Source organism: Strix uralensis, chromosome 24 (genome assembly GCF_047716275.1).
Source record: "Strix uralensis isolate ZFMK-TIS-50842 chromosome 24, bStrUra1, whole genome shotgun sequence".
Lineage (NCBI taxonomy): Eukaryota > Metazoa > Chordata > Aves > Strigiformes > Strigidae > Strix > Strix uralensis.
The window spans coordinates 5,593,587-5,730,976 of NC_133995.1; the positions used below are offsets into that span (position 1 = coordinate 5,593,587).

The 137,390-nt window shown below is 52.8% G+C and overlaps 6 protein-coding genes and 1 long non-coding RNA gene across 8 annotated transcripts; 4 read left to right on the forward strand and 3 right to left on the reverse strand.

Annotated features, from left to right (window-relative positions):
• Nucleotides 1-7,433: 7,433 nt before the first annotated feature.
• On the reverse strand, nucleotides 7,434-13,113 carry LOC141954168 (green-sensitive opsin). Its single transcript, XM_074893436.1, has 5 exons — nucleotides 12,624-13,113; nucleotides 10,610-10,778; nucleotides 9,031-9,196; nucleotides 8,670-8,909; nucleotides 7,434-8,461 (listed from the first exon to the last, which is right to left on the reverse strand). Exons 1-5 carry the CDS (start codon nucleotides 12,982-12,984, stop codon nucleotides 8,330-8,332), a joined length of 1,068 nt encoding a protein of 355 aa, XP_074749537.1. The 5' UTR covers nucleotides 12,985-13,113; the 3' UTR covers nucleotides 7,434-8,329.
• Nucleotides 13,114-27,721: 14,608 nt separating this feature from the next.
• Nucleotides 27,722-33,908, forward strand: MLN (motilin). Its single transcript, XM_074893710.1, has 6 exons — nucleotides 27,722-27,838; nucleotides 29,372-29,494; nucleotides 30,889-30,997; nucleotides 32,498-32,563; nucleotides 33,492-33,510; nucleotides 33,716-33,908. The coding sequence occupies exons 1-6, from the start codon at nucleotides 27,722-27,724 to the stop codon at nucleotides 33,906-33,908; spliced, it is 627 nt and encodes a 208-aa protein (XP_074749811.1).
• A 2,753-nt stretch (nucleotides 33,909-36,661) lies between these two features.
• LEMD2 (LEM domain nuclear envelope protein 2) lies at nucleotides 36,662-49,759 on the forward strand. 2 transcript variants are annotated; one of them, XM_074893478.1, is made up of 9 exons: nucleotides 36,662-38,318; nucleotides 39,669-39,709; nucleotides 40,407-40,482; nucleotides 41,744-41,820; nucleotides 42,471-42,550; nucleotides 44,877-45,022; nucleotides 46,075-46,176; nucleotides 46,268-46,370; nucleotides 47,548-49,759. In XM_074893478.1, the coding sequence occupies exons 1-9, from the start codon at nucleotides 36,695-36,697 to the stop codon at nucleotides 47,696-47,698; spliced, it is 2,400 nt and encodes a 799-aa protein (XP_074749579.1). In that variant the 5' UTR covers nucleotides 36,662-36,694; the 3' UTR covers nucleotides 47,699-49,759. The 2 variants fall into 2 exon arrangements, with proteins under 2 accessions (XP_074749579.1, XP_074749578.1); XM_074893477.1 differs by having other exon boundaries at nucleotides 36,668-38,318; nucleotides 46,075-46,160.
• Nucleotides 49,760-56,083: 6,324 nt separating this feature from the next.
• On the forward strand, nucleotides 56,084-70,923 carry IP6K3 (inositol hexakisphosphate kinase 3). Its single transcript, XM_074894044.1, has 6 exons — nucleotides 56,084-56,236; nucleotides 60,684-61,010; nucleotides 65,857-66,079; nucleotides 67,136-67,308; nucleotides 67,947-68,122; nucleotides 69,370-70,923. Exons 2-6 carry the CDS (start codon nucleotides 60,812-60,814, stop codon nucleotides 69,838-69,840), a joined length of 1,242 nt encoding a protein of 413 aa, XP_074750145.1. The 5' UTR covers nucleotides 56,084-56,236; nucleotides 60,684-60,811; the 3' UTR covers nucleotides 69,841-70,923.
• On the reverse strand, nucleotides 70,760-72,109 carry LOC141954472 (uncharacterized). Its single transcript, XR_012632192.1, has 2 exons — nucleotides 71,624-72,109; nucleotides 70,760-71,531 (listed from the first exon to the last, which is right to left on the reverse strand). It is a non-coding gene; the product is annotated as an uncharacterized LOC141954472 (long non-coding RNA).
• A 153-nt stretch (nucleotides 72,110-72,262) lies between these two features.
• Nucleotides 72,263-76,051, forward strand: UQCC2 (ubiquinol-cytochrome c reductase complex assembly factor 2). Its single transcript, XM_074894045.1, has 4 exons — nucleotides 72,263-72,438; nucleotides 74,677-74,751; nucleotides 75,092-75,161; nucleotides 75,873-76,051. Exons 1-4 carry the CDS (start codon nucleotides 72,301-72,303, stop codon nucleotides 75,965-75,967), a joined length of 378 nt encoding a protein of 125 aa, XP_074750146.1. The 5' UTR covers nucleotides 72,263-72,300; the 3' UTR covers nucleotides 75,968-76,051.
• Nucleotides 76,052-77,140: 1,089 nt separating this feature from the next.
• ITPR3 (inositol 1,4,5-trisphosphate receptor type 3) lies at nucleotides 77,141-120,374 on the reverse strand. The gene is made up of 58 exons (XM_074894043.1): nucleotides 119,968-120,374; nucleotides 112,097-112,167; nucleotides 108,018-108,139; nucleotides 104,797-104,883; nucleotides 104,451-104,609; nucleotides 104,220-104,318; nucleotides 104,025-104,108; nucleotides 102,929-103,075; nucleotides 102,460-102,555; nucleotides 101,193-101,243; nucleotides 100,468-100,610; nucleotides 100,193-100,292; nucleotides 99,739-99,899; nucleotides 98,892-99,033; nucleotides 98,503-98,664; nucleotides 98,185-98,357; nucleotides 97,938-98,057; nucleotides 97,593-97,775; nucleotides 97,257-97,508; nucleotides 96,846-96,990; nucleotides 96,532-96,679; nucleotides 96,026-96,222; nucleotides 95,740-95,869; nucleotides 95,398-95,455; nucleotides 95,025-95,190; nucleotides 94,696-94,860; nucleotides 94,413-94,481; nucleotides 93,821-93,946; nucleotides 93,522-93,644; nucleotides 93,138-93,338; nucleotides 92,531-92,782; nucleotides 92,312-92,437; nucleotides 91,902-92,027; nucleotides 91,663-91,783; nucleotides 90,727-90,911; nucleotides 90,442-90,590; nucleotides 90,164-90,272; nucleotides 89,932-90,022; nucleotides 89,524-89,693; nucleotides 88,661-88,835; nucleotides 88,394-88,578; nucleotides 87,850-88,050; nucleotides 87,310-87,420; nucleotides 86,925-87,020; nucleotides 86,567-86,668; nucleotides 86,191-86,277; nucleotides 85,392-85,502; nucleotides 84,687-84,879; nucleotides 83,560-83,685; nucleotides 82,417-82,589; nucleotides 82,139-82,303; nucleotides 81,452-81,644; nucleotides 80,849-80,944; nucleotides 80,309-80,433; nucleotides 79,893-80,058; nucleotides 79,024-79,184; nucleotides 78,339-78,500; nucleotides 77,141-78,016 (listed from the first exon to the last, which is right to left on the reverse strand). Exons 1-58 carry the CDS (start codon nucleotides 120,054-120,056, stop codon nucleotides 77,948-77,950), a joined length of 7,995 nt encoding a protein of 2,664 aa, XP_074750144.1. The 5' UTR covers nucleotides 120,057-120,374; the 3' UTR covers nucleotides 77,141-77,947.
• Nucleotides 120,375-137,390: the final 17,016 nt, after the last annotated feature.

Sequence of the window (137,390 nt, forward strand, 5' to 3'; positions counted from 1 at the left end):
GGTTGGGAGCCAGGCGCTGCCACTTGCTGCTATTACTTGTTTAGGAGCTTGTTAAATTTAGAAGTTAAATAGACTCCAGGAAACAGATGAGACACACCAAGTGCCGGCTATGGGGGAAATTGGGTGGCTACCACCCCCTAATACTCCTTTTTAAAGTGGGTTTTTTTCAGGCTTAGCAAAGCACTGCCATCAATCCAGTTGCGAGGGCGAAGGCAGCCAAGGGCGGCTCGTGGGCTGCAGCAGAACGTTGTTCTGGAGGGAACAGGGACAGCAGCGCTGCCTGCTTGGTGGGTGGGAGAAGGGATGGTGGGACTGCAGCAGCTCCGCTTGCACAAAGCACAGGGGATGTGCCCGATGCAGAGAGGGGGTAGCCTGATCCCTGAGGGCCTGTTGGCGATACTGGGTGTGTAAAAAGCCGGTGGCTTTTACCTGTCTCACAGACCAGCTGGGGCAGGGATGGAGCAAGGTCTCTGCTGCCCTGCTGCAGTGCTTTCTTCATTTGACAAAGTAAGCCTTGTCCTGGGTGACCCCAACAGCAGCTGGAGAGGGTTAGGAATAAAGGGAGGAGAAACCCAGCAAGGGATCAGGCTCCCAGCCTTGTGGCTTGTTTTAATTTGTGCACTGGATCTGAGGATGGGAATCCAGGCGGCCTCAGTGGGGTGGAGCAGTCGGGTTTGCATGGGACACTCTCGGACGCCCCGCTCAGGCACGCGTGCCAAGGCTGTTCAGTAAAGCAAGGCAGGGGACAAATCCTGCCCCTCGCACGATGCTTTGTAGCATCATATGGAGTGAAATGTGTTTAGGAGTTGCCTCTGGGCAGGGCCTCTCAGTAAACAAGCTGTCGCATGGCGCTGACGCATCCTGGGCAGGAGCTCTGGGCGGCAGAGATGCAATGGTGCCCGCAGAGCTGCGCTGATGTCAAGTGACACCCGTGGGGGTTTCCACTGCAAGGATGCTCTCATCTTGCTGAAAATCATACAGATTGCCCTGTGCCCCAAGGTCTGTAGCTCGCTTCATCTGGCTTCTGTATTTTTATGGCTTTTTTGGTATGGTTTACGTTGTCCAAATGTTACTGATTGCATTGTGGGTGTGAGTTGGGGGCTGTCTCCCCTCCTGCTCTGTGCCCCCAGCAGAAGGGAGTTATGTAGACCCAGGAGGTTGGGGCACCCTGGATTTGCTGGAGGAGGCTGCTTAGCTGCAGGGCTACCGAGACACCATCCCCTGCCACCCCAGCCATGCCAGCATGGGCTCTCCAGAGGCCCTGAGCTGGAGCTCCAACATGGGTGTGGGGTCTCTCTTTGTATCCCCTACCTCAACAATGCCTTTCCTTTGGGTGCCCTGCTTTCTCCTTGTGCTCGAAGCCTTCTGCAGGGGTGGCAGACGGGCATTTCACCTTTCCCGAGATGTCACAGCTTTCTCTGCCATCAGCATTTTTCCAACAGAAGTCACCTGCAATCACTTCTGCTCCTGAGCAGAAAGAAGCTGCCTCAGGAGACCGCTTTTGCTGCTGACCACAGTGCAAATCACTTCTGCCATGGCTTTCTCTCTGCCATCAAACCCTTCTGCTCCCCCTGCACCGACTTGGTGAGATTTTAAGCATGGCTTCTCCTTGTTCCCTTCCTGCATTAAATCTCAGGCCCATCCCAAGGCGCACGGCAGTGCCTGGGATGAGCCCAGCTGCACCCTCAGCGCCGGGGTCCCTGGGGGCTGTGGGAATCCTCCTCCCCCTCCGGACCAGGGCAGGGTGTCTGAAGAGAGGACACGATCTGCTGCCATGCAGTCAGACAAGCCCCAACTCCACCTTCCCTAATAAATAGATTCATTTGGCTCCCTGCGTGGTGATGCAAAGCTGCAGCCAGACCCCAGAGAGTGGGTTTCTCCCCTCCTGTGCTGCTCCCAGCCCCTTCGGCCAGCCGAGCTCAGTCCTGCTGTTTATTCCCCATAGAAATGAAAATTTCAGTTTATCACGTCTGCCTGGCGGGCAGCAAGCCACCAAGCGAGCGAGAAGGAGCCTGCAGCAGCCAGCTGGAGAGAGCTGGGAGAACGCGCTAGGTAATAGAGGTATTTATTAAAGGAGGGAGGAAATTTATATGCTATTCCTGCTTCTTCAGCTCTCAGTCATCACCAAGGGGAGAGGAGGAGTGGGCAGCTTGCGCAGGAAATAGCCAGAAGTCTGTTTTCTGCCCATTTGTCAGTCTGATGAACAAGAAAAATATAGGCGGTCTTGATGAAGGAGAAATAGAGTCTGGAGGAGGCTGGTGTGTTCACAGGCAGGAGCAGCCCTGGGTTCATGGGAAGTTGCCCTGGAGCCCCCCGGGGCTGGGGGCTCGTGCCACCGGGGGCTGGGAGGACCTGAGGCTCCCATGTTGGTGGCAGCGAGCTGTCAATGGGAGGTCAGGGGTGAGGAGGGGATGGATGGGGCATGGAGGAGATGGGAGAAGGGGCTGTGGGGAGGGGAAAAAAAAACGGGCTCTGGAGGGGACAGGCTGGAGGAGAGTCCTGGCAGCTGCATGGGGATGGTCTCAGTGCCCAGAGCCATCACTGCAATCTGTGAATCTCCCTTCAGCAAGGGCCCCCCTGCCTGTTAGTTTATCTGAAGTGCTTGGCATCTACCAGAGAAGAGCACTAGGGAGTAAAAAACCCACCAAGTATTAAGTGCTAATAATTCCCTACTTTTATTTGCAGTTATCCACCTACATGAAAGAGGCTGGGTTTTTGCTGACACTTTCTTCTGGAAATTGAATGCTGCCTGAATCATCCATCCAGGGCCATTTGTTCATAAAAGTAAGGAATTGCTGTTTGAATCTTTTTATTGCTGCTAATGTGACACAGGCAGTGGTGATGGATTCAGAGAGCCTTGGCACAGGCTGGGGATGTTCATTCTGGAAAGTGGCACAAATGTGGGTGCTCAGGCACCCTCCTGGGGGGTACAAACACTGCCTGGGTCTCCCTGGTTCAGCTTTGTGGAGGAGAGGCTGTTGGGGTGCTGCAATGTGCCCCTTGCACGTCCCCTGGCACTGGCAGGGGGAAATTTTGGCCTTTCCCAAGCTGTAACCCCAACAGTTTTTCCCCTGAGGGGCAGCTTCTCCCCATGGTACTGGGGTCCATGCACCCCTGAAAGGGGCTGGCGTAGGATTTGGATCCCCCAGCCTGTGAGTGTGATGGCACAGTGGGAAGGGGAGAGTTTTTTAATCTTAATCTTGCTGTTTCCAGGGCTCCTGGTGTGGCCAGACAAGGAGACGTTTTTCCTTTGGCAGAGACAAATAGACAGACCCAGACCCTCCGGCATCCCGGCTGCCACTTCTGCTCTCTGACGTGATAAATATATCCCAGGAGAGACCCCAGAAAGCAACGTCCCAGCCTGAAGGGGATCAGCCCCGGGGCAGGATGAGTGCTGTATGGCATGGCACCGGGCTAGGATCCTGTCTCAAACTGTGCAGCCTCACACCCTGCGCCTGTCCCAGCACCTTGGCGTGGGGTTTTGGGCTGCACCCACAGCCACCGTGGGACAGGGAGGAGGCGAGGGCCAAAGAACAGCCCCTTGCTGAGCTCTCCCTCCTCATCCCTGTGGATTCTCCTAAATTAGGGATGTTATTAATTACAAGCTGCTTTTCCCCTGACTGCTGCTTGCACAAATGATAACTGATTTTAAATGAATGGAGCCAATTACTGCGGTTTTCCTAAAACAGACAGCAATACCCCGCTAAGGAGGAGCAATCCCAGCTGCAGCGGGGATAAGAGTTAGGCACTGAAATGCCCTTTGGGCCTGAATTTCCAGCTGTCACGGTTTCCTGGCTAAGTCTGGCTGCTTTCCTCAATTGAATGTGAATTTAGGTGGTAGCAGCCAGGGCCTGCTGAGCAACCTCAGGCCAGCGGCGCTGGAGAAGGTGACGGTACCTGCTCTGTGTGCAATTACCTGCTATGAATGAGTGATGCTGGAATGATCCCTGCTGACTGCAAGCAAACGATGTCTGAAAATATCACTGTATTTATGGAAAAGTGGAAAGAGAGAAGTCCTGAATGGTTTTTCAAGGCTGGGACCTTGTGGCTGGGTTGGGGATCTCCCAGTTCCTTGGGGGTGGTGCACATGGAGATTTCCCATATGGAAATGGTGTGGGTTCTCCAAGGGCTCATATAGGGTAGCTCCTGCCCCAGGTTATTTACCCAAATGGTTATTTCGTGGATACGCCAAGCTGTTCTGCTGTGCCCAGATCCAATCTGTATATGAAGTTCATCAAATTTTAAAGAACAAATAATTGTCACTGTGTGTCTTGTCCTTGTAATATGAGCAGCTTCAGTGAAAAGGAAACGTAATGAAGATGGATTAAAGCTTAACTGTATGAAAATGAGTTAAGGAATCTTGAAATCAGGTTCCCATTTGTCTGCCTTTCCAAATCATGGGAAATATTGATTTACTTGCAGCAGCAGCAGCAGCAGCAGCAGTGACAGCACACCACGGTCCCAGCAGAGAGGGTGAGGAGTGACACATGTGCCACCAGCTCTCCGGGATGGGGCCAGGTCCAATCCTGCACAGCTTCTCGGCTGGCTCAGTTTGCCACAAGGTCCAAGCCCTGGGCAGTTTTGCCTGGGGCATGCAAACACCATGGGCTGGGCTGAGGAAGAGGCTGGGCCTGACTTCCTCACGCCAAGGGTGGCGAGGGGATGGTGCCCAAGCTCTGTCTCGCTGAGGATGGTGGGATGAAGCTCGAGCTCTTCCCTGTGCCCATTGTGCTCCCTGGTTTGGCTGCAGCCCCCAGCCCTGACTTTCCTTCTGCCAAGAGCTGCCACTGGACAGGATAGTCCCCTTTGGAGCCCACATAAAAGCCTTTGGAATTGAGGTTAGATGAGCTGTTGCAAAATCAATTAGTGATAAAACCTGGTGAGCAAAGTGCACAATTGTATCATTTTATTATGTTGCCATCTGAGCAGTAAAAATACATAGATACACATATACAAAACAATCTGAAACACTGGGTCAGAAATCTGGGCTCCTGCTGCTTCCCTCTTAATCTCCCATTAAGTGATATATCTTCTGATGGCTTTTGCCAGCTCTCTAAATTTAATAACTGAACTAACCATCTTCTCCTATTGTTTGCATATAAATAAGTGTTGGATCGATAAAGAACATCTTTAAAAGTCCCTGGATTTGAAAAATGAGGGGAGCATAGCCTGGAGGGCAGTTGCAAGAAAATTATGACTTAACACCTCCAAAAAACAGTGTTTAAAACAAGGAGGGGTGGACAAAAAGAGAAACCCCTTCGATGAGATTCTTTCTGCTACTGAACGGCTGAATCGATAAGGACTGGATGAGGTTTCAGCTTTTGGTTGCAGATTGTCTGGCTGCCACACTCCTCCCCTACCCCTGCAGTTTTGGAGAAACCAGTGCTGCAACTTGGAGGCTTTAATTTTTTGCAGGGATTTGCTCAAGGGGAGACAAGCATCATCATCAGCTGCGGGGCCACCCCAGATGGAGAAGGGCTGCGCTCTTGGGGTGGCTTTATCTTTTTATTTCCATTGGCAGCCTCCACCCCAAATAAAGCAGCTCCTCCTTTGCATCAGGGATGACTTCAACCTGCCTGATTTCAAGCTGCCTGTACCTCAAGAGCATCACCAGCCAGCCACACTCGGGGCACTACGCACACACAGCCTGTCCAGGCAATATCCACCCCACGAAGGCTCCTTGCAGCGGGGTAGATGCACCAAGGAGGTAAAACTATTCCGTTGGAGATAATTCCCTCTGCAAAGCATCCCTGGGGTGGGCTGGGTGCTTGTGACCTCTGCTGGCTTTGCGAAGGGCTCTGGCTCAGCTGCCGCGGTGTCACGGGCCGTGGCACAACTGGTGAGTGTGGCCAGAAGGCATCGCTGCTGCCATCTGCCCAGCGAGCCACAGGGCCGGGACACTGCTCCATCCCTCTCCTGCGCGTGGGAAATCCCTCTCTGCCCTCCCCGAGCTGGTCCCCAGATCTCCGGAGCTCCCTGTTAGGGGTCATAGGCTGCTGTTATCCCCCTCCAGGGTCTGCCACATCGCTGCGAATTCTTCCAGTGTCGTTGCATGGCAGCAAAAGGCGAGCAGCCCTCCACTATAACTGCAGCATTTAAAAAAAGAAAAAAAAGCTGGGGAGGGGGGGATACACAGCCAGGCACCGTGCTCTGTTCAGGGCGTGTGGTTATGGAGGGTTGCGTTTCCATAATATATTACACTCAAAAGTCCAGGGGGTGAGATAAGCAATGCCGAGGAGGCCTCCTTTGCACGCGGCGTGTTCAATCACTCACTATAAAAAAGCCCCGGTGCCTCTGCTCCTCTGCTTCTCCCTCGCTTCACAGAACAAAAGGAAATGGGCTTGTTGCTTTGTAGGCGAAGGAAAGGAGGCTCCTGAGAACGGGGGAGAGAGGGCCATGAATTATTCAGTATACCTGTCGGTGCAGGAGTGGTGCCGAGACCTGCTCCTGCGGTGACCCCCGTGTCGGGCCCTGGCCAGGAACCCCAGATTTGGATGGATGCAGGCGCAGACCTTCTGGGTGTGGAGGCAGGAGGGTGCCTGGAGAGCTGGGGCTGGGGGCAGCATCCTTTTCCACCACCCACCCCTCCAGGGCACAGCTGCACTGGTGGTTTGGAGGAAAAGGTGGCTTCTATTCCTGCATTCCCATCCCAGGGGTGAGCCTTGGGCTTCCCACTATTTTTGGTTGCTTTGGACCAAAAAAAGGAGGAAGAATGCCTGAGAGAGGACACGTGTGTGCTAAACGGGGAGGGTGGCAGAGGGCAAGAGCTCCGGCAATGAATGTGCTCGGGCTTGCTCTCCAGCCAGCTCGGTAACAAATTCACTGACACAGGGAACAATTTTTCCCTGACTCTGCCAATTCCTTAACGACGCTGACTCGAAGGGCCCCGCAGGGAGGGGAACTTGAACTCTGCAAAAAGCTCTCTGCTGAAGCTTTATTTAAGACTACGTGGGGGATACTTAAATATTAAAGGACGAAAAAATAATGGCTGGTGGTAGGCTGGGCAGCAAGGGCCGTGGTACAAATGGTGGTACCGGCTGTCCTGTGGCCTGTCTGTGTGTCTCTTTGCCTTTAAACTCCTTTGGTGCTCCAGCTATCATCGGGGCTGTCACTTGCTGAGGATGGTCACCGCTCTGCCCTCTGTGATCTGGGCTGGACTAACCCACAGATCCCCCTTCCCGTGGCTTTTGAGACAGCTCCGGGCTTGCGTCTCCAACAGCAGCATTGTGTTTGCTTGGCTGGACACCAGCAACTTGTCAACGCAGTCCAGGAGAAAGGACAAGGACTGAGCATCTGTAATTTTCTCTGTACTGCTTCTGTTTATTTCTTTAATCCCTACTTCTTGACCGTAGAAGTCCTTGTGTTGACACGATATTATTTATTTATAAAATATGTACAGGAAAGTGCTTGGGTACCGGTCCCACCCTCCAAGGTTGACCGTGCGTGTCCGGCCGGCAGGAGTCAAGGTGAAAGACGGTTTCTCTGTCTTGGAGTCGGGAGGAGGAGGAGAAAGAAAAGGGCTGAGAAAGATAGAGACTTCAAAGTATGTGAGCAAATATTTACAGGTTCCAAGACAAAAAAAATATATCTACAGTGTTGTCCTGGGGATACAGGGAGTGAGGCTTGAAGCGAAGGCTGCTCACAGCTCCATTTGTTATATTGATTGATGAAGACTACGGGTATTGATTTCCATCGGCTGTGCCAGCAGTGGGGTGCGCAGCTCCGGCGAGCCCCAGGCTCGGGCACTGCCAAGGGGCAGTCGGGACCACTCCAGCCATGGGTTCATGCTTCTAGGGCTTCTGCACCGGTGCTTTGTTGGTGTACTTAGTTTTTGCAAATGAGGCCTGAATACTTCTGCGACACTCCCTTGAGTGCCAGGGAAAGGGGATGCTAGCGGGGAGCGCGTTTCAGGGCGGCAGGGAGGAAAATATCACAGTTTGGGGTTTCCCACTGGCTGCTGCTGTTTTAACATGATGTGAACAAAGCAGGGGGTTTTGCTGGTGCTCAGGAAATGTAGGGACAGTCCCCAAATGCTGACCAGCTCCTGGGAGCTGGGGAAGGGAGCTGGGCTCCCCTGCAAGGGGCTGTGTCAGTGTGGAAGAGCTCAGTGTGCCGTGCTCGCACCGGTGGGTGCAGGGGTGTCCCAGTGAGCGTGCCCGGGGCTGGGGGCCTGCCCGAGGTGGGGGAGCTACTGCAGTACATGCACAGGTCACTTTTCGTGCCGGGGAGGGTGTTTCTGCACAAGGGAGTGACAGTATGAAATGAAATTGTGGGTGTCTGGCTTGGTCCCCGAGCTTGGCGGATCACCCCAGTTCAAACTGTCCATGGTCTATGCAGGTGATACTTGGCTGGAGGAGATGGAGGAGACCTCGGTCTTGCCCTGGGCTATGGTGGAGGAGATGTCTTCATCCCCAAAGGGGTTCTTGCCGCAGCAGATTGTGGTGATCATGCAATGACGGAACTGAAGAGGGGAGAGAAATGGAGAACGATGGTATCAAGGGCCAGCGGGGACGTGCTGTGGGACCAAGAGCCCCCAGCAGACCCTGAGCTTGCTGCTCCCCCCAGGCTGATTCAACCACTTCTGGGAAAGAGCAAGGTGCCTGCGGTAATCCCAGACGTGCTGGTAAGCCAAGGGCAGAGGCTCACCTTGCACGAGATGGGCATCTCACCTGTTTGTTCATGAAGACATAGATGATGGGATTGTAGAGGGAGGAGCTCTTGGAGAAGAAGGCAGGTACTGCCATGAGCGTGGCGGTGAAGTCTGCTCCCTTGTTGGTAAAGATCCAGAACGCCACCACAGCATAGGGCGTCCAGGCCAGCATAAACCCCAGCACCATGAGGATCACCATCCTTGTCACCTCCTTCTCGGCCTTCTGGGTTGTGGCCGATTCCTGCTGCTGAGCAGCTGCCTGCGGGCAGAGGGGGTGGTGAGGGGCACCGTGCAGCTTTCTGCCCCAGGACCACCTCCTTCTCCTGCCCGAGCTGCCCACCCTGTCTCCATTAGCCCCCCATGCCTCCTCCCAACGTTACCTCTCGGACTTTGCAAATGAGGCACCCGTAGGAGAAGAAAATTATCATGACTGGGATGATGAAGTGGATGATGAACATGTAGAGGACGTAGGACTCGTTGTGGTAGTCGGCGTTGTGGGTGTAGTAGTCAGGGCCACAGGAACACTGCATCCCCTCCGGTATGTATCTGCCAGTGAGAAAGGTTAGGATCCTTGCCAGGACCCTCCCTGGGGACAAGAGGGGATCAACTTAGGGACCAAATTCCCCAAGGATGGACGGTGCTTGAGGAGGGACATGTGTATTTTGGGTGAGCTCTTCCCTCGCTTCTCCTCTGTGCCCTGTGCACCCAGTCTCACTGGCTCTGCAGCGCGCAGCACCTTTGGGGCCAGCATGAGCCCTGCCGATGTGTTGTGCTGGGGCATATGGCATCGGTCTGTTGTCACACTCGCTCTTTCTCACAGGGAATGGGCTGTTTATTTCCTTCCTACGTGGCTGAGCACTCGCCTGCTGGGAGCCACCTGCCCTCCCTCTGCAGATTGAAGGATGCTGAGTGGGGATGAGACCCACCAGCTTGGTGCGTCCAAGCTCTTGTGGGCTTTGTCCCCGATGCTGCACAGGGTGGAGGGATGCACAGCCTGTGGCTGGAGGGGCCCTGGCTCAAAGGGATGCAGCTCAGGTCTGCTTGGGAGCCAGGGACCAGCTGCCTGGGCAGGGATCCCAATTCAAGGCTGGAGAGGGACCATGTCTCTGTGCCTCATCGCAGGTGGATGGTGAAGGGACTTTGCTGCCCCAAAGCCACCTCTTGCACATGCCCAAAGGGCTGGTAGGGGCTTGCGATGACCCCACAGAGCAGCTCTGCAGCGGGGTGTCAGGAAGGGCTGGAGCTGCAGCATTAGAGAAATTGCCTCCATCTCCTCAGCTCCTCCCTTACACTCCAGGGGGCCTTTGGCTGCTGCATCAGCTGCCAGCCAGGGATGCGGGTACATGCAAGAGCCAGACATAGGCTTTGGCTGCCCAGAGAACCCACTCGCTGGAGCCAGTGAGCAGCCTGTGGTGTGAGCAGCCAGCACTGCCTGTTTTTGGTGAGGGGCATTTGTTGGTGGGGGGCTGAAATGTGCTTTGGTGCTGGGAGTGGGACAGATGGGCTCGTGGGGAGAGGGGCAAGGGTGCTGGGAAAGGTGCTGCGGAGCTGCCAGGAACAATGCTGGTGTGGCAGCACATCAGCAAGCCCAGGTTTGCACCCCCGGAGCAGCTTTCCCTGCCGGCCTGGTTGTCCGAACGTTCTTTGTCGTCTGCAGGGAGAAATGGGCTCTTCACAGCACGGGTGAGGCGAGCTGTGCCTATCGAAGCCCCTTTCTCTGCAGAGCATAAAGGGAACATGAAGGGCTATTGCAGCTGGAGATGCTGAGCCTGTGGCTGCCTTTGGTTAGGGGACACCAAGCCATCGTGAGACTGAGGTCCCATTTCTGTTCTGACTCACCCCATTGCCTCGCTCGCCTGGAGCCCAGGGAGTTTCACATCTGAGCCACAAGTGCATCCCCTGTCCCACTGGTGTGCTTACAGAGCAGCTGGGGCTGCTGCTGAGCATCCTTTGACTCACCTGGACCAGCCGAAGAGGGGTGGAGCGGCACAGGAAAGGGCCATTATCCAGGTAAAAGCAATGCCCATCATGGCGTGGGTTGTGGAGAAGCGGAAGTTTCCCATGGGTTTGCAGACGACGATGTAGCGCTCTATGGCCAAGACAACCAGGGACCACAGGGCGACTTGGCCTGCGGGAGGGAGAGAAAGAGACTGTATGGTGGTGGTAAGAGCTCCTCTGGGCTTGATCTTCCCTTCATGGTCTCGTGGTTGCAGCGAAGAGCAGAGGGAACTGAGGAGTTGGGGATCAGCAAGGGACAACCAGCATCCTACTCAATAACTGAGAATCTCCCAGCCATAACGTGCAAAAGGTCTGGAAGCCGAGGGGAGCGTCTGTGCCGCAGCGGGATGCTGGCAATGGAGGAGGGGATCGTGATGGTTTTTTAATAATTTAAAAATCAAGGGGGTGAATTCCACCTGGGCGTGAGGAAGCACAATTTCCGGCAAAGATGCCAGATGCATCCAAACCTGTTGATGCCTGTAAATGTGTATTTCATGAGCCTTCCGCCAGTGCTGGATCAGGGGGAGGCTGTGTGGGTGGGCATGCGTGCACATGTATTTATAAGGGATAATTAAACTTCAGGGGATTGGGAGCGTTTAGTCGGTGCTGTAAGCCTGCTAATGCCCCCAGCTGTGATAATCTGCTGATAACTACACCCTGTGCTGGGATTCGCTGGAGACCTGCTGCTCGCACAGTGACTGCCTCCCATCAAACTTTCTTCCCTGTGAACAGGAGCCTCCTTGTTCTTTACTGGATACAAACATTGGAAGGGCAGGTAATGCTGCCTGAAAGCCCACAGGCTCACTTGATCAGAAATGGTGCAGACCCATATGATCTTCTGACCCAAGACCAAGCCCTTCCTCAATCCTTGGCTTAGATCAGGACATTTTGCTTTGTTTTGGCTGGCAGAATATCCTTTTTTTTTTTTTTTTTTCTTTCCTCCAGATCAGCATCATTGCAGGAAATTGCCCCATTTAGGGAAAAAAAAGTGAAGTCCTCACAGTGGTTATGGATCTCTGCAGCAAGGATTAGCGGTTGTCAGATCCATCACGAGGTGTTGTGTGGGCCCGGCTGGCTGCGTGGGCACAGGGTGCAAAATGAATTTTCCCTGTTTTGCACGGGGGCTTTCTGCAGGGCGAAGCGTTAGCGACTCTCATGTCCCTGAGAAGTGAAATAAGGAAGCTCCCAAGGGCACCCAAATCGGGTACAACTAGGACAAGAGCTGAGCAATTGCTGCAGAGCCTGGGCCTGGTTTCCCTGGCTCTGTGCTACTCTGAATCCTCCTTCCCCTCCACGCTGCTGCTCTTCTCTTCTGGTTAAAAGCTGCCACATCTTCCTTTAGCCCCTAGATAAGCTGTGACCCCTCTCCTTGTCTTGAACTCCTCCTCTCCATGTCTGTGCCCCTTCTGTGGGGTCCCTCTCCCAGGGGATGTCTCTTCCCTCCCCAAACCCTCCCAAATGCTTCACCTTTTCCCAAGAAAAGGCTTTTGGCAAAGATGCTTGACCTTGATTCGAGGACATGATGTGGTCATTCCCAGTGGGTCTCTGCTAGCCATGCCACTTCGGTGTGACACCCCCTGAATGCGTTCTGGGCAGCGTGGCCAAATCACCCCAGGCTTGATCCTGCAAACAAGGATCCCTTCCTGGGGTTCGTTTCCTTGCTGCTGCCCTGCTAGTTGTGAGATGGGCACGTCTTGGCATCAAGATCAAACTTGCATAAATCTCTCTCTTTATCCCTGTCTTTAAGCCGCAGGGAAGCAGTGCCTTGCGTGGCGAGCGCTGCCCCATGCAACGAGCTGCAACACCGCAGCGGCCTGTGAGATGGCTTTCTGCACAGGAGGGACACTGCAGGCATCGCAGGCATCCTGACAGCATGATGAAGGGGTGGAATTGGGCTCCTAAAGCCCCAAAGAAGAAAGATCACCCACTGCCAAGCCTGGCCCTTAGACCCAAGCTCCCACCCCGCAGCCCTTACCTCCCAGCGTGGCGAAGAAGCCCTCCACGGCACAGCCAACGGGGCCGAAGACGAAGTAGCCATTCCAGGCAGTGTAGAAGGTGACCGTGAAGCCAAAACAGGCCATGAAGAGGTCAGCCACTGCCAAGTTGACCAAGATGTAGTTGAGTGGCTGCCGGAGCTTCTTGTGTTTGAAGGTGACCAGGAGGGTGAGGAGATTGATGGGCAAACCAGTAGAGATGAGGAAGAAGAGGTAGCAACACACGGTGCGGTATTTCCAGGGCTCAGCTAGGTAGTACTGGGGGTACTCGAAGGGGCTTCTCACCACCCCTGTCTTGTTGGACATAGGCACGTAAAAATTGATACCTTCCGTCCCATTCATCCTGCCAATGTTCTAGCAGCTGCTCTGATTTTGTAGCTAACTTTGCTTCAACCCCAATTTAAAAAAAACAAAACAGCAGGAAGCCCCACCCCTCAATGTGGAAAAATACCCAACTAAAGGATTTTCCCCCCTCACAATCCAAAAAAAATAAATTAAGAACAACGGTAAATCCTGAGGGGATGGGAAGTGGTGCCCTGACCCTGCTCCGCATCAAGGGTTGGCAGTGCCCGTGTGCCAGGGGAGGTTTTATACCCTTCGGCCTGCTCGAGGGAGTACGGGGGGAGGCTGGATTAGGGGCTCGGCTAACTTTGTATGACAAGGGCAACAGGATTGAGAGGGGCTGATGGTTTAAGCACCCTCTAAGCAGCCAGTTGGCCCCAAAACCTGCATTAAAGCGTATTAATTGCCATTAAGTGTTTAATATTGTTTAAGGAGTTGGGGGAAGGAAGGGATGGAGTGGGGAGTCCTTTGGAAGAGCGACAAAGGGAGGAGGAGCGGTGGTGAGTTGGGGAGTGACTGCTTTGGGCAACTGATGGGGAAATGGATCTGTGCTCAGGTCCGTCGTGGGTCACAGCCTTTGGGGTGTCCCTGAGTGGCTGAAGGACTCCATGGGAATGTTTGGGGACTGAGGACCACCCAGCTCTGCCCCACTGACCTTGGGGAGGGCACTGGGGGAAGACTGGACCGAGCTCTGCAGGTCTGAGGTGCGGGCTTGGCTCTGCCTGTTTGGGTGCCTGGTTCAATGTGGGTGCTGCCCGATATGGGTACATGTCTCCATCACAGAGCAAACCTGGGCTCTGTTGACATGGCCAAGGACCACCTCTGCATGGAGCAGGAGGGAAAGCCGCTTCCCATCCCACAGACTGCAATCTTGGTAAACACAGAATTTTGGGGGCAGGTCTCTTGGCTGTATTACACCCTGAATCATGCACCCTGGTTGTGCTAGAGTGCAAAGGACTGAATTTCCTCCTCTGCTTTGCCTCCTCCCTGGGCTAAAGGATGTATGTTATTCAGTTGATCCTCCAAGGATCTCTGGCAGGACAGGAGGGAGCACACTATCAGGCAGGGATGGATGGGGCATGGCCAGCCCCGGGGGTCCCTGTCTCCCGAGGAGCTGCTGGTGAGTGTTTCCTGCCCGAGCCTCCTCCCCATCCCAGCAAGTGGGATGCTGATCTGGGTTGCAGCTTTGCAAGGATTGGTGGGGTTTAGGGCAGGCCCTTAACCACAGCTCTGAAACCAGCCTGAAAAAGTGCCACTACTTGCTGGAGAAGCAGCACCTGAGTGCCCCTGGGGAGGGAAGGTAAAGCCTCAGCAATGCTGATGTCCCAAATTCCCTCCAGAGATAGTGCAGAGAGAGCAGCACCAGCCTGTAGCCACACTGGGAGAGCAAGTAGGATGGAAAGATGCTTCTCCCAGTCTCTTGGCACTCAGCACGGCATGTGGGATCCCCATCCCAGCACAAACGAGACTGAAACCCTTCTCAGCAGGGTCGGTGCCAGCTTGGAGCACCAACGCTCCATCCCATCCAAGTTCTTTCCCTATTTCTTCCTTCTGGGTCATGGGTGCTCCTTCTCCAGGAGACCTGCCTAAGGCGCCTTAGGGAAGCTCTTCCATTAATCTCTGACATCTGGTGACGTTAATGGCCCTGATCTGTTAATGCGGTAAGCTGTTAGCCGCCTCCTCACCGCTGCCCTCTGCCAAGGCAAGGTGGATGGAAAAAGTCAATGCTGTCTTGCTGGATGAATGAGGTCTTCTGCGAGACTGGAGTGTCTCAGAGCCAGAGGACAGGAGCGGAAGGCTAAGGGGTGTGGGTGGGATGAATGATGCTCTAATCGCTGACCCGCTGATCTGTCTGCAGAGATCCAAGAGGAGCAGAACTAGGATGTGCTGAGAGTAAGTGGGTCACATCAGCTTCAGGTGCCCTGGGACAAGGACTCCCTATGGGATATCTGTGCCTCTCAGAAGTATCTCACTGCATGTCCTGTGAAACCACCAGTTATGCAATTCCCAGTCTAAGTCTTCCTTGAGGGGAAGAGTTTCTTGTGGAGAAGTCCCATGGCCTTACTTCTCATAAAGCTTTCCCTGGAGGTATTCTGTGCCTCTCCTGGCCATAGTCAAGCTTCTGGACATGTAAAAGTTGGGCACATTTTTGCAAAAATATTTGAATATTAAAGGAGAACCCAGAAACCCTACACACATAAACAGATGTGCATCTCGATTCTAGTGTGTCCCTCCCAACTTCCATTGGTAGAAAGCAACTCTTTTCAGCTGAAGACCACTTTGATGGTCCACCTTCAAAAGCCTTGGACCTTGCTGTGAGTGCCAGCAGCATCTGAAAGCTCTGGTGTTTCTCCAAGGTTTTGTACACAAATCCAGGGCTTTGTATACAAACAGGGTTATCTCATGGGAACGTTAATTTTCATCTCCCAGAAAGTAATTTTCACCTCCCATCTCTGTGAGACTCTGACACACCTTTGTGGTGTCCTGTCTTCTAAAGAGTAAAGAGTTGTAGAAATGAAGCACAGCTATGGGGAGAAGAGGTGAAATGACAGTCTGTCTTTGGGGGAAGGGATCAGCAGTATTTTTGCACAGAGACTTTTCCTTGATCGGTGGACCCTCTCCACTCACTGAGGTGTGGAGCAGATTTGGCTTCATGCATGGTACCCAGCAACCTTTCATACAGAGGACTGATGACAACCAGACCAAGAGAACTTCCACCAGACCTTCAACTAGATCTAGACCAGGACCCTTCCCCTTTTTGGGAGCTGAATATGGAGCAGCTAAGCCTGAGTCGCCTCTGTCATGCTAACAGGGGGCTGTCCCTTCCCAGCTGTCCTCAGGACTCAGCTTTCTTCCCCTTCGAGCTGAGGCTTGATATCCCAAGGCTGGTGGATTTAGAGCTCTCCGCAGGTCAGTGACAGCCGGAGCAGTGCTGAAGGCCTCGCATAAACTCAGTGTAGGAAAATGACACCGGAGGGGATAGCTGGTTCCTTCAGGACGTGTCCTGAATGCAACCTCAGTTCCCTCTGCGTCTCTGTCACAGAAATGGAAAGTGATGCCTTTAATTTGGTGTCTCTTAGCAGGGGGACTTTATGGGCTGTCTCCCAGAGAGCTCTCAATTGTTTTCTATGCTGACTCTATGACAAAGGCGGCAATAGCAAAATTCAGGCCCTGTTTAATGTGAGAGGAGAGGTTTGCTTTCTTTGTGTTTGTCCTTAAGAAGAGGAAAGGTTTCCTTCCCTCTTGCAGGTTTTTTCTGCTTTGGTAAGCTCTTTGAGATGAGATTGTCTCTTATTCATTGTTTGTCAGCACAATGCGTGACGGAGCCCTGAGCTGCTCTGGGCTTTCATGTCCTGTGTAAAGCAAGAAATGATAATTATAATCAAATAACTAACTTGCACTGAGCTGATACGGTTGGTTCACTGGGCTCGAGCGACAGGCAGAGCAAACCATGCGGATGTGCCAGGGGAGGTGGATTTCCCAGAGCGGTGGCAGCTGGGAGCCCTTTGCGGTGCCTCTCCCCATCCTGTGCGAGGCTTTTCATTGCTGCTTGGGCAGAGGCATGGGAGTGACTTGCCCAAGGGCACACAGGGAACGACTTGCAGAGCAAGATGTAGAGAAATGTAAAAGCAAAAGAACTCAGTCATGAAGCAAACATCTGTGCCTAGATTCTGGTGGTGGACTAATGCACAGGATCTTAAACCTTGGCCGTGAGCACCACCACTGAATGCAAAATCATGTTGCTTTTGTGATTTTTGGCTGGTTTTGTAATGTGCTGCTCTGAATCTCCCTTCTGGAGGGACTCATTCCTTCCTGGTGGGCCGGAGAAGAGGGAGGAAGGTGCAAATATTGTGGTGCCTTCCGGTACCCCCGGCTGCCCTGGGAAGACTTTGTTTCCCCATATCAGATAGCCGCCATGTGTGGCCACTGCACTGAGCTGCTTATGCTGGGTTTGTGAGCTTCCTCGCCAGGAAAGGGGTTAAAGAAAGATAAAGCCGGAGCGTTATAGAGACCATATGGAGGGGAAGAAAACCCTTTATCCTGTAATTGGATTCATTCCCTGGTGGAGGTGAGACTGAGTGGAGCTGACAGGTCGTGATGGGCGAGGCGCTGCCAGCCGCCCTGTCCAAGGCAGGATGTGTGTGCACAAACTTGTAGATCAATCCATTAGAGTGGATCAAATAGATTTAAATGTGTGGCAGGGAGGAGGAGGACACAGATATATTTACAATTTGGTTCGGTGGGCTGTTTCTCCCCCAGCAGGGATTAACCCAGCCGTGGCTGGTGGCTCTGAGGTGGCAGCTGTGCCCTCTGCCAGCAGCCGCAATGCTGGGACCGGCTGCCTGCTGCTCCTCTGGGTTTGCCTCCATCCAGGACAAGGATCCGGTGGTGCAGAGGGAAGTTCTTTGTACCATGCCCTTGCTTTTGTCCCCCCAAAATAAGAGCACACAGAAGCCTGACTCCTGCCTTGCTTGCAGCCCCCAAAGGGCTGCACCCACAAAGTTTGGGCAGGAGGAACCCCAGCTCCTGTTTTCCGTGCAGGTTCCCCCTCACAACTCCTTCTCCAGGCTCTCCCCACCAGCACAGCCTCACAGGGGGTGGATACACCAGAGCCAGGAGGCAGCTGGGAAGTGGGGAGAGCTTCACCACTGCCAACCTCATCTCATCTGCATGGTATTTGCAAGCAAGCAGGCCCCTGTCACCTCCCAGGCTTTTCCTCCTGCTGCTGATCCAGGTAACATCTCTACAAGCACCGTAGGATTTCCTTGGAGAGATACAAAGTCTTTGGGACCCGTCATTTTCTTGCCAAGGAGCTGAGCAATGCTGGCTCAGCTGTGAACTTGCACCACTCCGTGTGGTGCTGTCAACACTTTTAACTAAGTGATAAACCAGGGCTGTAGCAGAGTAGGCAGGTTTGCAAGACAGTCTCACCGGCCACGCAGCACCACGGGATGAGCAGCCAGCCCAGCCCAGCAAATCCAAGCAGCACAAGCACATTTCTCTGTGTTAGCAGCTGTGCAAGGGAGCAACGAGAGTGCTGGACAATGCAAGGGAGAAGATGCTGTCAGCTCCTGTGAGATCTTCCTGTCTTGCAAACTGCGGTCAATCCCTTGCTGGATTTTGTTTGGGTTTATGGGCTATTTGAGCCAGGTAGGTGTTAGGCAGGAGTTAACAGGGAGAGCTGGGAGTCAGGGATCCATGTCCAGCTCCTCTCCAAGCTCTGTTTTGCCCAACTAGTGGCAGGTACTTAACTGCAAAGTCAGAGAGGCAAAAGAAAGGCTTTCATTTAATTCCAGAGGGATGCAAGAGCACAGCACCACCACCTTCGTTCTGCAGTGTCCAGCAGCACCTGCCGTGGCCCAGCTTTTAGAACGGCTGAGCAGTCAGAAAAGGGGATTTAGGCAAATAGAAATAATCCAGCTCTTTTATTTTTAATTTGTAAATCTCATTTGAACTTGAACCCTGTTATTCCTGAGGGCCTTATTGTGGATGTTCGTAGCCCTCTGCAGCGATGCTTTATACATGCTGTTTAGTTTTGTCATAACTGGGTCAATATTTTTTTTTTTTCATTTATAGTGCAGAGCCCTTGGTTTTCTCTGTGGAAGCCTGGAGACTGCTGTGACACAGCCAGCTAGGTTATAATCTTTTGGGAAATGATACAGAGGAAATTTGGGGTTTGCTTGTTTGTTTTCTGCTTTCCAGCAGGGCTGTTCCCTGGAGCTGGGCTGGGCTGGCTCCATGCTCCAATGTCCCTGTAGGACCATGAACAGCCAACCCGGTGTTCAGGCTCCCAGAAAAACCTTGTCCTGGTGGTACTTTGGGTGTTCCAGGAAGAATCCCTCACGTCACTGCCCTGGCCTTACTCTCAGACAGCTGAAGAACCCCATCCCCTGGCTTTTGCCCCATTTTGAAGCCCCTATTCCTCTTGGTGGTGGCTGGATATCCTGGACTGCAATTAATTTTTTGTCCTTTTGCTGTCCCTGCTTTAAAGCCTTCTAGGGATTTGCTCCAGACCAAACGTCTCCTTTCTCTCCCTTTAACATTCATCTTGTAATTGGATTAATTTCTTTCATCCAGCCCATCCCGGGCTTCTCCCCATCCCTTTATGTAACGGTGCTGCTCAGGGCTTGACCTGCAGCCACCGAAACCAGTGGAGGGGTTTGCACCGATTCCTATTGCACGTTGAATCCCACATTGGTACAATGACCCTCTTCTTTTCCAGTTCCTGCTCCCTTCCCATTTGCTGCCTTCTCTTCCTTTCCACGTGTGATGTGTGCTCCCTCCAGCCCCTGCGTAGCTCGTGCAGCAGTTGCATCCCTGCACAAACCCTGTGAGCACGTGGTCCTACAGCACGAGAGAAACAGTAAATGCAACAGCCCCACACGATGAGCAAAGCAATGGCAGGATTATCTGGGAAAATTATTGATTTTTCTACTCCTTTCATTAATATTTATTCTCCTTAATTTCCAATCTTTACTCTTTAGCTCTCCAAAGCCTTTGTGGTTGAGAGGCTTTTCACTGAGGTTGCTATTCATCACCTAAGCAAAATATCCATGGATTAAATGGGCACTTTATCAAATTTGAGTCCTGTGCTGGAATCAGACTTGGCTGGACAGGCCCAAATGTCTCTGCAGATCCTTCTGTTGTTGTCAGAGTTTTCCATTTGGTTTTCCTGGCCCCATGTCCCAGCTGGGATGGATATGCTGTGGTTTTGCTAATCACCAGGTTTCTCCCATGAGAAACACTCACCAGTGAGCACATTGACTTACCACATGCGCTGTCTCTTTTTCACCCTGAAGGCATCTGACCCTGTTTCGTTGTTGCCTTGCAGAATGAACTGGTGCCTTGAAAGCCTGAAAGGAGATAAAGCAGCAGCAAACTCTTCTCCCGTGTTGCAGATAAACTGCTATTAACTGCTGAGGGTTTCTGGAATGAGACGGGTGACTCTCAATTGAAAGCACTGATAAATCCTGGGCATCCAGCATAATCCAGTCCACTGTATCAGGAAATCTCTTGGGGGCTGGCAGCACTGAGCACAGCAATGCCTTTTCATGCTACAGTTCTCCCATGGACAGATAATCCCCATGGACAACAACTGCAAAAGCTGGATGTTGGATCCTGACGGTTCTTACCTCCCCTTGTCAGCAAAACAGCCGCTGCCTTCTGCTGCGAGACGGGGCTTACCTGCAAACTTCATCTGCAACGGTGACCACAGGACTGAATTTTGCATCCCGCGTGTGAGCAAGAATATCATACATCATCCTCCTGCTGATTTGACAGCGCAAGCGGCCCTGCAAAGCAGCGATTTAATGCACTTCTTGGTGCCTTAGTGTTTCGTCTTGCTATGCTTAACCTGATATATTGTTGTTTGATACGGGAACAGTAGGGGGGGTAAAAGGAGGTAATAAGAAAATAAAAGGTCAGTGGGTGCCTGGTGTGTGTAAAGGCTAAATTGCTCTTTCATCAAATCTAATAAATATTCCCTGCGAGTGAGGTAGGGAGCTCCTTTTCTGAAATGCTAAGTGATTTCCCTGCCTCAGAGCCTCAGCCCAGGACTTGGATTATCAGATGAAGGCAGGGTGGCCCACGGCCAGTTGTGACCCCTCGCCTGCCCCTGGGTCACCCCCAGCCAAGCCCTGTGCCTGCAGCATCTCGGAGGCCGGGGCAGCGGGGTGCGGGGGGAGAGCTGCCAGCCACGAGGGACGAGCCAGCCGCAGCCCCTCACTGCGCATGAAACTGCATTTTTCTACCATTTCTAAAAATATTCCTGAGCCTTCAAGTGAAAACCCGGTGGTTTGGATTTGAAAACCAAAATGGAAACAGATGAGATGCATCCCATCTTGTTTTCTCACCTCCTCTCCTTTCTCTCTTCACTTGTTCCAGATTGGGAGAGAATGGCGAAGGAGTGACCAAAAATGAAGAAAAACAAAGCAAGGAAACATTTTTCTCCTGTTTACTTTTTTTTTCCTTGTTTGAGAGACTAGAAAGTTTTTATAAGCACAGAAATCTGTTTTATAACAAAAAGGGATTTTTAAAAATTTTAATTCCAATGGAAGATGATTGTTCTGGGATAGGACACTTTGGCCAGTGCCTGTCTCCTCCACCACTGGTAGAGAAGATAAATCCATCCAGGCTATGTCCAGAAACACGTTTTCCTCTTTCTTTTGTCCTTCCATTGAGAAACTGAGGCAACAGGCAGAATTTCCAGGTGTCCCCAGTTTGGGGGTGTCCACTTCAGGTCACCTCAGGCCTGGTTTCCAAAGAGGCTTTGGCATTACGGGGTGCAGCACCCATTTGTCAGGCTTTGAATGTCTGTGGGAAGCTCTTGTAGGTGCCTTGCAGGCCCAGAGGAGCTCAGCGAGTTGCTGAGGATGTAAATCGGTGCAATCCTGCTGGAGATGGGTCTGCTGCAAGGATGCCGCTCCATCTGGGGTCTCTTGGAGATGCTGGTGCTGAAAGAGTGGCAGCACATTGCAGCCGCAGGTAAAACTGAGATCGCTGCCTCTGAAAGGCGAGCGGTGGGATGCTTCCTACCCTCTGCTGCACATCCAAACCTTCACCTCCTTCCCCACGTCTGACGTCCACAGCTCACTGCCGTCAGCAAGAAGAGCCTCCGGTCTCTGGGTTGGTTGTAGGAACCAGGCAGAGTGGGAGGAGAGAGAAACAACGCGAGACAAATTCCCCATTAATCTAAGAGATCATTATTTGCTGCTAGAACCAGAAGGGTGAACTGTTTTGGGGAGTCAGCAGGAGTTAAATCCCTGCTATTGATTCTCACCCAGCCCTGCTGCGCAGCCGTGAATTACCGTGAATTACACCGCGGAGGAATTGAAGTGGGCGCGAGGCAAGCGTGGGGACGGGAGGGGGAAGTCTGTGCCCTTAAAATATTTATGCTGCAAATTAACATGTGTTTTAAGCCTGTGATTCTTCAAATATTTATCTAGCGTTAATATTTTGAAAACTGCATTAAAATTTGCCACTGGTGCTTTATTCATCAGGAACGTTCAGCAGCCACAGACAGCGGCGCCTGCTAAATCTGTAATGCGTCCATGCAGAGACAGCAGCTGGAGGATGGTGCCTGGGCTGTGAGAAGGAGCTTTCTGCTCCTGCTTCCAAAGCAGGGAGCCTAAAATGAACTCCTTACCCATGTCGACTTCAGCTGTGTGACTGCAGACGTTCAATTCAGCAGAGCATGCGCCAGGTTTTTGACCCGTCTGACTCCAAGGAAAAATAATTTAATGCGAGCAGGGTGAGATAGATATTCCTGTGAGCATCGGGAAGGGGAACTGGGGCTGGGAGACACACTTTTTCCAAGCCGGATGGCTGCTGTGGTCTGGTGGGGCTGTGAGAGCAAACTGGACACACGCAAAGCCGTGTCCTCCCTTCTCATACGTGCCAGCCCCATCCAAGGAGCTTGTCAGATATAGGGGAAGAGAGGGTGATATGTCCCCCCGCGGCTGTCGGGGCTAGTGCTATGGCTCTAACGCTCACCCCCAAATCGGGAGCTTTGCTGGGGGACACCCCAATGCCTGACCAAGAGCCAGGCGGAGCGGCAGTGCAGGATTTCAGTCCTTCACACTCTCCCCACGTGCCTTCCGCCCGCTGCGTTAGCCTAGGGCTGAAATTCAGCTTCAGACTCATATTGGCTTCTACCTCCTGTTTTTTATGCAACCCACTTGCCAAAATACCCCGAGCACGAAGCAACTTGGAGGGAAAAGTACAGGACATGGAGACAAATGCTCAGTGTCGCTGGCACAGGGAGCTCATTTTCTCTTGATTCCTTGACACTGCAATTGATACATGGCTTAATGGACTTTACTACTACTGCCAGTTTCCTGTTAAAATTACTCCCAATTATGGCAACCATTTAACTTTAGGTACGAGCAGAACTGCAAGCAACTCCATTTGGTACATCATATTTTTGTTAAGCTTCTAACCTCTGCTGCAATTTCGCTTCATAAAACAAGGAGAGTTTCAGGGGGCCTGCAGCCTGCAGATTGTTACAGGGACTGCAGCAGGACAGTTTTTTTGCATTATAATGCTAGGGATTGAGATTTCCAGTGATTTTTATTTTCATTTATCCTCATTTTGCATTGGCAATGAGGACATGCGAAAAAATGTTTTTATGGACTGGACAAACCCGGAGCAAAAATGTGTCTGTTGCTCCCACCCACTCTGGTGCTTCCACTGAAGAAGTCTTGGAGTCAGGTCCCTTATTTTCAGGTCTCCATTTCCATTCTTTTTTGAGTACTCTTGCATAATTAAGAGGTGAATCTGGCAGACAGCATCCAGCTAATACAGATATGATTAATTTTTATCTTCCCTTTTTATTTTAAAGGTTGTCCTTTCCAATGCAGAAAGCTTCTTTGCAGATGGATGGGAAACCTGCCAGCCAGCCACATTTTTGAGGTAAAAGGGGACAAGACATGGGAAAGTTTAGTGCTTTGAAAAAGTGACCTTTCTTAGTAATTAATTTGTCACTTCCCAACACCATCTGCTGACTCGTCAGCTGCATCCATCATAACCATGCAAAAAATGCTGGAAAAGTCAATTAAAATGAGAACCAGTGTCCAATGGGCTTTGTGCAAATTCTTTAGCAAAGGGAGGGGGTAAAAAAAATAACCTGTCGTGTGAGATGTCCTTTTCATCGACACACATACACATGGTCCCAGGGAGAAAAACTATGTTGACCTCTCTGGAAGTTTTATAGCTAGGACCACTTCATTGCCTGGTGATAAGCTGCAGTAAATGCACAGGGATCTGGGAAGCAGCTTAGTGACTGCCACATTTTTTAAGGAGGGGTTTGGCCCAAATTGAGCGTTATTGACTGTAGCGACAGCAGCAAGTCCCTTGTGAGGACCAGCGTGCAGGGCAGTGTGTACATGTCGTATTGACTAGCTGTGATGGAGCTAGGTGAGAAAAGTCATTCTGCAGGCTCGGGCAATAGCTGTTTCCCCCTTGCCTCCGGCACATACTGCCAGTGCTTAGCTTTCAGCCAGCCAGGCAGGAATGCTGCTGCACACCCCTGCTGCAATACCCCATAAAGCCATTTGATGCAAGAGGATTTCATTGCTTTCCCAACTCATTTTTCCCTCTTGCATCTCTCGCCTGATTGCTCTCAGGTTTCCTCACACGTAGCCAACCTGTCTGTGAGAAGCACCAGGACGTTTCTGGCCTGATCCCAAACCGTCCAGCATCAGTGCCTGTCTGATGGTCTTGGGAGAGCAAAGATGAGATCTTACGCAAGTCACTTGCTCTCTCTGCACGTCATTTGTCTGGAGAGTGATGTCGATGCACAGTTTTGTGTCCCTGAGGGGGATAGGTGTGTCCGGGACTGTGAGATGCTCAGTTATGATGGTAAAAGGGACCTCATGAAGACCCAAAGTGGGCAGATAAATCCCCTGGACTGCTTTGATATGTCTCCACTTGTCTGTTCAGTTTATAAAGCTTTTTGGTGATAGATTCAGCATGTATAGTTTTATTTATTATTTTAATATTTAGCTCTAGAACCTGCCAGGGGATTTATTACGTTAAATCTATGTTTTTTCTTAGAATCATAGAATGGTTTGGGTTGGAAGGGACCTTAAAGATCATCCAGTCCCAACTCTCCTACCATGGGCAGGGATACCTTCCACTAGCCCAGGTTGCCCAAAGCCCCGTCCAACCTGGCCTTGAACCCTTCCAGGGAAGGGGCAGCCACAGCTTCTCCAGTGCCCTCACAGTGAAGAATTTCTTCCTTATAGCTAATCTAAACCTACTCTTTTTCAGTTTAAAACCATTACTCCTTGTCCTATCACTACATGCCCTTGTAAAAAGTCCCTCTCTTCATTCTTCCAGTCTTGGTACTCTACCAAGCAGGTCTCTGAAAAGCCCAAACTCTGCTCTCCTGAAGTCCAGGGTAGCAAGCTCGCTGTGCGCCCTCCTCGCTGCCCTAAGGATCTTGAACTCCACCATTTCATGGTCACTGCAGCCAAGGCTGCCCTTGAGCTTCACACTCCCCACCAGCTCTTCCTCGTTGGTGAGAACAAGGTCCAGCACAACACCTCTCCTTGTTGGCTCTTCTACCACTTGGAGAAGGAAGTTATCATCAACACACTCCAGGAACCTCCTGGATTGCTTATGCCCTGCTGTGTTGTCCCTCCAACAGATACTGGAGTGGTTGAAGCTCCCCATGAGGACCAGGGCTTTTTGTAATGCTGGTGGGTCAAGCTTCATTCTGCATTATGCTTATTTTGTGGCAACATTGTTATTATTGTGATTTGTCCACATTACAGTAGAATATAATTAAGACACAGGCATCATTTTACCACTTGTACACTGACATCAGAAATGCTTTATCCTGGAGGGCTCATAAGCTAAATAGAAAAGCTGGGAGAGAGGCATTTCTCCATCTTATAGACCGGGAAATTGAGGCAGAGATCCCCTGTTCAGCTGTGGGACCCACTGAGAACAGCTGCCAGCCTAAAGGCAGAAGCTTGGGGAGGAAAGGGGATCTTCCTGGAAACGAGAAACTCCTAAAAATCCAATGCAGATAACAATGTTCCCTGTCTGGCAACTCGTTTCCATGCAGGCCAGGCAGCCGTTCGTCAGCTCGGCTGGAAGTGTGGGCACCTGCGCAGGAAAGTGATGGCCTACTGGTGCCTCTACATGTATATAAAGGGTGGGAAAGCGAGCAGGAGCATCCAGGTGTGGACAGGAGCAAGAAGAGATCTGACCTTCAGTGTCCCGTGCCTGCGCTCGCCAGGTGGGTGCTCGGTCTCTGCTCCCCTTTGCAAGCTCGGTGGGGTGGGCAGTCATGGGTGCTCAGGTAGGCGATGGTGTTACCAGCACGCTTTGGCTTCAGTAGAGAGAGCTCTGACAAGGAGAGGGGAACAAAATCAATGCTTAAACAAGGGGAAAGGTGCTTTCTGCTTATCCTCCATCATGGGATCATCGATTCCACCAGCTCCTGCCTCCCTGCTTGCCACGAGCACCCAGCAGACACCAAAGCGTGCTGCAGAGGCGCAGGGAGCCCTGGGTGCCCTCTGCACTCCGGAGCTGCTTTGAACAGACAGTAAATGAGTCACAGACAGCCCCTATCGACAGTAATGATTTGATTTTTTTGGAAGACAGCTCGGTAGATAAATGTGCTGTCTTGTCACTGTGCTCACATCCTACCAGGTGGATATTCACCCCTTCCTGCCCCCAAATTGGCATTTCACCCCATTTTACACAGGCATGAGCAGAGCTGGGCAATGCTGCACCCAGCCCCACGCGACCGCAGTACTTTGTTGTGCTGATGCTGAACTTGGGATCCTCCTGCTTTGTGATTTCTCTTTGTAGCTGGGAAGCAAATTCACTAACAACAAAGTACATATCTGCCTGGAGAGGCATTGAGCTAGAGATCTCAGGTCTGAAAGACATGTCCTGCTTACAAAATAAGGAAGGGACATTCAGAAATTACATTTTTTGACTGGAGTAATGTGTTGAGGGTGTTTCTCCGGGGGAAGAGGGAGCAAATCAATTCACAAAGGGATAGTCAATAAGAGATGAAGGAGGCGACTGGGTTTATTTCTTTGTATCTAGCAGTATTTTATTGCAGTGATAGAATAAATGAAAAGGCACAAAAGATTGATGCTACTGAGATAACACCATGTTATCAGCACATATGCGTATCAACGTGTTGTATTACAAGGGGAGAGCCTGCGAAATCCCCTTTTGATCACTGCGGCAAACGGTACATCTGGTGGGGTCACCCAGGGCGATGTCCCCACGCAGTTGAGAGCTTTGATGACCCAGTGTGGCTGGGCAGGGGGGAGATGGCACCAGTGCTGCCCTAAGCAGTGACAAGGGAGAGGAAAGGGGCTACAGCCACCTTCACGGCTGGCAAGAGCTACGGAAAAGGAATATTTATTAACTTCCACTAGCCTTCGGTTCAATACTAGCTGATATTTATGGGAAATCTAATTTAGGGGTCAAATTTGACCTAACAATGTCCTTTCAATAACATCCAAACCAAGAGGTTTCTGAAACTAATTAAGGATCTGGCTCCAGTCAGGTAGAGTAGTTAAGCTGTGGGACCAGACTTCATTAAATTCATCCAGAGAGAATATTTTAATATTTAAAGAGAACATTTAATGTTTACGTAAGTCCTCTTCTGACGTGAAGTCGCTGTTAAATCACTTCAGAAGGCAGTTTTTAAAGCCCTTTATACTAGGCTCTTATGGAGCCAGGCTGGCAAATGCCCTTCCCAGCTCCCTTGGACCCCATGAGGCTTATTAAAAGATTCAGTCCATCAAGGAAGGTTTTCAGGGGTGAGGAATATGAAAACAAAATTTAACAAAACAGCTGTCTTAAGGTTTTTCTCTCTTACGGCATCACTCTGTCTCCCTCGCTGTCAGTGGGATTGATGGGAGCGTTTTGCGCTGGATGTGTGCAGGTCTTAAACCAGTACAGCTGGAGGGCTAAAGCTTGCAGAACAGAGGGAGTCTTTAACAGTACTGAAGGGCTGGGCTTGAAGTCTCTGGAGATATTGCTCAAGAACAAATCTGTTTACAGAAGAAGGTTTGAGAGGAGAATTGTCAGTCAAGACACTTCTATTCTCAGCTCAGGAGCAACTGGAAGAGTAAATATACCTCTAGCTAGCTGGTGAATAAATTAGATTGCAGCTGATCAAAAGCCAAGGGGTTTTCTTGTCAAATGGCCCTCTCCATTGTCACCCTGGTATCTTCTTTCCTGTGTTGTTCAGACTCTCATGATGGTTTCAAAGAAGGTGGTGGCCGGTTTGCTCTTGGTGTACGTGGTGTCTATGCTGGCTGAACAGACCGCAGGTTTTGTGCCCTTTTTCACCCAGAGCGACTTCCAGAAAATGCAGGTAACGCCTAAGAAACGTACTGCAGGAGCTGGAGCCCTGAATAAACCAGGGAAGGTGTTTCTTCCTCCCTCATGCCCCAATATCTGCCAGTGCACACGGCGCCACTGTCATTCCCATCATCTGTCCCTCCTGTTCAAACAGGAGATACTATGATACTGGCAGTCCCCCACTTGTCCCAAAGTTAAGGGCTGTGGGAGAGGGAAGAGACAACTTTTAAGGTGTGAGACTAGAAAGGAAGAGCCTAGGCTCCTTGACATAAGAACTAAAAGACCTGTGTGGATTATCATCTGCAGTTAGTGGGTCTTGTTTTTCTTTCCTCCATGCTAGTGGCTGTAATTTTTATAGAGAAGCTGAAGCCTCCCATCACCACACTGATGGGTCTTTTTGTTGTAACAAATAATTAACGATCCTCCAGATGGTTGTCACCTCTGGGATGTGCGGAGAGGAGAATGTTTTTTCTTTTGATGTGAAACTAATACTGTTGAAAGGTGTCAGGCAGGCAGCCTCAGAGACTGCATCTTCTTAAACACAGCCGAAGTGAGCTTCCCCCGCACGACACAACCCATTGATACCAGGGAGAAATCTTGTTTCCAACACCTACCCGCTCACTGGATAGCAATTGCTTTTTGTGGGGGGAGTACAGTCATCCTTCAGCCTCCTTGAGGAAGATGATGGGGACCCAGGCACAATCCCCAGATCGATTGTTCATACATCACAACCCTTGTAGCTACGTGTCTGCTAGTGATTGAGGGTCTTCTAGATGTACGTGGGTGAAATCAGTCTTTCGAAGGCTGCTCTTCTCCTCTGAGCACACACCCAAACCGAATCAAGCGCACAGCAAGCAGTCAGTTTGACACTGAACACAGCCTTTGCTGTATTTTACAAGTCCTGTTGTGTCTGTCATATCCCAGAGCAACTTTGGCTTTTCTTTTGGGATTGGGAAGAAAGAGTTCTGAAGCCAAGTTTAGCCCCATAAATGGGAAAAGACTCACATTACAGACCTGCAAGAAAGGCTGGTAAACCGTAACATCTGCACAGAGCTCTCCATTTGCAGTGAGGCTGTGCAGGCTTTTATTAAACTTCATTGCCACTGCAACGGAAAGAACTAGGACCAGCCCTCTGGAACAGCTCTGTAAGGTCACTATAGTTGGCTACCACATCCTGCCGACAGCGTTATCTTGCACAGATCAAAGGAGTCATCTACCAGGTCACGTTTGCTACAGATCTTTACACGCAGTCCTGTAACCTGACCTTACACCCAGCATTGCAGCCTCTGCTGCATGTCAGAATTACAGTCCCCAAGGCCACGCTGACCAGAGCTGATAGGTCCCTTCCCAGTGAGCTGTGGTCCTGCGGAAGGATGCTGCACTGGCTCCAGGCAGCAGTTAGACCTCCGGTCCCTCTGGTTTTGTGCCCAGCTCCGCAGGCTCCTGGCCTCTGGGCATCACACTGCTGATTCGGTGCAGCACAGGTTTGGTATCCGCACGATGCTGCGTCCCAGCACCGCTGCCCCGTTTGCTCTCTGCTTTGAAGTTGCAGGAAAAGGAGAGGAACAAAGGAGGGCAGAAGAAATCCCTGACCTCGCTGCAGCAGCTGGAAGAGGAAGGCTTCGCTGAGCAACCCCCTGCAGATGTCAACAAGGTCAAGACCATCCAGGTACGTTGAACCACGCGACTCGAAGGAGCCCACGAGGACACAGAGGGGGACAAGGAGCCCAAGAGTCAGCCCGCAGGGGCTGGCTACAGAGCAGCGTTGGGTGGTGCTGCATGAGAAGACAGCGGGTGTAACCAGGGCGCTCACAGTCAATGTAAAGGAATACCACCCATTTCCTGGCAGGCAACTGAGCGAGGTTGCACCAGAGAAAGGTTCTGCCTCCACCCTATAAATTATCTTGGATATTCAGCAGCCTGGTCAGCCCTCAGACCCACCTGGCTTCTCCCCTAGGGAGATGGAAACAACATGAGGTTTTTCTTTGCCGTTCAGTGAACAGCAGCCAACTGCAAGGCAGGAATTTGCAGCTCTGCTTCAGCTCCGGGTTTAACTTGTCGCTTTTTCACCCAGGTCCAGATTAGCTTCCCAGTGTCACCTCTGATCTCATGGTCCTCTGCACTGGCAAGACCTTATTTATAAACTTGGGCTCATACAGCCACACTCCCCCAAAGTCTGTATACAGAGCAGAAAATTGCCAATTTTAGGGATTTAAGTGCCAGTCTAAGCCCTCAAAGGCATGCTTACCTGGTTAGCCAAGGCTGAAAATTGTGTTTTTCCACCTGAATACAGGGAACTCTTTGCCCTGACCGTGCAGCCACTCCTGTGGTTAGCTTGGCCATTCTCTCTGCCAGCAAAAGGAGAGCGTAGGTCCACCCCAAACTGCAGGAAAGACTGAGCGGGACAGACAGCGGGACTAGCTAGACTGGAATTTGGTCAAGACACAGGTTAATGTGCAACTACTCTCACAAACGTGGCACAGCAACAATCAATAATAGGATTTAAATGGCAAGGATTCACAGTTCAAAGCATTAAATAACCGGCACATCCCAGTGTCTAACACTCACCCCCCCACCACCTCCGCTGCCAGCACAGGCCCTCCTGCGCCTCCAGTCATGACCTGAACAACTCTATTTACTTCGCCACAGCTGGCTCAAAGTCAGTCAGTCTGGAGGCAGGATGATGTCTCATCCTCAGAGTTTACTAGGGCAGGGTGCTTCACCAGCATCAGTAAAGCTGATGGCTTGAATGGTCAAGGTGTGAGATAGCGGAGGATTATAAGGTTCAGAAATTATTTTCTTCTTTACAGTCTCTGTTGCCAGGAGGTACCTTTATCTGTGTTTCTGAATCAGCCCATAGATGACCCAATGCATGAAAACTCTGGCACTCTAAACAGCACAAGATTGGATTGACTTCAAAATGCTGCTTTTCCCCATACAAGGATCATTCTCTCCCCTTCAAATCAGCCCTAGCCCCTCTACTGACTTGAGCAAAGTGGGGTCAAAGCACCCCAACCTGCTCTCCTCAGCTTTTCCTTTTGACTTTTCTGCCTTCCTCCACAGCTAGCTGTCCCTGTCAGAGCTGGGATGTGGCTCACCCCAAGGCAGCTGGAAAAATACCAAGATGTCCTGGAGAAACTGCTAGCAGAGATGTTACAGGACACCCCAGACGGTACTGTCAGGAGGTTGATTTCTGCCTTGGGAATTCTGCCTTTCCCTTCTCTCACCAGCTTATCATCACGGAGATATTTATATTCCTCAGAAGGGCTTTTGTGTCATGTTTGCTCACTTTACTGAGTCCCCAGATACCCCACCCGCTCTCATGTACATGCTTTTCTAGGAAGGTTATTCGCTCTCTTAGGGTGCTGTCTGTGCCCTAGAGCTGATATTGACTGTTAGCAACACTTCACAGCAGCTGCCCTTGGCGCTGCTTCCCACTTTCCTACTCCTCTTCCCAAAGAGTCCTCAGCCTTCAGTGTGCAATTTCCAACAGAGCTTATAACGCAAGTTACACCTGCGAGGCAGCTCAGCACCTGCAGTCAGACCTGAACACCTTGCTCCCCGCACAGGGGCTTAACACTAGCACTTAATTACAGCCAGAATTAGCTGCAATTCAAAGTGTTGAGGGCTAACAAATCCAGCCCTGGGCTTTGTTCTTGGTGTACGGGAATTGCAACAGAAAATATCCAGGGGCAGTATGTTATGTAGCTATTCTTGCCTGCAGACTTGAGGAGTGGTGGAATGGGTCTCACTAGTGTTATCTCTGGACCTTTGTCTTATCTAGGCTTAAATGTCCCAAACAAGAGGCTCCCCCCCATCCCTGTGGGAGTTGTTTTTCTGCTTTGGCTGTGCTGATTTCAGTTTGCCTTCCAGGTTTTAGCTGGGGAGCTGAGGAGGAGGAAACAATATATAAAGCCTAGGAAAGACTGAATGACAAATTTAAGGACACTTGTTCTTTCCTCTCTCTCTTCTTTTTAGCTGACTGATATCCGCAGAATCAGAAGAGAAAGCGATGTAGCTTGCTAAAGTTAAAAGACTCCACTTATGTAAACGAAATATGTAAAAGAGATTAACAACAAAATCTGAGGTGAGATAATAAAATGCGCAGTATAATTAAATGGAGGATTTGTGTCTTCTTTTCTGCATGCCTCTCAGCCAGATGGCAAGCAGCAAGTGTGGGAAAGAAGAGAAGGGAGGGTTTCCAGTTCTAGAGAATATCACCGTCCTTCTGAGAAGTGCAAAGCATGTTGCAAAGCCTGAGTAATTAATCTTCATGGACTAATAAGTTTTAGTCCTCCCTTTTGGCAGTGAGGGAAACTGAGGCAAATATTTACCAGACTTCCTAGCCAAACTGGTGACACAAGTGGACCTGGGCGGCCCTAAGCAGGCTCCCTGCTCTGGACGCGGGAGGGCACTCTCTCCCACACTGCTGGGGGAAAGCAGGAGCCCTGATTTGCAGTTCCTACCTGTGCTCTTACTCACCCAGGCGATATAAATCTAAATATCATTGTGGGGAGCACCTCTCCCATAGCTATGATGCGAACAGACACAGCATGTGTGAAACAATGCAGAGCTCTGGCCTTATTTCTGCCTCTCAAACAAACCTAGAGGTGAAATCGTAATTCCACTTGAACATATTGCTCTCCATTTACATACCTTTGGTTTATTTTAGAGCTGCTCCTCTATACTGGCAGCAGGAAATCCAACATATGTAAAGTAAGGACAGATGAGACCAATGGTATGTATGTGAGTATATCCAATTTCAATCCAATTTTATCCTCCCAACCTAACACAAATTCTGATCTCACTGTGGCTCATTTAAATAGCTGTGTTTGTGCTAGAACAACACTCCTTGGTATGCTCTCTGCTGCAAGCCATCCCTCAGGAAAAAAGAAATCTCCCAATGTATAATGTAACATCCAGCATAGAGTGGATGCCAGCTTTAACATTTGATTCAAAGGCGCACTCCTAGTCCGTGGACTGATCAGCTCAGTGTAACTCAAAGTTTGCAGGGATTATTGCTGAGGCAGGTTGAGCTATGAAATCACTGTAAATGAGTCTGAGCGGGAGGAAGATAGAAAATAATACATTCCATTAGGCTGAAGGTGAAAGCAACTGCGTGTATTGCTGGGCTATAGGAGCTCAGGCAGTGCAAACCAGTCTGCAGTGGAGTGATATCCATGGGAGACCTGGCATGGACATCCCTGGAGGAGCTGCACCACATTTACACCAGAGTTTGGCAAGATCAGAGACAAAGTTGTTTGCTTCAAAGGGGGCACTGTTGACTCGTACCTTCTGAAAGACCCCAACCTTTACCCCAGCCTTAATTTGCCCTGTCACGGGAAAACAAGGAGAGCTTCCCCCTAAGGGGCAAAGTGCTCCTAAAAACCCTACATAAGCTCCACCGCAGGTCAGAGGTGTCAATAGCATCCCCTCTTGCCCAGCTCTTTCACTCAAGTGGGTTCCCAGGCTCCCCTGGGCCATCTAGGAAGGAACGTTGCCCAGTGATAGCAAGGAAGAAAGCGAACATGAGCCTCTTGGATTTGCTTCCTGGACCATCTCCCACCATGGTGATGGTGGGGCTGATGCTGCAGAGACTTCCATAAGGAGATCCACCAGTGTGACTTTGCTGGGATAGCTCCCTCTGTTCTTACGTTTTGACCCAGACAAGCTGCTGCAGCGAAGGTCTGCTTTTGTCCTGGCCCTCAGTTGTGCCAATGGCTCTTCCCAGTCGACCCAGCTATAAATGAATTCAGGGATGTACGGCTGGTTGCAACAGTAACCGTATGAACCCCCTGTCCTGTCCTGCAGCAACAACTCTGCTGTCCAAATAGGTACCAAGGCGCAAGGGGGCCTTCAGCTTTTGGAATTAAATTCCTTCCACCCTCAGGGGCTTGAGCAGTGGGAAAGAAGCAGATATTCTTCTGCTGGAAGGAGAAGATGGATGGACCCCAACCATCCTCCCAGGAACGATTCCCGCTGTCAGGGCTATATCTCTTGTTAAGAAGCAAAATGTTTTGTTGCAGGACAGATCTGTACCCACAGTGCCCTGGGAGGCTGCTTTGGCAGCCAGCAGCACCTAAGTCCATGGCTGCAAGCAGGTAGGAAGATCTTGCTGCTCTAGAAACCAAACAAGAGTTTCGTTGCAGGACGAGCAGCTGAACAGTTGGGGGGAAAGAGGCAGGGGAAGGAGGAGAAGGAGGAGAGGAAAAAATGAAATCAGTGCTGACTTTTTAACCTAATAAGAAGCTCATCAGGCTGAGGACATGACATATGATCGGGAGGATGAGAAGCGGTGTTCTTGGGTCACACCTGTGCTGTGGCTGTGAGTGACAGGGTGTTAAATTGGCACAGTCGGCTCCTAAGTAAGATCTGACACTTCCCCTGGTGACATATGCAGGACTGTCGTCCAAATGCCATGGGATAAGAAGAGGGGGTGGGATGGCGGGTTTTTTTCAGCAGCCCCTCAGTCAGGGGTGGAAGGGTTCATCTGCTGCCCGTGCTTTTTGGGGTGCAGCATGCTCCCCTCTCCAGGCACCTTATGAAGATGGTGCAGATCTATTTCCACCCCTCTGCTTACACCAGACCTGTCTTGATACTTCAAGAGGAGAAGCAGACGGCACAGCACGCCTGCTCTTCCCATTTGATATCTGAGTCACTGCCAGCAGGCCTAAGGCAGCTTCTCGGCTAGCAGGGAAGGTGGAGGCTGTCCCCTCCTCGCTGTCCCATCTTCCCACATCCAGCTCAGGATATTTACAGCCAAGATATTTGAGAGCTACACCGTGGGCTGGGAAACTGGCTTTTCACAGTCGAGCATCTCTGAGCATCGCAGCCCATCTGCAGCATCAGCAGGCCTGTGCTCGCCCCAGCAGCCTCTGCTGCTGCCCAGAGCTGTGGGGATGACGAAGGGGCTGCAAAAAGCAGAAAATCCACCATCAGCCTCATCATCGGCACTGTGGGCAGGGTGATGGGAACAAATAGGTGATTGTTCATGGGGATATAGGCTCTGTCACGTCTGAGAGACAGAGGGCTGTCTTCTCCTTCTTCCTCTTCCGTGGTGTCCAGGTACCTTCCAGGGAAGGCAGGGATGCTCCCAAGGGTTGTCTTGCTAGGGAGGAAGGGAGAGAGGTCGTGGATTTCTCTCCACAAAGAAGAGGCATCTGCTCCTGCTGAGCATTGGCACTGCCAACCTCCCTTCTGCAGAGGAATCACAGCTTTTCCCCAGCCTTCCAGTTGTCAAACACCACTCCCATGTTCTCCACTCTAAAGGTCATGCAGTGAGGCTGCTGGGCCAAACTCTGCCCTGGTGTAACTTCCCTGACCTCCAGAAACACAAGAAGTTGAAAGGATGTTTTGGGTTTTTTTGCTATTGTTCTTTTTCTCCAAAACAGGAGGAGTTCACTTAATTCATGGCTTTGTATCAGCTCAGGCTTAGATGCCAGCATACATCTGCATGTCTAGGCAGAGATTCTCCAAACTGAAAGCTGTGAGCTTACAGAAACTGTGTACTAAGAGCATATTCTAATTCGGTATTTACATTAGACACCGCTCCACATTATTAGCTGTCAGTTGTGCTTTCCAGTTAGTGAGCAGGGGAGGCTTGGTTTAGCACGTTCACACTTCCCATCGGAACTGAGTATGCTCTTTTAATGGGCTCCCTGGCCTCTACTAAGTGTATATTTGTTGTTGCTAACCAAATTAACAAATCTCAGCATCTTGTTGATGCTTTCTTGCATAAATCATGAAGAGCGAGGCGAGCTTTGTCTGGTGCCCTCAACAAGAAGGGCACGGCAACAAAGTGGGTGTGAAAGGAGGAGTATCCCTAAAGAAGTTTTTATGTCGCAGAGGCAGTTTAGCATCTCCAGCCTCGTGGTAGCAAGCAGTGGGTGTCCACACTGAGCTCTCCCGGAGCCCCCACCAGCTCCCACTTGCTGCAGGTCCCATTCCTGCGGGTCCACCAAGTTTTCACCACTCTGGTATCATGTGTCGATCATAAAAACGGCGATGCACAGACAGCCTGCATGCATTCATCACTACTTTTTCATTATCTTTAATTAAATTCTGATATTACGCCACAGTATTTCAGCCACTTTCATTACTTTCTTTATAGGCAGCAGCAGGAAAAGCAATTACTGTACATCACTGCCTTGCCAAAATAAATTTTCAAGTCGAAGCTTGGGTTTGACTTTTTAGGCTGCAAAGTATGCAAGGAACCTCCTTCCCCAGCAAATATCCTGAGGACCCGGACCCTGATCCTGCTGAAAGTGGTGGCAAAGCTCCAGCCTGCTTGATGGGTGCCAGCTAAACAACTTGGCAGCGATGAGAGGGATGAGGAAAATGTGTGTGGGGAAAGAAACTTCTTACTCTTCATAAATGTCCTTAAAAGTGTCAAAACATAGGTGTAGCTTGGTTGGAGTGAGGTGAGAGGTGCTCAACCCGCCTGATTGCTCCTGAGCAGTGTCCCTCAGAGTGATGGGGTGGTGACACTGGTCGGCCCCAGATTCTGAGGCTGCTTTTGCCCTTCGCTTTCTCCATTTCTCCCTCCTTTTCCCTCTCCTGAGATGAGGAACAGTTCCCGCTCTGCGCCATTCCCTCTCTGAGAGGGCCCCCTGACCTCCCCAACATGGCGGAACCAGCGACCCCGCCTTCACAAGATGGCGGCAGCGGTATCCGGGAAGCAGCGCTTTCCCTCGACCTTCTCAATATGGCGCCTTATTACCTTATCAACATGGCGCCGGCCGTATGGGCCCCGCGGTTGCCCTTCCCAAGATGGCCGCCCGAGGGGGACGGCGTGCCCCACCCAAGATGGCGGCCGCGCTTCCTTGCTCACCGAGCGCTTCCGGTGGGGCCTGGTGTCAGCGTCGCGGCCATGGCGGACCTGACAGACGCGGAGCTCCGGAAGGAGCTGATAGCGCTCGGGTACCGGCCGGGGCCCATCACCGCCACCACCCGCAAAGTCTACATCAAGAAGCTGGGCTGCCTGCGGGCTGAGGTGGCGGCGGCCAGGCGCAGGGGCCACGGCCCGCCATCGAGCCCGGCCCGCACCTCCGCCAGGCCGCAGCAGGCCTCGCCCTCGCGGCAGCGCTCCGGCTTCAACCTCAGCTCCGTCGGGGCCGCCCACGACAGTGAGGAGGAGGATGAGGAGGAGGAGGAGGAGGAGGAGGAGGAGGAGGAAGGGGGGCAACAGCCCACGTCCCGCTGGGGGACGTCTGGGGAGGGTGGTGGGCTGTCCTGGGGGGACTCCCGGGGGTCCCCCCCGGGCCGGGGCGGAGGCCTCGGCTCCAGGGCTGAGGGAGGCCTGTCCCGGGACAGCTTTGGGGGGCTGACCCCCTCGGCGCAGTGGGGGACGTCTGTAGAGAGAAGTGGAGGGGCCGGGGCCGGGCTGGGGGCATCCCTGGGTGGGCTGAGCTCCCCTTCCCAGTGGGATACATCTATAGAGAGAAGTGGGGGGCTTGGGGCTGGGCTGGGGGCGTCCCTGGATGGGCTCGGGGGGCTGAGCACCCCTTCCCAGTGGTACACATCTGCAGAGAGAAGCAGGGGGCTCAGCACTGGGCTGGGGACGTCCCTGGATGGGCTTCGGGGGCCAAGCTCCATGTCCCAGTGGAGCACATTTACAGAGAGAGGTGAGGAACTCAGTGCTGGATCAGAGCCATCCCTGGATGGATTTCGGGGCTCAGGCACCTCCTCATTGCAGTGGGGTGCGTCAGCAGAGAGAAGTGGGGGGCTCAGCACTGGGTTGAGGCCATCCCTGGACAGGTTTCGGGAGTCAAACTCCGCATCCCAGTGGAGCCCAACTGCAGAGAGAAGTGGGGGGCTCGGCATCAGGGCTGGGTCAGGGCCATCCCTGGATGGGGTTGGGGGGCTGAGCTCCGCATCCTCCTGGGGTACCTCCACAGGCAGAGGTGGGGGGCTCAGCTCCAAACCCCTTTCCAGCGATGAGAGTGGGAGTCTGAGGTCCAGGAGGCATTGGGGCATGTCGGAAGGAGGAATTGGGGAGGAGAGCTCCCGAGCTCAGTGGGAGACGGCAGGGGAAAGGAAAGGGCTCTCCTCTAACACCTCGTGGAGGCGGGAAAGTGAGGTGACCCCCAGCTCCCACTGGGGCACCTCAGCGGGACCTGGAGGCTTGAGTCACCAGTTTGGGAGAGGGAAAGGGGATTTGGCTTCCAGTGTTCGGAAGGAGGCAGACAGGGACCTGAACCCCAGCAGCAGGGGAGGGGGACTGCTCCGGCATTTCTCATGGAGGTCTAGGGGCGATACAGGGCTGGCCTCAGGGAGCTGGTGGGAAGCGTCAGGAGCAGGACAGGGAATAACCTCCCGTACTCGCTTGTTGCGGTCAGTCCCCAAGCAGCAGACAGAGGGAAAGGGCAAAGGCCTCGAGTACTACCTCTCCCAGTTCCTTTGCCTCGCCAGCTTTGTGCTGCTGCTGATTTTTCTGGGCATCCTCGTGGTGAAGATGATTGGGTCAGGCTGGCTTGACAGGAGAGAGGATAACTGTACGTGCACTGTTTTAATCCTGGTTTTAAACTTTATTCTTCACCTTTTTTTTTTTTTTTTTTTACTTTCCCCTTACTACTTCCATCAGCATCATGTTTATTGCTTTCATTGCTGTAACCTGACATCTCTGCTTGTGTCTTCATTTCCATCTCCCTTTGTCCATGGGAAACCTTGTTAGTTGTGGGAAGAGTAAGTCAGGTGTGTGCTTTTTTTCAAATGAGTTTGGCCTTCGGTTCTTCAAAACCGTGGGTTTTATGGAGAGTGACATTACTGCTACGCCAAGGATGTATCTTACGATTGTCCATTGTGTAACATAATGATGTGTAATGGCCCATTGTGTGGTTTTAATGTTAGCCTCTGCACAGCACAGCCCTTCGTGGCCTTTATCCCGGCCACGTGAGAAGTACAGCGGTTGTGTTGGTACTTGGGCACTTCAGGTGTGGCAGAGCTTCGATGAGAAATAAAAAGGGGCTTCCCCATCACCTGTTTTTTAAAACAGAGTTCCCCAGCTAGAACAGGTGCAAATATTGTCATTTCATAGCTTTGAACTGAAAGAAGAAGGAGTTTGGTGTGTGGTTGGGAAGGTGCGAGTCCTGCAGCTCGGCACGCTGTGCCTGTCGGTGTTTGTGCATTTTGTATGGGCTGGGAAAGCTGTTTCCTGCTTTCTCAACATTGGAATAAAACTGTCCAATGTCAGTGAATTTCTGATGCGCCTTTTACAACTTTGTTAGATATTTTGAAACCAATGGTATTTTGAAGCAAAAAATCTTATGGCACAGCTGCAAATTCTTTAAATTCTCAGGTAGTTAAGATTGCTAGAAAGTACTGCATGGTGGATCGACGGCCGGTATATATATCGGGGTGGGAGGGGGTGTTAAACCAGAGGCCATAATCTGCAGAGCTAACAGCTCCAACTAAAATAAATCCTCTGCTTTTGCCTTGAGGAGGCTTGATTTAAATCTCTGTTATCACCATGATATTTCAGGTGACCATGGCGTGCAGCGAATGGCATTACTAGATTGTAAAAGATCAGTGCAAAGCAGTGGGTAGTAGAGGAGCACGAAACATCTACTTAAAAGGAGCTGTTAAAACATTCAGACCCCAGTTTTTACTTTCCAGCTGAACAGGGTTCCTCATTTGTACCTGTTTTATTTGTTTTGCTTTCAGTGCTGCCTACCAAAGCATCACTTTAAATGTGCTATTTGCATAGCGAGGTACTGTGTAGAGTGAGATTAAGAACAGTAGAATTGGACTTTAAAGTAGAGCCTGCTTTTAAAAAGATAATTACTTTTTTGATGAAAGCTCTTGTTTTGCAGCCAGCTAACTTGCCCTCCCCTTCTCTCTTATAGTTAATCTCTTGCCTGTGGACTGTGACACAAGAACAGATGATGTAAGCATATATTTATTTATCTTTGAGTATTGTGGATGGGGGATTTTCACAGAAGAGTAATTATTCTAGGTAACTTCCACCAATATCAGTATCACTGTAAAAATATTAGTTCTGTCATTTTACAGAAAAATTGTGATTTGATGAGTTGGAATTAATGGGCCAGATTAAATTTGGACTGTGTATGAGACTTCAAAAGATAAAAATTTAAATTCCCAATTATGTGAATCAATTTCTTTAATAGTTGTAACAGAATTGATATTGGTTTGCATTAAAGCTGTGTTCAGCTTTAACAATACGAGATTTAATCCAACTAATTCCCAGAACTCCATCATGAAGTGTTTGTACAGCCCTGTTTCTTTTATCCTACTGTATTATTAGGAGAGATAAAGTTTTGTATTGGGTTCAGAGTTATGCTTGGTCTCCTGTGATGTTCTGGAGGCAAAGAATCCATCTGTGGTCGGTCAGCGGGGACGTCTGGTAGTGCAGTCGGGGCTGGGGGCACTCTCAGAGGATGTGCTAGCTTGCTTTTGACTCAGAAAGTGTAGATCTTTGCTGCAGGTGTGTTTAATTTGAACTAGTGGTGCATGACTGAGCCAGACCCCACGGCTGGTATTTTGTTTTGGTATTTTTAGCTAGTCTGACCCCTGTCCTGTTGTTGCCAGTCTGTTCATGTCTGTTACCTGTTTCTGACTTTCAGTTCTGTCAAGCTAAACAGAAGGATGTAATAATGAACATACTGCATGAGTTGTATAACTACTTGTCCATACAAGCTGGTAAGTTCCAATTGTCATTATAAAATGCTTACAAGCATTCAGCAAACTGCCTCTCCCAGCTGTCTGAACATTTTTAACCTCAGTTTGAAGAGAGGGGTTTATGGAACAGTCAGTTCCACTTGAACAGCTCTGAGAAAGTCAGGTAATAGAGAAATAGGAAAAGATGTGTTTATTTTTATTCTGAACAGTGCTTAGCTAATGCATTCATATCAGTGTGCTCTTGTGGAGTGGTCCTTATTTGCACTTGATGTATTGGGAATTTGAGGTGGAAGTATTCAGTTTTATGGTTCTTTCCTACCAGCATCTTGAAATTGTCCTCAAGACACTCAGAGCCAGTAAGTGTAAGCTGATGTGTTCTTACAAATAAAGTTAAAGTGACTTAAGAAATTGCCAGCTCTCTGCTGAAATGTGGCAGCTGATCATGTGAGTGCCTCTCTTTCCTCAGTACAGAATGAGACAGGCTTTCTTAGCTGAGGAGCTAGCCAAGCACAGTAGTTCAGCCAGTCTCTACTAGGTATGAGCAACTCTGCTCCATAACTAGTATTTTGTGATGGAGAAGGCTGCTAAAAATTCAGTGTATAAGCAGAAACTTATTCAGTAAGATGTGTAACAGTGTTAATCAGTAAAAGTGCTTAAGTTCCATTTTCTAGACTTCAGACCTCAACAAGGATGAAGCCTTTAGATACTTAAGCTTCCCAGAATTTCTAAGTCTTTTCAAATCAGACTTCAGCACCTGCAGAATTTCCACCAGTTTTACATAGGCTCTCAGCACATTTGTTTAGTCAACTTTGTGAAGCAAGAAATAGAAGATTTAGTTCCTTGCCAGCATTTCTTTGCCTGGGTAAAAAGTAGAGCTGCAGTTTAGGCTCCTTGGAAGCATTTTGAATGATGATCATTAACTCCAACACCACAGTCTTTGATACTTGATGGAAGGAGCCCCTCTGTAGGGCATTAGGTCAGAGAGGTGGTTATGTACTCTGCAAGGGGGAGAAACAGTATTTTTTTCCCCTCATTCTGTGTTGAGTAGCTCACACACTGAAGCAGGAGGTTTGATTGCCCTTATCCAACCTATATGCAGTGGCTGAGCATTTTATTAATAGTCATAATCATGTCTGCCTACAGTATCAATCTTACCTTGTAATCATTTTGCTCAGAGCTACAGCAGATTTTAAAGGATAGCATTTCCAGACAGTTTAGTGTATTTTTGAACTGTTCAAGGGCTTTTTTTCAAAACATTATTTCTGTTTGACGTTTTTACCAGGTAATTTTGAATGCGGAAACCCTGAGAATCTGAAAAGCAAATGCATTTGGGTTAGTGAAGCGAAGGATCATGTGGTGGTGAGTAGGCTGTGAACAGCTATTGTTATAACATAGTGCTTAGTCTCTTATAAGGTAATAAATAATAGATACTAAAGCAATTTGCCATCTGTTTTACTTCCTCATCCTGTTTTGATTCTTTCCCATATCTCTAGCTTCCCCTTTGGCCAGTCCTGTTCTCAGCAGTTCTTTTGAAAATAATCTTCTCCAACATCTCTGATTCAGCCCCTGTAAATCTAACTTAATGGTTTGTTGTTTCACTATAGTCATCAGTCTTCTGAAACCAGAAATTTCCCTGGATTGAGGGCTGGGCAGAAGAAGGATTTTTCTATACCCCAAAGTGTCAGAAGACAGACTGCTTTGATCTAGCATTCCATTTCTTTCATGGTAAACTGTCAGTAAGATTATGTTGTATTTAGTGGTTAGTCTTAACAGTCTGGGATAGTGTTATTTCACAGAGTGCTTCATGCATCATCTACCGTAGTCAGAAGACTTTAGTCCAGACAGACCTTCAGATTTAGTTCTCCTTCCTCCAGTTTGCAGAGTTACGATAAGAATTGACCTAGGGACAGACTGTATAGAATGAATTCTCCCACTACTGTAATGAAATAATGTTATTCAGTATTTTAAATGAATGGAGAACTAATCATCTTATGGATTCTTCTGAACAGAATGTAACGGGTAGTTCCCCACAGAAGTTTGAAGCTGCCCTGCACTGGATACTAAACAGTAACAAGGATTTAGGAATATGGTAAGTGCAAGGCCACTGTGTCAAAGTCACGTTTTGCGGTGTTGGCTGATACATAATTTGACATCCTCTGTGGTGTGCCCTAAAAGCTCCCATACCTTGTTAGATTCCAGAAGATAATCTGCGATTGGCTTTGTCAGTGCTTGCTGGGCAAGCTTCCAAGTGAAAAGTACAGCCCTGCAGCAAAAATTGGCAACTGAGCTCATTCCTTGGGAGTCTGTTTCCCAGCCTTTGCACTGGGGGACATCGCGTTCACGAACGCGCTGGTCTTGCAGATGAGGCGTAAATGTGAGGTCAGGGCTGCTTACGGTTTAGAGGTGATGGTCCTGGTGTCCTGCCCACGGTCCTGCAGCTACAACACGCTGCTTAAACTTGCCCTTGTAGTCACTTTTCCCAAGATGACTTTTCTTCAGTACAGTTACTGGAGACAGCTTCAGTATTGGGTGGAACTGCATCCTTTGACCAAAGGGTTTATTGCACAGCAAAGCACCCTCTTCAGTAGGGAACGTCCCCCATGCTTTGGGATCTTTTGGAGCAAGTCCCAATGAGGAGGAATGGGAAATGGATTGTTGAACGGTACCTTTGCTTTGGTGTCAGTTGTCTGTCTGGCAGAACACGCAGTACCTGTTAAAATGAATGGTCTGACTATGTAGGGTCTTGGTCGGTCATCAGTGGGGCCTTTTTCTCTTGCGTTTCTTAGCTAGCAGTCTCTTCAGTACATGAGAAATAGCAGAAATACTAGCTCTTTGAGGTAAAAAATACAACATTCAGGCCATGACCTAATGAAAGACTCCTATCCAGAGTCCGCAGACTTCATTATCTTCCTCCGGGAAGTGTGGGCTGCCTCCAGTCTGTGTTAGCTCTGAAGTCTCACATTTGTTTGCATTTTAACATTGCTAAATGTATCTGTGATTAAATGAATTGTAACAGTAGTAACACTGGAGTTGGTGGGGATAGCTTGTTTGAATTCCCACTGCTTGATTTTTTTTTCTCTAAAAAATTTCTGCAGCTGCTGCTGTGATCTAAGGATCAGACAGTGTCTACTGCTTTGATTATTGGCGTGTGACAAATCCGCAGGACAGGACATAGCTTCTTTAGTGGCAGGTTTGGATTGGTAGGTGGGCTGGGATCCAGAGTTCTCAAATTCATGTTTTTATACAGGAGCACTGCTCATGTCATGAGCCATGTGATACAATATACTCCCCCTTTTTTTTTTTTTTTTCATAATTAGCAACTCTGCCGGCTGTTGGCCGAATGGATCCACTTTCACCAAGTCTGCATAGCGTGCAGAATGAGTGTTCAGCATGCTTAAAAACCTGCCAGTGGCATTTTTAGCAAACGCTACAGGAGATTATTTTTCTAGGTGCTAGTCTGAGAGGCAGAACTGAAAATGAGCTCTGCACTGGGTGATTCTGCTGCATATTTTAAATATTTTCATGGAATTTGGGTTGTAAATAAGACAAGGGGGTGGGAAACAACTGTGTGTCTCCAGCTACTGTAGAATCCAGTAACCAAATAGAAGCTGCCAGCAGTTTGTGAGCTGTGCACTAGTAAATTGAGAAAACGTCTTTGTCTAATAGGTTATTCATTGCAAACCTAGAATGAATTAGTAGCTTAAACAAATGAAATCCCCTTTAGTCCAATTCCTCTGAATCTGATGGCTCTCACTTGGATTACTTGATGCCTGTTGGCTAAGTGTATCTAATAAGGACACCACATCAGTGTAGATCTGTATACAAAGAAGTGAGTTAAAAGCGTATCGGATAGCACAGCAGGTGTGTAGAGTGATTTTGCAGGAGGATGTGTTATCGATTTTGCCATGAATGCTTTCCGAGGGTGTGTCTGTTCTCACCGCAGATACAGTTGATGCGTTGTCACTTTTCTAGCTAAACTGTTTATGCTCATCTGTACTGAGGAAAACAGCGCAACCTCCACAGACGTTCGCAGTCTCCCTCAACTGCTCGCTCTGCAATTGCTGATGAGTGACTCAGTAAACATTTCCATTTCTCTGTGCTGGGAGGTGGGAATCCAATTTAAAGTTTAATCTTCTGCACGCTGAGAGGTGCTGTCAAAGAGTCTGCAGAGGGAGACTTCAGTTTACCAGTGGGAGTTCCAGCCCTGCTGCCTTTTCTAAAGCCATATCCATTCCGTGCTAAGCAGCCAGTCCCAAAATGTTCTGGAAAGACGAGCTGCAAGGATGTTGGTGTATTTTCTATGTGGTGTACAGAACGAGTTACTGCATCCGCAGTCTGTTCTCCCTGTCTTGATTAAAGACTGCAGTTGGAGTGTCTGCTCTCTTCAGTGAAGATTTTCTGCCTCTTCCCATCAGGTTGAAAGGCAGAGACCTTTCGGAACCGGTTACCAGAATGGAGGAAGTGTTCTGTCTTGAATCAGCCCATCCTCAGATGGGGCTCGGCTGCCGTTTCCGTCGGGCAGTGGTCACTGCCATTATGAACCTTTTCCTGTTTTTCTGGAGTAAGTCATCAGTGTTAGTAATCAGCTTCTCCCCCCTCTAGCTGTAGCGATGAACTTGTGCACGCGCATGCATTCTCCCAGCCATATGAAATTACTAACAGAGGTGAAATAAATCTGCTGATGAGTTAATTTCTAATTAACCTTTGTTCTGGCAGCAGAGGGAGACCTGTAGACCTGCTCTTGTGCTGTGAGCGCTTAACACTTACTTTAAATCAGCAAGCTGATTAGCTCTCTGGGTATTCCTCAAGTACCCATTACTATGGTCTGCAAAATAAGTATGTTAACCTACCTAAAGGATTCGGATTTTTCCTTCTTTTCTTGCACTAAGCTACAAAGTCTTCTAGCCTCTTTAATAATGACTTGTAGCATTTCAGTGTTAGAGGTTTTATTGGAATAGTCTGTCATGCCCCAGCTGAGACAGAGGTCTTACTGAGCGAGGTGATAACGAGAGATGAGTGTTGACTAGAAGAGTTTATAATCTAGCCAGACAAGGTGGGGGTGAGAGGGGATAGTTATGTTTATTGTAGAGACTGAGATACTAAAGTTAGCTCATGTCGTAATGGGGGCATTTGTCAATGCTAAACCTTCAATATAGATCTCCTGAATTTCAGGCTGGCGCTGAAGCCCCAGGCTTTATTTCCTTATCAAGCAGCTATCTTCGGAGCAGTGAAGCTTGACAGTCTCCCTAAGTGGTTATTGTGGGGGAGGCCTCTAGCAAAGAGATAGCTCTGGGATTTAGAGAATTGAAGCTCTGTGGTTGTATTGAGGTTTCTGGCGGGGTGGGGAGGGAAACTCCATGATGAGGCCTTCCGACCACCTCTTCCCACATCCACGCGTGCTCTTCTACTGCAGGTGTTGTCAGTACCGAGGTTTTTGCAGGGCACAGCTGCGCTGATAAACAAAATGAATGGCTTGGATTCAGTTCCAAGCAGCCTGGGTAGCAGGGAGTGAAAGCTGCCTCTGGGGAGAGGCAGCATCAGAAATAAAACTGCTAGCATCCAGCAAGTACGCATCTTTCAGTTACTGAATTCCGTTTGGTTTTATTCTTCTAGGTCTGATAACTCTTTGGGGGATCCTGATCTTCCTTAGATATCGCTGGCGGAAGATGGAGGAAGAGGAACAAGCCATGTATGAAATGGTGAAGAAGATCATAGGTAGAATCCAGTAGCTCTGTGAATGCAGGTAGCCCTGTTCTCCTCTCTGCAATGTTGAGGTTTCTCACTGTTTTGTCCTCCTGCCCTCCAGCTGTTGTCCAGGACCACTATAAGGAATGGGAGCGGAATTTGGAACGTTACCCCTATGTTGGTATTTTCCATGTTCGGGACAGCCTCATCCCTCCTCAAAGCAGGTGAGCTGAATTTTATTCATTAAGGAGGGCTGTCAGCATGATGTTCTTCAGCTCAGCTAAGAAATGCAGTTACGGGGCAACAGACCATGAGCAAACAATTGATGGGAAGCTGGACTGCAAGAATAGTGTGTCTGTCCTTTCAGTTTATAAAGGATTTTGACATAACTCAGGCTGTGTCGTAACCTGCTGCAGATTAATGTGACAGTCCCAGGGCTGATGTTTTGTGCAGTCACACAGGTGTATTGTCATAGTTCTATCAAACAGTAATTGGATTTTGTTTTGCTTGGGCATGGAGCATCTGATTTTCTCTCTTTCATCTAATGTGTGTTGGATGCTATCCTCTTTTCTCAGCCGTCGTACCTTATTCTCCCAACGGGTGCTGTGCTTTTCAGAACAAACCTTCCCATGCGTTGAACAGGGCATTGGGAGGCTCTTCTGAAGTGCTTCTGTATGTTGCTGCCTGGAAAACTACCAGTTTGAGTTGGACAGCTTGAAAGGGAGATGGAGTGAGATGGGTGGTTTTGGTGCCTTTTCAGAAAGGAATTGTGGTCGGGATAGTTGCTCCGTGGGTGGTGGGGCCAGAGGGCTGCAGCCTGGTTCTTGGTGGTTTGTGTGCCACTCGCTCCATCTCTGCAGGAATGTTTCTTGAATTTTGACTAAATGGAGTTACTTTGTTCTCCTGACAGCACAGAACGCTACGTGTGCTGCAGAGTCTTAAACGTCCTCGCTCTTTATCAGTCACAAAACTCCTTTTCCTACTGGCGGTAATTTCAGCTGTTTTGAACCGATCTCTGTGTGTGTGGTGCCCAGAATTACTGATTCAAAACTGGGCTGGACTTCCCTGGTCTGAGGTCTCCCTGCAGGCAGGAAGGGTGAGGGCAATTTGCTAATCGAGTCCCTTTGCATTACGAATTGAGCTTGAAATTCAGGGCAGTCATCAATTACTGGTACTGACAGACAGTCTCCTCTTCCCAACTGCCCAGCAGGACTTGTGTTTTCATGTCCTGGCCTGAAATTGCTTCTAAACCAGAATTCAGGTTTAATCTCCTTTCCTGTCTGCATAGGGAACAGGAGGCAGCTAGCAGTAGCTTGACCAGCAGCAGCAATTGCTGTAAGCAGGAAAGCACAATGAGGATATGATTCTAATTTATTTTCTTTTTGTTGCTGTTTCTTGCAGAAAAAAAATGAAGCGGGTCTGGGAGAGAGCTGTGGACTTTCTGGCTTCAAATGAGTCACGGATTCAGACAGAGTCACACAGAGTAGCAGGAGAAGATATGCTTGTGTGGAGATGGACTCAACCTTCTTACTTCTCAGATTCAGAGCACTGAAGAGGAGCAGAAGCTGAGCAACTGTTGCTGTGGACCTCTGCAAGGGGACAGTCTGTTCTCTGGTGGTGGGAAAGAGCAGGTCATGGTCCTAATCTCCTAGAATCGGGGATTGCACATATGTTTGCTCTTCTTTCTGAAAATCTTCACACACAAAAATTCAGGGCAATAATGTTGGCTTGGAAAGAAGATGGGCTTGAGCTGGTGGGAAGCTAGAATTGCACCAAAGTTAGCCTTCCAGCGGGTATCTGGCTTCCATAGGCAAGCAAACCTAGAACAACTTTTTAAAAAGAAAAAAAAAAAAAAGCATACCTAATATTGAGGGACTTAGGATCTCTCTGACAAAGCTTAGGTGTTTAAAATTTGACCTCAATTCTGCAAAGGCCAACTGGTGGCAACGTCCATCAGGGAATGTGTTTAAAGAAGATTAACATTTCCCATGGAAACATGAGGGGGCAGTTAAGATACGTTTTGTTAGAATTTGGTTTTATCCATACCGAAACAGTGATGAAAGCACTTGCCGCTTCCTAGTGAGGAAAATGTTTTTGTCGGCTTCACCCTTTAAAAATGGAGGAAAGAGGGAAACGTCAGGTGAAGGTAGTTCTAGAGGGAGGGCAGTCTGATGTGCCTTGGTGGTTTGAGCTGGGTTGGGTGGGATGGAGGAGTGGTCGTGACCCTGTTACACCTTTTAAGTCTGCATTCTGTGTGCTTTACCATTTCTGGGGCGGGGTGGGGGGAGTTTTGGGTGGAAAATAAAGGATATAGGAAGCTTCAGAAAGCGCTTTCTTGCGGCTGCAGCCAGGGGAACTGCTTCATGGGCTATTAAAGAGCAGCTTTGGAAAAGTTATTAGGGCTGAATGTACATGTTTATCCTGGGCAGCTGCAATGTATGTGCTGTGTGTCAGAGCAGAGCTGTACCATGCGGGGAGTGGCCATACAGGGACTGCCCAGGCAGTGTTCCTGCGGCCTCGTGATAGGTACAAGGAGCAGCGATCAATCGTCTGTTCGTGCTGCAGGCGTTGTGTTTTGTATCTGTAATTATTTCGTTACTTAAGTTTTTCTTTTTTATGTCCAGCAAGTGAGTGTTTGTTTCAAAGAAAGTAGCACCAGTGTGTGGCAGTTTAGGCTAGGCAGAGATACTGCTAATCTGCTCTTCCCGATGTTGTAAGCCAGTTGTCCAGCTCCCCACGAAGTCAGCAGGGACCAAACTCATTTCTGGCAGAAGCCAGGAAAACCCGCGGGGAGAAGCCAGCCTTGATCTGAACCCGTGCAGGCAGGGGATGACGTTCTCCTCGGCATCATGGGTACAGCGTGAGCGCTTGCCTTCGCCCCCGACGCTGGATGCGCGGAGAGCTTCCTCCCCAGGCTCTGCCCAGGCTGAGGACGGTTGCCCAAGCCCTGCTCCCCGCTTTGCAGGCTGCTGAGGCCACGTACGAGCTGGGTCCCCGCTCACCTCCCAGGGTGCAGCCTGCGCTCCGCCGCCCCGCTGCTGCCTTTGGTGGGGTTTGCAGCCAGGCTGCTGTGGGGGGACTGCAGAGACTCCTCACGTGCCTCCTGCCCACTGTCACCAGCCCCAAGGAGCGGAGAGAGCAGATTTCTCCAGGAACTAAACACGGGGAGGTGTTTCCCATTAAATGGGAAATACCCTGAGTGGAGCTGACTCTTACCCCATATTTTCTTTTTGGTTGCAAAGGTAGGGTGTTTGAGCAGAAGAAGACTCAGCAGCTGTCTCAAAGACAATGACCAGCTTCTTCCACTGTTAATAAAATAGGGGGTAAAGTGAGGGCAGCTTGATTCTTCTAAAATGCTGTAACAAGATCCTCACTGCTGCCATAGAAATTTTCGCAAACACCAGTGCCTACATTCTTAAGCCTTTTTAAAACATTTGTGGGGTTTGGGTTTAGCTTTTTTAATCCGTCCAAATTCAGGAGTGAAGAGTCAGGCATTGCAGTCATCTTTTTTGTATTAAACTTGTTTTTGTAGAATAAATTTTACTGGCTTGGTGCTGTTTATATGTCCAATTTAGCTCTGTAAATCCATATATAATAAATTTATTACAAATAATTTGTTATATTTATTTTTCTTGAGGAGTCACAGATTGTTCCAAGTGCTTTCACTCAGGCAGATCAAATAGATCCTGCTCTGGGAGCTCACGGTTTCTAAGAATAAGACTGAAGATGGCATGGGGATTGCATGACAGCCTAATGAGACAGCGTGGATCCTTGTGACGCTCGGTGATCTCGCCGTAATAGCCAGCAGGCTCACGTGTTTGGTTGCAAATGAAATCTGTGTTTTGGGAATAGCTGGCATTAAGCAGAGGTGTGTATGAAAAGCAGTTAGCTTGTTTAGCTGCATTTTGTAGTGACTGACAGCTTGGAGGGTTGTGAAACTGTAAATATTAGTTTAGCAGGTTGCTCAGTATTCCTGTGGCCTGTAATAAAGCAGTTATTTAAAGCAGAGAAGGGGATGGTGCAATAAGTCTGTGGTAACTGAGTGAGGGTGCCTCAAGCTTCATGTGCTTTGCGCTTGTTCTCTGAAAGGCAGATCCCTCACGCCTTGGGTGTCTGAAGTCAACAGCTGCTGCAGAAAATCTTGACTGTGCTCCAAGCTGCTGATCTGTGTGTTGTGGCATCCTCAGGCCGTGGTGAGCTCGCCTGTTTTTTTGGGATGTGATCTGAAGTGCCAGGCGATGGTGTAGGAAGACTGGGAAGTAATAAGGGAAGTGTTGGATATGGTGCTGCAGTGGGATGGATGTCCCTTCCCACCCTGGCTCCCAGGCTGTTGCTTGTCACTGGACACATCGCTTCCCTCCTTGTGTCCCAAGGGTTAATAAGCTTTAAGCAAGGCTTTTACAAAGCACTGTAAAAAGGGGGATATTTGTCAAGCAAAAAGGCAAAAAGTCAAGTCTTAGACCATTTACCAGATCCCCAAGGTTTCCAAAGTTGCCTGGTGAGTAGAAGACACATAAGCACATCTTGATGCCAAGTCTGAGTTGTCTTTAGGGTCCGTTTCCTTGAGCGTTTTTAATTCCTCTCTCACCTGAGTGCCAGTGACTCAGAACATGTGCTTCCGCGAGTTTCAACTTCAAAGTCTTCTGACATGGCACGAGTAGTCCATGAATCATCGTTGCGTAACTTCTGTGGACATGGTTGACTCATGTTTGGTTAGAGAAAGGTTTAATTACTCTCGTAGTGTAGGTCTGGAGGACAAAGGGGGACGTTTCGACTGGCACCGGAGGAGGTTGGCTCCGTGGCTGCCGTGGAAGTTGGTGGGAGCTGGCTACCTCCTCCCTGGCGTTGAGTTGTTGCTAAGGTATGGGAACAAAAGGCAACGCAAGGCTAAATCTCTCCTCCAAACCTGCATTCCTGTTCAGATGCTTTTACCCAGTCTAGGTTGCTAAGTTACAGCTGAAATATATTCAAGGTTAGGAGATAGTCTTCAGTTTGGTGTAATTACACGTGCCAGAGGATGTTTGCTTCCAGCCACACTGCCATGATATTTTCTGCGATAGTCTTCCCCCCGTGTCCCTCCTTTCACTTGCTATCTTGAGAGCAGAGACTAGTCCCGTGCCACGCTCACTGCCAAGCTCCTGCTTGCTCTGTACAAACAGGATTGATAATTTCTGTGGTACCAGCAGTTTTCCCAGAAGCCCAGGGCCATTCAAAGAAGAGGAAGTAGCTGGGTCCTTCATCCTCCTGCCCTGATCTTACAACTTATATTCGCTCAACCAGAGTTGCTGATGTCCCCCTCCCACTTTCTTGCAAAGTATTACATTTCTATAAATAAATTCTCCGACGGTGGGCCGATAAAGCCATCGCATCCCCTTACTGTCAGAAAGGAAAATATGTACCAACAAGGAATCTAAAATAAAATTTGCCCTTTATCTTTTCATTTCCTGCTTCCATTTAAAGCCTTTCACATTAAATGTTTTGTCTCCTGCTGACATGACAGCTGATGCTGTGCCTCATTTATGGGGCACAGAGTCAGGGCGCTGTGCCAGTTCTCCTGGAAAGATCAACGTGAACCGGAGCCGAAAAATCACGGGCAGCGAGTCCTGCCCGAAGGCGCCTCCCTCCAGCACGGCCCCTGTCCGAAGCAATCACTCTCCAGTGCCTGCCCTGGGATTTCCACCGTGACTTCATTCAACCTTTAAAGAATGGCCCCCACGTAGGTCTTGCAAAAGGTGTTTGTGGTGTTAGTGAACGGACCCTCGCCACGGCAGAGCGCGAGGTGCGAGCGCTGTCCCTACCCCTCAGAGGGCCGCCCGCAGCTGCAGTGCAGACCCCAACACGGGACCAGGTCTCTGCGCTGATCTCGAAGTTCCGTTTTCGTAGGAACGCTTCCATAAGGTCGCTGAGGTCTGATGCAAAGCCCATGGGTGTCTTTGAATTGGTTCTCCAAAACGAGGAGACCCCAGTGGGCTGTGGAAACCTGGCTTGGCTTCGAGCTCGCCTCACCCAGGGGCAGAGTGTGGGTTCTGCGCTGCAGGAGTCCCCCACGCTCCCCCATCCCCAGCTCCTGGCAGAGCAGCAGCTCCCTGGGGCCGTGTTCTTGGGTGGCAGGAGGACACTGGAGCCTCAGCTGACCTCCCCGCTGACGGAGGAGACAGCCTGCCCCGTGTCCCTTCGCAACGACCTGCTGTGGGGCCACACTCAGTGTTTACACCCCAGCTCCAAAACAGCTCTTGGCATCCAAACAGCAACAGCAGAGGAAGATACCTCAGGGTGGCAAGGAGCTGCTGGCCAGGGGCTGGGAGCAGGGCTGGCCTTGCAGGGTGCAGCTGAGCCACTTCTGTGTCAAACAGCTCAGAAATGGGTCCCGGGAGGTCCCTGTGCTCCCTCAGGGAGAGCAGCTCCTGCTTTGCTCCCAGCTGGGCTCCCAAAGGTGCCGCCAGCAGCAAGGGCACCTCGACGGGGTTACGCGTGTTTGCCAGTGGCAGGTGAGGCTCCAGCACCCACCCGCAGCCCAAGGGCATTCCTGGCCCCGGGGCTGGCTCAGGGTGAGGGAGTGACCCCGCCTGGCCTGGGGGTGGCTGTCCTGGTGTCACTGGGCCACCAGCTCCCATCTGGCACTGCTGCCTGTGCCGGGAGAGAGGGGAGAATAAAACAGCAAAGACTTAAGGATGGTCCAAAGTCTTTGGAGGTGGAAAGGGGAAAAACTTGGCATCTGTGCAGGAGGGGGAAGGACAGGCACATCACAATGGGTTCAGTGTTGGCTTCCTGTGTGTCCTCAGTACTTTTTGTTGTTTAATGTGCAAGGCAATCCTCAGTCAGCTCATTCCAGCTCTCCCATAGGTATAAATTTAGTCCTTTACTCTGAGAAGAGCCCTGCACAGGTCATGTCAGGATGAGGCGCAGTGGTGCTGAGGTTACCCGGGAGCTGGGGACCGGGCAGCCCTGGCTCACTCGAGGCTTGGCCTCCACTTTTATTAATGACAGCATGCCCATCCTGCCCCGAGTCTGTGCTGGCCCAGGAGAAGTTTGGAGTCGGCACCAAGGCTGCAGCCTGCAGGCTAGCCAAGGGTAATAATATCTTTGTGCCTGTAATTAGTTCCTAATTAGCATAGTTTTAATATGAGACAGGGTTGCTCTCCCCTTAGAGTGCTCTGCTCTTTACAAGAGGCTGAGTAATTGCCTCTGCGGCTCTGCGGCCGTTCAGCAGCTGCAATCAGCCCGGCTACCTGAGCGGGGACCCCGCAGCCGCTCACGGGCTCCAGCTCGGGCAGCCTCTGTGTGCTCGTTTGAATGGAGCCGTAACTGCAAAGGACACATCTCCCAGCCCGGCGATACGCCCGACATAAAAATGAGATTGCTTCAATTAACACACGCATTAAAAATACACACGATATCCGGCAGGACGGGCTTATGCAAAGGAGAAAGGTGTGCGCTGGTGACGTGCTGTCGGAGCCAGACACCCGTGCTGGGCTCCCCGGGGCCACAGGGCAAACCTGGGTGCTTGGTCTTGCCTCTCACTGAGCCAAGCGACCCCCTCAGCATGGGCCTGGCCCCTCCTACCAGCTCAGCAATGATTAGATTTAAAGCCTGACGTGTTTGTGGGTTGCGTATGGGCTTGGCTTTTCTTTTCAGGAGCTTTGGAGCAACGTGCAGTAGCCTGTGAAGGACAGAAGAGGGGATGTTGGGCCCTGCTGCTTGCCCGCACTACGCTCGTGGGGAGCACGGCGATGGGGACCTGACTTGGAGACCTGCCCTGCCCTGCCCTGCCCTGTCCTGGAAAAGGAGGAGGGAAACGCCAAGACCAGCCTGACTCAGGGGACAGGAGAAGGGGGAAGCAGATGCTGGGAACCAGCATGTTCCCACTGCTGGGATGGTCCGTGATGCTGAGCTGTGGCCCACGGGCACCCCATCCTGCGATGCTGAGCCCCTTCCAGACCCACAGCAGAGGCAGCTGGTGCCTGCAGCACTCGCCCTTGGCTTGCTGAAAGGCTGGGTCACCTCTACCCCTGGCCCAGGAGAGCTGGGGCTTTGGTGCTAAGCCTGGCAGCAACCACAGCCCGGGTGGGATGGAGAAGGCAGCAGCTGGGTCTAAGTCTGCACCGGCATCCTCAGCTCTGACCGCAGCCCCAGGCCTGGGCTGGCCCTTCCTCGCTCTGCTGACCCCTTGAACAGCACCAAAACCCACCGAAACCCTCCATCCCTCACCAGGGACGTGTTATCAAGCGTGAGTTTTCCACAACCCCCCAGCAGCAACGTTTAAGGATAACCCCCTAGCTCAGCCGTTCGGCCGAGGGGATGCGATCAGGGATGACATGGTGGCAAGGGGCAGGATGGGAGCATGTTCCCCACACCCGAGCAAGGTGCCCGGGCTGGAAAGGTCACTCGGTCTCCCCAGCCCCATGTGTTTTACTCCCAACCCATCCTCTCCCCCAGCCTTTGGCTGCTCCAGGGCCGTTGTGGTGCAGGCAAAGCCGGGCAGAGCTGAATCATGGCTGGGGGATGTTTCACCCCATTGCTGGAAGGCGGTGAGGTACCTCAGGGGAATTTACACCCCGAGTTTTTGGCAGTTCTATTGAGTTTTGCTGGGATTGGCCAATGGGTTCAGAAGTTGTTGGTGGGGGATGCACCATGGCTGGCCTTGCAGTGTACCCACATCAGCTTTTTTCCTTTAGAAACCAAGCTTTATTTAAAAGAAAAAAAAGCACTTTCCTGAACTAAAATACCAGTATAAAGCAGAGTAAAGTCAGGGTTTGGGAATAAGGGCCTTTGTTTCATCTTTGTCTTTAATCTCGGCCTCTGCCCCCGACCATCAGTTCGATCCCTCTGGTCTTCGTGAGGCTGTTTTCTCCCCTCCAGTTACCGAGAATTACCACATCCATCAATCGTTATCTCAACAGCGAGATTTTCTTCCCAACCTCCTGCCGTTTTGCTGCAAAGCCCTCCCAGCGCCTTCCCTATCACAGCCTGTGGGGCCCCAGTCATGGGCCCCAATCTGCTAATGTCCTCAAGTTATTGCTGGGGACTGGTCTGGGTCCCCCGGGACTGGGGGATGAGAGCGGGCAGCACCCCCTCCTTGTCCTGGGGGATGTCCAGGTCCCCTAAATCATATATGGGTCCTGTCTTGGGATGCAGGGGGCTGGCACAGCATGTCCAGAGCACGCTTGCCCTTGGCAGGCACCCGAGAGGATGCCGGGGAGGGGGTGTCTGGAGGGGGCTGGGGGGCACGCGCTGTCCTTGACTCACTGAAGGAGACAATTTGGCCTTGGCAGCAAATTCCCTGGGACTTTTCCATTCCCCCACCGCTCCCCAAGCGCCGGGGTGTTGTTTTTCCCTGCACGAGGCTGTTGGCAGGCTTGGGGCTGGGTGGGTGCGGGCTCCGCTCCCTGATCTGCTCCCCGATCCGCTCCCCTGCTGCTCAGCTTGGGGCAAACCCCAGTCTTGCCCCGTGCCTTGTCCCTCTTGCCATAAATAGCTTTTTTTTCCCAAAAAGACTGGTGATTCGGTCTGTCCCACAGCAATCGCAGCCCCTTTGCCCGTTCCCCCCACACGGGGAGCAAACAGCTGGTGGGTTGGTTTGCTGGGAGCTCCGGGAAGCCGGTGTCCGTCCTGCTCCCTGCCAGGCTGCCCAGCCTGCTCGTGTGGGGACATGATAAACACCGGTGGGGCTGAGCCAGGGGGGCTTTTTCAGCCAGTAAAGTGGAAAACAGACCGGAAAAAAGCAACAGTTGTTTTCCTGGAGAGACGATTGCATAAGGGAGCTGGGGCATGGGCACACTTTCTGGAAAGCCTTGCACAAGGCTGGCCCTTCTCCCTCCTTCCATAACCATCTCGCACACACAGTTTTGTTTTCCTTTAACACCCAAGAGTGTTTCTCCCCCCTATAAAGCTCAGCTGTCAGCCGGACATACCAGGCGCTTGCCAGCACCCGCGGCGGCGGTCAGGTGATGGCCCAAATGTCCGCGGGCTCCCCCCGCTCCTTCATTTCTCATACTCGAGCCACACCGAGAAGCAGCGAGAGCCCCAGCCCCGGCAGAGCCCTGAGCCCACACTCGCCGCCGAGCCCGGACCGGCCACATCCACACAGCGGGTGAGGTCCAGGGTGGCTTCTGCATCCGCGCCGGCTGCCTTCCAGGGCAGGATGAATACGGGCAGGATGAACAAGCATTTGATTTTGGAGAGCAGGGGGGATATTATTAGGAAGGCTCTGAGCACTGCTGTGGCTTGCGGGAAGGGATGGGAGCGAGGGGGACAGCCGGCAACTTCGGGGGGTTGGTGCGAACCTCTGGAGCAACCCGGGGTCTGCAAAAAATGAGCCAGGTGGCTTTCGGTTCTCCATCACATTTGTGGCATTGCTGGAAAGTGCAGGCATTCTTGGCAAAAGGGCAGGTGGTGTTTGGTGGTGTGAAGGGCAGAAATCAGGCAGGGGAGTGAGGGGACCCGTGCCTTTTCCCACAGGATGTGGTGGCACCGTATCCCCCCATCCCACGGCGCTGCTGGCAGCCCCAAGCTCGCTACCGCGGTCCAAAGGCACGTTCTTGTGTCCCACCACACAGCCCAGCCCCTGCCGGCCCCGCTGCCGCCCCACACCATCTCCTGATGCCCATGCCAGCCCCCTAGGGTGGGCAGGGGGCTCTCAGCAGCCTGCCAGCCCCAGATAACTCCCATCCCTTCCCATCAATCCTGCTGCTTCCCGCACAGCGGCCGAATAAATCCTTCAGTGCAGCAAACTGAATCTTTGCATCTTCTTCGTGAGGGACGCGGGGACCAGTCATCAACTTTATGTACATCATTTTCTTTCAGGAAAGGAAAAGTAAGATAAAAGAGCTGAGGGTTTCTGCACGTAAGGATTTATGGCAGGATGGTCAGAGCTGGGTTTCTTGCTGAGAGTTGAGCTTTTCGCTCCCGGCATGGTGCTGCTCTGCAACTATTTCTGACTTTGGCTGTAGTCAAGGGAAGAGCAGGAAAGGCAGATCTGAAGGTTCATTGAGGGCTGCAGCCGCTTGCCTGCCTGTGTGAACAGCCCGAGTCTGCTTCGAGCCCTGCCGGGATGGGCGCTGAGCTGGAAAAGGCAGGATTTTCCTGATGGCCGAGGCATTGCGGAGTTTGGAGGCACGAGGCCAAAGACTGAAGGGAAATGGGGCAACTGGGCTTTGCCCCCACCTTGCTCTCTGGCTGGGCTGGTGCTCGGTGCAGGAGCTGGCTCTGATTCCCAGTCAGCTCCAGTACCAAGAGCTATGGACATACAGATCTCTTCAAATCTTCTTGCCTTTCAGCAAAGGAAAACAAAACTAGCAGCCCCCTGCAGTGCTTGAAACCCGACTTTGTGCTGACAGAGCACTTGTTTTTAAAGTGATTTTGCCTTTTAATATTCCAAAGTATTTCTGCTCAGAGGAGCCCAGCTATTCATGAGGGATGAGCTTTCTCCTAGGGCTGGGCTGTCTGCGTTTCGCCCCCAGCATGTCAGAGCCACCACGTTTCTGCTTGGGATGGGATGGAGTAGGCACTAATTAAAGATTAGCGAATTTAATCTGCTTGATTTCTTTTGGCTCTGCTTAGAGATGGGAATAAATTGTTTAGCTCAGACTCTTTGGACATTTGGTCCTAAATGAGAGTGGGGCGGAGGGTGAGGGTACCCGGCTGTCGGTGCCCCTGCCAGCCCTGGCTTGTGCCACCAGCGGGGCCGTGGTCTGGCCGGTCTCGATCAGCCTGGCAGCTCCTTGTTACACACCCGCGATCGTTAGAAATTCAAGTCCGTCTCCGGCCAGTGATGCTGCCGTGATGCACTGGAAGGGAAGCTGCTGTGTTCTGACAGTCACCAGGGAGATGTAGATGTTTTAAAGTATCTTGATATTTTTTTCTGGAGAGGGGAGTTCTCTGTATTTTCCTTCCCCAATATTTTCTGACTCATCTTCATCTGCAGTGCCTGGGTTGCCTTTTTTTTTTTTCCCCAGCTAGAGGAAAATATTCAAGGTGTTTTGTTTTTGAGGATACAGATTTATCTGTAATTCCATGTATTTTTAGTGACGTAAATATCTTTTGGTGTTTGCGACAACTTGAGCCGGCAGAAGTGATTTATTTCAAGAGTGTCTTGTTTCAGAGGAGCTCAGAGCAGCTCAGTAAGTGTTTGCAGTAACATTTATCTGCTCCAAATGGACAAGCTGCTTCAGAATAAAAACTAAATGAAAAGAGCCCCTTTCTCTTACTGCAAATCTTGCTCTGAGTTTTGCTTAAGAGAAAACAGTAGGAACCTTATCAAATTGGGGGGGGTTTCCCCCCAACTCTCTTTGCAATGCCAAGATTGCCAGAATTGTGTTACGTCAGCCGAGTTTCAGCCTTGGACTGTCTCTGAAGCAATAAATACTGGATTGAAGTCATGTTGCACTCTTTGCTCCAAAGAGATGTTATAATAAATCCGCTCGCTTTCTGCTTTTCTCCTTTTTTTTTTTTTTTTTGAAAGAGGGGAGGAGGGAAAAAAAAACAACCCCGCACAACAAACTTACAGCTTTCAAGGGAGAAATCCTCTTTAAAAGTTGCCACAACTTAACAAAATGCTAAATGCTTTTATTAACTTGTAGAAAGGCTCTGAAGAGCTGCTTTCTTCCCCGGCTGAAAAGCACTCATCTAAGTGGCCTGGCTTTGTTCCCTCAGGTACAGGCTGGTAATTGTAGAGTAGAAATTCCTCTCCAAAGTGTGCGGTGAGGAAAGAATAGAAAAATGGGGGGTTGGGGGGGTGGGGGGGTGGTGAAAAAAACCACCTTAGGGGAAGTTAAAGGAGCTGCTCCGTGTGTTTTGGAGGTAGGAGTGTTTCTTCTCCCCCTTCTCTGCCTTCAACCCACTTCATCCCACACCTCCCGGCGAAAAACAAAACGGGCACCTGCGCCGAGTGCTTGTTTGCTTGGTGGTTTAATTGCAGCAGGAGGAGTGTGAAGGGGAAATTTAAGCAGCAGAGCTCTGGCTCTTTGTTGCAGGATGAGGAATACGCTGCATTTCAGTGGTTAAAGCTCCCGGGTTGGGCTGTAAGTGTTGGCACCAGAGGAATGGCTGAGCCTGCCTTGCTTGCAGAGACCCAGGAGCAGCCTGGCAGCTGGCTGCCCGCGGTGGGAAATTCCAGGTTTATTCCTGACGTGAGCAGGGAGGTACCACCATCACCATCCCTCTGCTACTCACTGTCTCCTGGTTAAGGAGGGGGTGATGGTGCTGCCTCGGTCCCAGCAAGACTTGGGGTTGGCAGAGGTGGTGTCGCTTACCCACCAACACATCCTGGAGGCTTTGCTAGAGAGAAATGGATCTTCCAAAGATGTTATTATCTACTGCACTGGGTTTTCGCTAGCAAAAATAGGATGCAAAACTCCCCAAGCTACGCTGAAACTGGAGGAACAAGGAGAAAGACACCCATGCTAACAGGGGCAGGCAAACCAGGGCTCTGCACACCCCTTTTTGAGGGCTGCAGGAACATGAACCAGTCCTCAAAAGGATGATTTTTTTCCCCCATCCCTTTTAGTTTGGTGTCTGGAATGTCTTCCCATGATTTTACTGCCTCGATAGTATGAAGCCAGACTGCTTCTCCAGTGTAAATATTAGTTCAGCTGCCTTTTTGTCTTCCTCCGTGGCTATGGGATTCCCCTGCCTGATGTCCACCGCAGCAAGAGTCATCCATGGGCTTCTTGCAAAGAATAAAGTGAAGGAGTGGGTGTTGCTGGGTGCTTGTAAGAGAAATCAGGGTGCTGCTGCACAGATGTGGTCCATGTCCGTGCTTTTCCTACCTTACTGCTTTAGAGCCAGAACTTGTTGTCAAAATCAAGGAGGAATTTCTTTTGGGGACTAGAATCAGGAATGGATCTGTTGCTGGATGCTCCTCTGGGCTGTAGCAGAGGGCAGGGCTGGAGAGCTTGGGGTACGAACCGTCTTGGTGCTGGTTTGACACGTCCTAGCACAGTGGAGGAATCGCTCCTGCTAATGCTCTGGTGTTAAATGACAGGGAATATCCCAAACTGAGGTTTCTGTAGAAGGTGCAGAAAATGTTGCTAACACCACCAACAGTGTTAAGAGGCAAGGGACTGCCTGGGGACATGAGCTTGCAGAGACTTTATTAATAAACCTCCTTTGCAAGGAATGTCATAGCTTGGGAAAGACTAAGACCATCATTAACACTGTCTTGTAGGGCAAACTGGGGCTGTTTCACAGCAAGGGGTGTCATTAATACAGCATATTAATAACCTGGCATTACCAGTCCAAGGAATGCCCTGATCCAGCTGCTTTGACAAGGCCACTGCATTAACCTGATAGCTCTTCTCGATCATTTCACCCTGTTTCTTTTGCCCCCAACAGGTCTAAATTGGGTCTTTTCTAGACTCTGCATTTCAGGCCAGGGCTCCCTGCCAGCCCCTGGGCACCTAAAGATCTCATCCCACCCGGCTGCGCCCTCGACACCCGGCCCCGGCCGTGCTCCCACCCTGCCGGGATGACGGCGCAGATGCTGGCTTTGAGGTGGCTCGTGCCCCTTTCTCACAACCCCCATACCCTCTGTTCTGCAGATACCATCAGTGAAAACCCAGAGTGGGTGTTAACTGGCCCGGCGCAGTATGTCCCAGACTCCACTTCCGATTCCTCTTCGCTGCTACTAAAGGGGAGTGAGCCCCCCCTCCACCTTTCACCCAGCATAATGGTGGGGCAGAGTCCCCTGGACCCCAGCGAGAGCAGGACCGCCGTCCTCCTGGAGCCTTTTGTCCATCAGGTGGGCGGCCACATGAGCATGATGAAGTACGACGAGCACACCATCTGCAAGCCCTTGGTCTCGCAGGAGCTGAGCTTCTACGAGTCGCTGCCCTTGGCCATGAGGCAGTTCACGCCCCAGTACAAAGGTAAATGGGGGATGCTGGGGAAGGAGCTATGGGCTGGGGAAGGAGCTATGGGCTGGCAGTGTTGTCCCCAGTGTTCGTCCTGAGGTTGGGATAAGGGATGAGTGACGGTGCGGGAGGTACTGGCTGGCTCGGTCGGGCTGGGTCTGAGCAGTGGAGCCCCGTCGCTTGTGCAGGTTTTGCTAAGCATGGATGCTTCCCGGGTGAGAGTGTGCGCAGCAGCAGGTCTGTGGGAATGGGAGGGTTTCCTGGGACTCTCTGATGGCTAATAAGGGTTGAGTGCTGGCTGATGGCACCAGATCCTCCCCTCTGCCCATCCCCTTGCTGCCATGATTGGACTTGGTAGCACAGGGGACTCCTGTTATGTCAAATAGGGCTGAAATCGGTCTGTTCTTGAGGGGGACAGGCATGAGAAGGTGGAGGCTGATAGTGTGAACACGATCCCCTCCCAGGGCAGCGCAGGAGCAGGACAGAGGGGGTAAATATAGAAAAAACACAGAATAAGGGGCAGGAATAGGATGGGGTTTCCCAACAGTGCTTGCTTTGAGGATTTTGCACACCATGGCCCCAGAAGAGTTGGTCTGACGGCATGAGAATGGTGACACTGAATAGGTGCAGGAAAGTAGGGACTAGGAGGGTCTTGTTCAAAACAGGATTCCCAAGATCTGACACATTATGTGGTCTGTTCAGTAGAGCTTTGAATTAGCATCCCCTGATAAGAAAAGTTTTCTGTCCCATGAGCTGAGGGTGCCTTTACACCATGTGCCTGGCCCCATTGCTCCAGGCCTTGGTTTTAGAGGAGGTGAAGGTTTGTTTCAGAAGCAGAGAAGTCGGTCAAGGAAAGGGTCAGGGTTGGCACTAGCACGAGCTGGGGGAGAGATCCTTGGGGCCACCATGAAACACCAAGCCTGAAAAACCAGCCCAGGGATGTCCCAAGCATCACTTTTACTGGGTGGTTGACCTGACCCAAGCCTTGCTCCCCACAAGCACTGGTCCCTGGAAAACCAGAGGTACAGACTATTTAACTCCTTAAAAATTAAATCCAGGCAGCTGTCCTGACACAAGCAAGACCTTCCCGGGACAGGGAAGAGCCTCCCACCTGCCCCTCTGCTTGCTGCCCCCCTTCACTGCCCAGCCCCCCCCTTCAAACACCTCTCCTGTCCCTAACTCTCCTTGCTCTGAACCACTTTCCCAGCTGAATTTCTCAGCTTAGCTACTGAAAAGCAGCACTTGGTGTCTGTGGGGGTCCCAGTATTTTTTTAAGACATCTTCCCTTCCTCCCTTTCTTATTCCCTCACTATTTCTGCTTTTACTGCCAGACTTGTGCTGCTCATAAAGCTCCTGACCCTGGATTTTTGCGAGAGGCGAGAAGCTCAGCTGTCACGTAAAAACTTAAAATATCTTTTGGTCCTTCAGCATTACAGAAAAGAGCTCAAAGTGTCAGCTGTGGTTTCGGTGTGCTTCCAATCCAATCTCTTCCCTTCCCAGAAAGTCAGGGGCCTTTGCAGATTTATGGGACAATATTAAAAAGATGCTTAAGAAAGAAAACAAGTCTTCCTCTAAGCAATTTTCTTTAGCCAGGGCCAGGGTTTGATGCTGGAGAACTGGGCCCTGCTCTGTCTCTCTAATAAAGATGTTAAGCAGTCCCAGCTTATCAGTTCAGGAGTGGCCCGGTTATTAATACCATTTTGTCTTCTTTTTCTCTTCTATTGCAAGTCCCAGTGAGTTTTGCAATGAGGGGTAATTAAATAGCAATTCTTCTCCAATTTGGCATTGGGCACACACATTTTTTATTCTGATGATAACCGTCCCAGCCCTGAATGCCAGGCGAATTAAAGAGGTGGAACGTTTCCCATGAGGGTGATGGGGAGGATGAGCATCAGGGGGAACAATCCTGAGGTCTTCATCACCCGTTCACATGTGTCCATGTTCCTCATCTCTATTCTTAGGCTGTGGGGGCAGGGACGGCTCGGGGACCATTATGTAATGATGACATTATGTGCAATGTTGATCAAATGTCATCATTCAAATCTAACACCAAGTTGGCTGCTTAAAAAATGTCTACCACTCACTTAACCACTTCAGGCAGGTTGGTGACCTTGGGATTGGCTTTTCCCCAGCAGCCCCTTGCAAGCCTCTGCCTGCCCCGAGCTGAGCTTGCAGGAGGATGCTGGACTTGTTTTTGAGCCCAGTTCTGCTCAGATTCCTATTGCACCCAGCAGTAAATAAATGCACATGTAAATTTAAAAATAAATTCATGAGGGTAGAACTCCATAGCAAAACGCTCCTGAGGATCACTGGGATGCCACTAGCATGGTGACAGCACCCGTAAATACCCGCTGGCAGCCTCGCTGGTGCTGGGCAGGAGGGCGACTGCAGTTTTGGTGACACTAAAAGGCCAGCAAAGATGAGTAACTAAATTTGCTTCCAGATAGATATTTCCCTGTTGCAATAAAGGAGGAGGTCGGTAGCCATGTGGTATAGACACGCTGGTCACTTGCAGGACATATGCAAAACCCGTATGGAAGCACATCAGGAAACAAAAGTATTTTTCGGGCTGAAACATAGGTTTTTGAAGACAAGAGTTTTCAACTGGAAGGAGTGAGAGGATCACATTCCTTTGCAATTCAACTGCTCGTTCTTGCCTTTGAAAATCTTCCCGTTAATTTTCATATTAGTGTAAGACACTTAAGAACTCTCAGTTTCGTGCTATATATAACGTTTTTAGGGCCAGATTGTCAGCACTATGTAAATCAGCACAGCTCCATTGACTTGCAGATATGTAATTGGGACAGTTTTTAAGGTTACAGGCTGCTAGAGCGCCATAACTGAGGCGTAGCGCTAGATTTGGAATTGAGGACTCCATTCGCCTCACAGTGACGTTTTAAAAATAAAAAGGCTTTGATTTAGGCAAAAGATACGATGGCTTTTTTTCCTGCCTACCTCCCCTGAAAATTCAAAGCAGGCATCCGAGCTGATAGGAATTTCCTTTGCTTTCAGTTATCTGTAATATGGGTTTTTTTACGGATGGGACTCAATGAAAGATCAGGTGGGTAACGTTTGAGCTTGAGAAAGACAGAGCTCCCCATGCTCACCATCATCATGAGCAAGGGACTAAGATAGAGAGCTAAAAATATTACTTACCCCCTAATTAAGGTTTCCAGCTCCCCAGCTCCCTTGGCAGAGTAGCCTGTGTATATTCCTCCCCCATTTCAGTGCAAAATTAGCCGATCTAACCGAGCCTGCCATGGTATGCTGTTTGGATTAATGCAGATTTTACAGCAAAAGGGAACAGAAATGGTTGTGGTACCCGAGCAGAGGGGCTGTATGGAGGGCAGGAGGGAAATGCATCCAATTATGGCTGGAGCTGCAGGGTTAGGGGTGCAGGACCCCGGGAGGGATGGGCACCCTGAGTCTAACGGAGGTGACTGGTGGTGCAGACACACAGGGCTCCTGAAATTCAGGCGGTGAAAACCTCCCTCAGTCAGCAAAACTCAGCAGGCAGGACTGTGCACACCCAGAGAGAGCAAATCCTCGTGTCTGTGTTTACTTACTACAATCTCACTTTAAAAGGAGAGAGGGGAGTCTGCATATTTATTTGTTTTGGTAGATTTGCTTGGGAGAAAAGAGCTCCCTTGTTGGTTAAGCTGCCGTCTCCCTGCAGCGCCCAACAGACCAAGTGAGGGTACCTGGGGACAGCTGGATAAAACGCAGCTCCACGTGTTGCTAACAGGGCTCTTTCCAGTGATGAGTTCTGCTGGTCCAAGAGCCTTGACCATCCTCTTTTGGATCTGCCTTCCTGCTGCTAGACTTGAAAGCTGCAGGGTACGACTCATGCGGCTGGCATCCCCTCTGAGCCCTAAAGGGCGACGCTCTAAAAATGCCAGAGGGCTGCAGGAACGGGACTGCAGTAATCAGACTTTCCCAGAAAGGTCAGAGCTGTCTGGTACGTGAGCCACGGCCATTCCTGCTCTGTCATTTGAGACGCGGAGGCAGCCATGCCCATGCCAGGAATGGGCTGAGACTGGGCTAAATATGTGATGGGCTGAATGGCATTTGAGCCCTGTGATTCCTGTTATCGAGTCAGGGAAAATTGCAATGCTAAAATAAAACAATGGTGTTTTAAGCACTTAGGGTGGAAAGTAATAATGCCCAGTCATGGTCATGTCCCTCCTCGTGCATGAACACTGGACATGTGAGGGTCTGGTCCCTCTCGTTGGCTGTTTGAGCACTGGTCCTTAGCGCTTGGGGAAGGACATGACCATGACAATGTACGGGCATCACAGATACAGGCAGCGCTGCCAGCCCATGCACACGCCTCTGCCCTTGCTCCTGGGGGCCCTCCAATTAAAGGAAGCAGTTGGCACGCTGGTTGTCTTTGGAAAATTCCTGGTCCCCAACCCTCCCTCTGCTTCCTGCCAATGAAAAGCGTTTCCAATTTTGCCCTGTCCTAAAAAGTGAGACCTAAATCCCTTGTCATAAATAAGCCAGGAGTTCCCAGTGTAATGCAGGGGTCTTTGCTGTGTCACTTGTGGCACAGCAGAGCCTGGAGGGATGGAGGACAAAGGAACATGATGTTTAGAGGAGGCAGGTTCAAAGCCGAGCCTTGAAAGGAGAGAAAATTAGAAAAGCCTGTGGCTGTTTTCCAGGGTCTCAGACTGATGGTGTTTATTGAACCTCAAATCAGAGTGGGATCAGTGTGAGAGGTCACTAAAATATGGGGTGGGCAGTAGGCTAAGCGCCAGCCCTCTCAGGAAGGCTGGACCACCTCGGGCTGGTGCAGAACAAGCCTGTATGGTCACCCACGGGTTAATCTCATTCTCATTTCTTTTTCCCCCTTTTTGTCCAGGCATCGTTTCCGTGCACCTCAAAAAGGACAGCCTTGGCAACCTGAACCTGATCGCCAGCCCCAGCCTGCAGACGGAGAGCTGCACCCGGCTGGATAAAGCCATCGGTGACTCCTCGGTGACGATATGGCACAAATGCAAGTGGGCTGCCAGCACCGGCACCGGCAGCGAGCACACGCTCGTCAAGTGGAGTCACACGCAGCTCACCAAGACTTTCAAAGACAGGTGAGGATCTGGCATGGCCGGGACACTCCCTGCAAACCTCCTGGTCCTTGGCTGCTGCTTTAGGTAGGGTCTAACTGGGATGGTTTTGGTGACAGAACTCCTGGTTTAAGGCAAAGTGAGCAAAAGCAATGCCCAGCTAAGGTGAAGAAAAGCAAAGCTCAGCCTGGTGGCTTCATGGTTCATCTCTTCCCCGGCTTGTGGATGGAGCACTGAGATGCTGTGGCTCAAATATGGGCCTCAAACTCTGCTTTAAACCTGTTTCCTCAGAGCACAGCATGCTCCGAAAGGAAAAGAGGCCCCAGGAGAACAGCCACCAGGCACACAGCACGTAACACCCTTCTGCTGGTAACAGCCACGCAGCAACTGCACGCTCGAGGGTGGTTCAACCCTGTCCTCGTCCCAGGGGAGAGCTGTCTGTGGAGGGCAGTGAGGTGTTTGCAAGCACACCGTGACCTTAGGGCTTGCAGAGGCTTTCTGCAAGACATCTTTCATCTCAGCTGGTTCAGAAAAGACCTAGGTCAGCTATGACTGAAGGGTGCAATATTGCTACTGTGAAATCGCTGCCTTCAGTGTGATGGGAGTTACGGATTTTGGATGAGCGAGACCAAGGAACAACCCTCCAAGGAGAACAAACCTCCTCATCGCTCCCTCCCTCCCTCCCCTCCTCGAAGCAAGCCCCTATAAATTGGGAATCATTCCTATTGTTGCACAATTTGCCCATGTTGTGCCCATTAGGTAGATAAACAGAGATTCCTGGTCATTGGTGCTATGAACGGTGCTTTTCATCGGAGCCAAGCACACTTTGAAATTATCATGAAAGAAATTATAATGAATTATAATGAAATTATAATGGCACCCAGCAATAGCTGGCTTTCTGAAAATTACTTTTACAGAGTAACAAAGGATCTCCACAGGTTGGACATGATGAATATGCTTCCTATGAAAGTCCCTGAAAATTTACTTTACCAAGTTAGAGGCTCTGCAAAAGAGGAGGGGAAGGAATATTCTTTTCCGGAGCTTATAAACCAAACATGTTCTTTTGTGTGTTTTGTCTAGCTGCCCGGGGAAGATGCTATTGAGGACAGACCTTCAGTACCGCACAGATTCACTTTTGGAAGATGCAAATGGAAACCAGCCAGAAAGAAACAGCTACAACCCCTGGGGACTGCACTGTCACAGGCAGCACCTGAACCGCATGTCCTCCAAGCATAACGAGAACAAACTTCATCGTATCCTTTTTCCTCTCTCCCCTCCAGCATAGTCTTGGCTACAAATAGCAGCTTGTAATCAATGTATGTTTTATTGCAGGGGTACACATCCCTCCTCTGCCCAGTCTCTGGGAAAATACAGCATATAGTTGCTTTGCTATCTTCTCCCAGTGTTTATAAAAAAAAAAATTAAGAAAAAGAAAAAAACCCACTTCCCATAAAGGGTATTCAGCATAAGTCAATGATCCCCATGGCATACATTTAAAACCACAACTATATAGGAATTAGCAGCTGCCTCGCCTTTTATTTTCCTATTACACTTCATTACCCACCAGTCATGTGAGTAATACAGTTTAACAACTTCCCCCACACCCACTGGAGTGAGCACAGCACTGAGGCAAGGTGTCGGATTGACAGCCCAGGGCTATCGTGTCACTGGAGAATGGAGCTGTTGGTGCTTTAATTGGTAGGACTGTACTACAGTAAATTAACTGAAATTGGCAGCAAGGGGCCTATAGCAATGACATGTTGGTAAAATTGGCTCAGAAAGTCTCATTAGAGTTGTGAGCTATTATGGAGGAGAGTCAGCAGTTGCTCTGATTTAAGACCTCTTTCAATTAGAATTTAAAAGTATCATGTTTCCCTTAACTCATGTTCAGAGTTTCTATTGCTTGAAAATGTGGTATCAAAATACAACTACCCCTGCATCCTGGACTTAAAGATGGGAACCCGGCAGCATGGCGATGACGCCTCGGAGGAGAAGAAAGCCCGGCACATCAAGAAATGCGAACAAAGCACCTCTGCATCTCTGGGCGTTCGCATCTGTGGGATGCAGGTAAGAGGAAGCCTCTGTCCTCTTGGTGTTTGCCCGACACACGGCTTGAAACCAAGCTGGAAAACTAAAGGGGCTCTTCCTTGGTGTAAATTGAAGCAGTTTTATTCTCGTCTCTCTCCAAATACCGGCTGTAAGAACTGGCCGTAAGAGCTGTGTGTCCTATCCTCAAGCATGAGAGGGTGCTTAGGGACACGTACAGAATATGGCACATACAGGGTAACCCTTTCCCTGTGCCCCTCTTCGGCTTCTGGAGATCTGGCTGCTTTCACAAGTGGTGGCTGCGTACGCACCAGCCCGCACCACTGCCACCAGTACGAGTCTACCCCAGCTGAGAATCTGCCTGTACATGAACACAGATTCCCCTCTCATGCTCAGCTCGTGGCTGCTACACAAAAAAGAAAAACATAAAAGTATCCCATTGCCCTGCTTGTGCCTTGACAGAACTGCCTCATCCTGTCGCCGCAAGAACGAGGGGTTTATTTTGTGCTAAATATTATGGTTGCTCTTGCTCAAAATCGCTGCCCTTCCTCCTAGAAACTGAAACCACACATTTGTTTCACTCACACTTCTCAAGCAGGTTTCAAAATGTTATTCTGCTGTGCCTGAAGGATAATTATGAGAATGATGATTATAAAGCACATATACAGCAGCGTAAACACTCGGTGTCGAACCCTGTGTCCCTTTCTGGTCTCTGACATCCTTCTGTTGAGCAGATTATCCTTTAAATTACAACTGGTGTGTGAGCTAATTCTAAACTCACTCCCTCATTTCTTACTCGGTGTTTCCAGAGCCTCACGTTCAAATTTCTGTCTACATCTTGTCTCTCTGTGTTTAAGAAAGCAAGATTATTGCTACCCGTGCATTACATATTGCGAGAAGGTACAAAGCTGGGGTATTTCTGTACTACTGCAAACCCCTACCATAGCCAGAGGGAAGATGCTGTAAATCACTAGTGACACGGCTATGACTTACAGCTATTTGGGCTTCACAAAGGGGTGATTTATAGCAGTACAACAAGAATCTGCACCAGTGGTTTAAATTGAATACTTTAAATCTCCAGAAAAGACAGGAGGTGGGATTCAGCAAGAAGCCTGCAGGACACTGCCAGCATTGCTAGATATTGCCAGACTGCAGAGGATCTGTGCCCCAAAACTCAGCTTGGGTCTGAACTTTTTAGATTAGGGTGAAATCTAGAGCTTTGGGAAAACTGAACCGCTCAATTGGGATTGTTGCTCTCTTTCCTCAAGGTTTACCAAGTGGACAGTGGCCATTTTCTCTGCAAAGATAAGTATTACGGCAGGAAACTCTCACCGGAGGGATTCAGGCAGACCTTGTACCAGTTCCTGTGCAACGGTAACCACCTCAGAACAGACCTCCTGGAGCCCATCATCCTGCGGCTGAAAGCTCTGCTTTCTGTCATTAGGAAGCAAAGCTCTTACAGGTTCTACTCCAGCTCACTTCTCATCATTTATGACGGACAGGAGCACAAGGAGAACACGGCACCCCTGGATAATCACCTTCACTTCCAAAGAACAAACCGCACCGCGTCACACAGCACTAACCACTCCAGAGTTGACGTCCGGATGATAGACTTTGCCCACACCACTTTTAAAGGCTCCAAATGCAACCACACCACTTATGACGGGCCAGACCACGGCTATATTTTTGGCCTGGAGAATCTCATCAAAATCCTTCAGAATATCTCAGAAGGAAAATGACAAATTCTGTGAAATAGCCTGGATTTACTAGTGACCGATAGCCCTGAGAAATACCGCATGGGGTCAGTTGTGTGGGACCCTCACCGCTGCTGGACGTCACGTGCACGGTTTGGAATGAAAGCGTGGACAGCTTGCTAGGAAAGTGCAAAGAAACGCTACGTGCCATTACTGAACTCAAGCGTAAAAAGCAAAGAGCTGAAAGAACCCGCTCTGTCTACAATCAATCAGAAGATTTATTTTCCTTTCTTGTTTTACTGCTGTCCTTGATTTATTTGTGAGCCAAAAGAAAGCATTACTTGAAAGAGTCTTAGTGATAAAATAGGACCTGCTCACCTCCACACTCACAAAGCCAAGCGGGCTAAGGAGATACTGTGCATTTGAGCGAGACTATTAAAATGAGCTGGCAGGTCTAAACAGATTGCAGCATTACTTTCAACTCATGCTCAACGCTACGGGCCGAACGCAAAGACACGAGCGGGAGAGAAAAACGCACCCCCTGACCTTCACGCTCCACATGCCCAGCGCTGCGAGGCGGGCGGGTGTTCTCCGAACTGCGCGGGTGTTGAAACGCGGGCGGACGAGACGCTGCAGAGGTTCTGTGCTGCTTAAGGTGTAAAAGCAGGGCGGCCTCAGACCAAGAACTGGACCTTGCAAAGGTTTAATATCCCTGCGGGAGTATAACAGGGCATGTTTCAGAAACCTTCTAAGCAAGGGGCTCCGTAGGGGCTGGGAGTATGGGAATGCAATGATTCTGTCAGATATCAGTCACAAAAAAACCATTCGCATCAAGGTATTTTTGCTTAAAAAAAGAAAAAAAAAAGGTCACCTAGACATTAAAGGACATTAAAGGTCACCTAGAAATTCTTCGATACAAATATTGTGTGCGTGTTTGAAGGAGACAATAACAAAAGACTCAAAATAATGTTTACAGCTTTTGTGGACAGATTTTATTATTACGGAGCAAACATAATTCCTTCCTGCATGGTGTGGGAAACCTGAAAAAGTCCTTACACAAGGAATAGAGCTACAGAACCCCATTACTGGGGAGTGGGGATATAAATAAAATTGTCTAAGTAACTGTCACCTGTTGTCCATCTCGTTTTCACTTCAACAGCATTCTTACATTACGTTATCTTTTGTTTAGGGCTGTATGTTTGGAAGAGAGCTGTTATTTCCACAGGTTTAAACACCAGATCTCAAGGGAGACCCCTTCACTTCTATTTTACTGCGTACAGCTGGTGAATTGCTGCAATTTATAGCTGGAAAATTTAAGTCATCTGGCCCAGTTGCATTATTTTACTTGGCCTAAAGTCCATCTGGGAAGACCTCATTATTTACTGGATGTTGTCCACAGCGTTGCATTATTTCTTGCCCACAAACTCAGATGACTATAAAAAAAGCCACAAACCCTCCACGTCGGTAGTGAAAGGACTGAATCATCAATTGGCTTGGCTCACGCGCGTGCACCGTGGTCCTGTGATGAGTGTTAATTGTGGTTGTTACCAGCTCCGCTGACAGGGTTTGTACAGACCCACCTCAGCATCTGCATCGCTGCTGAGCCTCTTGCTGGATGCGCTCACCGGGTCTGAATGTGGGGAAGGATGGAGAAGGGTCTACGCGTGATAGCAGCAGCCAGACCCCCTCCTCAGCAGAGTAAAACACTTGTCTGCACGCTTCAACTGCCATTGTTCCTGGAAAGAAAACAGCAACCTGTTGCTTGAATAGTGCTAGAAGGCATCCCGCTCCCTCCCGTTTCATCCCTTATATATGAGCACATAATTACCAAGTGTTTAACCATTTGCCTGCCAAGAGGAGGAGCTCTGAGCCAGTGTACAACTTTATGCACTCCATGTGGAGAAGGGGAAAACCAGGCAAGACTTTCCAGGTTTTAAAATGGCCCAAACCCAAGCATTAAGGTAGCTATTATGGGCTGCTGCTGGCTGCCTGGCCCGGGTATCCACAGCGCCGCGGGAGCAAGGTGCCTTTGCCAGCCACACAGGGCAGGACGCCTGGCAGCGCAGGCAGCAATCGAGCAAATGAATGGGCAAAGCCAGGCCACTTATCAGCTGCCCTTCAAAACCCCCGGGTAGGCTGTGAGCCCCCCCGGGTGCTCCTCGGAGCGCTGACCTCCCTAGGCCTCGACCGCCGCCCTTTCAGCGGCCTGGGCCCGAGGGCCGCGATGGCAGCTCTCCCAGCCCTCACTGAAAGCACCCCTGGGAACGGAGCGGGGGAGGGTGGATGGGGCAGGCTCTTAGGAGCCCCCCCAGCCCTCCCGTTCGGTGCTGCCCCCCGGGGGGAAGCGCGGAGGGGCAGCGCCGTTACCCGCCCCCCCCGCCATCACCCTCCCGCCGGGGCCGGTCCCGCTCCGCGCATGCGCGGCCTCGCCCGCCCGCTCCCGCCTGACCCCTCTCGCCCGCCGTAGGTCACGTGATCCCCTCATGGCCGGCGCTGCCGGCAGCGATGGCGGCCACCAGGTACCGGCGGTTCCTGAAGCTCTGCGAGGAGTGGCCGGTGGAAGAGACGAAGCGGCAGCGAGACCTGGGCGCCTTCCTGCGGCAGCGGGTGGCGCAGGCCTTCCGCGAGGGGGAGAATACGCAGGTGAGGGCGGCGGGGGGCGGCAGCCCTGCCGGGGAGGCCTGCTCCGGGGCGGGGGGGGGGGGCGGCGAGGCGGGGCCTGGGCCGCGCAGGCGCCTCTTCCCTCCCGGCCTCCGGCGGTGTGGGGGCTGGGGGATACGGTTTAACCGTCCTCTTGAGGCGGCTGTGGCGGTTTCTGGGCACAAACCTCAGGAGTTGGGCGCTGACGCGGGGTTCTTCCCGTAGCGCCCCTCGCCTCCGAGCTCGCTCGGTTGCAGTTGAGGAGAAGGTTGTGCCTGCGGGGCTCCGCTGTGAAACGAGACTCCCTCGGGTCTCCTCGGGGCCCGGCAGAGCCTCCTTCGGCGCCCAGGACAGGCCGGTGTGTGAGGGCTCTGCTCGCCTTTGAAACGCGGGCCCGAGTCAGCCCCGGTCAGCCACGTCACTCGTCTCTCGCAGAGCTGGGGTTTATACCCGGTTCTTGCACCGTTTACACTGTGCGCTTTGGAGAACCCCATTCCCGTGGTTGTGGAAGTGGGGTACAAAGCACTGTGAATTGGTCAGTGCCGTGCTGGAATCGAGTTAATTAGTGTGTAATAGGATGATGGTGTGATGCAATGTGGAGTACACAGTGAAATGCAGCGTTGCCTGGCACTGTCTGGATGCAGCAGTTAAAAAATTGTGTTCTGGCTACCTACAGTCGTAATTGTGTTGGAGTTTACGCTTTGGTGCTGAAATAAATTAGAGAAGCTGATGCTTGACTTGGGCTGCAGACCTTTACAGGCTCAGAGGTGGTGCTGCAGAATGTAAATGTGCCCTTTCTTAGCATAAAAACATTGTTCCAGATATGCGTTTTCTACTTCAAGGAGCCATTATAGGCACCTAATTCTATATTGGTCACCAGAATAGTCTGCAGCAGACGTTTCAGAAAGTGCTTATTGCTTTTTCATATGCTCAGGACAGCTGAACATGCTGCACCAATTGGCTACAAGAACCCAAAGCTGCCACCCGTCTTGAAAATCTAAATTGATGCCTGCAGCGCTGATGTCAATTTGTATGTATAAAGGCTTAATACAGCAAAGGGAAATGTACTGGCAGACAGCAGGAGGAATGGCTGAGAAGAGAACTAGAACCATAAAGAATACTTTATCAGTCTAATGTCTGGTTTATTCACATGGAATAAGATTTGCTGATTTTATGGGGGGGGGGGGGTGTCAATGCTGTTTCTGCTACCCATTTAATAGCTATTTCTGCAATCATTACTAAAACATCAGCAGGGTCATTTGAGATGCGACTGCAAGATACGTTAAGCTGAAGATCACCTGCAGTGTGATGGTGCTTACTCTTGACAGTCTGTCTGTCCCTATATCCTCTCTCCTGCAGCAGCCATTACTTACTGAATAAGGAGAGCTTTTCCTTAGTTTTCCTAGTTTGCGCAGAGGAGGCGTTACCCACCTTGTGCTGAACCTGTGCCAACGTCCCAAGGACAGCTGAGCCGTGTCATTTTATCCTGACGTGTTTCTGTTGATACTATTCTTATTCATGTAGCCGTTTTAATCATTTATGTTTGATGTCATTGAGCAGCATTGCAGAGTTCTGGTTCAGTTGGTTTCCATTGTAAAATAGAAAAACAAGATGATGTGCCATCCACGCTGCTAAATAGGTGCTCTGCAAGGCAGATGCACCTGTCCGAGGCATCTAGCAGTGGTTTAGGTATTAGCAAGATCTTTCCAACTTACTAGACCAAAATAGGAACCCATTTACCTTTCACAAGCTGTTCAGTGTCTTTCATGTTGCTTTTTCCCTAATCAATTATAAACTATTTTTAGCCTGCACTGGGATTTTCTAACTTCCATCCTAGTACATTATCCTATTTGATGCTTTGGAATAAAACAGGTGGCAAAACTGGCCTTTGAGCAGATTTCACAGCACTGGCCAAGAAATGTGAAAAGAAAACTGTCCAGCAGTATTCTCATTAACTGTGTATTCATGGTTCATCTGTCAAATCTTTTTGAGCAGAGTTTAAGCTCCATTCTGGAAATCACATGCCTCATTATTCTTGTAGGCCAAGCTGGTGAGAAGTGGAGGGGAAAGAAAATGCTCTGCAGTCTGCAGCAGCATAGTAGGGGTCACCAGCATCTTGCAGTGCACTGAAAAGTCCCCAAAGCTGCTCCCTGACAGTCCTTTTCTCCAGCCTTGAAACGAGGTGGGTTTTGCTATGGAGGTTTAAAATAAGACTTTTGTGATACTTTTCTCCTTTCCCAGATTGCTGACCCCGAGACCTGTGACCAAATGTACGAGAGCTTAGTCCGAATCCACACCAACTACTACAAAAACAAGGTGAGCTTTGGCATTAGCCATCATCCCTCTTTAGGGGGTGAGTCACCATCTGCTGCAGTCGGCTGCCTGCTCCCAGCAGGGTTTCTGGGAATGTCGAACAGACAAATGAGCCATCAGGTGGATGTGGCACTACCTGGTGCCTTTGGTCGCTCCGGGAAAGCTGCAGACATCTTGGCCTCTGTGACGTGTATGAACAGTGCAGATGGTGCAGAATTCTTAGAGCTTGGCTGAAAATGAACACAGACTCTACCGTATGGTGACATTTTTACCTTTTCTAATGCACTACAAGTGACATCTTTTTGTCTCTCTCCTTCTCTCACCTACCTGCTTGCTTGTGAAGTATCCACGCCTGAAAGACACAAGCTTCACTGGAGTGACAGTAGAAGACTGCAAGATGATCCTAGCAACAGGTACTAATACTGTGCTTGATTTAAGAATAAGTCAGTGCAGGAGATAAAGTATGTTCTAGTCTTTGTGGTGTTCACTGCATCACTTCTGCTAGACACCAGGACAGAATGGGACTGCCGTGCAAATATATTAGGATGTTTAACGAGAAGTAAGCTCAGGAGTAATTGATCTTCAGTAATCTATCAGGGCAAGAAGTCGATTGTATTTTGCACAGGGCAGGAACAGCAAAGGGTTTACAAGGGCTCTTTGAGATCAGATAGCAGGAGCTGTGTGAAAGAGATGCACATTTGCTATGTCATTCCAAAATGTAGCTCAGCTTCTGTTTCACCATGTTCAAATTCCCTTCAGTATTTCTTCTTTTGTATTAGATTTTGTGAGAAAACAGGGTACCACAATGCAGAAACACTCTCAGCCAGATCATTTATTAAGTGCAATGTAGGAAGCTAGTGCAGTTTTGTTCTGTTCCAGTTCCTAACTTTGATTGCAGTGCGTGGAAACTGAGTATTAGTTGTTAGTGATAAGGGACTCCCCACACAATTGATTGAAAGGGAAAACAAACTTGCCTCAGGCCTCGAAATAGAAAGTCATTAAGATGAAAAGTCAAAAAAGGAAAATATATGTCAGGCAAAGCTTTTATAAGAGGGCTTTCATTCCTTTGCTTTTCTGCTTTTCTTCCTCTTTCCCCATGTCTCTCTCCCCCACTCCTTTTGCAGATATTCTGAAACAGATGGAAGACATGAAAAAAGGGACATGGAAAAAACTGCGAGAAAAGTTTTATGCCAAGAAACCTGAAGAGGACTCGAAGTGATAGGCTAACTCCCAGATTCTCCACTGTATATATTCCTGAAGTGCTGTATGTTGCCATGATGAATAAAACCGTTTATTCCTCTTAGCAACAGCATTTTTGTTCAGACCTACACCTCGCAGCCTTCATAGTGGGTGCCCCCTCTGTTTTTTTTCCTGAAGATACAGGACATAGCTTAACACATCTGTGCTGAAACCATACTGAGCAGTGTAGTGTAGAGGAAAGAACTCTGTGGTGTTCGACCTGATCCTTTGTATTACAAGAAATGGAACAACCAGGAAATGCATGGAGCAAGTAGGTGCCACCATGTTAGCTTGAAATTTGCTTGTGAAAATAACAATAGTGATGATGTGAAAACGTAGCTGTGCTTGTGTTTCTGCGTTAGCTCTGGTAACAGTGAAATTGAGGGAGGGATAACTTTAATCGTGACATTTATTTCCCTTTTGAGAAGACGCAGGAGAGGACTGAGGGTGACTGTTAACCATGGTGACGGTGGAGCAGTGTAAAAGTTTAATTGAGATTTCAGTCAAACGCTGCAGCGGTGTGTTGCTGGTTGAGCTCTCTGCAGATTTCCCTCAGCATGAAGAGAAGGTTCCGTATGGGTTACTGCATATCTGAGGGATAAAGATAGGTTATAGTGGCATGTTGGTGTATGGGGCCATAAACAAATTTCAAGTGTGATTAGCCCATTGCTGTGGCCTATTTTTATTCCTTTTTAAAGCTTTAATGCTTACATCAGTTCTATTCTTGGGAGGCAGAGGCACAGGACTGTCGTTGGGGTGGCTGCAGCACTGCTTGGCTTGGGAAGGATGAGCGTCTAGAACACAGCTATGCCAGGACTCTGCTTGGCTCCAGGCACCACCACCAGCTGCTCCTTTTTATGTATTTGAACAGTGTTTTCCTGGCAAGTAGTGAAAGAATTTGAGACTTTGCAGCAGGCTCCAATCCAGAGCTTCAGAAAACAAGGCTGGTGTTCAAGGTAGTTCTTCATGGTAGCGTTGTTGTTCTTCTGACTGGAGCATCATACTATGTTTTAACGTTTAACATCTGGAGCTGAGCATTGGGTTGTGGAGCACCTTGGGTAATACAGCCCTGGCTTGGCTTCAGGTCCTTGGATTGCTCTGTATTTCCATTTATAACAGCCCCATTACCTACCAGAGTGCACAGGAAGGGAGCTGCTTTTACCATGTTTCAGTTTTTATTATAACATGATTTTGTCTTTAATTTAGTTAAGGCAATTTACACTTCGGTTCTTAAGTAACAACAATAACAAAAAAAAGTAAAACATTACACCAGAGATGAAACTAAAACACAGGACACCCCTTCACAGTGAACTCCTGTAAACCTGCAGTCTCCTACTACTACTGCCCCGATAATCTTGGTCCGCAGAAGGCTAAAGACTAGTTCACACTAGGACAAGCTCAGATACTCATCCTCATCTGGCGAGTTAAATTAACAAATCCATCTCCTTGAGTTTAGTTCTTCTTTACTGCACCACAGCGACGAACAGAATTCTTTAAATGGAGAGGGATCGGCATGGAGCAGGTACACAGCAAATACGATGGCTGGTTTGCGAAGATCCTCGTGTACTAGTGCCACTCTTGGAATAAGTTAAATATTGCAGCCCTACAGCTAGTTACACTACACCTGAGGGGGGGGGGCCATCAGAATGTAGCGCATGGAGATAAAGATACAACCCTCCACATTTGCAAAATAAAGAGTTATTGCAATGAGGAATGAAAGTCCTGTATAATTTATCTTCCTACAAGGGCATTAGAGTAACGTGGGGGTCCAGGTATTGCGAGGAATCCTGGCCAGTCCCTGGTTCCTGAATTGCTTACAAGCGCTCTAAGGAAAATGTTGACTGTGAAGCCCTTCCGCATGGTCCGTCTTTCTCTGCCAGTGACGTCCACGCGTGGAACCCAGGAATAAGCAGCCTCGTTAGCTGATAGACGTGGGTGAAGCCGATGCTTCTTCCGTGTCTTAGTGGTTCATGGTATTCTGGACATCCACAAACCCCATCCTTTGTCTGCGCTTCCGCTGCTCCGTCATCTAGAGTTCAAACAAGGACACCAGTGAGGTAGGAAACCAAACTCACTAACACGCTCCTCAGGTGTGTGACTGACGGCTGCTTTAAGCAGCTGCCAGAAAACCCTGTGAGTTGGGCTCTAGCTGATGAGGAAGTATCAAAAATCAAATATCCCTGATCCCCGCCCCCCAAAAGAGCTGCAGGAGCCCTTTGCTTTGTAGCTGAAGTTGTACTGGCTTGGGCTGGTTCTGAGTTCCTTGCAATCGGTGTCTATTTTGGTAAGGACAGCAGGTTTCTACAGTCAGGTGTTCCTCAAGTATTCCTATTTTTAAAAGTGTTTAGTACCTGTTCCTTCAGCTCGTTCAGCTGGGAGGTGAGATGGGACACCAGCTTCATTGTGGTGTTGAGTTTGTCTTGAAGGTTTCGGATCTCGTTCTGTTCCCCTTCCCCTTCATTGCTGACCAGCGACATGGCTCGCATCCGGGGGAACCAGTCAAGGTTCTTGTTCTGGAAAGGTGACCGTGGAGAACAGGAGTTGGAGAGAGGGGGAGGAGGAGGGAAGAGACCTGGTAGGATTTAACAGGAAGCCTGCCTGGGCTTAGGGATTAAAGAAATTCTCAAAGGCTTGTCTTGTCTGCACCTTTGCAAATTTTCCACAGATGGTCCATTTCTAGGTTTTTTTCTTACAGCCTTCTGGACTCAAGTTCAGAAGTTTTTCTTTTCTAAATTTCTTTTCCCTCTCCTTGTCTTGAAATCACCTTGAAGTCACACTCTCTACTGCTTGGTTCTGCCCTTGGTTCAATCCCTAAATACTCAGTACAAAACATCAAATAGACAATGTGATGTTGGCTGAGATTGCAAAGTGGAAATAACCAAGCTAAGAAAGAACTAAGGCACAACAACGTGACTAAATATTTTCCAAAAGCTCCTTCTCAAAACTGTTTTTCTTTGGCAAGTCCCTTGTTCTCAAATATTTCCCAGGGGTAGACAGGTTGCAATAGTGACAGAGCTGCCCTGAGAGGACATGTACCTTTATCATCTGCGCCACGTAACTCTCTGGCCCCGTGTAGTCTGTCTTGTTCTTCACTCGCACCAGCACTATGAAGTACAAGTAGTTCCACATATTGTGCTCATATTTAATATGCTCCTCAAAGGACACTGTCTTGTTGTCAAACTTGTCCCTTTCGAGTCCTGGGAAAGGCAGTTTGAGAACAGAGGAGGTGGAGGGAGGGGATGGGGAGGAGAAGGTAAGAAATGAACAAACAAATGTGAAAGAAAGTACAGATAATTGCATCCTCTCCCAGGTGTGACTTTCAGGAAGCACTTTTAATAATTAGTTGGCATTTAGCACACAACAAACATCCAAAACAGGAGGAAAATAACCCAGTTGTGTATTCAGGAGGCTTCTATTTAAAGTACAACTAGCATGCTTCCTGCCTATGTATCTAAAAGCATAAAATGCACCCAGTGGATCTTTTAAGAAAAAATAGCAGCTAGACTTACTGGGTTTTCCCCTTTTTTTGTGGATGCCTTCCGATGACTGAGAGCATTCCAGAACATTTTCCTTAGTAATATGGTGCTTTTTTTTTTTTTTTTCCCACTGGCTACCTGATGGTCTCAGGAGTGATAGATGCACAGCAACAAGAACTCCGCAATGGGGTGTTTTAGTTTAACACCTCATTAACAGAAGGCAAGGAACAATACATTTAATTTCCCCTCTCAGTTTGTGTCCTTGTTTAAGCCTCCTCACGCTGCAGTGACCCATCAGTGAAAAGATTTAAGTTTTGCTGTGAACCAAATGAAAACCAGAAAGCTGCTGAAATTTTTTTCCTTCCTTTAACCTTAGAACAGAGGAGGAGCTTTGGGGCAATTCCTGTACACTGAGGTCCCAGCACTCACCACATATAAAACAGGTGGTCTTCAGTATCTCTTCCTTCTTTTGCTTCTCGCTCCTCAGATCGGCAAAAGTGTCAATAATGACCCCAAAAATGAGGTTAAGGACGATAATAATGACAATAAAGAAGAAGAGGAGGTCGTAGACAACCCGAGCAGGAAACAAGGACTCCTGTAATGGATGAAAGGGATAAATGTGTGTCTCCTGCACAGCTTCTCTAGCCACACCAACCCTGCTGCCTCGTCACAGGAGCTGAGGGTACCAGGAATAAAGGGTGTGGTAGGGAGGAGGAGAGCACTGGAGGACAGTGTGGGGGATAGAGCTGGAAGTGACAGTTTCCAGGGAGGGAGGGCAGCTGCACAGCGGTAAGTGCAGCAGGATTTAGCAGAAGAAAGGGGACCCACGTGCTGCCCAAACTCACATCCTTCGATGGCTTCCGCAGAATGTCACCCACGCCCCCGCCGTTCCTCAGGCCGTGGTTCAGGACAGTGACGATGCACATGAGCAGCGTGTCGCAGGCCCGTTCCCACTGGTCAGCGTCTGTTTCTAGAGCACCGGGGGGGAGGAAATAAATAAAAGCAAAAACCCAGAGCATAGACAGATTACAAAGAATCCAGAGCTGCGGGGACGACTCTTGCTGCAGTGGCACATCTCCTGGGAGCAGGTGCTCGTTGTGGATCTCCCAACCAGCAACTTCCCAGCAGCTCCTCCAGCTTGCTGTGGAGGTGTTTGGCTGAGCGCTCCTGAAGCTCCCACTTTCTTTATGACTAAACTGAATCTACTTCAACATTTTTTTATGCCAGGGTCAGTGCAAAATTTGCAGGCCTCTTGCCTAATATGTGCCAGAAAGCGGGTGGTTTGTTTCCATCTCTGAAAAGCTAGGATTTTTCTGAGCTCCCTGACAAACCAGGCAGCCAACCTCCTCTGCCACTAAGTCAACCTTTCTAATGAGCTCACTTACCTTCCAAGGCAGTGGGCACAGCAGAGCAGCTAATTTTGTCACCGCTGCATGACTCCATGAAGGTCTCCATGTTCCTTTGCATCCCCAAGGGGTGATCTGCAAGTAAAAGAGACGACAGCCTTGTCAGAGCATCAGCTTGCCTTAGCAAAGCTCTTCACTGCTGTCACATGTGCTTTTTAGCTGGCTCTTCTCGTAGCTTTCAAGCTTATTGAAAAAAAAAGTTATTTTGCATTCTCCTAGCCTTTTCTAGGCTTTGAATCTTTTGCTCAAGTTTCAGTAAGACCTCTACAGTGCTAAAACTTCATGAGTAGCTGCCCATCCCTTTCTCTGCCATCACTCCTAGCCCCAAAACCCTGCACACAAGGTCCATAAGTCGGCACAGGCAGCTTTCTTCTCTGCCAGCCCCAAAACCAGTGCTACCAGGAGTTTGCACCAAGGGCATAAAGCCCGACGCGTGCACGCACACAGAGACACACGCGAGCTTTTGCAGCGGGGAGGGAGCAGGGTCTCATGCAATGGTCCAGCTGCAGAAGGGGACCCACGCTCTGCCTGGCCCCTCTCCAGCCCAAGCACCGCAGCCAACGAGGGCAAGGGCTGAACAACCTTTGGCTTTGCTGTCCGGCAGCCGGTCCACCTCCAGGATGAAGTCATCCTTCAGGAACAGGAAGCCCACGATGGAGAAGAGGTAGACGAGGATAAGAGCCAGGAGGGCTGTCAGCAGGATGGAGCGCCCGTTCCGCGTCACGCTTTTGATGACATTAAACAAGGTCTCCTCACGGTAGATCAAGTCAAACAGCTGAAAGGACCCAGGAGCAAAGAAATGCTGCGGGGTGCTTTTCTTGATAATGCCTGGCCTACCTACAGCCCCTTTTATTCTGAGATCTTGGATCACTCAGTAGACCTTGACTAACTTTCACATAAAGCATTTAAGTTTCCCAGCTTACTGTAGGGAAGCAGAGAAGAATGAAGTGACTTATGCACAGCAGGAGAGCCGAGAATAGGACACATGCACCCTGCCTCTGCCCTCTCCAGCTCACGTTGTCTCCCAGCTGACCCAGATAAAGCACACAGTAAAGATTAGAAAGAGAGAGAGAGAGCAAAAGACCAGGAGAGAGACAGTAATAGATACTGACGGAAGGCAGAAAGATCAGCCTACACAAAGATTAGAGCACAGTGAATTGTTCTCACTGCTGTTATCAGTCAGTCCCTGGAAGGTGTCACAGGAACCTTCTAGCTTCTAACAGGGCAGACAGGCTACCTCCATGCCCCAAACATCTGCATTTATTGTACCAGGATGCTATAGAAGAGTTCGTGCACAAAGAGTCCCAGGACGCTCGTCAGGATGTAGCCAACGTGGTAAAGAAATTCCACATCCATGATCATGGCCTTGTAGCCTCGGATGAAGGTCCCACGGTTGCCCACGAAGCTCACCACAAACACAATCTTGTTGGTCAGCTGGGGAACAACCAGAAATGGGAGGGAGTGGGGTTTGCTGCACTTTGTGAATTCAGAACAGCCTCCTGTGTCATGGGCTGCTACACTATTTTTCCAGCCCATGGAGAACTTACATTGAGAGCTCCCAGTATGTTCAGAGTGAGTCCGATCCCCAAGTAATAAATCGATCGCAAGATCAGTGCCACGAGGAGCGGTCTGACACCGTAGCGCTTAGTGAACAAGGCCATGATGGAGAAGCAGATCAGAATCCAGAAGAGCAGCGAGATCAGTGGGGAATCCAGCACTCCTGGGAAGAGAAGACCCACAGCAACTAAATGGCATGAGATTAAAATGCATGCTGCCAATCGGACACTGAGCTGCTGTCTGGACTGTCCAGAAAAACCAATGTGCTGATTATCAGAGGGAAGAAAGAGAGAAATCACAGAATCATTCAGGTTGGAAAAGACCCTCGGGATCATCAAGTCCAACCATCAGCCCGACTCTACAAAGTTCTCCCCTACACCACATCCCCCCACAGCTCATCCAAACGGCCCTTAAACACACCCAGGGATGGGGACTCCACCCCCTCCCTGGGCAGCCTATTCCACTCTCTGACCACTCTTTCTGGGAAACATTTTTTCCTCATGTCCAGCCTGAACCTCCCCTGTTGCAGTTTAAAGCTGTTCCCTCTTGTTCTGTCACTAATTCCCTGGGAGAAGAGACCAGCACCAACCTCTCCACAACGTCCTTTCAGGGAGCTGTAGAGAGTGATGAGGTCTCCCCTCAGCCTTCTCCTCCTCACACTAAACAGTCCCAGCTCCTTCAATCACTCCCCATAGGATTTGTTCTCCAGGCCCTTCACCAGCTTCGTTGCCCTCCTCTGCACTTGTTCCAGCACCTCGATAAATGATGCTTGACTGCAGAGACTACTGATACATTTTTCTAACATCTTTTATCCAAGATCTCAAAACCACCGTAAGTGATGGAGGCTTTGTCTGACAGCAGGTACATATTCTGTCATTGCTTCCCCCATTTTACAAACAGGGAAAGCGCAGCCCAGGGAGAAGAGACTTTTCCCTAAGAATGAAGCAGTGGGAGGGCTGGCAACTGAAATCTTAACTCAATCCCTTCCTTTGCCCAGCAGAAAGTACTTGGGGCTTTAGGAGTCAAAAGGAGACTGAGGGTGAGGGGAGTACAGGGAAGGGGACCAGTTTTCCTGCATATGAAGGTCCCTTTTTTCTTCCACCTCGAGGAGCAGCAGATGCTGAGGCACTTACCCATGGAAGTGGCTTCAACATAGGGGTAGAAGAAAGCAATGATTATGTTGATGAAGACAGCGAGGTTGAAGGAAATGCTTCCCCAGAGTGTCATTCTGCGGGAGAACCAGTACATCAGCGGCATGCCTGGAGGGAGAGGAGGCAGACACACAAATCTCAGCCAACCTCGTGCCAGCTGGGGAAGGTTTTGTCCTCCCAGACATCCGAAGGGCTCGGATCAGTACAGCTAGTGGGCCCAGAGGGACCCTTGCCTCCCACTTCCTTCAAAACATTAATAAAAGCTCTCTCCTCATCTGCTGAAATAGGAGTGCAAGTTCAAAATGTTACTGCTCACATTTCTCGACTTCTTGGCCCTTTGACCTCTCTTGGCACCTTGGAAGCAGATCGGCTCCGCTCTCCTCACCCTCCTCCCCATCTCCCACCTCCTGCAGCCTCGCCACTCACATCCTTCAAAACAACAGTGTCTGTGTTTTCAGTGCTGGTGCTTGGTCCCAGAGGAGACCCAGCCAGCAATTTCTCATCCATACTGGAAACTTGTTTCCTGCCGAATTCCTAAGATAGTTTTGACTGGATTTGCAAGTGTTTTCAGAACTGCTACACCACTCCTTAGTCGCATCTCAGTTTTTATAGTGTGACTCTTTATTGAGCTCCTGTTATTTTAAGCCAGGATTTCCATCCTGATGCAGCCCTGAAAGTACCTAAGCAGGTCTGCAGGGTGCAGAGAAACAAGTTTTATTTCCCATATGTAGCTGCTAGATCCTGGTTTAGGAGAAGGCAACTGAAAGCAAATGAAGAGAGGGCTTTCCAGGGGAAAACACCTGCAGGTGTAATCCCAGCAAATGTGTTGTAAGATGCATTTCAAACTACCGAGGAAGTGCACTAACAGGCACGGAGGAAATACAGCCCTGGGATCTCGATTAATCTCCGCTCCCTGCAAACAAAGTGTGTTGTGCTCTACAGAGCGAGGGGCACAAGGAGCTCAGAGATGTCATTTCCAGGCAGCTGCCAGGGTTCACAGCCCTTTCAAAGCAGGGCTGCCTCCCAGTTTCACAACAGGGAGTGTGTTTCACTCCAAGTGCCTGTGCTGGCTGGGGGGAGCCCCAAGGGAAGGTCTGGTTTGCTCTTACTCCGCAGTTTCTTCTGCCATTCCATCTCGTTGTGGAGGAAGGACGACTGGTCGAAGAAATCACTGACTTTGCTGCCCTGCTCGTCCTGCTCTGTGGTGGTGAAGAGCCGGTACTTGGTCTCCTTGGTGAGGAACTCGCAGATGCCAGGCACGGGGAAGATTATCTGCTCCATGCTCCGGTCCAGGCGCACAATCTGCAGGAAGCAGGGTGAAGGGGAGGGCGCTGTCAGATCCGGCCCTGCCAGGCTTTGGTTTCCTCTTTCCTAGACCCAGCTGTGCCTTCCCCTCCTCCCTCCCGCTCCACCGGGATCCAAATATCCCCCACCACTCATCTATAATGCTACAAATCGACCCAGCAAAGGCAGCCCTGGCTGTGCTGGAGGAAAGCTGAGAGTGCGTGAGCCCTTGCTGGCCCATCTGCAAGGAGATCCATGCTGGCAAGCAGGGACGGGGCTGCCAAAACGGCCACATCCCAGCTGCTGCTGGGAGAAAAAGGAAAGGTCCCGGGGAGCAGCTCGTTCCCCAGCTCCCCATGGGTTCTGCTAACGCCTCCAGCTCTCTGCAGAGCCAAGGGCCTGTCTGCTTCTTGCCAGCACAGGGATGGGAAGGCTCCTAGAGCAAAATAACCGGGCACGAAGCAGCTGGAGCACACATGGGATTCACTGGCCATGTGCACACTGGCAACCCAACAGCGAATACGTCTTGCCTCAATCTGGGATGTGTGTTTCTCATAATACGCCAGCGGGTCCTCCTCTTCTTCCTGGACCGGGGCCGACGACTTCAGCATCTGTGTCAGCTGCTTGTTATTTAGGCTGAGCTGGGATGTGGGGAGAGGGAGAGAGGATGAGAGTGGCCTCAGCTGCGAGGTCAGGCCTAACTCTGCACTGACAACAGCATTCCTCAAAAGTTACCAAAGCTGATGAGGTTTCAGGGAAAAGCAAATGAATTAAAGTTTCCTAAAGGGGTACAAGCCCTCCCTGAGGTGACAGACATTCAATTCCCTGCAATAATTACATTCAAATGCTGCTAATCCACAAATTACAAATCAATGCCCATAAAACCCCAGGGAAATCGTATTACTGCTGAATCTCATTCAGGATCTAAGGTACATAGACAAGAAATGACAGCAAAGGATTCAGCCCTTCCTTTTCTGAAGAGAAGGGGAAAAAGCAGGTACCAGCAGGACCCCATCAGGGCCACCAGCCTGTCCCTGCAGTGAGCTGGACATCACAGCTGAGCCCTCCTTGGGGAGCCCTGCAAACACAGCTCTCCGAGGCTTGGTTAGAAAAGGTGCACGTGCCTTTGGGCTTGTAGTTTGGGCTACAAGGGCACTGATCAGTCTTTCTTTCTTTAGTCACCCTGGGGAATACCAAAACCCATCAAATCTTAAACAGCAAAACCCAGGGTGACTCAGCAAGGGTGGGAGAAGCAACTCTTTGCAGTCCCTGCTCAGGGTCAGGGTGGACTGTGGGGGCTCTGCCTCCATTCCAGAGGCCCCTCCATACCATGGACGAGATGCCCTCCTCCTCCTCCTCCTGGATTCGTTTCACTGGCTTCAGGAGCTGCTGCAGAGACTTGTTGTGTCGGGACAGCTGGAAGAGGAACAGTGATCGCCGGGTGAGCGCAGGCTGGCGAGCAGCCACCGGTGAGCGCGGGAGGGGGACACGGGGCGCACAGGGGAGCGGGAGGGCCGGCAAGCTGGGGGCTGGCTTTTTACGGGAGCCAAAAGCACATTTCCCAGCCACGCCTCCCCAAGGAGGCCAGCCTGGCTGAGGAAACGTACATAAATATAGAGGAAAAAATGTGCAAGTCGGTGAGTGGGAGCCCAGCACGGCATGGGGAGCTCAGCCTGGCAGGGACCCTGCTGTCACAGCTCCGTACCTGCAGCGCCAGTATATAAATGTTGTGGCCGACTTCCCGGGGGGAAACCTCGGCGTTTTCACACTCCTCCTCCTGCAGATAGGCTTTCTTAATCACATCAACCTGGAAGGCAGCAGAGGAACAGTGAGCTTCTCCCCATCTCCTTGCCTCGTTTTGCTCCTCTGGCCACGAATGGCTCTGGGAAAAGCATTAGGCAAGGATGCTCGTGCAGGAGGCGGGGACCAGCAGCACAGCAGATGAGATGGTTATTGGATTGCAAACCAGGAACTGCATCAGGACCCACAGGCAGAAGAGACCCAGCAATGGGCCAGGGGGGAGGCTGGGGGCTCAGTGGGGCTGTTTCACTGTCAGCCCTTACCAGTTCCTGCGGGCGGAGGCTGATGAGGATCCGCTCGGCGTTTTCGCTGTCGTGTCTGCTCTCCATGAGGGCCAAGAGGAGCTTGGAGGCATTGTCCTGGTGAGGAGAAGCCCATGCTGTGCCCTGTCTCTGCCAGGGCAGAGTGGGCAGAAACCCCCTGTGCCCTGGTCAGCTCTAACTCCCCCATGCTAGAGGCATCTGAGCCTCTCACAGTGGAGATGCACCAGCCCTGTCCCACCAAGCCCACATGCTCCCGCACTCAAGGACCTGACACAGGCACAGTCCCCGCCGCAGCAGCCCCCTCACCCCACAGCTCACCCCACAGCTGTGCCAGCAAGCCCACACAGTGATGTACACACACATCCTAGCCCGAGGCTCTGCCTACCTTCAGCTGCAGGACCAGGTCCATCCGGTACTTGCAGAGGGGGCTGATGTCGTTAAGGATGAGGGCTGTGATGATGTCGATCCCGTTGGACTCGTGGGTCACGATGCAGCTCTGGGGGAGCGATGCAATGTGTTATCCCACGGATGCTGCCAGTCCTCCCAGCTTCACCCTCCAACACAGCCCAGGTCCGACACAGTGCCCTGCCTACATCACTGACCCTGCCCGATTACCCCAGGAGCCCCAAACCCCCTGTCCCCCCGGAAAGGGCACCGTTTGCACCACTATGTTATTTATCCCCATTTGCATCACCATATTATCTAGCCAAGCAGTAGCTCATAACCCGTGCAGCATCCCTGTGCATCCTGGCATCCTCTGCTGCCCACGTTTTGCTCCTGTTCACACCCTGAAACCAAAAGCTGGCCCTGTCCCCGCTGCTTTCCCACGCATCCCCCCCAGATCCTCCCTTGGGCATCCCTGCTCAGCAGTGGAACACCCCAGGCACACCAGGAATGACCCAGACCTGCAGGGATACCCACAGACCTGGTTCTCATGGCAGGGCCCTTGGCAGTACTCGGTCAGGGTCTCCAGGGTCTGGGTGATGAGGGCCACGTTGTACTCATTGATGTAGAGGCCCAGCAGCCCCAGCCCCCCCGTGGTGCTGCCGCACATGATGTCGAGGAACTGCAGCGTCTCGCACACCAGGTTGTAGTTGGTTTTGTTGTTCTGGCACCGGAGGAAGTTCTGTCGAGCAAAGCCTGCAGTTACAGGGCTGAGCAGCATCACTCTGATGGGGGGGGCAGTCCTGATCCCCCTCCCGACACCCCCTCCAGCTGCAGTTCGATGGAGAATTGGGCTGGGGCCACCCCTGTAATGTACAGACCTCCCAGAGCAGCACTCAGGCCCACGGACACAGTCGTGCCATGAACTGCTCCTTCCACAACACCAAAAGTTACCCATAACGGATGGTGCTTGTGCAGATGGGGAAACTGAGGCACAGAGTGGCTGGTGAAATGGCTTTTTGGACCAAATTAGGGCAGAGCCCAGCCGTCCCACGCCCCAGAGCCCAGCAGCCCCCATAACCAACCTGCAGGTCCCGGTTGTGGTTCTCGCAGAGCAGTTGCAGGAATCGCAGGATAGGCTCCATGATCAGGACCGTCACCCCCATTTCATTGTTCTGGCCCTGCTCCCCAGTGTCGTGGCCCTTCCGAAACCCTATGGCCATCGGGTATCGGGAGGGGGTGCCGGGCATCAGGAAAGTGTCTCCTCGTCCTAGAGGGCAATCCAACCTCGTTAGCATCAGGCTATCCAACGAGACAGACATTGGCTCTACCAAGGGGACACGGCCTCGTACCTTTGGTGCCAGGGTCAGGTTCGTCTTTGTCCTCACGGGGCTTGTTCCCGATGTCACTCATGTTCACAGACACTGTAGACTTGGTCTCCTGCTGCGCCTTCTTCATCCGGTCGTGCAAAACTTTGAAGAATTTCTCAGATTTCTTGTCGCTCGTCATGAGGTTGTAAAAGGATTTCTGGGAGGAGAGAGGACAGTCATTCAAGTCTCCACCATGGGGTCTGAACCGTCCCTGCCTGCCTGGTTTGGTAGCATCCAGCACTCAAGATCTTGTCTGAGATAACCTGGTGATCAGGTTTATTTCTGTGCAATGGCCCCGGACATCACAGTCCTCTTGGATTTGCAGGGGTGGATTGTCCCCTGCCACCGTGCTCTCCTTTACTCTAAGCAGTGTTAGGGACAGAGGAAGCAGTGATTACAGCAGCTCCAGACCCGGAACCCTACTGCTATTTGCATGTACAATTTTTCGGCTTCCCTGTGGTAAAGGATTCAAGATAACCCACAAGTTATCACCCAAGAGCTGCAGCCCTGAGCCATTTTAGCAATACCCGGCAGAGGGCATCAGCATTACTCCAGAAACAACACGGAACAAGCTGCCCCTTTCGCAGCATCCAGACCTCAAGCTCAACCCACCCACAGAGCTGGAAAACTCAGGCAGATTTCTGCAGTTCTTCCTCTGGATGGCCAACAAACACATGCAACCAAACAGTATTTTGGCAACGCCTGCTGCCCAGGGGCCAGCCCAGGACGGAGGACTGCCCTGCACCCATGTCTTCCAAGTGCTGGGGTGGTTACCCTGCACACATCAAACTGTGGCTGCCCAACCCCCTGGGACTGACGCCAACCGCGCAGTCAGGGCTCAGCACCTGGATCTCGGTGTTGCCTCCGTCCAGCAGCCGGATGGCGAGCAGGATGCTCTCTTGGAAGATCTTCTCATTTTTGGTGTTCATGATGAGGTCAGCCACTAACTTGGTGGCCCCTTCTCGGTCCAGCCGGCACTGGACAGCAGCGATAGCGGACCAGTCCTGGTCTTGGCCTGCACAAGAGGACAGGGATGGATGGGATGCTGTGGTGGTGCAGAATGAGCGCAGCTAAATCACTGCCAGGGGCATCTCAGTCCCATCCCTTCACTTCCCCGAATCCTTCACTCCCATGGAGGTGGGAGCATGGAAACCAGTGACAGACCTGATCCCATCAGGGCTCGGGAGCCAGGAATTCAAGGTGTGTGTGAGCAGCACAGAGAGACAGAGAAGGTGCAGGAAGGGAACACTCACCTCCCCCAGCAGCATCCACGATTTCCCCTTTGGAGCTGGACTTCTTGTTCTGCAGGTAATTGTTCAGGAGCATTTTCCGCAGCAGGTTGCCCTGCCAAGACAAATAAACGTCACGAGTCTCCCAATGCTAGAGCGGAACAAGGCTGAGCAGCTGTGGGCTGCAGCGGGGAGGGCACTGCCAGCACGGATAGGGAGCAGGGCTGGGGCCGTGCCATGGGACCACGGCGCTCACCCTCTCGCCGTATTTGTTCCTCTTCACCAGCATCTGCTGCAGTGTCCTCAGCACCTTGATGCACAGCTTCTCCTCCGTCTCCATGAGGTCCTTGGTGTGTTGCACCAGCCTGGCACAGCAGAGCCACTGTCACACAGCCGAGAGGGACAAGGGGGTCCCTGGGGGAACCGTCCCCACCATCCCTCCAGGCTGCAGGCACACACTAGGATGCACATCCCATAAAGGATGAAGGCCACCAGCCCTTCCCCAATCCCTGGGCAACCGCAAAACATCCTCACTTGGACAGGAAACCTCCACTCTCGCATCGCTGAAACGCCTCTGTCCCCTCCATGAAAAGCAGCTCTGGCCGGTGGAGGACATCCACCAGGACAGACAGCTCAGCCTCCACCAGTGGTTTCAAACGATCCTCAAGGGCGTTGATGATGTCCTACAAGTCACAGCACACACCTTCAGGGCCAGTGCACGCTTAAGAGACACGAGCATGGGAGAGGGACCCCTGCAACGCCAGCACCTTCTTGCTATCATGCACTGATCCATGCCACCGCTGCTTCCCTGCCCTGTACCTGCAGCTTCTCTATGATGTTCTTGTAGTCCCACTGGTTGGGGGTGGTGGAGACACGGGGGAAGGTCCGTGTGGCTGTCTTGTAGCTGGACGTGTTCCTTTGCACGGTGCTGGTGGAGCTGCTGTTGAGCAAGGAGCTGACGTGGGCGTCCAGGTCCATGGGCAGTGCGATGGAGCGGCTCTTGGCTGCAGGAGATGGGGATAGGGTTGGGGACAGACACGACCCAGCCCCCTCCATCGGCTGGGTCCTACCACGCTGCTGAGGGCTGGGCACCCCTTCACCAGCTCTTCATTTGCAGCAGAGAAGATTTGGGTTAAATGCAAGAATAATCTCCTCCAGGCTAGTGAGGGGTGGAGTATTTCCATCCATCCCCCTCCACTGCAGCACAACATTGCCCACAGCCCCCCCAGCCCAATGTAGGATGGAAAGAGGCACCACCTCAAGTTTTTGGTTGGGAAAGCCCAGCATGGAGATGTTGTAAGCACCCTGCCTCAAATTACAAAGAGAAATCCCCACCCAGTGTCTAACCACCGAGTAATCCTTTCCACACAGTGACTCAGTGCTAACAACCCTTGTCCTGAGTCAGGCAGCCACAAGCAGATTGAGGGCAAAGTCCTGGTGAGGGAAAACCACCCTAAATGCTGGCTTTGCTTCCAGGCCCTTCACCAGCAGGGACACATCAGGGATCTCCCAACCAAGCCCAGGCTTCGGTCATCCCCACGCCACCCTGGTCACACCCAAAGATGTAGCTCAAAAAACCCACATCCCAGGGCCAAACCTCCCCATCCCCAGCCAGCAGCTTCTCGCCGGGGCGCCCTGCCGAGACCCGCAGGAGGGACGATGGCTCTTGCTCGCTGCTGGAGCAGAGGCAGCCAAGGGTGGCTGTGACCGCCTGGTTGGTGGGGAAGAGAGCATCACCCTGGCACAGCTCCTTACCAACCATGGCCAGCGTGCGGATACAGGCTTCCACCGAGCTCTTGTGCTGCTGCTGCAGCCAGGGACACTCCAGCAGCCTCATGGTGGACTGGAGAAGCTGCACCACAATGGTCTGGTGGGTCTGAAGGAGAACAAGCAGGTATGTATCAGTGCAAGGTGTGTCCAGACCTTGTTTTGGGGGGGCTCGATGAGCTGCTTTCCTCCCACAGCCATGGCCTGTCCATGCAGCACCTTATTACCTGCAGCGAGGTGCTGTTCTCCGAGAAGGGGGAGCTGAAGAATGCGTTGATGGTGTCCAGCACCACTGTCAGCACGTACTTCTCCAGCGTAGGGTCTGGCAGGCGTTTCTCTCGCTTCTTGCACATCTGTGAGGAGAAGAGAGGATGCTGATGGGACCAGAGCGAGGTGAGCATGCATCCTGGCCAGATACTGCTGGCATACAGTGCTGCTGGGACTTTGCTGAGCTGAAGGATGTGGCTAGTGACAGAGCTCCTGGGTCTACGCCAGAGAGCTCTGACTGCTCCTCAGTCCCTAGTGCCCCATGTCTGGCTCCCCAGGCTTTGAGGGACCCTCGGTGACACCAGCCTGTCCCCATCCGATACAGCAGCCGTCACTGCTGTGTCCCTCCCACCCAACCTTCCCCACACACCCGGGCCATGTCCAGGGTGAAGTTCTCAAAGAGAGTCCAGATATGGTTGCTGGTGTAGATCTCCTTCATCTCCACCTCCGTGTCCACATAGCAGTGGTTGACGAAGTTCACGTAGGCCATCTTCACCTGTCGAGAAGGGAGGGGTGGGGGCACAGACACCATCAGGAGAAGACAATCAGTGCAAAGCTACTGGAACCCTCTTCACTGGGCACCCCGTACCTCCGTGATGCAATCCTCATGTGTCACCACCCGCACCACGTCCTCCAAGGGCAGCAGGGACGTGCACTTGATCTCCGTGTAGACGTTCTTGCCCTCGGCGCAGGCAGCCAGCAGATCCACCAGTGAGATGTGGTACATCAGCGGGCTGTTCTCCTCCACTCCATCCCTGGCTGCTGTCATCATCTCCAGAAGGGTGGCCAGTGAAGCCTTGTCGTTGTAGAAAACCACCACATCGTCCCCGGCGTTGGTGAGCTGCAGGGAAGGGTCAGTGGTCACCGCTCCAGAGAAGGAGGGTCAGAAACCTTGCAAGGCAGAAAACGGTGTCCTCTGCAGTGGGGCGATGGGAGGCAGCAGGCGGTGAAGGGTGAAAGGGCTGTGCATTTACAGGGAAAACCAGGCATTTGCAGTGAAATCAAAAAAATCACAGCTTGTGGGACTCCAAGATGGTTATTGGACCTTGCATTAAGCTTCTGAAGATGATTCCTGCTCCAGGGAGAAGACAGCATGGCCAGGAAGGCTCTTCCTCAAGGAAGAAGCCAACTGTGCACCTCCCAGGAGCCATGCCCTGCTACACTCAAGCCCACAGGCTGGGGGGAGAGGTGCTCACCTCGGTCATGATCATGTCCTGGCACTTCTTGACGTACTTGCCCTCAGCCTTGATGATGGTGTGCAGGAAGTCAAGGTACTGCACGTGGCGGCCATGGGTGGCCACGCAGTGGATGAAGTGCTGCGGCACCGTCTCATTGATCTCTGAGCAGAGCTGGTAGTTGTTGAGGAAGATGTGCTGCATCGTCTCAGCCTCCAGGAGCTGCGGGACCAGGGGAGATGAGTGAGGCTGGGGGGCTGAGGGGAAGAGCTTTGCTCCTCCTGCACTGATCCCTCCTCTCCCGGGGTCTTCTCCTGGCTTTTGTATCTCTTGCTCTCAGCCCCGGGTACTGAAGTCTCTCCCTGTGCTGCTGCCTGTGACTGCCCTTTGGTCCCCTCTCCTTACCCCTGGGGTCAGGAACAGGTTGAGGTGTTTGTGCAGCAGGGCCTGGTTTTCCTGATTGCCAGCACAAAACTTCTGCAGGAACTGGTGGGTGAATTTCAGGATCTCCATCATCTTGGCATCACCCTGAGGAAAGGCAGAGAAGAGAAATACCCAGAGTTGGTGAGGGATGGGGAGTAGCAGCAGGCTGCTGCCCCCGCCCTGCCCTACCCAGCTGCAGGACCCAGCCATAGAGGGGGGTCCCCGCATCCCCCACCCCTTGCCCTGGGCACTTCAGGATCAACCAGTTTCTGCCCACCCACCTTCTCATAAGGGATCTGCAGCAGATCCAGCATCACTTTGTGGGCATCCATGTTCTTCAGAAGGCGCTGCTGCTTCTTGCGCACTTGCTCTCCAACCCCGCACATCTTATTCAGCCGCTCCAGGATCTGCGGAGAGAAGGACCACGGCAGAGGGGAACTGAGCCTGGGAGCCCATCAGGATGGCCACCAGTGCTGAGGGCTTGCTTGCAATCCAGATGTGCCCTCCATAAGCCCAGGTGCTCCCTCATGCCCAGCTTTGCGCATTGCTCACAAATCTTGGCACCCCACTCACAAACCCTCCTTGCAGTGTCACGCAGAGAGCCCTCGTACCCATCACCAACCCTCTCCCCTCCGGTCCCCCCAGTGCAAGGCTCACTTGAGAGCCCTGGGGATGTAACAGGGCTCCTCCTTGTGCTGAGCTGGCAGGAACAAGCCAGCTCATTTCTAATGAACCACTGAAAAGCTTGGAAATCCCCACCATGATTTCACATTTTCCCTTCTTGTTGGTGCACCCATGCCAGTCCAGGCCAGGCAGATATCACTGGCCATGCCTCCAGAAACAGCCCTGGGGACAGGATTCGGTCTCACTTACCCCCTTGACTATCTGATAGTTCTCACTGCTCTTCTCTCCTGGAGCAATGACCTCTTCATCAGCAGCATGCTGCAAGGGGAGAGAAACAGCTTCAGGGTCCCACTGCACCTCTCCAAAGCCTGGGGCATAACTACACCCCACAGAACCCTCCCTGACCCTCCTCTTCCAGGGAGAAGGGTGCACGGCCCATCGAGAGGTGGTAGTCTTGGGGTGAAGCGAGCTGCACCTCTGCCCCCCACTCCTCTCCCACCCTGGTTCCCAGGGTCTTGCTCAGGGCTCTTACCTCTTTCTTCTCCTTCTTGTTCCCCTCCACCGTGCTGTCCCCTTTACTGCTGCCCTTCTTGTCCACCCAGAGCTCTGATTTCTCCACCATGGTGCGGAGTTTGTCCAGCTCTGACTTGATCACCTTGTAGTTCTCAACATCCTGGGCTGAGATCAGGAGCTGAACCTGCAGCGACATTCCCAAGGGTTTCCAGTTTGGGCACAAACCCCATTTCCCTCCTCTCCCAGACCTCCCTCCCAAGGAAAGGGGTCAGGACCTATCCCATGTCCTGCACCCACAGCCCAGTGTGGGCTTAGAGGTGCTCCAGAGCAGCGTCCCACCAGGGTTACCTGTTTGAAGGTGTGCAAGACCTCCTGCCTCTGGCTGAAGTGCTTGAACAGGAGCTGCAGGGAGCCGGAGATGAGCGGTGGGTAGTCGTGCATCGTCAGGTGGATCAGCACTCGCAGAAACATCCTCCCTCCCTCGTCATCCACCTCTAACATGCTGCTCGTCTTCCTGAAGCCGGGATGAAAGCGCTTGGGGTTAGTAGCCATGTGGGAGCTTGCATGCACTCAGCCACCCCTCAGGGCTGATGGGGACAGCTGCTTTAGCCTTTAGAGCCTCATCTTCCTCATCACCTGCAGCTTTCAGCCTCGGCAGTATGGACAGGAGGAAGAGCCCTATGGCCAGGCTAACTATGCACCGGAGGGGGCAGGGACTCACCCCACACCAAACATGGCTTCTGCGTGCTCGCCGATCCGGTCCAGGTTCATGGCTGCAGCTGAAGGGAGAGGAAAGGGAGGTGAAAGGGGCAGCCAACGTGATCCCTGTGCATTGGCAGAAACCCCACAGGAACCAGCTCAGCTCCCTGGCCCCTGCTCTGAGCATCCACGATGGACACAGGACACTTCATCCCATCTTCACAAACTCCAATCCCCCCCCATGCTCCCTGCCAGCAGCAGCAGTGGGTGGAGAGCTGATGGACCTGCCATCACCGCCTGCATGTCCCCAGCCCGTGGGGTTTGCTGAGTTGAAGGTGGACCAGGAGCAAAGTGGAAGAGTTACTTGTGGAGTCAAAGGCTGGAGCCGTCCCATCGGCCGCACTGTCCTGCATGGGGTAGACTTCCACAAACTCCTTCTTGAAGACCGAAAGCAGGTAGGAAATCCTGTAGTCCAGCCGCACGTTCAGGATGAACTGGTGGCAGCAAAGAAGAAGAAGAAAGCAAAAGTAAGTGCCCTCTTCATGTCAGCTGTCTCTCTGCATCAGAATACCATGTCTTCCCCACACCACCCCATCCCACAGGTCCCACCCGCAGCAACACAATGCTTCTCCCTCCCCACCAGCTCCAACCTGCAAGATCTCCAGGATCTTCAGCTTGGTCTCCATCACCACAATGTTTTCGTTCTCAATGCTCCTCCCTCTGTCCACTTGCTCTGGGGCAGACCCAGCACTGAGGCTCGGGGGGCTGAAGATGGACTGTTTCCTGCTCAGCACCATGGTGGACATCATCTGCCCAACGCCCTGGATTGACCTCCGCACGTTCTTCCCTACAGAGGCAGCCACAGTAGGCAGAGTTAATGCAGATGGAAAGGGAGGTGGCAGAGGACCAACAGAAGAACCCACTTAGACTGGAAAATGCTGGAGGTATTAATCAGAGAATGAGTAGGAGGGACTGGCCATTTCTCTGGCATGGCCAAGGGCTCAACACCTCCTGTCTCCCAGCGCAGACCCAGCCAGAGCTTCTGTGACAGAAAACCAGTGGCTTGTTTTCTTGCAGCCAAAACTGGAAAGCACTGGGCAGACCATGGAAAACACCCTCCTGTAGGACCATGACTGATTACAGAGCAGGGACTCACCTGTCACCTCGTCGTTGTAGACTGCCTGCATCATCAGCTGGGGGTTTTGGACGCAGTCGATGATGCCCAGCAGCGTCCGTGTCAGGCGCAGCAGCTCGCTGAAGCTGTAGAAGCCGAAGTAGATGAGGTTGTGGGCAAGGCTGACGACCTGGGGAAGGACAAGGCAACTCCAGACCTCACCGTGCTCAGGGCTGAGCAGGAGAAGCAAACATGGAGGAGAGGGATGCCAGCACGGCCACCCTCACTGCAGAGGCAGTCACAGCCAAACTGGGTAGCATCCTGCAACATGCCAGTGACACCGGCAGGATTCGCACCTCGAAGGTGAGCTTGTTCTTCTCCTCGTTGGCAAAGGGCACCGCCTCGCTCACCACATTGTTGAGGTAGTCCTCCACGAACTCCATGGTGCTGGCAAATTTGTTCTTCTTGTCATCGCGTGAGACGTTGAGGTTGGAGTCGTAGCTGCAAGGGGAGATGGTGGGGGTGAGCTGGATGGCAGCGAGTCTCCTCACATCCAGCCTGGAAGCAGCATGGTCCAGGCAGCTGCTGAGCCACCACAGCCAGAAGTGATGCTCATGATTCATGACCTTCCTTCTGAAGACTGAGACCTACCAAAGTCAGTCCACAAATGCCCCCCTCCCAGTCCCTGCTAAAGCCAAGCCAGTCCCTACCAGATCCCACCTCCTGCCCTGACCCTCAGAGCTGCTGCAAGCCCCAGCGTGTCTCACTCTTTGATCGTGATGGCTGTGGGGATCTCGGTCCAGAGCCGTGCAAACTTCACGGGCATCACCAGCTCCTGGGGGTCTCTGTCCACATGCACGTGCAACATGAGGTGGCAGAAGGACGCCCGGAGATCGAAGGGCAGCATCTCATCCGCCATGCAGAGGAAGATCAGGTCCACACCCAGCTGCTGGGAGATCTCCTTGATGGCCAAGTACTGGCGATCCAGGCACATGCGGGCAAAGAGCTTCAGCTGGTATCTGCCCAGGGATGAGGGGGAGAGGGAGTCAGGCCACGCAACCCTTATACCCTCACCTACGGAGGAGATAATCTGAGATCATCACCTGTAGTAACTGAGGACGTTCTCATCATGAGCATTGCCAGCCCGGGCCTCCTGCGCCAGCTGCCGGATGCTTTTCTCATGGTGGTCATTGTTCTTGTCTGTCCAGGTGAGCCAGACCTCCTCCTCTGAGTACTCGATGCTCAGGTACTCATGGGTCTGGGACATCTCCTTCACCGGCCTCAGCCTAGGACAGAAAAGGGGTAAAACTGGAGATGCTCCCACGGATGGGAAGCGGCTGCACCTCAAGGGGTGACGGGGGTTTTACCAGGGCACCGCGGGAGCTGGTGGAAGGCAGGACCAGGCACCAAACCCCGAATGTGGAAAACCTTTCCCCTTGGCTACTCACTCTGTTTTGATGAGGATGTCACTGTTCTTTGAGTCCAGCACGCACTTGCAGATCAGCTCCTGGGTGACGGGGATGGCAATGTGGTTGGACACGCACAGGTCCGAGAGGTAGTCCAAAAACCTACAGAGCACAGACAGCTCGCTGTGAAAGGGGGGACCCCAGGGGCTCTCTCCACCTCTGGTCAAGACCCATGCCACCCATCACGCAGCACAAAGCCCTCTGGGATGGGGCCTTTCCAGACACGCACCGTGGCTCGCGGTTCTTGCGCACCAGGCTGACGAAGGTCTCCACCTCCGTCTTCGTGATGTGCTTCTCCAGCAGCTTACGGTTGTTGTGCAGCAGGGCTGTGATGGTGTCCTCGGCCAGGATGTCGTAGCCAATCTGTGACTGCATCATGCCAAACTGCTTGGCAATGTGCTCCTGGAGCGGGCAGAGAGGTGGTGAGCCCATGGGGCTGGGTGCTAAGTCTGGCAATGCCCCCCTGTCCCACTGAGACCTCAGCAGCCCCTCAGGGCTTTGCAACAGGTGGTGGGATGGGAGCTTCCCCTGTCACCCCCCCATGCACCTGGTTCTTGCGATAGTCCTCCTGGGAGTGCCGGAGAACGCGGTAGCACAGCCGAAACATGTACTGGTAGGGAGCATTCTTCTGGTCCGACAGCTCTTCCAGCCGCACCAGGGGCCCTTCCCCGCCCTTGTCCTTGAAGGGGGCTTTCAGGATCCCAAAGATCTGCCCAAAAGCAGAGATGATAAATGTTGTGACCCCCTCCTCACCATCACCCCTATGCACGGCTGGACTCAGTTGTGCTTGCCAGGAGGGCTTGGTGCACCACTGGGCCATGAGCTGGAGACCAGCTCCACCTCCTCCATGGGAGTTTCCAGATCCCTGGACTCCAGCGCAGGACATCTCCACAGAACCTCAGCCTTGCTCAGATGCAGGGCCCTGGGGCCACTCACCTGCTTCAGGATGTTCTGCTCCCGCATCAGCTTCTGTCGCTCCCGGTTGGGCTTGGTCACCACAATGTCCAGCACATTCTGGCCATTGTTGGGGACATCGCTGACAAAAAACACCAAGTCCTCCAGCAGCTGGATCACAAACCTGCAAAAGGGCATGGTGCAAGTGGGCTGCAGGGGCTGCTCACCCACCCCACACAGTCCACCCAAGACTTGGGTCCCTGCAAGGATGACGATGCATTTTGGAGGACCAAAGAGCCCACGTTCAGGGCTCAAAAGTCTGCCAGGGAAGCTGCTGGTCAATCCTCCCCTCCTTGCTAGAGGTTAATGGCTGCCCTGAAGCAAGAAGTTTTACAGCCCCTATTGGTTCCTAAGGAAACTATATGTGCCAGGGTAAAAGCCGGGGGCCTTTCCCTGTGATTCATCACGGGGATTTTGCATTTAACGCCTCTGCCCCCTTAGTCACCTTTGCAGGACCCGCATGGGGCGGGCTGGCAGGGCGGAAGCAGCTCACTCTGTCCCACAGGGATCTGTGTTTGCTCAGGAAGCACCAAGAACCCACCCACCTAAAAATAATACTGTGACTAACCCAGCCGCCCCTATCATGGGGCCATCTCTCAGCCCCTCGGATATTTTTCTAGCGGCAAAGGAGGGGCCAGAGCAGAGCTGCGGCGTTATCTGGTTTCCTCGCCAGACTCCTGGGAGAAGCAGGCGTGGATTTGGGTTGTGGGCAGGAAAGTAAGACAGCGCTGGCACCAAGACCCAGGCAGGGGGCCCAACTGCAGCGATGCTGGAGAGCCCTTGGAGGAGCCCGGCACAGCCCCATCTCCTAAGGGAAATGACTTTTTACCTCCGATCATTCTGGCTGAGAAAACCTTCATTCATCTTCTCCACCACGTTGGCCAGCATCGAGCTGGCATCGTTAGCAAAGTCCAGGTCCCGGATCTCAGACACAGGCACGGAGACGATGGCGAAAGCTTCTTTGTCTTCTTTGGTGGGGCACGTGCCCAGCTGGGAAGCAACAGGGAAGCAGCATCACACAGAGAGGGCAATGCCAAGCATGTCCCCACCATCTGCCACCAACTAGGGTGAAGTCACTCATCCCCATCGGAAGGACTGGGGTGGGCTCTAGGTTGCTGTGATGGGCTCTGGGTTACTGGGACAGACTCTAGGCTCATGTTCAGCTACCCCCTTAGATCATCAGGGTATTTCAGCCCCTGGGTGCTGGGTGGGAAGGAGCAAGCTAAGAGCTACTGGGGCACAGGGGATAAATCCATGCATGGGAGAAGGTAGTGGGACCATACCATGAGGCGAATGGGCCTCTCCTCATCGATGTCAATGGGCACGTTGGTGCTCTGGATCCAGGTGTTGGTGCAGAGGTGGCGCAGCCTCACATAGGAGTTCCTGCAAATGGCACAGTGTCCTGGTGAGCGATCCCCACACAGACACACCAGCACCCACCACTTCCCCCAACTCCCGGCAAAGCCCCCAAAAGAACAGACTTGCCAAAATTTCACACCACGCAGTTAAGCCTCCCTTCTTTATTTCAGTCCCTCCATGGCGATGTGTGCTCACATACCGAGGGACAAAGGAGTCTGTCTTCTGCAGCGTGGTAGGGTCCAGCTCGAAGAGGGAGGCGATGTCATTGCCGTGGGGCACAGCCACCAGGCGGTATTTGATCTTCTCCCCTGTGTTCCTGCGGCTGGCGCGGCTGCTGCCCCCCTGCACCGGGGAAAGCGGCTTTGAGCCCGGTGTGGGGTGGCCGCCCCGCCGAGCCCAGCCTCCCTGCGCACACGCATCGGAGGAGACACGCAGCGGCTACGCTCACAGCAGAAGCTTTTGCTCGGACGCCGGGCTGAGCCTCGCAGCGCGGAGACGCACGAGGGGCTGCAAGAGCACAAGCGCGGCGTGATGCACCTGAGCTACGAGGCCACCCCTTCTCCAAATCTCACCAACAGCAAAGAGAAAAACCCCCTGAAAGTCCAAATCTCTCTGCTACAGCACTTCCCCGTGGCCTGGGGATCCAACATGCACTGGGACCCCTTCAACTGATTTCAGCAGGGTCCTCTCGCAAGCAGGACACAGGGATGCTACTCTAGAGTGCGGGGCGCGGGGATGCTCTGCTGGGCAGCGGGACAGGCTCCGGCCACAGCCTTGGCACCAAGCGGGACCCGGCGCGGGCACTGTCCCCCGCAGTGAGCTCTGTTTCGGGGCATTTCCCTGCTTTCAGGTAGAGTCTAAGAGACGGCGTGATTTCAGGCAGCGGCAGCAGCATTTCTGCTAGCGAGGCTGCACACAGCTCACCGTGGGCGCTGCTTTGGGCTCAGCCACGTCTCCTTTATAACTTGGGTTTTCCTGAAAAGTTAAAGAGGGAGATGAAAGACAGCTATCAGTCCTCCCACTTGGTCCCTCCAAAACCCTGAGCATGGGGTGTTATCTCTGTTCCTGCCTTCCTCAATCACATCACAGAGAGAGGAAACCTGCCCAGATGGGGCTGGAGGACGTGACCCATATCCAGAGCACAGCACTCCGTCCTCGAGGAGCAGGACGGGGTGAGCCCTGGTGAGCAGACCCGGGGCTCTGCGTTGCAGCAAGATGAGCTCTTGCTGTAAATCCCTTGAGGCCCCAGGCTGAGGACTCAGTGAGCAATGCAAGCTGGGCAGCACCAACCCAGGATGGGGATCAATCTGTGATCTTCTTTCTTCTGCAGAAGATATCACTCGAGTGTCTTTTGCTTTAAAGCAGCCATTTCAGAGCCCCAGTATTTGCTACTTTCCATCCTGCCAGTGGTGGAAGGGGCCCTGGGAGCTGCCTCTGGTTGTCTTCTCCAGCTAGGGAGCACCTTTGGCACATGGTGCACCAAGATCCCCCCCCAGTACGTCCCTGCTGCCCTGGCAACAGGCGGTATCACTGTCTTTCCCTTGGTCCTGGCAGCTCATTCGTGTCATATAAACCACATTATCTAAGTGCAGAAACCTCTTTGTGCTGCTATCAGGAGGCCTTGAGCTGGCCTTAAACAGGAGAAAAAAAATTTGGCAAATGATGTTTCCAGGCCTAGATTTTGCCCACACCCTCCCCAGGCAAGGACAACCCTGGATATTGCTGTGGACTAGAGGATGAGGATGGGCAAAACCTGATCAGGAAGAGTTAAATGCAGCAGGATGAATTATCTCCCCCAGAAGGCTGTGCCTGTACAGTTGCTTGGCCCAGAGCGAACAAATAAAGGAAAACCCCAGCCACCCCCTCCTGCCCCCCTGGGCCAGAAGAGGAGGGAGCCAGGAACAACAATTTTGGCAAGCAAACCTTGCACCTTGGGATGGGGGATTTCAGGGGGAAAAGCCTAGCCTTGCAAATGGGCAAATGATGATGATGCTCACAGCCCCCGTGCCAATGCCTCCTGTGAGCAAGGAGGAGCTGCAGAAGCCCAGGGCAGGATGGCTCCAAAAGCAAAGTGGAGCGGGGCCAGAGGCAATCCTGGGCCTTGCCACTCTGTCCCAGGGACTTTGCAAGGGACGGTGCCAGCCTCTTGAAGGCAGGGCAGGTCCCTGCATCCCTCTGCTCGCCCCCTTACCTCTGCTGCCAGGTAGTTGCCCGTGGCGAGGTGTTTGAAGCGGTACAAGCCGTTCCAGTGCCCGGCTCCCCCCCGGCACGGGTCGTGGTGGACAACCTAGGAGAAGCAGAGGAGAGCTCAGTCGGTGGCACACAGGGCTGCGGGGAACCAGGACGCCGTTCCTGCCTCCGAGCCTCTGCTGACCCCGGGCAAACACATCGACAATAAAAGCCCCATCAAATGTGGCCATGAGCAAATATACTCAGGGTGCAGAGCTCAGAGAGACACCAGTGCCCATCCACCAGTCGCAGCCCCCAGTGCTCTCATGGAGCTCGAGCCTTGCGCTGGCTTTCACCAGGGCAGTCAGGCTACCAGAGGTGGAAATGTATAGAAATAACCACTGCTTCTAGAACCCCCCAGTAAAAGTGCAGCAACCCACGGAGGTACCCTGAAAGCCCAGAGACACACGGTCCATCCACTCCCCACTCACCTCCACCTCCCACAGGGCGTTGGAGCTGGTGGCTGAGGTGGCCGACTGTCTCAGGGTGGTGCGGAGGAAGACGTGCAGCTTGCCTTTGTACTCGTCACAGGTGAGAAACTTCTCCTGCTCAGCGTGGAAGAGCCTCACCACATCCCCCTGGACCAGGACATGGTGGTGAGACCGAGGGACGTGGCTCTCCTACAAGCCGATGTAGCTCCTCCTGTGACCCCCCACCCTGCAAAGGGGATGGGATTTCCCCCGTACAAGGTCCAGAGCAGAGCACAGCTCCCAGCCGTGACACGGCAGGACTGCAGGAGCACGGGCATTGAAGGGCACCATCAGCTTTTCCAGTCCTACCCACCTGAGCTGTGCTAAAACCTGCCTCTAGCAGCCCAAATCCTCCTCTGAACCCAGGGAAGGGCACCCCGCACTCCACAATGCCATCACTCTGTTTACCCATGCAAGTCACTTCTCTCTGCTTTCCCTCCCCAGGCTGTAAAATGGGTGCAAACCCACCATTTTACCCCCCTGGAGCGGGCAGAGGCTCCGCTCACCAATGTGTTTAAGGCATTAACGCCCCGGGGAGGAGGATGCGGCAGATGCGGGAAGCTGGGGATAAATGTGGCGCCTGGGGACGAGGGTCTGTAAGATCATAACAATCAATATCCATCCAGCTGCTTCCTGGAGGACCTCAGCCCCGAACAATAGCTCCGCAGGGAAAGTTCCTTTCCCAGGCAACAGCCAGCCCTGCTGTACAGCTAAACAGCTGAAAATTGTCCTCGCAGCTAGAAGCCACTGCTGGCACTACGTGTGCCTCGTATTGTCAAGAGCCAATTTAATACAATAAGGCAGAGGGTAATTTCATGCCCCCCTGGGTACCCGCTGCCAGGAGATACTAAAATATTCAACTCTGGCTTGCTGTTAAGTTCTCCAAGTGATGAATTCTCCTAGAAATCAAGGTTCTCAAGCCAGGATCTCTTTCCTCTGCCCTTGTCACAGAGCCAAATGGCTGTTCACATGTCCTGCCCTTGCAGGGGACCAGGGTCAGGTCCCTGGAGCCCATTGTGTCCTGGGTGGCCGGTGGTGGCTGAAGCTCCTTCCTTACCCCTTTCAGCACTTCCTCCATGTGGTCACGGAACTGCATGAAAAGGTTGATTTTCCAGCTGGTGTTACAATTGACCGAGTTCACCTAAGGAGAAAGAGAGAGGTCATGATCCCTGGGACAAGGGAAAAAAGGAAGAAAAAGTTAAAAAAAACAGGCAAGCTGTAAAAGCCAGACCCTTCACAGCCCTCCCTGTACCTCCTTGCAGCCAGCGTTGTCAGCAAGCTCGTAGTTGCTCGCATGGAGCGGCTGCCCGGCGTTGACAGGGTTCAGGATGACTTTGTCTCCCACAACCACCTGAGGAGCAAAACGAGAATGCAGGGAGCGAGGGTGAGATCGGGAGCCTGGCGGGGAGGTGAGCCCTGGCAGGCGGCACGCACAGAGCTTTCCGCACATCTTCAGTTAGGGACTTTTCAGCCCCGCGCTCACGTTGTCTCCATTGCTCCTCAGCTTCCAGAAGGGTTGGATGAAGAGCCAGGAGCCCTCGTTGCCGGTGGCATCCAGCGTCACCCGCATGGCGTTTTTCTCAAGCAGGGCCGGCAGCCGTTTGTTCACCGTCAGGTACTTGTTGCTTTTCATGTGGAGGAGCTGGAAAGGCGAATGCTGGGGTGAGCTGTGGCAATATGACCCCCCAAGGTCCCCAGGGCTGGTCATACCCAGGAGGGATCCCATGAGCCCCTTCCCAGCAGCTGCCTGACTCGCGTGGGCTGGATCTGTGCATTTTCCCCCAAACCCATCGGCCGGGCGCAGAGGAGGGGAGAGCGAGCGCCCGTACCTGTATGACGCTGCCGTATTTCACCACGTCGCCATGCACTTTCTTGTTCTCCGTCTCGTTCTGCTTCTGCTCCATCTGGGCCGCATGCTGAACACCAAAAGAAGAGCTGAGTGTAGTAGCCCCAGAGGGGCCACCTGCACCCTCTGCTACAGGGAGGATGGGACAGGTTGGGATGCAGCATCAGCATCCCTCTGTCCTCCAGACAACACAGGCCAGAGCTATATGGTCCTCAGCATCCGAGAGCTCAGCCCAGGACCACGGTGTGGCCCTGAGCAGCTGTGTGAAGCCCATGCGAGCTTTAAACCAAGGATTTAAAAATTAGGACAGGGGCAAAATGGCACTGAAATCCCCCCAAAATCCCAGCAGGTCTTATGGGGCAGCACCAAAAGGGGACCCTCAGGGGCTGGGGCAATGCACCCATCTCAGCCCCGCTGCATCAGGGCCGTGGGGACCAGGGGCTCCCAGCAGCCCCGAGACTGAGGAGCAAAAGGCGCCGTGCGGGCGGTGCCGTGCCCAGAGACGGCTGCAGGTCCAGGCTGCTGCGGTGGTCGGCAGGACCCATCCTGCTGTATCCAAGATGGCCCAAGAGTGGATTGCTCAGCACTGCTTGCAGCCCCTCTCTTCAAAACCACAGACATTTTCCATGCAGTGGCTCTGGCAGTCGGAGTGATGTCGACGTACGTGGAGCAAGGCAAGAACTTGCTCCCGCAGTGAATCTGTCTGGGAACGGCGAGGGTGCGCCGACGGCCCCGGCGCCAGCCCGGGCACAGCCCAGGCAGTGCCAGCCCAGTGCTCCCCCGCAGCTGGGATGGGAAATGGCAGCGAGGGATGGAGCTGGGAGAGCATCTACCCTTTCCTATCCTGCTTTTGCCCCCTTTCACTTGAGGGCAGAAGGAACTGGGAAACTGCTGGAATCACGGCTCCGCACCCTGCGGGAGGATGGGGGTAGGTGGTCTGTGAGTGCCCGAGGGGGCGACGCCAGGGCTTTGAAGGCACCTGGCACACATTGTGGCAGTACAAACCCTTTGCTCTTTTGAAGGTTGCCACCACTTTAATTAACTCTCTGTCCCCACACAGCTCTGAGTGCCACTCAGGGATGTGAGCCCCGTGGTGGTGGCTGCTGCCATCGGGACAACAAACCTGCTGCCAAGAAATCCCACACTGATGCAGAGCTGCGAGTTTAACAACAACCCCATGGAGCAACACGGCTCTGGTGAGAGATCCGGCACCACAGAGAGTCCTAAATCTGCGTCCAGATCTGAGCTCCTCCCTTGCTGAAAGCTGGCGGGGCCAGGAGCGGGAAGTGCCTGCCCTGAGCACGCAAACCCACGGGGGCTGATGTTCCCAGCCTGTCCCTTGGACGGGATGGGGTCTGTCCCCAAGTCACGGTGGGATGGGGTGTCAGGGACGCACACAGGGGTGGGCAGCCCGGAAGGGTGCAGGGAGGATGGGGAGACATCAGCAGAGCGGGAGGAAAGCCTCCATGGCATGTCTGCACCGCATCTGGCTGCACCTACAATTAGTCAGCTGAGAAAACACGAAGTCTTAAACCCACTCAAAAACAACGGGGCAAAAGCACAAGCTCGGAAAGGGAACCATGGGCAACGCGGATGGCTGGGCAGGGCTTCTCCGCTCGAGACCCAGACTGCTTCTGCTTCAGGAAATTATCTCTGTGGGTAGGAAGATGTTTTCAGGTTGCGGGAGATGCTGAGGAAGGGCAGCCTGGAGCCCAGCGCCCTGCTAGGACGTGCAGGGGCTTCGCAGCAGCACGGGCAGTGCTTTGCAGAGAGCTCCCTCCCTGCCCCGGCTCTCCCAGCGCTCGGCTCCGGACACGGAGGAGCGTTTGCCAAAAGGGCAACACCGGGAGCAGCGGAAAGGAGCAAGGAAATGACAGAATCTCTTTAAGAGAAATCTTAACTAATGTGCAATCAATCAGGCTCAGAAATGAGCCTCTCTGTCCAGTCGTGGCCAGTACAGCTGTCGACATTACAAGTTACAGTCTAACTGGAGCAGGAAAATACCGTTTCCATACACCAGCGACCACGTACGGCTGGAGATGGCAGGAGGCACCGACCCCGTCCCAGCATCTCCAAACCAAGCCGGGACGCCCTGTCTGGACACTGCATCAGACCTCACTCCCCAAAGGCAAAACTGGGGGACTGGTGGGGCTGGGGCTGGGCTTGAAGCCTGACGAGATGATTTAATGAATCTCTCCTGAGCTTCGGTTTTATGAATCATCCTCCGGGCCTCGCCAGCTGTCTGAGGCGATTATGCAATGTTTAACATGGGCCTTTTCCAAACCTCATGGAAGTAAACAGGAGCCTTTCTCTTCCACAGCCCTTTGGAGCAAGTTCTGGCCGCAGCGGCTCCCTCCTCTGTGCCAGGCACCCCTGGGTGCTGCAAGGCTGTGCTCACAGAGCACCTCTGCCTGCTCTGCCATGGGCTCCTCTGCACAAGGAGCATCAGAAGGGCTGAGACAGCAAAGCCCAGGCATGGTGGCCAGGGTGGAAAGGCAGGTGGACATCACCTCTCACCCCAACAGCAGCATCGTTGCCTTCCTTTCCTGTCCCTGCAGGTCTTCCCTGGGACATCTCCCCTGCACTGGGAGCAACAAAATTATCTGTGGCTCCTTGGTCGCTGCTGTATTCACCCCATGCTGTCACGGCATGGACCGAGCATGGCCATGCCACGCTGCCAAGGGCTTCCCCCTGCGCCAAGGGCACACATGCAGGCATGGCTCGACAGCCAAGGAGCCGTCAGGAGCCTGTGGCAGGATCCAGGGTTCAATCACCTCTCACATCTGAGGCCAGGTAAGAGCATCGCACGAGAAGGGTGACCCAGGGTGCAGCATGGCCATCTGGGGACCACAACCCTCAGGCCTGCAGATGCCAGCGCAAAGCACCGTACAGAGCTCCTGTCTATCTCAGCTGCCTTATTGGACACTGTGTGCCACGATTAATTAAGAACTGACAGCTACAGGAGCCATTCCTCTAGAAAAGGTGGCTGTGGCTAACGGTAAGGGGAGGGCAGTGGGACAGGAGGCAACGGAGCTGAGAAGGGGGACACCCGAGGACAGCAAAATCCAGGGCAGGTCCTGGCCCCCACGCTTTCTGGGAAGCAAAACATACCAGGATTTGCATGGCGAGAGGTTTGGATGTCATCACCCAACCAACCCATGGGGACTGTCCACTCTGGGAGGACGGTCCCTCACGCTTGCTCACCTGGAGTTTCTGCAGCAGCACTACGTCCGCGATTTTCTCCTTGTCCTGCTTGGTTTGCTTGGCCTTCCAGTACTGCTTCTGGGCAGAGTAGCGGTTCATGGGACATACTTTGAAGAGGCAATCTGGGAGGAGAGGAAGGCAAGCATGAGGCTGCAGCAGCCACGCAGTCACCAGCCACCACCATGTCCCCAATGTCACCAAGGGGCAGGAGTGAGTGCTCCTCTGGGACGCTGCTCCTGTCCCAGCAGCATCACTGGGAGATGGTTCTCCCAACCCACAGCAACCCCGTCTGCTGCTGGGGGTCCCAGGGAGACATGGCTGGGACTGGTGGAGGGTCACCTCACCTTGTATTAGCTACTGGATTGGTTTCAAATCAAAGTAAATAATGAGTCCAGGAATGACTCCACTTCTTGGACTCGTGATTAGAAGTGTTTCCATCGGAAATGGCCGCGCAATTTGGGAAAGAAAACTTCAGGGGGAGAAAAAGTACTGATGAAGCCCAGCTGTACCAAAGGAGGAGAGGATCTCGCCAGGACGGAGGGAGGGGAACTGGCAGGACACGGGCACCATGAGACCAGGACCCGAGCAGACGTCTCCACATCCCCCTTGTCACCCCACCCACCGGACACCCGGAGCTGGCAAGACCACAGGTTGCTGCCCTGTGGTGGCCCTGCCATCGGGATACGCCGGTTTTGTGGACACGCTGCTGTTCTCCTGCTCTCTCACGGGGAGCCTCAATTACCAGCGCTGGAAGCTACAAGCAACGGCTTCTAAAATCTGTACGTCAACAGCATTTCAAGTCCTAAAAGAAACACTCCGGGGACCTGAAGGGCACAGGTTTGCATCCCAGCTCCTACAAACACTTGCAGCATGGCTGCGCTCTGCAGATTGCCCCCAATTTGCCTGTTTTTCCCCAGGCTGCTGTGGCCGGGATGGGGAGCGGAAAAGTGTGGACACCCAAGTCCAGGCTTTGGGAAATGAAGCACGAGAGCAGATGTCTGGAGACAAGGAGGCACTTACATCTCCCAAACCCTCGTTCAGGGCTGGAAGCTGTAGAGGGCGAGGGCAGGAAGGGCCCTGCAGCCTGGATCACCCTAAGTATGCCTGAAATAGCTGCCCAGAAACTTCAGACACAAAAAGAAAAAAAAAAAATCACTTCCATCTCTGGCCCCGGTCCCAAGTCGCTGGCAAGCACGTATTTATTTACCTGGGAGTGACGAACAAACAAGCGCAGAGCACGGTTCTCACCGGCTCGGGCTGCTGGGAAGAGGCCAAGTTTCACATTTCATTTTACAGGTCTATTTGCTAATGGCATAGCCCGTGCCAAGGAGGCCGTGACGCCAGGCTTTTAATCAGGGACTGAGCGTAGCTGCTGCAATGCCTGGCTGCCTTCTCCCACTGCCTCCGAGCAGGGCTACAGAAACACTTGGGCCACCTGCAGCACCTTAAATCGTTTTCCTTAAATTGCTAATTAGGCTGCAAAATGACCTGGTAGAAAGTAGAAACTGGAGGGGAGGTGGGGGGGGAGTTGAAAAAACAACATAACTATTATGAGATAGGTGCAAATCAAACCCCTGGCTCCAAGCACACCCTGCCCAGAGGGGCTGCCTGACATCCCCATCTCAGGACTAAGCTCTGTTTTGCAAGGAGGGAAACTGAGGCACAGAATCGTTTACACACAGAAAGTCTCCAGCAAAACTTGCGTTGGAAGCTGGAGATTTTGGCACTCAGGCCTATGCACTGATAATTTTTTTGAAGATGGATGGTGGGTGGAAAAGAGGGAAGCTGAGGGAAACTCCCACATCAGCACTGCCCGGCGAGAGCGACCCAGCAGAGCGATGCTTGGCCAACCTGCCACGACCCAGCACGGCCACGGAGGAAAAACATCCCGCAAACCCGCAGCGGGGCCTTTTGGGCAGCGGCACGGCCGGGAGCCTCGCTGCCCGCTGGCCTCGCAGCCATCGCGGCGCCTGCACAGCGCAGGATTGAAGCGCTTTATTTGCTTTTTTTCCTGACGTGCCTGAACGCAGGGCTGGGAAGAGCCTTGGGGAGGGGGAAGAAACCGCAAAGCAAAGCAAATAACTGAGAGGTGCCAGGCGTCTCTCGCAGGGCCGAGGCCCCGGCGTGACGCAGGCGGTGAAGCCGGGAGTCCCTCGCTGCAGGGACAGGCTCCCGGGTGGGTTTGGGCATTTCCATAAAACCATTTGAACTCCAGGAGAAGGGTCCTGTTTCCCCACCAGGAAGCCAAGCCGGGCCCCGGCACGACCCGCCGCAGCGCAGGATAGGGCAGGGTCTGGCCACAGGATATGGGGACGGCAACAGCACATGAAAATCCTCTTAAGCCTCTTGCTGCTGCTGCAGGGAAACAGCAGCAGCCCGTTGTTTTTACCTCCCTCGCGGTGATAGCTATCGAGAAGGCAGACTGCTACTTTTCCGGCCATTAAAACAAGCGGCTGGATATCCTGATAGGGTTTGCATGGAGCAGGGCTGAGTCCAGACCAGACCTTCGCCTGGAAAAGAGATTCAACGCCCACCCATGTCCAGGCAGGGAGATGGTGCGGCTGCTGGGACGAGGCTTGCACCGGCCGCCCCGTGGCTGCTTCCAGCTCTTCCCATCCAGCCCCAGGTGAAAGTCCTGGGAACAGGACAGCTTCCCGTGCTGTGCAGGGCTGCAGGACTCCGGGGAGCTGTTGGATGGTTCATTAATCAGCCCCATGCACAAATTAGTGGCAACAGCTCCCGTGGAGAGGCAGGTTGCTGCTCAGGTGGGACCCCCGTGGGGAAGGGTCCCCAGAGGGGAAGGGTGCCTGAATGGCACCCTGCTGTGGGATGTTAAAGCCACTCTGAGGTGGAGGCACAAAGCAGAGTGGGGAACTAATATTTAAAAAGATTTTTTTAAAAGAAGGCCTGAAATTACAGTAACTGGGATGAAAGGGCCAGCTGCCCTAAACCCATCCCCAAATCCAACAACGCAACCACTGGTTTGGGGGAATTTCTCAGTGCACAGCACAGCTCTGTGTACAATCCCCAGCTCTGTGGTCCATGCACCAAGCACTCAAATCCAACTGGGACGCTCGTGGGGACACGGCCCTTCCCCTGCATTTGGCAGCGTGCCGAGCACGTGGGGCAGCCAGACACAAAAATAGCATTTCCCAGGTAGGTACATGTAGGGCAGAGATGTGATCCCCTGGGCCCAGCACCACCGTTTGCTCCCCAGGAGCCGGAAGGTTGAGGCCACCTCGCCGGCTTGCCCCAGGGCTTGCAAATCAGGGAAGCAGGAGGCACGATCTGCTTTTCCCGGCAGCCTGTCCTGGCTTCTCCAGACCGTTTCCACAGGCCAGGAGCCGCCCCAGCTTCCACTGACTCATCCCCTTTTCCGCCTGGACCTGGCCGTGGCTGCCCGCTCCTGCCCAGGGCTGCCCCTTGCCCAAATGGGAAATAACAAGCACGGGCCCGAGCACCAGAGGAGACAACGCGGCCCAAAAACGTGAGGGGAGATCAGGATTTACCGTGTCTCCCTAAGCCCTGCCTGCCTCCTAAATGCGTGGCTTAATCCCCCAGCTCTCTCTGAGGTGCAGCCAAGCACAGCAGATGTAATTAGTGCCGAGTGCTAACAGGCTCGCATTGAAATAGTTTTCCTGTTGCAACTACCCCTCTGTCTGTCCCCAGCTCCTGGTGGGTAGAGACCCAGCTGCCAGTATCCCCAGGGATGCATTTTGGGATGGTCGGACCCACCTTTGCAGAGGATGGTTCCCACCCACCCCTGCTCCTTAGGGCTGGGATAAGGGGTCCCAAGGACCACCCCACCATGGAGGTGGTTCCAATAAATGCATAAACACCCCCAAAGGCAAAGAGGAGACGGTAGGTAGTTTGGCCAAGCCACAGAAACAAGGCTATGGAGGCTGTCCAAGAACCCTCGGGGCTCCTCTGCAAAGGACAAGCAGCACCCCCCAGCCCCAGGCTTGCTGGGATAGCTGGGACCCCAGTCCCCATCCCTGGCACGGATGCTCAGGGCCAGCATCATCCCCGAGGCTGCTCACAGCAGCGATGGAACTGCCCCAGCCCGGCCCCAGTCTCACCTCGAAACTTCTTGGGTGGGTTGTCCAGGTCGCCAGCGGCCGGCTCCACCACGCACCGATCATCCACCAGCCTGCGCGGGGACAAAAAGCAGGAGCAGGGTGTCAGCAACAGCACGATGACAACGGGGCCCGAGTGAGCAGAGCGGCTTCACCACAAACCACAGCGCTGCACCACCAGCACCTGCCCCAAAGCGACAACATCAAAAGCTGCATCTCCTGTTTCCCACCCATTTGCACTCTATAAATATTGAGCCCGACAACACTCGCTGCTGGAGCAAGCAGCCGCTCTTGAGCACTTGCTCTCAACATGTCGCCCCTTGTTCGCCACCACCCGCCATTTCTTTCCCGTGCGTTTTTCATCCCAGTCTCTTGGGGCAAACGGCGACAGATACAAATTGGCAGTGAAGAAACGTGATGCTTCGTGTCAGCCGTGCTCCCGGGCCCTTTGCTCAGCGACCCATGCGGGAGGCTCTGACACCCACATCCTTCTGGGACAAACCCTGCCTTGCCCAGCTCCCGGCTGGGCCAAACCCACCCCCTCACACGGTGCACTGGCTGCGGTGTTATTTCACTGATAATCTGGCAAAAATGTGATGAGTTCAACTTTCATTCAGTCATTCTCCTTCTCCGGCTGGGAGCTCACCCCGCTGGACACGGAGGGTGTAGCTGCTGCAGATGGAGGTGGCAGAGGCCCCCCAGAACCAGTTATTAATTATTATCTGATCAGAGGTGCTGGCTCTGCCCATCAGATGCAAAGGGCTGTGTGTCTCCTCCCTGCACACCTCTTTGTTTTCCCAGCGTTGAGCAAAATCCTGCGGGCTTGGCCTTGGGTACCAAGGACCAATTTTGGGATAGAGAGGACGAGCATCGCCCAAGGGGCTCACAGCGCCGGGGCCACCCGGAGCTCGCCCGGCCCATGAGGTTTTCAAGGGAACTTGGTGCTCCAGCAAGACAGGCTGTACCCGCTCGCCCGCTTTCTCCCAGTCCCTGGGAAGTGATGCAGGGAGAGAAACTACGCTCCTGCCCTGGGCGAGGAAGTGAGAAGCGTGTCCCCACCTGCGGAGGCTGAATTCAGGCAGCTGGTGAGCATGTGAGTGGATGCAGGAATGCATCCCGGGAGGGAGCATCCATCGTGGGGGCAGCTCTGTCCCCAGGACAGGAGGGAAAACGCAGCCTGGAGAAATGAGGCCCGTGCACGTGGCACAGCAGAAAAGGGCACAGCAGAGCCCATGCTGCCCCCTCCACTCCTCAAGGGACTCTCAACCCCCCTCAACAAACCAAACAGGCAAAATACTGCTGGAGATGGACATGCTGTGCTGCAAAATGTTGGCAAAAGCAACAGCTATCCTGTTCACAGATCCAGCCTCCTTCCCCCAGCCCAGCCGCTCTCCGGAGGAGGGGAAAATTCCTTTCAATAGTTTGGCAGAGAGGAATTTGGCCTCCACGCTGACAGACTGGGACCCCGGGGACCCCAGCGCTGCTGCGTCCTTGGCAGCAGAGACGTGGGCTGGCAGGGTGCTCTGCACACCCAGCACTGCCCCTGCCCCAGCCACCAGCTCCCTGCGCTCACTAAAGCTCCCCAGGGTTGGGGAACATTAACCTTAGATTTCAAATAAAGAGAGAAAAGCAATTTCTCCAATGCTTCTGGTGGCAGCAGAAGCTTAAAAACAACTGTAAAAAAACCCAAAACCAAAAGCCACGAGGTTTCAGTAAACGCACAGTGAGCTGTTTGCTGAACAGGGTTGTCTTGGCTTTGCAAACACTCACGGTCAGCAGCGCAAGGGGTTTTGGGCTCCCAACCAGGGGCTGCCCAAGCACACTTGCCTTTCCCATGGGCCTTGACAGCAGGGAAGTAGTCAGGCACATTCCCAAACTCCTGCGGGGCACAGAGCCTCGGGAAGGAGGGAAAGAGGTAAAGAGGGGAAAAAACAAAGCGGAGCAGAGGCAGCTGTGGACGGGGGCTCTATCACACGTCTCACCTTGCAGGAGATATGCAAAGCCTCAGCCCAGATCCGGTGCCACTTGTAGGCGGTTTTGGTTTCTATTACTATTATTTCGATGGGGGACAGGGAGGAACAAACACTTTCAATGCGTTTGGGCGCAAAGACCACCAAGGACTGAGCCCTGACCAATCCACGGGTCAGGCTCATGGAGTGAAGCCCTGATCCTCGGCACATGCCCAGCTCCCACCAGTGTCTACAAAAGCAGCGGGCCCAATTCATCTGTGCACTTTAAAAAAATAAAAATCCTCCACTGCCATGACCAGGGGTCTCTGAGGAAGCGCCTGACCTGCATGGCCCACTTTCAGCACTGAAGTAAACAGCACGGAGCCTCCCACCCACACCCGCTCTGCCTGCAGCATTCGCCTGCCACCTTCCCGTGCCCAGCATTGCCACTCCACCAAGCAGGATTAGAGATAGTGACCTGCCAGGCTGGAAGCCTTAATTAGTTAATGATCTCAAGGCACTTTCAGCATCTTTAATCCTAGGATTACACGCTCTGCAGAAATGCAAAGTGTTATTTTTATTAAACTCATACTCCGGACTAACATTCTTCAGTTAAAAATTGCTGAAAATAAAAGGATTCTGACAGGGTGGACATGAGTCACCTGGGTGATTGCTGGCGCCAGGACACACTTCCACTAATAACTGGCATTACCGCAGCGGGACGGGGCAAATCAAAGCTCCCTCTGCGATTAGAGCAGCAGGGACACGCGGGTGCTCGCTGCCACACCGAGCTGCAGGGAGGACGCCGGGCATGCGGAGGGCAACTCTCATGTCTCAGATGTTAATGAGAAAACGGGCTGTTGGTGTCCCAGCACCTGGAGGAAGATCCTGAGCGAGAGCAGGCTGGATGCACCGATGAAAACTTCACGCTTTTGCCTTTTCAAATTACCCCCAGGGAGCACGAGGGGCCGGATCCTGCGCTGCCCACAGCCCAGCAAAGCACGGGCGAGCATCTGGTTAGCTTTAAGCCGTGCAAGTCATCGTTGTGGTTCCAGTGGGGCTTTCTCTGCGCTTTAAAATATTGAGCACAAAGTGATTCCCTGGCCCGGGGCCAGCGCGCTTGGCCTCGTGCGAGGCAAAGCCTTCGCCGGAGGTCAGGGGAAAAGCAGCTCGTCCAGCGCTGCAATCCGTGGCAGTCGGACACCCCGAGCCTCCCCGGGGACGGCGGCCAGCTGGGGCTGACGTGGAGGCCCTGCTCCTGCAACACGAACCTGGGCCGAGGAAGAGGAGAGAGTCTTCCCCGGCCACGGCGCACCCGATGTTGAGGGGAGCTCCAGCACGCCATGGTCCAGGGGTGCTCTGGGAGAGCCCCAACCCAGGCAGGAGCACCCCACTACAAAGCCCACCAACCCCTGGAGGTGAGGAAGAGGAGGGGGAAGAGGAGAGCAGGCTGTTGGGCATAGGGCCAGGTCAGCCCCCCTGGCTTGGGGTGCAGGCTGGAGACTGAGCCCACAGGGAGGAATAAAAATAAAGTAAGTGAACGCAGGGCTGCCACAAAAATGCAGCTTTTCCCCCGCTGTCGCAGTGCTGAGAGGAGGAAGCCGCTCCTGGCTTCGCGTGCTTCTCCTCCCCGCAGAGACGGGTTCGTCTTGACCCGGCAGAGCTGGAGTTACCCTTTAACCAGCTGCGTTTCCCTGAACGGCTCCACCCTGCAAATCCACCTGCAATCACAATTACAGCTATCAAAGGTGTTATTTCACCTTAAAGAGCCAACCGCCATTCAGCCAGGTTTGCCACTGGCCCTTTCCCTCTGCAAGCCCACAGCGCCAGTCCTGAGCCCTCGGCGGGTCCTGGGAGCCCCCCCGGATGGCAGGGATGGGGCAGCACATCCCTCTGCTGAGCACAGGCACCTGCACGGCAGTTCTACCCCTCTCTGGCTCCGGCCATTGGTGCTGGCTTATCAGGGACACAAGATAAGACGGGGACACGTGGGACAGCACTGTCTCCCAGGGCTCACAGCATCACCCCATCCATCACACTGGAGCAGGAACCAAATCAAGGTCTCTGAGCTCCTTTCCCTGCTTGGCCACTGCTTTGCTTTGCCTGGATGATCCCCACAGGGCACCCCACACCAGCAGCTGTTCCCCCCATCCCAGCCCCACCCCCCAAAGTTCCCCCTCCCCAAGCACAGATCTCCCAGGTGTCACCAGCGACGGTCCCCAAGCAATGAAGCAGCGGCACGTTCAACCTCCTCGCAGTGGGGTGTCATGCCCTGGCAAAGATGCTGCTCAGCGCCAACCCCACATCCCTGATCCACACGGCTGCTTTTGTCCCAAACTGTTTCAAGCTGCCATTTCCTTGGACACCTTTAATTTACAGCAGCGAAGCCATGGCAGCAAAGTCGGGCAGCCCCGCTGAGCCCTTCCCCACCTCCTGGCCAGGAGTAGCCTCGAATCGAGCCAGGAGAGATCACACCACCCCTGGATCCCTGCATCTCACAAACCCCTCCTGGGCACCTTCCCATGTCCACAATCCACTTCTGGCATCTTCGATACACCCATCCCGTCCCCCCATCTCCCCCAAGGGACCATGTCGTTCCCAGGGCGCCGAGCAGCACAGCCAAGGGATGCGACCAGCAGTGTGGCTGCCCGGTTCCCCCAACACCTCGGGGCTCTGCTGCTTTACAGCGGCGAGCTCTTGCCCTGCTTTCCCACGGGACTTCTTAAGTAACCTCTTCCTTTTGGGCTGGCTTTAGCATTTTAGCTAGTTTGGGTATTTTGGCTCAGGGTTCCCCCAGCGAGCCCAGCACTTCAGCACATAGGAGTATTCCCCACCCTTCGGCGGGATGTTTTTCCTCCTTGAGAGCAAACACCCACCGCAGAGAGGGTGTGCGGGAGGAAGGGCTTGTGCCTGGGGGCCTTTGACAGTGCGATTCGGGGGACTGGGAGCAGAGGAGACTCGCTGGGGGCTGCAGGGCTCCCCCCACCTCTGCCACCAACTCCCTCCATCATCCTCAGCAAGCTCCCTCTACAAAAAGAGGATCGCACTTCAAAAAATAAAATAAAATAAATTGAGACTTAGCGTTAATAAAGGGCCTGATTCTGCTTCCTTGCTGCTTCCCAAGGCATCCCACTGGCCGTGGCACACCTGTCCGATGAGGGAAGTCGGTGCTGTGTGAGTGGCCCGTCCAGCCCCCGGGTACCCCCACGCACCCGGGGCTCAAGGGAAAGCTGCTGCTTTCATGGTGGAGCTGCTAAGGGCCTGGCACGCTCCTGCAAACGACGGCACCCAGCCCCTCTGAAGGTGAGGGCGGTGAGAGCAGCCAGTGCCCCGTAGGCTGGCTCAGTCCTGGTGAGACCCTTCCCGGCCCATTTCCCCGCAGGGCTTCTCACCGTCACTGGCGCAGCAGAGCTCCCAGTCCCGCTGCTTCTGGGCCAGACACCACCAGTGGCAGAGCACTGGCGTCAACCCCAGGCAAAGCATGAGCTGCAGCGGAGCCAGGCAGGAGGAAGCATCCCCAACGTGCACCCCACTTCCTTCCCTGTGCTCCCCCTTTCCCCTTCCTCAGTTTCTCCGGGCGTTTTGCAAACACGGCTGCGAGGAGCTTGGTGCAAGTGGCTCCAAACTCCGCTGAGCCTCCACCAGCGGTGCAGCCCCGGCGCAGACAGACAGAGTGCCGTGTCTCCCACCTGTAAGCACCACCGGGTTGGGGTTGAGTTGACATTCACACCCGCATCAGCCAGGACACCCCGGAGAGCCCAGCAGCGCTCTCGGGAGGAGCTCACTGCCCTGCCGAGGTGCTGGCACTGGGATGTCACAGCCCCGGCACACTGGGGTACATCCCTCAACGTCACGCTTGTGACCAGCACCTGGACACGCTCCGTGTCATCCTGTATGAACAGAGGATCCCAGTGCAGACCCCCAGCGATCCTCTGGTCAAAACCAGTCCCTCTACGAGGAAGGATGGAGGGAATGTTTCCGGCAGGGTGCTCAGCCGGGCACACAGCAACCGGCGTGGGGCTGGCAGAGCTATTTGCCTTGCAAATGAGCTAAATAAGGTCCCAAGCACTCTCAGTGAGTCACCCAGTCCCTTATCGCAGGAGTGATTTAAGGTGTGGTTGGGTCTTCCAGGTCACAGGGCACAAGGGAAAACAATTTCAGAGGGCGGGAAACAACCTGGAGAAAGCAGAACGCTGCGAAAGCAGGGCTGTCCACAAAAGCCACGCTGGGGCCTGGGAGAAGGGGATCTCCAAGCAAGCCCTGATTTTCAGATGCTTCTAAGTCTAGGAAAGCACCCAGCAAAAAGGGAGACCTAGGGCCAGAGCTGCAAAGGGACCAGAGCTCCAAAGAGTCTAAACACCTCTTAATTCAGCTCCTGGTGAGCCACTGGGATGTGCTGCGTGGGCTAATAACCAGCGTCAGGTCCCAACAGAGCCTCCTCCAGACCCCATTTCACAGACAGGCCGGAGGGGTGCTCAGTGCTGAGCTGCCGAGGCTGTAGCCCCTGCCTTGGGACGGCTCTGGCGCGGGGAGAGCGGGCCAGCTACAAGGAGACCTCTCCAAAAAGGAGCGTGGGGATGTCCTCCCACCCAGCCAGGGAGGGTTGGGCACAGACAGGCTGCATCCTGCACGTGCAGGACCTTCTGCCCGACACCTTACAGTTGCACGCAGAGGGATTTTATGCTTGGGTCTGCACCCAGTTGCATCCAGCAGCCCATTTCTGGGCAATATCCCGCAGCCAGTTGGAGGAAGGCTTCGATGGGCATTAACCCAGAGGCTGTGCGTGCCCAGCGGTGGGTGCACGAACACGTGTAGGCGAAGGTATGTACGTCTCCAGTTATACACAGGCATGTGGGAGCAAGTGCATTCATCGCAGATTATAGAGCCGGGCAGCTCCTGCCCCAGGAATCCCATCCAAGCCAGCATTCCTGGCTGAGCTCAGCCTCTCCCACACGCAGCACAGGGCAGGCGCGCTGGCACAGACCCGCGTGAGGCTGCGAGCAAGGTTTGGGTCCCCGCTTTGGGGTAAGGAAAAACCCCCCCTGTGCCCTGGGGCATCCAGCAGCCCTGCCAGAGCCCTCACCCCCGCGGGGACACAGCCTCTCCCCACACCGGAGGGTGAATGCTCCCGGTGGGACCAAGCCAGTGGACGGAGAAGGGCATCGCTGAAGGTCTTGGCCTCTCTTTGCCCGGGAGCTGCTTCAGCAGCACTGTTGGCTTGAACGGAAACAGGAGGGACAAGGGGTGCGTCCCCAAGCTCTCCACTCGCCTCCCCAGGTCAGGCTGTGAGATCCCCTCGCCCATGCTGACACGTCCAGGAGGCTGCAAGGAGTTGGCTCAGCCTGGACCTGGCAGTGCCCTGGTCCTCCCAGCCCTAAGCAGCACTTGGTGGCCTTGGGCACCCACGTGCTGGTGACCCTGCAGTGGTTCCCGCTGACCACCAGATGTGTGGGACTCCCAGGGGGGACAGTGAGAGCCACCGCTGCCTGTCCCAGGGGACGGCAGCCTCCCGCCACACCGGACAGGGCTGGAAGCACTTAATCAGCCCGTGCCCCAGGAAGGATCCTGGCTGCCCCAGCCATCTCCTTCCGAACCCCACCAACCCCTCACGCTGCTTAAACCCATATTATCTCCCCCAGCCCCTAATAGGGTGGGGGAAACAGCTTCTGGCCACGGCTGATGGAGAGCGTGGGCTGCAGGGTCTCTCCAGGGCCACATCCTGCCCCTGGCAGCCCCTGGAGCCGGAGGAGAGTGCGGAGGCACCCAGCCTCCCCCCCCAACACCGTGCCCATCCTTGCTGCAGCACCCAGAGCTTTCCAGCCCCTTTTCCCACCGAGCTCAGGCTCAGCACCACCTTCCCGTCCCGATGGCCAGTTGCCCCGGGCCCGGGCTCGCCGCGGGCAGCCACGGGAGCGTCTCACTCACCCCAAAGTGCTGATGAAGCCATTGACGGAGCCCTCGGCGTACAGGGAGACGATGTCCCCGATGTGCAGGAAACTTGACATCTCATTCATGGTTGATCTCGACCCGGCGCGGCGCCGCTTCTTCCCCGAGTCACCTTCCCGTGCCGAAATCCACCATGGGCTTGGGGGAAACCCTGCTCCGGGGGGGTCAGCCCAGCCCCGGCTCTCGCTGCCTCCCTGCGAGCAGCAAAGGGGAGCGGGACGGCAGCGAGAGCCCCCGCACAACTTTTACATGTGCTGTGCAGGAAGGGAGCCAGGGGAGCCGGGCGTGCAGCGAGGCGGAGGAAGAGGAGGAGGAGGAGGAGGAGAAAGGGGAGGGGGGGGGCTGAAGCTCAATTAGAGGTTTGCATGAGATCTGTCCGGCTGTCCGTGTCTCCGTCTCTGCACAGCTTTCTACCTGCAGCCAATGGAGAGCGATCAGGAAGTCCTGCTCGAAAAAGCATGCAAATATTTTTGGCCTTGGGAGGGGAACCGGAGCCGCCTGGGGAGGGGGGGGGGGATGCCCAAAAAGAGGCCCCACCCTCCCCTCCCCTCCTCCCGCCTTAGGGGTGCGGGGGGTGGTGGGGGAGCTGCGTGCCCTCGAGTGGCCCCCGGGGCCCGTGGCTGGGGACACGGGACTCGGCGGCGCACCCAGCCACGGGGACCCCCCTCCCCGGGTCACACCCTCATCACCACCCCCGGACGGCCAGCCGGCCTTCCGGGGTGCTCAGCCCCAGCGCCCCAGGACTGAGGACACTCCCTACTCCGCTGGGGTCTGTACAACTCGCTCCCCTCAGCTGGGGTTCCACCGCTTGGGAAGGCACTGGGCACTTTCCTGGGAGTGATGGGGGTTCTGGGGTGTCCTCCCCTGAGACCGATGGGGGTCCTGGGGTGCCCTCCCCTGGGAGCGATGGGTGTCCTGGGGTGCCCTCCCCTGGGAGTGATGGGGGTCCTGGGGTGCCCTCCCCTGGGATCGATGGGGGTCCTGGGGTGCCCTCCCCACCCCGGTGCAGGACGCTGGGCACAGCGAGCCCAGCCACACGCCGCATCCATCAGCAAAAGTGAGTGGCCAGAGCAGATGGGATGCACCTACCCCCCCCCCACCCCCCCCCCCAGCCCCCTGCACCCCCCCACGTGTGGCAGAGGGAAACTGAGGCCCCCAGCCCCTGTCCCACACAGCCCCTCTCCTGCCACCCCAGGCCCTGCTCTCGCCGGTCGCTTCAGCCCCCTCCTCATTTTGCAGCGGGATCAGACACCGGCAGCTGCAGCTCTCGGGCCCTGTCCCTGCTCCGACACCCCAAAAGCTGCCCCTCGGCCAGCGCGTGCCCCAGCCCGCAGGGAGCACAGGGATCCTGCACCACCCAGACCAGGGAAAGCCCCAGGTGAGGACAAGGCGGCTCTCGCTGGATTTTTCTGCCCCAGGCGAGCACTTGAGGCTTCCTGAAGCCCAGCTGCCTCCTGCCAGCTCGCCGCTCCCAAGCTGGTCCAGTTCACACCAGCTTCACCTCTTGCCACCCCTGTCCCCCTCCTGTCCTCACACCACTGCCCAAACCCTCCCCTTGTTCCATGCACGAGCTTTCCCCCAGCACCCCTAAGCCAGGGTGTCCCCAGCCCTGTCCAACCTGACAGTGCCCCGGGGTTCACCCAGCACCCATCACTGCGGGGAGCAGGAAGGTTTGCGTCCCCCCCACCCCTTCAAAGCCCACCCAGCCCCTGCAGCCCATAAGGAGCCTTTCCCCAGGCATCCCAACACCGCAGGGCTGGGCGAGCAGCTCTGGGCTCCCAATATAACACTGGTGGAAAAGGACCACATCCTCAGAGCATCTTCTGGACAGCACAAGTGCCCTAGTTCCTCACTTTAATTAAAACTTGCCTGCTGTAAAAACAATATCGGAAAAAAAAAAAAAAAAAAGGCATGATGCTTTTCTCATTTATTTCCCTCCTGTCCTCTTTTCTCGCAAACAAACACACAGGTTTCAGGAATATAAACCTTGCCCTAAATAGTGATTTTTTTTTTTCCACTAGGAAACGGACAGGTCCCCTGGCAGAACAAAGGGAAAAAAATTAGTGCAATTCCTCCGGGGGAGATGCGAATTCAGGTCCATCAGGATTAGCTGCGTTTTCAGCACAGGACAAATTTAGAAGCCTTTATCTCAGGGCAACAGAGGGGGGAAAAGAGAAGATCATAAGAAAAAAAACTTGCTGCTGTTAAAAGCAAATGAAGGTTTCACAACAGGAGTTCAAAGAAAGCCCCCAAAGAAACAAAGACCAAAACTTTGCGCACGGATCAGCCGCATTGATCAAAGGCCCAAGGGGCATCTCAGCCGAGGGGCACCATGGCGTGCCCATGCCAGGGCCCATACTGGTTCCAGCAGCCTTGCTGGGCACGGCTGGGCCGGACACCACCTCTCCCAGCCTCACCCAAACTGGGCTCCCCGTGTACCCGTCCTCTCTTGACACCAGGGATGGCTTGTGTTTGCAGAGTGCGAAGCAATAAAAATTATCTGGAAGTGCAAAAAACCTCATTGCACTAAACAAACAGGCATCTGGCCTGGTTTCTCCCACCCAGGAGAATGGGGAGCAGCAAGACAAAGCCTCTTGAAGTCTCCTTCCCATCTCACGGCAGGAGGCAGCCCTGTCCCCACGCCGCGGTGGTGGGCACCACATCCAGCCCATGCTCAGGGCTGAACGTCCCAGCTCAGCTCAGTCGAGGATGGGGAACCCAATCAGGGGTGCACCCCTGCCTACCCTGCACCCTGAGGATGGTGACACTATGTCTCAAAATCCTCCCTGGATGGAGCTGGGATGGATGAAACCCTCCCCGTCCTCCAGCCCTGGGAGGGCAACGTGCAGGTCCCTGGCCAAGTGGCTGGGACATGACAGCTCTGTCCCTGTGGTGGGCGCAAATAGGGACCCCCAGCATCTGCCTCCCGAGGTTTGCCAACACACAGGCAGCAGCACGGACAGGTGGCTTCTAGGAGAAAAAAAAAAAAGCGCATTTCTCCTGTGGCTCAGTGCCTCTCAGCTGCCCTCACTGTAGCTATGACCATGCTGAGCCGTCACGCTGCCCACCCTGCGTGTTCCCGCTCTGCACGGGGTCTCTGGGCTGTTCCCAACCTGAAGGGACATTTTGTGCACGGACTCAGATCCCAGAAGACTGCGGGGAGCTACAAACAGTCTGCAGTCCTCAGGTGAGTGAGCGACCCTGGCCACAGGGATGCTCACGGGCACGTGCAGCAGGGCAGCCACCTCACTGTGCCAGCCCTCGCTCCCCCAGGCCCTGGGGAGATAGAGGAGTTAAAAATAAGAGCATTTCCTTCCTTACCCCCTACTTTAAGCCACATGATAAATAAAAAGTGGGAGTTTCTGCCTCCCAGAGAGGAAGCGGCTGTGGAGAGGCTGCTGGTGAGTCAGTCCAGCGGCAGTCATCCCCATCCCTGAGGCATGGTCTCCATCTCTGGCGGGGACAGAGCCACATTCCTTTTGCATGCTGAAATTGCTCCTTTGCAGGCGACTGCTCAAACTGTGGGGCCATCTCCCTCCCCCAAGCCCCACAGCCCTGTCCACAAGATGCTCCTTTGGGGGAAGCTCCCTTCCCACGATGGCCCTCGGCAGTGAGCACTCCCCAGTGTGGGATGGTGTCAGCTTCCCAACCATGCCACAACCCTCTGACAGGTCAGCTGCAATTGTAGCCCCCCAGGGCTGGACAGGAGCCCACCTGGAGCTTGAATTTGTCCAGATGCTTTGGGAGCAAATATAAAGCTAATGGAGAGGATGGCAAGCCGGGATACTGGCTGGGGAGGCAGATGGGTTAGTGGTACCCAAGCAGCATCCCAGCACCCTGTCAGGTCCCCATCTGGCTTTTGCATGGGCCTCCTCGGGCAACCCAAATCAAGGCCAGGAATTCAAGGGTGAAGCCACTTGGAAGAAGAAAATGAAAAATAACTGTAGCTTCCTTTGTTTGAGGAGGAGGAAGGGAGACACTCAGTCCCTTGTGCATGAGCCGAGTGGGGAGCAGGCAGGCTCTGCTGACAGATGTGCATAAGAGGGGGATTCTTCATCCAGGAGGCGAGTTTGCCCCCTCGTCTTGCTGGCTCTGGCTGCGCCCTGACCCTGCTGCTGCCTACGGGTGAAACACAAAGGCTGGCTGGGCTCTGTATGGCCCCTTTCATGCTGCTGCACCATCCTCCCACCACACAGAGAGCAGCAAAGCTGGGCTAGGACTGACTCCAGGCTACAGCTATCAAAAAAAGGGGGTGTTTCAACCTTGTTTCTCCTTTTGGGTGAGGATTTCAGAGCCCAGAGTAAGTACCACTGAAAAAAATTTCTCCTTTGGTGCAGAAGAGGCTAAGAGCATCTGCAGTGATGAGGGTTAAACCCCAAACCTGCTTTGTTTGAGCTGTAAATCCAAACCCCAAACCTCCCCCCCCCAGCAGCCATTTGAAAGGCAGCCCAAGGTCTGCCAGGGCAGGGCTGAAACCCCCTCGGGTGACTTCATTAACCGGCAGAGACGAGGGCCAGTTCCCTCCTGCCTGGCCCATCTGTGCCTCCGCTCGCGCCTGGCCGTCTCCGACTGTGGCTGTGTGAAAGATCTCACGGGAGCAGCCACGCTCCCCCAAAATAGCTCTCAGACTGGATGACTTTGGCCCACATCCTCAAAGGTATTGAGGCTCCGGGTTACCTCGGAGAACCTGAACCTCCATCCCCGCAAGGGTGGCAGGAGATGGCCTGGGAAGGAGACAATGCTGATGCACACATGGCCCTGCTCGGACTGACCCTCACCGTGCACGGGAGGATGCTCACACATTGGTCTCACGCTGGCAAGACAGAGAGGAGAACGCCACAGGAAAATAGGGCAAAATAAAGCAATTCCCCCAATCCCATGCATGCTCCTTGCCCACCCTCCTGCCCACACCTCCAAGTCTGTGGGTGGGTGCATCCCACCCCGAGGATGGGCAGGGTGAGCAGCGGGAGCAGAGAAGAGGGGAAGGACCCCCCCTGCTCCCTCCCACCCTCCCTCCTTCCCCGAGAAGGGTTAAGTGACGCTCACGTCGAAGACACTTTGTACTTGGATTTAAAAATACAGCCAATGCCCCGGTGGCTCAGCTCCGTGCAAGTTGCAGGTATATTTCCACACTTGAGCCAATAACCTTCCCCGAGGGAAATTTAGGCTTTTTATGATTAAAAGGGGAAAAAATAATAGTGGGGAATTAAATATAGTACAGAGCAAGAGAACAATTAGCAGTTGCCGTTAGCGACACTGGGCCAAGTTTGGGACAAACGCCGTGGTTGTCTGGAGAACAGCAGGGCTGGGGACAGCCACCGGCACAGCCAGGTGACACGGGAATCGGCCGGGTGCTCGGGGCAGGGAGGGACTCTCAGTCCCTGGCAGATGGCCCTTGGGAGCCTGGACCCAGCATGACCCAGGCTCATGCGAGCAGCCTGCTGGGACTGGCCACACCTCATGGGCATGATTTTTTTCTACCTTCACTTTATCAAAAGCAAATGGAAGTGTTTGCACAGGCTTGTAGCTTCCCTAATAAGCAAACACAGGTTAATTGTGGGGTGGAGCAAGGACTGGGGCTGCCAGTTGTACCCTCGCCGTGGGCCAGGATGGCAGCCGGCAGCGGGGACAGAACGAGTGAGGGAAGAGCCCCATTCCCCCTTTCCCATGTTGCACAAGAGATTTTGCATTGCACAACCCTCCCTGGCTTGGCTGGCCATCCGCTGCCCTGCACCTTGCTCATCGCCTGTGTGCAGCTACATTGCAAACTCCTCCACGGTTGCACAACCGTTTTGTTCCAAATCAGCTGATTTTTTTTGCCCACTAAGTCATGCCCATGTGAGACCATCACTAACAGCTTTGCTGGCTCATCTCCAAGGGTGCACACTAATGTACACCATGGGGCAAAGCCCCCTGTTATTTCCCCAAGCCCTCCTCGCTCCTGCCCCAGGGCAGAGACCCAGTCCAGACTGCCTCGCATGGTCCCTACCGATGGCCAGCAGCTCCAGAGCGACCCCGAGCACTGCTGGAATCGGATCACACCAACGTGTCTCAGCCCCTGAAGAAATCCAGAGGGATCCGCTGCAAGCCACGCTCCAGCACAGAGGAGCCAGCGACACAGCCTCTTCTTTCAATAGCTCTTTTGGAGATGGATTACCACGCCAAGCAGTATTTCCTCTGCTTCCAAGTGGACCACGCAGGCCCTCTTGCCTGGCTTGCGGTCAGCACGCAGCGATGAATGAACAACACATCTTATCGGAGAGCGGACGGAAAATGCTCTCCAGCTACAGCCCGGGACGGGCACGGTGCCCGCCTCCGCGCGCTGCCACGGGCTCCAGCTCCATCCCACCGCCTCTGCGCTGGGGATGGGGATGCTGGGGGCTGGGCTGGTTTTAAACAGGGTGCACTGCTGCACCCAGTCCAGCTCCTTTTGGGGTGGGTCTGGTCTGAAGCGTGCAGGGACGTGTGGGAACGTTACGGAGAGGAGAAGGGACAGAGGAGCTGGCTTCCCATGACAGACCTGTCCTGCCCTGGCCTCCATTTCTCCCTGTAAAGTTTCATATAAAATGGCTGATCTGAGGTTCTTTCCTCCTCCTCAGCTTTTTGAGACAAGTTAGTGCCAAGCAGCCTAATTACAATCTTCGCTGAGATAACCACATGCTTTCCTGCTGAATGACAGGCTGGGTTACCATGTGGCTCAGGGCCAGGACCAGCTGCCTCCCTGTCTGGGCCAGGCCACTGCCTCTGTCACACCGGTCACATCCCCGAGGGATGGGGGGGACAAGCAGACGCTGTTCCCCTCCGGCGAGGGCGTGCTGAGAACGGGAGCGTGCAGGCAGCCCAACCTGCAGGAGCCCGGCCGCCGCAGCCCGCGCTTGCAGTCGGTTTTATGGGCTCCCTGAGTGTGACAATGAAAGGAAACACGCTGCGAGCGCGGCCGGGCTGTTACAGCTCCGAGATCAAAAGAGATGCTCGATGCTGCAGCGCAGGCAGCTGTGCACCCCACGGGAGGGGGATCCCACACCGTGCTGTACCCCCATCCCTCAGGTGAGGAGTGCCCCGGGCACCCAGCTGTCACCTCAAATTGGGGACCAGCTATAGTGCAGGATGCTGGGAGACATTCTGTACATGCAGCACGATGAGGGCTGGATCTGCAAGTGGGGTCTCCCCATGCTGCTGGTGGGCTCCCCACTGGGGCCAGAGCACCCCCATCACGGGAGGGACATGGCTACACGGGGGCTCAATACAGCGGGGTCCTGCGCAGGGCTCAGTACCCTTCAGCGTAGGGATCCCAGCCATGGGCATGGTGCAGGGAGATCAGCGTGGGGAGCGGGGCTCTGCCTGTGCCCCGACCAGGGGGGCTGCACATGAACAGAGCTAAACCCAGCCCAGGGCAGCAGAAAACCCGCAGCAGGAGCACAGGATGGACTCCATCGGCCCCAGAGCTGCACCAGCCCAGGCTGCCAGAAGGAAATCCCCCACCCCAGCCCCACGGGAAATGTCCCCCCCAACCTGACTCCCTCCCCTTTAAGGCTCCTCACCCACCACTGCAATGAAAGGGCTGGGGTGGGCTCACCTGCCTCCACACACTTGGGTGTTGCTGAGCTAAAGAATTGGGCTTTTGGCTTCTTCCTGCTTAAAATTTGCTCAGCAAAGAGAGAAAGGAAAGATGGGGTGTGCAGGAACGGTGCCCCACTGGACACATTTCCACCCTCACAGGGATGGATGTCCCAGGCGAGGGGCATCCTCACTCCCAAGCCCATCACATCGTGCTGGAGGGTGAAGAGAGGCTGGATGTGAACCCCAGCAGCAATCAGCTTTGCGGTGGACAACCCCTGCAGTGGATCCAAAAGCTGCTGCGGAGGAAACAGCCCAAACAGCACCAGGAGCTTTGACAATAACCAACCTGAGATCTGATTTCAAGGGGCCGGCCACATCCAGTTCTGAGAATAACGCTTGCTGGGTGTGACCAAGGGAGTGCTGGGCTCAGCAAGGGCAGGAGAAAGCTGGCTGCTCTGCTGGGTCTAGCCCGGCACGGCTGCCTGCATCGGTCCACCCGAGCTCCTGCAGCAGGATACGTGCAGAAGTGTTGCTGGAGGACCTGCACACCCTCGTGCCCCGGAGATCGGCGGGCACCTCCTTGGGATGAGTCACGCTGCTGTGCCAGGGTGGAAGTTAGGCAGCTTCTACCAGCACAGAGGAATGCATTGAACAAAGACCCAAAATCCCTGTTTGTTGTAGAGGGAAGAGTTAGTCATGTTTGTGCTCCATGCTGCTGAGTCACCCAGCAGCCACGGAGCCCTGGGATAAGGGACTGGAGAGGGTGGGAGCGACTGTTTACTGACTTTACATGTAAATCAATCAGGAGGTTGTGACGATGCCATAAACCAAGACAGTCACAAGCTGAGAGGGAAGAGGAACAGTTGGGCAGAGTTTATAGCTGTTAAAGAAAAGAAAAAAGGAACCATAGAGGTATTTTATCTGCAGGACCGGAGCTAGCTTTAAAAATTATAGGTAACATTATATTGCATTTTATATACCACCAACAGACCCAAAAGCTCTTTTATATGCTGCGGCAGACGCAGCTCCTTCCTGCCTGATTCAGAGCAGCAGCTGGGCCGTGATTTCTGAAAGCATCAGCATCTCGGCTGGGGCTGTGGAAAGGCAGCTGGAACCGGGCAGCTGATGGCGTGAAAACCCACCCGGGTTGTCCCAGGAGCAGCGCTGGTTCAGGGCAGCTAATGAACAGCCCGCACAGAGGGAGAGGCACGATGCAGTTGCCTCGTTGGACTTTTAAACTGGGACACAAAGCATGTTCGTGCTGGTGAAGCGGCATTTTCTTTATGATAGATGCCAGCTTAACATCTAGCGTTAACACCAGAGGCTCAACTCTCCAATGACTAATGTTTCCTTTGATCAAAATCGTGGCTCTGGTGAGCAAAATGCCCCAACGCTGCTGGGAGGGAGGTGTGAGCAGCACGCAGCCGCTGTGCAGGGGCTGGCCCCGGCCCCGTGCAGGACACACTGCTGGAAATGCTGTGCTGGATTTCTCCGGTGAGGTCGGGCCATCCGTTGTTCCTCATCATGGCTAGGAGCGGCTCCAGGGCTCTGCCGGCAGCATGCCGGGGTTGCCCCGGGTCTCTGCTGCTTCGCCCCATTGCACGAGCCCAAGGCACCCCTCTGAGCGGGCTGTGGGTGGGTGCAAACAGCAAACGGGTGTCTATCTGTAGCCTACACCCGCAAAGGGATTCAAGCCCTTCCTGAATGGGAAGCAGGAATTATATCTGCTTGTGCAAGTAGCCCTCGCTCCCACTGTGGATGAGGCAGGAGAACCGCTCAGCCCATGACATGAGAATTTCCTACCCACGGCTGTCTCGGCCGCTTGCCTCCAGAGCTTGAATCATTCCTCTCATTCGATGCAGAAGTCAGAGGATTTCCTTGAAAATAGAGTCTTTGTTTGGCAAATATTTCTCCCATCTGGTCCGGGGCTGTAAGCGCTCTTTGTTGATTAAATGACAGTCCCTTTCTCAGCCAGCACGATACCATCAGCAGAGGGAGAGGACTTCTGAGGCCCGTCTGGATGGCCAGGGAAGGGTCCAGGCCTGTGCAGATGCCCTGCGTGGAGGAAGTGCTGTGTGTGTTAGAGAACAGGTTTGTTTTTTAAAAAATACCAGGCTACATCCTTAGCGGTTTCAAATTTGGGGCACAGATTGTCGAGCTGTTCTGTGATTTTAGAGCACCTGAAATAATGGGATCTTAAGCTGGAGGCGATCTCCTAGAACCTCCCAGCCACCATCGTAATACAAATGGGTCATAATAAAAAATAAATTAGTGTGAGTCCACAGAAGCCAGCAGAGCTCTATCCCTTTCACAGGCTAAGGATCCAGATGAATATTTCATTTTAAATATTCTATTATGTTGGCTCATATCATTGTAATATCTGAGTGTCTCACATTTGTAATGCAACTTTACAACAGCTTTGTGAGACCTGGAAATCTCAGACTGGAAATTATTTCAGGCACTGGCCATCTATTTTACTCTGTGCTGGTGCAGCATCTTGCACAGAGGCGTCCACGACTGGGGCTTCGTGGTGCTCCTGAAGATGCGGAATAAGCAGAGCAAGACCACGCATCTTGGGACAAGGCTGCACGGAGGCGCAGGACAATGCAGGGAATTGGATTGAGCCTCCCAGTGCCAGAGTGGTCCCACCGGCCTGTCCCTCTCCTCAGCTGGAAGAGCCGCAGCTGTTAGAGCTCTCCAGCGCTGGATCGTTCACCTTCTCTCAGGGCATGGGAAGACAAAGAGGTTTGCAGAGGCTTTTCTATCACCTCGCAGGGTTTGTGAGCAGCCTTGCTTGCTCTAGCACCATATCAGTGTTTGTAAACAACCTTCTTAAAATACACCGAGCAGGATGTGGGAGCATCACGTGAACGTGCAGCTTCTTGTCAAGGCAACGGGTCCGACTCTGCCCTCAAAGGGTAGAGCAGAATAACTCACCGAGCTCGTTTCCACCAGCCTGCCCGAACACCGCCAAGGACAGCTCGGCGTAGGCAGCCCCACTTCCCACCTAGGCAGTGGGAACAGCACAGGGACAAAGACCACGCTGGCTGGGGGTGCGCGGATGCTGTGGAAATGACTTGCTGCCTCTGCCAGACCTAATTTAGCAGATGACACCAGCTGCTTCCCAAAGAGGTGCACATAACCCTGAAACAAGCTGCTGTGAAATGACTCAGCCAAGGCAAACCCTTCCTCCTAACACCTCCTTGTGCTGGTGTTTGACATATGACCTGGCAGAGGGAGATTGCTAATAATACCTACATTTTATATAGCACTTTTCTTTGGGAAATCTCAGATGGTTTTACACAAAAGTCAAGTCTATTTGGAGCTCAAGGCTTCTAAGGATGCGTCAAGGACAGAGAGTTTTGGTACCCAGGAAGGCAACATGGGAAAGGTCTGTTGCCAGAACAGATCTGCTAAACCGATCTAACAAAGAAAATAATGATGGCTATGATTAATTTGCCATTGTTAGGGTCCAGAGCAAACACTCCAGAGATGATCAGGGAGTTCATCTCTTTCACAGCCACGGTTTCAGGTTAGCCAGCACAGTCTAGATGCTACAGCCCCATTTTGTGATGTGCCCCAGAGACGGGCAGGAGCACGAGATGGCTGTGAGAGCATCTCACGCCGTGTCAGGCCGGGAGCCCCATCCTATCGTGGGAGGACTGAGCTCTGGCACTGCAGCCCAAGCAGGTGCCCAACCCTCAGGCAAGTCTGGGGAAGGAACCAGCGAGGTTGGGGACTGCTCAGAAATAGCCCCAAGCCATGCAGAGGAAGGCCTGGGGAGAGCTGGTGCGTACACTGCAGGCTTTGTCTCGGGCAGGTCGGCTGGGTGTGTGCTTCCTGGCATACAATTCCCAGATTAGCAGGAGCCCGGCTGCCAGCAGCTCCTCCGGCCCAGCCATGAATGAGCAGCTCGGGGCTGGGAACCGCTGCTGAGGTCAGTGGTTCAGCGTGGGGCAGAGGCAGGGACGAGGCGAGGATGCGGGGATGGGACACCCAGTCCCATGCACCCATGGGAAAATGAAGGGGCAGGGGGCCACTTCTCCAACCCACGGGCCCAGGACCCCCCCCCCCCCCCCCCGACCCCTCTCTGATACCTCTATAAGAGGTTGGCTTTAGCCCCAGGGGATGGAGATCAGCACTGGCCAGACCGATCTCACTGCTCCTTTTGCAGGGGGTGGGCAATAAGAGGCAGAGACTTGTCTCTTTTTACTGCAAAATTAATAATAAAAACCTTAAAAGCCACAGAGAATAACTAATCTGGAGAACGTGAAAAAGCTGGCGGGTGGAAGGGTTGGGAAAGGAGAAAAAGTAATTCAATACAGAACTGTTTAATATGGAAAAGTGAAATAATCAGAGGGAGAACAATTTATGCACACTAAATGCTTAATCTAAAAAAATAAATAATTCAAACCAAAGCCAGGCCATGCCAGCCAGGGGGGTGAGACTCATGGGTCTTTCCCAAGGAACAGGAAAGGAGAAAGCAAAAAAGGAAACGTATGTTCCTTAAAGGGAAATGTAGGGAAAGCAGAAGAAAAAGCTGGGGCCGAGGTCTTTGGGTGCAGAGGTGGGGAGCAGAGAGGAAGCATCGATCTCTCCTGTGGGAGGGCTGCCGATGTGGGGGGGTCTGTCAGGGGCTGCTCCCTGCCTCTCCCAGGAGCTGGATCTAGGGAGGGAAAGGCTGCACCTCAGGGAGCAAAGCGGCCGACGGAGAGCGGCACTGCCTCCCACCAGCCCTGCTGCCCGCTCCCACCACCTGACGGGGCTCCCAGTGCTTCCCAGTCCCCCAGAATGGGCTCTTTCCTTCCGTTACCTGGCCAGCGCGGGGCCCTGGGGCACAGGGTTCTGGGTACCTCCAGCATCTCTCACCACGAGAGCTGGACCATTAGCACGGAGCAAGGTTGGCCCGACATTCTACTGATGCCCAGCTGCTTGCACCCCTCCCACCTCCAGCCCCATTTACCGCCTCAGAGAAGCTGGACACCTGCAATTCCCCACTGACTGCGGCCCCGGGAGCGGTGCCAGGCGTGTCCCTGCTGTTATCTGCCTGCTTATAAATCGGCATCTGTTTGCAGACACCCCCTCGGAGGCTGCAGGAGCTGCTGTGTGGGCTCTGGGGATCAGACCCGCGCTCTGGAGCTCACGGCGGATGGGTTCAGACAGAGAAGCATCCCTGTTAAACCCTGGGTGCTTTCCTAAATGCTCCAAGTCTGCGCCTGCCCACACGCTGCAGAGCGAGGTGGCTGTGGAGAGAGCTGAGCACGGAGGAAAAAAAAAAAAAAAAATGAACCAAGCAAACAACCCGGTAAAACTCCTGGCCTGCACACGTGAGACAAGGAAACCGCTTCCACGCTTCGTTTTCCGATGCTATTTGGGAGTTTCCCTTCCCCGTTTTGCAGCTACTGAAGACAAGATATCTGGCCTTTGCACCAGGGAGAAGATGGGATGCTGTGACCCCCACACCCCCGTGCCCGGCGGGCAGCGAGGATGGGCAGCGAGGGGAGGCAGCCCCCCAGCACCCCCCTCCCCACCACCCAGACATGCTCTTCCTGTGCATGGATTGAAGGAAGTTGCTTTTTCCTCCCTGTTGGGCTGTCCCTGCCTTCAGGAGGAGCATGCTGGCATTCAGCTGCCCTGGGCTCACACCAGCGAGGAGTGACAACACGCGCGGGGATCTGCCTTCGCGGAGCCAGGCTTGGAAACTCCCCATGTTTCCTCCGCGTGGTGACGGAGGGTTTCCGTAGCCAGTTGTCTGGTTCTGCTCAGAGCCCGTGTCAGCCCAGGTTTCAGAGGCATTTAGAAATGTGGCACTGATCCATGAGGTGCTTTGGAGGGGAGGAGTTGGTACTTGACTGAAAGGGGAAACTGAGGCAGGGAGCACAGAGTCAATCTTTTCAAAGGGGAGACTTAAAACTAGGTTGGTTTAATAAATAACCTCAACTGAAACATGCTGGGTTTTCTTTTGCAGAAGCCACCAGCTTTTCTAAAATGGATTGATGGACCTTATGGATTTTTAAGCATATTGGCCCAAGTGCCTTGCCCGTGGTCCCACAACGGCTTGGTGGAGGAGGCAGAAATACAGCTGTGGCCACAGAGCACCGTGGTGGCACTAGGAGAGATGTCCCATGTCCGTGCACCGATGGCGTTTTTCTCTTCTAGACTGACCTCAGCCTTTTCCAGGGGTTCCTGCTCCACCTGTGCTTCTCCCAAAGCAGCCACTGGTTTCTCCTGCTCTGTCTTCAGAAAACCTCAGTCTGAGAAAGAAATACCTCAGAGAGGGACACCCTGAGTACTACAGCAAATGAGAATAACGCTCTCAACACATCCTCACAGCCAGGAATCGACCCCAGACGCTGGCTGCTCAGCCACATCATCGCAGACCTGCAGGACCTCAGCAGCAGGTTGCCCCAAGCTTCTTGCCTGCAGTCTGCTGCCCCGCTTGAGCACTCTCTGTGCTGACACGCCGAGGATCTGAGAGGCTTCTCCGGGTGCTCGCAGCAGCCCCGTGCTTCAGGGCTCACCCCCAGCATGTGAGGGGTTAAGCTTTCTTACCTGATTAAGAAAAATACCAGGGAGACAGCCCCCAGTGTTCCTCCTAGAGGGAAGGGGTGGGAGCTCTGTTATTTGAAATATTTCAAATCCGACAAGCAAAGTTGGAGGGAATGGTCTGGACAGAACAATTCTGTGCTGGGGACAAAGGTGAAGAGGAGGAAGGTCTGGGAGTCCCTTCCCTCCCCTCTTGCTGGGAGCCCGTACGATGACACTCAGCTCCCACACAGATTTATCAGCCCACCAATAGATACACGCAGTCACAGAACACCCCCCCCCCCCCCCTTCCCATATTTATACAACAGATTATCAGAAGGTGTGTTTATAAATTATTTTGTCCTAAACAGATTATAGTTTGACAGCTCTTCCAATGCCTGAAAAACACAAGCTGGCTTATGTGGGCTTCTCTGGACATGGCAAACAGACAATTTGATTAACATCCAACACGCTCCAATAGTTATTATAGGAACAAGGCCTGGATGTGTTGAGGGGTTTTTTTATCAATTTGATAAATCTGGTGCATGTGAGAAGCGCTTTGCCTGAAGCCTCATATTCTCTCTACATCCAGAGCCAGCACAGCCGTGATAAACTCGGCGTGGAGACAGCCATGGTCTTGGCACAGCACTGTGCTCCATGGGGAGCTGGGGCACTGCAGCTCCGACCTCGGCCCCCCCCGGCCCTTGGCACCGCCACCATCTTCATCCTCCCACCCTGCCTGACTGGGGAAGACACCTTGCCTCTCCCAGCAACCCCAGAGGGAACCAGGAGGAAACTCTGTGGATAAAACCTGATGAAGAACAGGGGTTTTGCTGTTCCTCTTCACAGTTGCCATTGCTCTCCGTGCCGCAGCACCCCCCGAGAGCCATCGCACCCCGCCGAGCTGGGCGAGCTGGAGCCAGGGAGCAGCAAGGGGAGCAAAGAGCAATTTGCCCTTAGTCACATCCTCCGGACAGTTAAGCAACGCGGCGGCGAGCCGGACTGAGCCGTGGGTGGTGTGTGCACGCTGCCGGGGCTCACGGCCGGACTGTGCCACCCAGGGCCACCGGTGGCTCCGGAGCAGGGGTCAGAGTCTTGGATTTGCCAAGGGTTTGCAGGAGTCGAGCCTGCCCACCCCGACACCCACACTTGTGTGGGGTGACCAAACCTGTAGGTTGATGGAAAACCTCTTTGGTCCGTGCAGAGACGGTCCCTCAACGCACCCTGTCCCCGCTGTCCCCTGCTCCCCGCAGCCTGGCACGGGGCAGGGAGCCAGGGTGGCCCCGCACACCCACACGGGTGTCTGTGTCAGCCCGCTGGGTTAGCCCGGCTCGGCTCAGCTCGGTTGGAAGTCGGAGAGTGCCATCTGGTGCTCCGAGGCCATTTCTCTCCCCAGCAGGTTCCCGCAGCTCTGCCGAGGGGTTGGGGGGAGCCCGCGGGGGTTTCTGAGCTCGCCTCTCGACCAGGGTCACCTCGGAGGGGTCTGCAGGCAGGAGGGGGACAACTGGTGTTGCACGTGTATTAGCAGCCGCATTCGAAAGAGGTTCCTCTTCGCTTACCAGCTCCATCAAGCTTCCCGGGGCATGAGGCTGCAGCAAGAAAAAAAAAAAAAAAAGTTGATGTTGGTGTTGAGAAAATGTCTCTGTACAACAGCTTGATTCTGATGTAATGCTAATTCCAGTAGCTGATCTTGAAAAAACCCCTCTTCTTCCCCCCCACCTTGTCCCCCACCATGCCAGTTCATCATCCAAAGATCTCAGAGCGCTTCATGCAATTGAGTAGATGTCTCCTGGCAGGGATGGGAAACTGAGGCAAGCAGGGGAAGAGGTTGGCCCCGGCTCCCATCGGGAGTGAGTGACAAAACCCAGCAGCCATCTGGTCTCTGGGCTCCCACGCCTTAACTTGGCTCTTATTGCCCATATTTTGCCAGGCTGGGGCAGGATCTGTAGCATGGTTATGTCATATAGAAAGGAAATCTATTAAAACCACAACTTTTTACAGCTTCAGGCAGCTCCCCAAGACTATTGTTAAAACACTGCCCTGGAGTCCCTCTTTGCTGTCTGGAACAAAATACTGACCATTTCTCAGAGCTGATTTAATGCTCTGCACCATTCAGCAGAGAGGGGGCCTAATTTGTCTTGTATCTACATGCTGCACCATTCACACCCCACACCCACGCTCCAGCAGAACAGCTTTATTAAACCACGAACCCGTCCACCACCCCAGCTACTTCCTGCAGCTCTACCGAGTCCTGCATCTTTTTCAGTGTCTCTCAGAGCCCTGACTGAGCAGCTGGAGTCTCTGCTCTGCTGCAGATTTGTTTCTCTGCTGCAAATCTGCCCTGTTTACGTTGTCTGGATTGGTGACACCCATCCTGCTCGGTCCGTGGCCTCCTCTGGCTTGTTCACACTGTCTTGTAGATACTTGGGGAAATCACCAGCATCCCTGACCTGACCCCCATCTCAGATGAGGACCTAGTCTGCTGGGCCATCTCTTGTTCTACTTTGGATTGACGTGTTACGGAGATCCAGGAGCTATTACAATGGGATTGGCAGGGACAGCAAGATAATCTTGCACATACAGCTTATTTCAAGGCTGGTGGGTAACAGGGTACCCCAGTTAAACAACCATAGTCACAGTGCGGTCTGTAAAATGACCAGGAAGGGAATCCCAAAGGCCTGGGTCTTGCCACTCACCCTCTTTCACTCCCATCCACCCCAACACCATGTGTTGTCCATCACTGACCAACAGCATCCTGAGACCATTCCCTGCTCAGCTGGAAAGGACCATGGAGGTACAGAAGAACTTCAAAGACACCCCGGAAAGCCCCAGTAGTGCCAGTGACATGGTAGTGCCTTGGCAGTGCCAGGGATCAGTTTTAGCATCGCCCATGCTGATCTATCCCTATGCCTTTTCTAAGGCCCGAGGGCACTTAGATCCTTCGCAGGAGTGATCATCACCTTAGCCCCATGCTCCGTGTCCTGTCACCAACCTTATGTGAAGTCCATCAATGTTTGTTCATGTTGAAGAGCCTGTTCCACTGGGACAGCTCTGCTTTTGGGAATCCTGCACCCTCATCGGTTGTTTAAAAATTAAACAGTGACTCCCCAGAGCTGTCACCTCCCTTCCTGCACATGGTCCTTGGCACAGCAATTACACATGCCCGCCGTAGAGTGTCTGAAAGAGGATACTGAGCCAGGGCCAGGTCCTTGAGTACAGGAAAGCAAATGGGCTCATTGCCAGGCACACCAGGCACTGAATTCAGTGGGCAACTGGCTGAAGTGCCCCAGTCCCTCGCATCCCCTGGGCAATTTTCA

Excerpts from the sequence above, each read along its gene's own strand:
- LOC141954168 (XM_074893436.1), bottom strand. The coding sequence starts at position 12,984 with ATGAATGGGACGGAAGGTATCAATTTTTACGTGCCTATGTCCAACAAG. Across the intron at positions 10,779-12,623 it reads CTTCTTCGCCACGCTGGGAG|GCCAAGTCGCCCTGTGGTCC; the intron begins GTAAGGGCTGCG and ends TCCCTCCCGCAG. Across the intron at positions 8,462-8,669 it reads ATGTCTTCATGAACAAACAG|TTCCGTCATTGCATGATCAC; the intron begins GTGAGATGCCCA and ends TCCCCTCTTCAG.
- IP6K3 (XM_074894044.1), top strand. The coding sequence starts at position 60,812 with ATGGTGGGGCAGAGTCCCCTGGACCCCAGCGAGAGCAGGACCGCCGTC. Across the intron at positions 61,011-65,856 it reads GTTCACGCCCCAGTACAAAG|GCATCGTTTCCGTGCACCTC; the intron begins GTAAATGGGGGA and ends CTTTTTGTCCAG. Across the intron at positions 66,080-67,135 it reads ACCAAGACTTTCAAAGACAG|CTGCCCGGGGAAGATGCTAT; the intron begins GTGAGGATCTGG and ends TGTTTTGTCTAG.
- UQCC2 (XM_074894045.1), top strand. The coding sequence starts at position 72,301 with ATGGCGGCCACCAGGTACCGGCGGTTCCTGAAGCTCTGCGAGGAGTGG. Across the intron at positions 72,439-74,676 it reads GCGAGGGGGAGAATACGCAG|ATTGCTGACCCCGAGACCTG; the intron begins GTGAGGGCGGCG and ends CTCCTTTCCCAG. Across the intron at positions 74,752-75,091 it reads CCAACTACTACAAAAACAAG|TATCCACGCCTGAAAGACAC; the intron begins GTGAGCTTTGGC and ends TTGCTTGTGAAG.
- LEMD2 (XM_074893478.1), top strand. The coding sequence starts at position 36,695 with ATGGCGGACCTGACAGACGCGGAGCTCCGGAAGGAGCTGATAGCGCTC. Across the intron at positions 38,319-39,668 it reads TGACAGGAGAGAGGATAACT|TTAATCTCTTGCCTGTGGAC; the intron begins GTACGTGCACTG and ends TCTCTCTTATAG. Across the intron at positions 46,177-46,267 it reads AATGGTGAAGAAGATCATAG|CTGTTGTCCAGGACCACTAT; the intron begins GTAGAATCCAGT and ends CCTGCCCTCCAG.
- ITPR3 (XM_074894043.1), bottom strand. The coding sequence starts at position 120,056 with ATGAATGAGATGTCAAGTTTCCTGCACATCGGGGACATCGTCTCCCTG. Across the intron at positions 112,168-119,967 it reads GGCTTCATCAGCACTTTGGG|GCTGGTGGATGATCGGTGCG; the intron begins GTGAGTGAGACG and ends GTCCCCGCGCAG. Across the intron at positions 82,304-82,416 it reads ACATACTGGGAGCTCTCAAT|CTGACCAACAAGATTGTGTT; the intron begins GTAAGTTCTCCA and ends GTTGTTCCCCAG.
- MLN (XM_074893710.1), top strand. The coding sequence starts at position 27,722 with ATGGTTTCAAAGAAGGTGGTGGCCGGTTTGCTCTTGGTGTACGTGGTG. Across the intron at positions 29,495-30,888 it reads ACAAGGTCAAGACCATCCAG|CTAGCTGTCCCTGTCAGAGC; the intron begins GTACGTTGAACC and ends CTTCCTCCACAG. Across the intron at positions 30,998-32,497 it reads GTTACAGGACACCCCAGACG|AGCTGCTCCTCTATACTGGC; the intron begins GTACTGTCAGGA and ends GGTTTATTTTAG.